Source organism: Corapipo altera, unplaced genomic scaffold (genome assembly GCF_003945725.1).
Source record: "Corapipo altera isolate COAL_440 unplaced genomic scaffold, ASM394572v1 22b, whole genome shotgun sequence".
NCBI classification, from domain to species: domain Eukaryota; kingdom Metazoa; phylum Chordata; class Aves; order Passeriformes; family Pipridae; genus Corapipo; species Corapipo altera.
The window spans coordinates 26,604,103-26,748,281 of record NW_020884876.1 but is presented as its reverse complement, the minus strand read 5'-3'; positions in this window follow the sequence as shown (position 1 = coordinate 26,748,281).

Below are 144,179 nucleotides of genomic sequence, written 5' to 3'. Positions count from 1 at the left end.
AAGTATGCTGCTCCCCTACTTTGTAATTCTCATTTTTCCAGAGCAGGGTTAGAGCAGAGGGACTGAAGTCCTGACAGAGGGCCCCAACACCTATGGTCATGAAATATTAGTTGATTTTTTTTTTAAGAGTAAATATTTCATATTCACGGGTGGAATAAAAAGCTCTGAACTGTGACTAGTACTGAGATAATCTGCCTGACTTTGCAGAGAGAGGGAAGCAAAAGCTGTGATGAATGTGCGTTGTCCCCTATGTCCTGAAGCAGAGCTATCTGAGCTGTGGGGGTTTTCCCCATCCCTGTCCAGGACAGGACTAGGCTGACTGCTGGAAAGAAAAGTGTGCAGAGTCCAGCTTGCACCTCTATTACCACCTTCAAGGTTTCTCTGCTGCTGGTTTATTGGGAATACAGGAGAGGAAGAGTGGCTTCTTGTGCTGAGAGAGAAAATCCTGATTAGAGAAGCACGAAGAAGCCTGGATTGTACAGGCCCAAGATTATGTGATTAATATGTTCTTTACCTTACAGCCCCATAGGTATTACCCATCCTTTCCCTCTTCTTAAACACCGTATGAACAGTCAGTAATGCAAACCCCATGCAAAGTTTTCTTTTTAAAAAATATTTTACTTTTTCCTCTCTAAAATTTAGGGTAAGCTGATTTCAGTTACAAGACACAATGATCAGTTTAGAATACGTAAGTGGAAAATCTTGGCCACAGATATATCCATTCAGGATAACAGAATTCTTCCTTTTGAAATGATGTGTTATGACTTTCTAAATTATATTTGACAGCACCAGGGCACTACAGTGAAGCCAAAAGACAGCTGAGATTTAGATATTTTCTGTGTCTATCCTTTTTTTTTGACGAGTAAAGATTAGCTTAAAAGGTCAAACTGAATGTTGTATCACGTACTGTAGTAAGTGTAGAAGGACATTAAAAATATATTCATAGAGAAAAAGAGCATGTGTACATTCATTCAGTGAGAACAAATATATTCAAATATATGCAGGAAATCTACTCCATCCATCTAAGTCTCAGACCTGAAGTACTCACCATTAAAAAGTCAGCAGTTGTTAATGTTTATCACATGGCGGGAATGAGATTACCTCAGTTTTCTTTCCATTTAGGATAAAAGATATTCTGTAATAACTGTAATTTTATATTTTTTTAATGGATTCATGGACTTAGCAACTCTCACAAGTTGCTGTAGCTACTTGCATTTTAGGATTTTAAAGGCTGATAGTGTTGAATTGTGTCTGTATGAAGCTAATGTGGTAGCCATTTCAGAGAGCCATTCCTCTCCTTCTTACTGTTCATTCTGGTAGTAGCTTTGCTGCTGACCTACACCATATTTGACATTTTTAGGGCTGAATTCGCAGCTCCACCTAAGGCACCTAATGATTTTTGAGATTCCCCTAGTGTATCAGGAACAATCATATGGAGCTGACAGATAAAGAAATAGGATGTGCAAGAGACCTGTGTCTTCTGAAGTGACAACCAGAATTCAGGTGAAGTATCTTAGAGCAACACCAGTGGCACTATTTCAAAGTGGCACTTTGGTATCTACTCAAGTGAGCATCAACTGAGCCCTTAGTGACATTTTTTTGTGTAGTGAGAGGTAGCTAAGTCTCTACCTGCTTTCTTTGTTTCCCCTCTCCCTGCTTTTGTAGACAGAAATAGCCTGCTTATGTTCAGGTCAGCATAACCCATAGCACAGGGGTATTTCCAGCTGGATATATTTTTCTGTGGCTTATTGGCAGCAGTCTTAACTCCTAGCATTCAGAAACATGCATTTATTTATTTTCTTTTCTGTGGCCTGTTCACTCTGTTCATTGTTGCCCCCAGGGAAACATTCACTCACAAAGATTTGTCATCTGTCATCCAGAATTCATCATAATTTTGTTACACATTAGATTTGACTCAACTATGATGAATACTCAGGGTACTGCTTTCCCATTCTGTGAGTGCCACTTAAATTTGTACAGTCTGTGTTATCCTGGTGACTCATTTCACTTTGATACCATTTTTTAATCTAGAAGGCTGAACAGCATGTCCTGCCTTTGGTCTTTTGCCAGCTGCAGTGAGCTTTACTTTCCTGCATCGGAGAAGATCCTTGCCAAAAAGCAAATATGTGCAGCTAAGAACTCAACTGATCAGAGCAGCCCTGTCCTTTCCCATAGAGGTGGGAATAGGCCATTGAACACTGGAGAAGAGCATTTAATTAATTCATATTAGCCTTTCTTCTTCAGCCTTCTCAAAAAATTTCTTTCATCCAAATAATTTCTAGTTGTATTTTGCTTAAATCAATATGTGAAGGAGATAGGACCTTCTTTTCCAATTTTTCTCCTGGTCCACCCTGAGTAATTTCAGAGAGTTAATTCACTTCCCTGTGATTCTGTTTCCTTATCTGTAAATGGGAACGACTTCCGCTATAAGGTGTATCAAGACCTTCAGAAAAAAATGAGCACCTTTCTGAAAACTCTAAGATACTGTGATGTTGTTTGGTGCACCACATATTCTCCACGTAGTTACATGAACAAAAAGTTTTGTGTGCCACCAGAACTGGTTATTTATCTTCACAGCATGTGACAGCCTGCCTGAGTTGCTTTTATATAAGCCAAAATTATTTCTGAATTAGTGACGCTATGCTCCGAGGTGCCAGCAATTGCCAAATAGGTATACTATTTAACCACAATTGCCCATATGATGCACAAAACAGAAGGTGAATCCACATTATGCCAACTGCAGAGTGATCCCACGGGCTTGGTGCTTCCATGATCATGAGGGAATATACATTGATACTGTTGACTGTCAAGTCATCCACACTCACAGCCAAAACTGGGAGCGGTCCTCTCTTTAAATAACGTGCATATCAGGTAGCCAGCCTGTCAACCTAAGGAGAGTGGGAACTCCTCAGTAAGCATTCTAGAGAAGGAGGGGAATATCCCAGTTTCTGCAAAGATGATGAAGAAATTTTTGTTTGGGATGATATTTTCTTTCCCTCTTCTCCTCATCCATTACACAGACAAGAAAGAGAAGCAGGGCCAAGTGTGGGTTCAAGATTAATTTATATCCCACCCATGCAGAGCAGTCTCGTGTGCATTTACTGCAGCCACTCACACAGAAAAAACCTTCATTCATCCTGAGACACTGAGCACTTCATCACAGCCCAGTTTGTCCACGCTTATACAAAACCATGAAAACAGTTTCAAACTTGTAATTTCTGTGGTGAGCTCACACTACTGTTTTTGTTATTATTCATTTATAATAACACAATGAAAAAGCCTAAGGAATTTGGAGAGCAGGACTGTAGGTCTGTGTTCACATTAGGAAGATTTGTGACAGTGCTGGTTGAACCCAGTGACTCAAAATACTCAGGGGCTTGGTATTTTCTATAACAAAATAGCATCAGAAGCTCTCTAGCTGCAAACATGCAGAAACGCTCCAGTTTGAGACTTCTGTTCCTTAGCAAGTGTAGACTGAAATGATACACAAAAGATAAACAGCACGGAACAAAAGCTTTATTGGACAGAAGAGCACATGTCTAAGTTGGAAAACCAAATAAGATACAAGAGGCATTTAAGATGACCTCTGAGAGCCAGAAATGAGCCCATCTTTAAAACAGACACAAAATTTGGTATAAAAAGAAAGTTGGAACAGGTTGATATGGCAGACGAAATTGAATGAATTAATGAAATACACGTTTTATATGCTCTGACTCATGACATGTATGCAAGTATAAAATAAATTACGGACAAACATGCTTCCAATGCACCAAGTTTACATTACTATGAATGTCTGTCACATTTTCACCTTCCATAGGTAATAAGAGCTAAGTGTTGCATATTTTTGAAATCAAGATTAGAACCACTCTTGACATTTGTTGAGCACATTTATTAATTTGTTTTTATTTGTTATAATCTAAATAGATAGTTCATTCTTACAATATGTTTTTTAAACTATGGAGTGCAGTACAAAATTGTTCTTACCTGTGTCTAGTGTAAGGAATGTGTTATTAGTTGCAAATCTTCCTCTGTTTGTAAAGATGATTTGTAAAAATGCAAGATTAAGCATTGCCATAGTTGATTACACTGAAGACATTGGTCAAAATCAAAGCAACAGAGTGAAAAGGCTGCTTTCTGCTTGAGGGCACCATTGTTTGTACTGAATATATGGCTCTAACATCTTACCCTTAGGGTCAAAGCAATTAAGGCAATTCTCCACGGCACTATTGCTTTTCTGTGTTTTATATTTTTCAGTACAAGGTGTTAAAAACTCTGCAGTATCATCACCTGAATACACAAAAAGCGCTTTTCTCCCTGAAGGTTTAAAATTAATTTATTGCATGCATTTTTTATGATATTGTTAATGTTAACATTCTGACATGTATTTTTAGACCTTCAGAGTCATCATCAGATACACCTTATGATCTCTTATCTTTAAAGAAAGGTAGAACATAAGAGCCAAACCTAATGCTAAATCCTGTGTTTCACAGCAATAATATGCTGGTTATACTGGTAATAGCCATTCCAACCAAATGGGAGGATAATGTCTACTGATATGTCACCATAATGAATTAATATGAAATCTGCTTAATTAGATATCTATATCCAGATGATATTCCAAATGAAAAGCATTCTATATTTTGTATGGCTTGCATTCTGTAACTGAAAACTGGATACATCACTGTTGCATAACAGATATGTGATTAAATATCATTGAAACAGGAATTTTACAACTAATGAGCCTGATCCTTTACTCACATCTCAGAAAAAAATTGCAGTTGAGTTGGTGGGCAGTGTAGTTTTTTATATTTTTCAGTGGTAGAAAGAAGATAGTTGGCATTTCACTTACAGAAGAAAATCACACAGTGAAATGATGGATGTTTCAACAGAACTTGTAAATTTGGTGGAATGAATAGATGTGGTTTTCCTTGTCAATATTCTGCCCCCATTAAAATAGTCTGAGAGTACAATAGAAGCAATAAGAATTTGTAAATCAAATGTAGTACCATTTAACCCATTGTGAACTGAAGGTGTGATAGAAATTGTGCCTTAGTGTTTCACCGGAGTCCTGATTTCCCTGTTCTGTAACAGAACAATAGGTTCTATTTTATTTTTGAAGCCAGTCTTTCTAAGCAGTGACCATAGCATAGGTACATATTTGACATGTGGAAAAGTGATGCCTGCTGTATGAAGGAATAATAAACTCGATAGTCTCACCTAAAAGGTCAGATTGTCAACCCCGTGCACTCTCCAGCTAGGCATGCTGAGCCCTGAAGGTACAATGTGGGAGAAGGGAGGATGACTTCTCTCCAATACTTAGCAAAACACTAGTAGGTCGGGGCTGTGACCTTTGCACCCTGGGGGCAGCAATAACTCCTGTTGCTTAAGAGACCCTGATTCAGTGTCAGAACTGACTGCTACTTTAGCAGCAGGGTAACAATAAGTCCTGTGGCACTTGAGACCCCAAATCCCATGAAAGATAAATGGGTTGTTGTAGCCATAGGCAGCCATTCAGAAAACATGCCCTTCCACCTGTCTACACTCTCAAGACAGAACTCTTGCTGCTGAGCCCTCAGCATCAGTGCCTTAAATCCTGCCCCTGTGCCATGTGCAAGTGTAATCAGACATGCCACGGTTCATTGTGCACTTGTGTGTGACTGTGTCTGTGAATGTATACACATATGAGAAATCATCTGAAAGGAGTGTTGATAAAGACAGAATTTAAGTACAGCATCACTAGCTACAGAGGGTTTAATAGCTTGAATTTTAATTTTACCATTAACTGCTTGGAAAGCTACTTGGACAGGATTCCTCACCACTGAAACAATTCAGCAGCCACACACTCAGTTAAGACTCCCTTAACTAAATCCTGGTGTCCAAGGTAGAAGGGAATTCAGCCCAACCCTCAAGTGTGTGGCCAGCAGGATGAAATGCAGAGTGTGGTTTTTTATTTTTAGGATTTTAGAATACGGCTTCAGGAAGGCATAGACTTGAATTGCAAACAGCTTACTGAGTAATAATGGGGATTTTTAGATAATAAGTTTTAAAACCATAAGCCAAATTAATTTTAATGTAGGTCTTCTGATGCAGAAGTGCCCTTCGTAGCTGTGTTGTAACATTGCATGTTGGATGCGTAACAGAAAAAAGTAGGTGGTGGATATGAGAGCCACAGTGGAAGTCACTGCCATGCATCTTTGATTGAGAGCCTCTGAAAAACATATCTCTTCCCCATACCAAAATCCTGAAAAAAGAAGATAACACTGTTACTCCCTCCTATTATGCAAGAATCCCATAATAAACTAGGCTCACTGAGATGTAGTAGTCTGTACTTTTTTATAATGGAAAGATTCAATCTATTCCTCTAATAAGAAGTTCATTCAGACAGTCTTTCTAGCAATATTAAACCTCCATTCTCTCTCATACACTGGTGCTTTTTTTGATCTTCTTTATGTCAGAGAAATATGTCTTGGTTCATTGTGGAGATTGTGTTGTGGGATATCACATTTACAGGATCCATCCAAGAAAACCTCTTTAAACTAATGAGTAGCAAATCACATTTCTGCATAGATACTTGAGTATTTGCAACAATCTTGCAGACAAACTCAATTCTTCTACTAGAAATGTTGTCAGCAAAATCTGTGGTGCTGCAGTTTGCTTTGTTTTTAAATATTTCAGACTTTCAAAACCAAGAACCTTTCTGCTCTGCCTAAGGCAGCATTAGCATGAGCTTGCCTCCTCAGCAGAAATGTTTCCCTTTCCTGGTTGCAAAAGTTGTGATATTTAATTGATTCTACTTGAATATCTGTACTTAATTGGTGTAAATCAGCACTGCTACTCTGTTTTCAGAAAAGCAGTGCCAGTTGACATCTGACACTAGACTGGTGAAAGAAGGCAGGTCATTCAGGGAAGACTTATACACGTGAATCATTGTGAAGAAGTTATGTTGTTCTGCATTTCTGCATTTGATTTTTGAGTAAAAAATATCATGGATAATAAAGTGCTTAGCACATCCAGAATTACAATAAGTTACAGTACTTGGTAAAAAAAAAGTATTGTACCTCCTACAATTTGCTCTAACTTTAAATATATATTTATATTCTTACAACTTAAATACAAGTTCTAGCACAGAACTCTTTCCCATGTCAAAGACCATTAATAATCGATCTTTTACTATCAGTTGTCAAAAGCCTGCTAAAATTTAGGTACTTGTCCTGCCATTCTTCTGCATTTTTCTTCTTCTTTCTCACCTTGTATCCCTCAGGCCCTTGGAGTAATTACATGTATGTTTAGGTTGTCTGCAAGTCAGTCTATGCATGTAGCAATAAATTCAAAATTCCTAGATCACCCATTTCATCAAGCTGTGTATTCAAGGCACTGTTTTATCGTTGTGGCCTCTAATTAGAGAGCAGTATCCAATTTGGCTTTCCTTCATCTTTATTTTTGTTGCGGAATATATTTAGAGCTGACTGGAGAGGGGAAAGGATAAATGTCATAAAACTGGCCAACATCACAGGATATCCTACATCAAGATACTTTCCTGGATGATTTGTACTGCTAGAGAAGAGTAATGTAATTACTAAGGTTGTCCACCTACATGACCTGGTGTCACATCATGGTCTAGTGAGTGTCTAGCAATGCATTGTTGCCATTGTATGTAGCTTCCTGTGTAGTTTTTACTTAATTTAGTGGGAGTATATTGAATACCAGCTAAATCATAGGCTTATACATAGTTTCAGAAGGCAAGTGAAACAAGTTCAGGTTACTGAAAGAGTGAATAACCCAAAGTTTTACATTTGAAGCAGTATAAGCAGGTGTCCTGTATCGAACACAGTGCCTATTGCAGTGTAATTTTGCATTGCATTCCAGCTGATGCTTGGAATTCTATAGGAAAAGTAACACTGCAACATATTTTCTCTATTTGTGTTTATGTTCTGGTGTGACATCTCCTTTTGCAATTCATCAATTTGTAGCAAAACTGAAATCTATATATGTGTAACTTTCATGAAATATGAACTTAGTAATGTGAGCTATGAGCTTTAAGATGCTCCTAGACCAAAACTATCTTACCTCCAAAATAGAAATTATTGGATTGTTTCTAAATCTGGCAACATGCCACATATTACTGGATTTATATTCCCAGTGTTTCTGAATTTCTTAACAGTACAGTTCTAGTGAGAATGTACTAATATATAATTTGTCTGTAAATCTCCCCTGTCATACACAAACACTATAAGATCTTCAAGGGAATTGCTTTTTCTTTTAACTACAAAAAGACACACTTTGCGTAGATTGTAAGTGCAAAGCCCTGTATGTAAAATACAAAGTAGAGAAAGCATACCCCAAAATACTTGAAATAACTTTGTCTATTAGCAGTGTAAGAATCATAATGTAAGTATTGATAACAGAAGGCATAGGACCATCAGATAACAGAAGGCACAGACTCAGGGTCTTCCATCAGTGGTTCCACTGACATCAGTGATGCAAGTAGGTAGAGCCAGATAATTGTCACCATAAGTAAGGGTCTGACAAAATCTGGATAGCGATGGGCAAGCACTCATCACTGAGCACTTTGTGTGAAGTTGCAAATAAGGGTTTTCAGTGCTAAATGGCAGCTTAGCAGAAGGGAAGACAAGTCCCTTTCCCTATCTGGTATCTTGCTCCTGTGAAGGGCAGTTTCTTACTTGTTCTCTGCTGTTACAACCCGCCCCTGAAGGCAAGGGTGACTGATGTTCTTGTTAATAATAGATCCCTTGGTGTGGAATAGAGTGAAATGACACTGACTGACTGGTGTTTATATATGTAGGGTTTATTTTAGAACAATTTGATTGCAAAGGAAAGCAGGTATGTGGCCATTTTTGTTATTATCTATAGTAATATGGCAATATAAAAAAACATAAAAATAACACTTAAGAAAATGTATAAGGAAAAGAAAGAGGAAAAAAAGGGTAAGAGTAGAAAGATATCAGCACCCGTGGATCCAGCAATGAGACTTGACTGTTGCAATTTCCACGTCCCTTGGTCGAAGTGATGGTTGCTGTCTTGATCCATCAGGGTAAGCCATGAAACACGAAGTTCAGTGGGTTAATATACACTTAGCTTTATGTGGGAGAACCCAGGTAACTCCCCTGGAAGGGTGAAGCAGTTTTACGCTGTCTGTTGCACCTCTGTGGATCGGGTGGAGTCCTCTGGTGGGAGGCCCCAGAAATGAGTCTGTGGGCACTTTGGGGGTCTTTGATGGTTTATGACAGCTGCCTCTCACATCAGTGTAGATGAGCCAGTTATACCTCATCAGAAGGGATGAGTACCTTCAGGACTGTGTGCATTAGGTATTGGTATAGTCCAAATACCTCTCATGGAGAGAAGAAGGAAGTTTTACTACTGAGTCAGTTCTGTAAGGAAAGACATTGGTATGATAAACACTATCCCACCTCTGCAGGGCCTGCTTCTTATCAGCCTTCTCCCCTATCTGGTTCAAAACCCACCTTGTAGCCTCTGGTGGTGGATGCACACCCCTCTGCACCTGGTCTGTTACTGTTCACATTGTCAGCAAAGTGCCCGCTGCTTTTGCAAATGGCTGATTGTTTGAGTCATTAACCCTTAAAATTTCAGTCTCTCACATCTGCAGAGTTCTGAAGGAGGAGAAGTTATGCAGGTTTTTACCAGTATCCAGTTTCAATGAGATAACTGTATTCACTGCAGTAAAATTCTTGTTTTTTAAACATGGCTGATTGGATATTTTAATGAAACTGAACTCGAATCTCTTTTCTGAACAACACATTTGAGAAGGAAAAGCACAGATATATTCCTGTTAAGAACTCTTTATTCCCTGTATTAACATGCGGTGAGTCGGATTTATGGGCTCAGGCATCCTCTGTCGGTATATTTATATGCACGTGCACTTGTTTAAACCTGAGAGAACATGAATAATTGAGAACAGCAGTTTTTAAGGTGAAGGTACGTGGAGTAACTGCTGTTGGCTCCCCAGGAGTCCATTTGGGAACATGGTGTTCCATTTGCAACTCCAGGAGGAAACCACTGGTAAAAGCTATCCAGAGGACATTTTCAAAAGCTGGGGGAACAGTGACTGCTAGGGACACACCATCTGGACTTCAGGGTCTTGCGTAAGCCCTACTAAAGGGGTATGATCCGATAATGACTTGAGAGAGAGATGGAACAGCTTAATGTTCAGGTATGACAGTGCTTTGGAGTGAGTATATGAGTGCCTGGCATTCAAAACTACTCACATTCATGCCTTGCAGAGGTTCTTCCTTAGAGTATCTCTGGTAATATGCAGAAAAACAAACTTGCAAGTCATGATGCAGAGACAACAGGTTGCCCTGTTCGTTGGCTTCCCCTGCACATTGCACTCCTCTGGAAGAGACTGATCCCTGTTACAAGGTTTGTCATTCACCTCTGACCAACTCTGCTCTGTTGAGTTAGACCTTAGAGGGAAATGTTCCAACAAAACAAGAACCAGCTTGTAATCAGGAAAAACAACCATGCAACTCTGCCCTCTTTCAGTCACTTTTCATTTCTCTCCTGTCTGGGCTTTCACACCAGGCCAGATGAGTCACACCTCCTTTTCACATTAAGGTCTCAGAAGCAGGGAAGCATCTTTTTGTCAGTGACATTTCTGTCCATTTGAGAGATCACTTCTGTCCCTTGGGATACTGTCCCAGGTGGAGTCGCCTCCATGGCTTGGCAAGGGAGGAAGGAAGCTGACCTCAAGGCTTGTCAGTGGCAGCTACTGCATTTACAAAAGAGGAGCTCACTGCCCTGCTGATCTCTGTCTCAGAGCTGATGATTTTGGGAGTCATCGCATTATTCTGGTATTCCCCCAGTTTTCACCTGGGACTTGAAGGGGTTGGGATTTGGCTGAGGAGACATGACAGATATCATGTTAGCCAAGATTTTTAAGAAGTACATGCACAGATAGATTTAAATTAAGTTGTTGCAATCATGTTGGTTCACTTTGTACTTACCTTTTTTCTATTATCTGTAGTTGTAGTTTAAGGAAGGCTTATTTGAAATTCAAATCGGTCAAAATAACAAGAAAATAGACATGACAGATCTCACAACAGAAATAATAAAAGCTGATCTATGGCCAAGGACACTCTATGTGAAAAAACAAGTGGCCTCCAGCCATTCTTACTGAGGTAACAGGCCAGCACAGTGAGAAGAAACTGAGGACTTGCTGGGTAGTACCACACTGTCCATCCCTTCAAACTTCAGAAGAGGCAGCAAGCTGAGAGGTGGTGTGGTGTGGTGTCGGCCAGCTGGGCTAAATGGAGCTGGACTGCTCTGTACAACTGTGCCTGTGATGCCTGGCTCCACATATGTGCTGCTGCTGGGAGCACTCTTCCACAGATCATAAATAATAGCTACATGGCTGTTGACAAATTTCTGCATATTCTTTTCACCATCCATCCAAACTACTTAACCTTGACATGCGAAGCTAATGGGGAATATACCTTGTAACTCCTTCATTCTAAAGAATTCCTTTTGATGGCTAATTGAGGCTGGGTTGTAAATTTCTTAACCTTATTATAAAGTACAACAGCTTCAGTTCTTAAAAAAAACAACAAACAAAAACCTGCCCATAGTAAGGTCGGTATTTTAAAATCATCAGACCGTTGATATTTTCTGAAAGTGGAACCTATATTTTTGCAAGGACCAAGACTTATAAAAGCCATTCTTTTTGACACAAAAAGTTACTTTGTCAACTGATTTATAATCCTGGCTCCCATTTCCAACCACTTGCACTGTATTAGTTCATTAAAATAGCTTTTAAAAGCTGGCTATGGAACGATACCTTATCATCATGGCTAGGCTTCGCGAACGAAGATTTGAGAATACCTTATAACGATATCTTATAATGGTCACAGAATGGGTCAGTTTGGAAGACAGTAAAATATCAAGGGAATTCTACTAAACTACTAAAGTAATAAAATAACAGAGTACAATTATGAGGTGGAGGAGAGTAGCTGCACATGTCTGTGTCTTAGTCTAGAATTTGAGTGTGTATGTGTCTTTGCATATTATTAATGAGGTGTAAAAACTTGGATACTGAAGAGGGAAAGGCAGAAAGTTTGAAAACTAAATTTTCCTGATAAATTAAATTATGTGTGTGGGAAGTCTTTTTTTTCCATTTTAAAACTCAAAGTCGTACTGTGTGCATGGTGAAAAATAGGAGCAATTGGAGCCAGGATGTTAATAAGGTTTGATCTTTCAAAAGAAGAATGAGCAAACCAGAGAGAGAGAAATATAATAATGTTTTGAATTTGAATAAGATGTTAGCTAACAGCAATGGAAAGAAACATCAATTCAGGGGGAAAGCAAGTGGCCAAAATTGCATTATGGAATATGAATCATAGAGTAGCTAGAAAACAAAATATGTAAGGAAGCAGCAGCAACAACCAAAAGACTGGACACCTTACAAGGATTCTGCTGTTGAACAAATTATCTATTCCTAGATTTTTTTTTTTACCAACAAAATATAATTCAGATCTTACAGGAAAGAATAAATAAGTATATAGAAACTATTACATTCAAGAAACAAATGATTTTTAAAAGTCATCAGCCTTGGCTGCATACACTTGTACTGTGCTTCCCTTTCCTGGAAGATCATCTATCATGTCAAAAAAGGTGTCAGATTAGTATGAGACTACCTTTAGTAAATACATATTCTATTTAACTACTTTTCAGTTTTTCCCTCATAAGTTGTTCTTCAGCTTTCCAAAATTTTGAAAAGTTAACTTTGGCCAACAGATACCTGGTTATTTTCTTTCTTTTCTGAAATAATGGCTCTTTCTTTGTTATCTAAGCAAGGTAATATTATCCTTGTTTTGGCAGGGCTTCACAATTCAGAGTCACCCTGAATTGGCTCCAGTAGACTGTGTCACTGTCATTTTAGAAAACTGAGGTGAGATGTTTAAGTCTGGGTTTTTTTCATTCATGGCTGCACTATCCTTAATTTCTACTCTATATCTCATTACACAAGAACCCACTTTTCCTCCCTAATTTTTAGCATGTGTCTGAAGGACATTTTGAGGGTACTTTTAATCTACTTGATTACCTTAGTTCAGCCTGCATTTTTGTAATTCTCACTAAATTCTTTAGCATTTTGTCCCTAAAGAAACAGCTTCTTTTTGCCAATCACTTTTTTTTTTTTTCCATCCTCATTTTAGATACTCTGTTGACTCCCAGTGTCTTATTTCATGTAATTATTCATCCAGTTATGTGTGGAGCCTTTCCCTGCAAATTCTTTTCTTCCTTTTAGTAACAGATTCTAGCCAGTTTTATACCTTTCACACTGTTTGTTTTCATGGTAAAATCATAAATTAGTTCTCCCAAACCAACAGCCATGGAAGAATTAAGGTTTAATATTATCACATTATTTCCCTATTCTAAGTCCACTGGCAAAGGAAATTGAAAGTTTTTGCTGGAACTTTCAAAATGTAAATCAGACTGCAGTCAAAAAAGACTGGCTTTTACTAATTTTTTAAGTCCTGGGACTTACCATTTTATTCCAGGCTTTTTATTCACAAGGTTCTTTAGCTGAATACAAATTATTGTTCATATAGCCACCTGAATACAAATTATTATTCATACAACTATCTGATAAACTTTTAAACCCAAAAATGGCTCTCAAAGACCATCTGCCAGTGGTTACACCAGAGACTCAGGCAAGCTTCTTCGAAAGGAGTCACATTAAGCCAGGTGATTGCTAAAGGCATCTCTCCTGTTGAATACCCCTGTGTACAGGGTAGAGGTTCAGAGCTATCCACCTAATGCTGTCTATCCATAGGAGTGAATTAAGCAGGGCCAGGTAATGTTCTCAGGTGCTGGACCTGGATTATCTGGACTATTGTGTTATTAGAGCCATCTTCAGCATGAGTTTGGACTACGCTCAGTAGGCAGTTTGCATGAAACCACACTGTAATGTTAGTAATAAAATAATAATGTAATATAACCATAATGTAATAAGAAATATAATAATTATTATGATGATGACAACAATAGCAATAATAATGTTAGTAATTGCTGTCCACACTGAGCATCTTCCTCAGGTCTCCCCCAGCACCTTTATAACTGTGGTAGTTTGGTCTAGGCCTTCCTTGGTGACCAGTTTGTAACCAAGGAAGGCTCAGATTTACCCAGTATTCCCTACGATTTTTATGTAAACCAGATTATAAGAAGAAAGGAGGAGAGGCCTTCGCTCTCTTTCCGTCCGGCGGCTTGGAGGTGCAGGTTCCCTGCTGTTGAGTCTGCCGTGTTGGGGAGCGAGGCCTGGTAAGGCCTTGCCGACCTTGGGAGGCGGAGGTTGCCAGCGATCGTTCCAGAGCGACTCTTGGTTGTCCCAAGGAGAGTAGTGAGATATTTCTTTGCTAACTTTTTTTTAGTTGCTAGATATTAGGCTATTAATCGGGATATATATATATTTTATTTTGGTTTTGTTCCTTTTCCCTTCCCCCTTCCCTTTCCCTTGTGAAATTGTATATATATTTCAATTGTATATAACTGTAAAATAAGTGTAAATATATTTATATATATTGCTTTAGCTGTCTCTCTCTCGTTTCGGTTTTCTTGGTTGTTTTTTTCCCTCTTCTCCCTGAGGTTTGGGGGGGGACGGACTTCTTGTGGTAAGGTTTGGAGACTTGGCAGGGAGCCAGCTTCAAACCATATCAATAACCTTAAGAGAATTTTGTCAAACGGTTTTTAAATCCACAGTATCTAAAATGATGCAAGTATTGTGCTGTATTACACTAGAGTGATGCCTTTCTGTTATTGCATCAGGTACAGAATTGCATCTACATTTGCCTGAAAGATAACTAACTAGTTGGCTCATTTCAAAAGAGAGCTGGGAAGAAAACTAATGTAGATGTAGCATGGCCAGTCAGGGGACTGAGGAGCAAACTGGGGAACCAAATTACCTGTCCAAGCAGCTGTAGACACACACTTTTCAGGCCTGGTGTCCACCCTCTTGCCCACATGGTCTTGCCGAACCTTGCTAGTATAAGAAGCTTAATTAACAGGGAGGAAAACCTACCTTAGTAGAAGGAGCATTTAATTGACCAGAAACCAGGGCAAGCAGCTCGTCTGTTTGTGCTTTCCCTTTGATTTGTTTAGGAAGTCCAGATGGAATGTTCTGAAACTACGTCAGCCTGCATAATGCCTGTGCAAACAATCCAGGTACTTGCACAAGCGTCTAGTGTTAGGTGCATGAACAATCTTGTTGGCTTGAAGGGCACTTCTCATGCATTGGCAATAAGGCACATTCTTGTGCCTGTGGGTGTAGGGAGCCAGAAGCCTACTTCTGCAGTCACACCATGTTACTTCTATCTTTGATGCCTACCATGATTTCCAGAGGAAGAGTTTGCAAACACTGAGCCAAGATCAAATATGTTTACTTATGCTGAGTATCATTACTTCACTCTGTTGGCATTTTCTTTCACATCCATGGGGCCCTTTGCAAAGCTGTGCTACTTGACTAGTAAAAACATCAGTCTGGGTAGTGATGTCTGTGTGATGGCACAAACCTCAGACCGAGCCATTCCATTCTGGTGGTGCTAAAACAGACCTAGAATCAATCTCCCTGTCAGTAAGTGCAGTGCTTAATAACACTCATATTACAAGCCACGCAATATTACTTTTCAGTTTCACACTGTTACAAGTAATTAAGGGATAATATTAACCGCTTGCTGGTTTATGGGACAATAATCTTGTTCCCAAAGGGACAAGCCACAGAACCAAAAGGAACCAAATTCTTGACAGAAAAAATGAGGATGGCATTGTTCTTAGAGCTGTACGAAGAAACACTCATCCCAGGCGTTTCAGAGAGCTGCTCTGTAGGTTTTAAGATAACAAACCACCTACTAGGAAGAAATATGTCCATCTTTAGGTTGATTTACTTTTATCCTGCTATGCTTTCAGGGCTGAATTAATAGTTTACCTCTGAAGCCTAGAATCCTCTTTATTAAGGACTTTATTTTATAAAAAATTGCAGTTGTCTCTGAGTCTAAGATGGTGTTTCAGCTTCAGAAACTGGAGCTACTGGAACAAAATCAACAACAAAACTACTTTTCTTCACGCTGATGTAGGCATGGCTTTTACAACCCACAGACTTCATCCTCAGTTTTCAAATTGCTTGTAGTTACTTTGTTGTAGATAATAACATAATGTGGAAAGTAGTGGCTTATAGGTAGTTAAGAGGGAATATATCAAAGTGCTTTGATGTTTTTACTACTCACAACTAAGTGCTGTCTATCCAGAAGAGACACAAAAAATCCAGAAAGTGGTAGCAATCCAAAACTTGGAGCATTATTAACACCAAAATTAAAAGGCAAATGAAAGAGGCCCTAAACAGAGGCTAAGCAAAAAATAAATGACTATCTTCCCAAAGCCTATCTTGCTGAAATGAGAAAAGTTGAGGTAATGTACAGTGATGGAAATCAGACCCATTCAATAAAAAAGACCAAGGAACATATTCCCTTCCAGATGGGCAAACCAAAGTGAAAATGAAGGTCACAAACTCAACTGTGCATTACTAATTAGGTCAAACTCACTCACTACAATATTCTTTCACCCATCCTAGTAGAACAACCAGTAATCTTAGGCTGACAATTGCGAGCATACATGAAAAAAAAACAAAAACCCTGCAACAAAATCCCATTAAGAGCTTTGGCCTAAAAAGGCGTAGAGAGGTATTAAAAGTAATCCCTGCTTGTGTAGTCAAATAAGTTTGCCTAGGGTCCTGCTGCACATTTTCATCTGTGTGCTCAACAGATTCAGGCATTACTTTCTCTTATATTTGCATGTTGAAATACGCTCTTGGGCATATGAACGCTTGTTCATATGTACACATTGTAAACATTGTATCTGCTACCCCTAAGAAATAAGGTGTATGAAACAAAATGGCACCGATAACAAATGCTCAAGTCCAGGACTTCTTTTGATAACCAACAGCATTTTGAGGCATTACCTGTAAACCAGGGAAGAGTCTGCAAACTCAGGGAGAGCTTTTTGTGAGAGAAACAGGGCGGTCAGAATGGCTCTTTATGCTGCATCTGCCCCAAGCCATCACCTGCTCTCATACAGTGTTGTTAGAAGGAAAAAGCAGTGGGTTTTGTTTGGGATGGAAGAGGCATGGGGGATGAAACGGACAGAGTTTCTTCCAGTTTGGCCTTCTGAGGTGTTCAAACTGAAAGAAGTTTGGGTTCTTAACAGATAAAAAACCTGAAGTTGAAAAACCTCAGTTCACATGGCCAGAGCTAACTATGAGAAAAACAGTGTAAAAGCATCAGTATAGCTACCAAATTGTTTGCTTACAATAAATCACTAAACTTTAAACTTCTATAATTATTAGCCAACATCATTCAAAGCCGTATTACCTTGATAGAAAAGTAATCTGCATTCAAAAATGATTGGGGAATCCTTTGGGCACCTGTGAGATGTAACAACTCAGACTCCTTCAATAACATCATTCTAGCAGCTGCAGAAGCACTGCAGAATTTAGGCTAAGCAGGTAGCTTCTCAGTGACCCCATTCTGTTTCCCAAAGACAACAAATGTTTCCTATCTTTTTATGTCACACTAATTCATCTGTAAAATTCTGGCTGTGTGCAAGGAACAGGGCTGGACCCCAGATGTGCAACTGTGGGCACTATTTTCTAACAGGATGTGTGAAGGCAGCTAGGATTTGACTGCCTGTACACTTTAATTGTAAGATCTAACTATTGACAGTCTTCTTACTGATCATTTTCTAGTTGTTGTCTTCTGAATATTTGCATCATCAGGACAGACGGCCATAGAAAATTCAGCTTCATGTAATCTACCCCCTTATTAATTTTGTGCTGTAGTAAATATTCAGACAGAGTCAATTATAGAAGTAGAAGGAGAAGAATTAAAACCTAATGAAAGTTAATCAAAGAGAAGAACTTCTTTCAGACTGGCCATGCGTGTCTGTAGTTTGTCTGTCATTTATAATGCTGCAGCCTCTGGTTCATAGTCAAGCTGTAATTCTGCCAGTTAATGTATCCAATTAACCCCACTAATGAGCTAATCAACAGTGTAAAATCTGTGTAAAATCACTGAGGGTGTATGATGAATGGGAAATGCACTGAACTCTCACAGTATAAAAAGTGCTTTATTGCACTTGTTAAAGTGGCACAGTCTTCTCCCTCTCGGAAGGATAATTTATCACTAGGGTCTGTAACAGTGCCATGCCCTGATAAGGGAGAGGTGGCAATAAACCCATCATAAAATGATTACTCAGGAATGCAGAGCAATTAAAGTGTCTCTGCACATCAGAGTCATAGGATAGAGAGCAAAAATGGTATTTTTTGGTGTAGAGTGCTAATAAAAGGTAGGCAGTTGTTTGAAGGTGATCCACAATTTGGGAAGCAAATACCTATTTAATACAAATATTTGAGTTTAGGAGTAAATAATCTACTAAACCACTGTGGGTTATGATATATGAAAATCATTCAAAACTGGATTCTGCCACCTTTTTCAGTATCAGAATGTTTGCTGCAGTGGTAATCCTGCTAATTTCAATGACACTGTGAGAAGAAAGTAATAGTCCACCAAAATAACAGAATCTGGCTGAGAGAAAAGAATCAGATGAAACTATACTTTCTTTCCTACAGTCATGACTAATGCAAAGCATTGATAACAGTAATTAATTTCAATTTTTTTTTTGGTATTTTATTCAGTATCCATGCTCCCTTTCTTTCAGCATCTCTTTTTGTAAGATACAGTTTAGTGAAAAGTAACACATGATAAGAAAGAAAGAGAACAGTGAAATACTGTGGAATACAAAAAAATCCTATAGTTAAATAGAGGACAATAAAGAGAAGAAAAGAGTTGTCTTCATAACTTTTGAAGTATAAAAAAAAAAACAAAACCAAATTGTGCTGAGTAGAGGGGTGAGGCAAATTATCACAGGACTTTGGGAAAAAGGAAGTTAGATCCAGCTATCAGAAACTCTTATAGATAATTAAATTTGTGTTTACCTGGTGCATTTTAATTATCTATAAGAGCAGGGGGACGTGTGTTAAATGACCTGTTAGAGACCCAAACCATTCTGTGACTGAATGTGAAACTGTTTTATTTTTCATTTAAAAAGAAAACCTTTAAAAAAAATGCAAGAAGCAACAATGATTTCAGTAGAAAGGAAAAGAATGTCAAGGGTTATCTGGGATATTGAGAGATACATACAGCTTTAGCTCTACAGTTCATACTACAGCAAAAAAACCCCTAGATTGCAATAGGCACTGCTAAAATATAGCCTCTGCAGTTGGTTTTGGTTTATTTTTTTGAATGCTGAGGCAAAATGAGTCATTTTCAAAAGAATTATAGGCAATACATGTTAGACAAAGTTTATAAAAGCAGCATTTGTCAAAGCATTCTGCAAAGAGATAAACTGCAGGACATTTTTTCTTGTGGTCTGTGTGCTGAGTCTTCCCAAAAGAGTTAGTGTTTTGTCTCTTTTTGATCTTCCTTGCCACTCCTGCACTGACAAAAAATAGGAGGTTTGAAATATTTTGTGTAGAGTGTAGGTATTCTTGGTTGGAGTGATTATATTACAGGATGTGAGTACCTGTCTCAGGCTGAGCTCTGTCAGGTACTTATGTCTTCTTCCCACCTTCTCTCTACACTTTTCCACCTTGAAGTCTTACCCTTGGAAGAGGGAAAGACAACTAAGCGAGCAGAAAGGGGATCTGTGAGATCACCCAGGCAGCCTTGGGCACTTTCCATCATCACCTTGATGGAGCAGTGCATTGGGGTGCAATGGGGGAGGAGCTCAGGAGATTAAGAGACATAAGGATGTAAGAAATTGTAGGGGGGGAACACTGATTAACTTTAATTGCTAAAAAAAACCCTAAGAAAAGGAGACAAACTAAAGTCAAGTGGCACATTCTGGGGATGGGAGCTCACAGAGGGCCTGTGGGGACCCTGGAAAGAAAGTAAATTGCTGTGTAGTGCACAAGCTGCAGGAGGCATGGAGGTGTCTGGAGAACAGGAGGAGGAGGCTAGCTTTTTAGAGGGATTGGCATAGAACAAGTATAATAAGAAATGTTTAGAAGGTGAAAGGGAGAATTTGAAAGGAGAACAATCATATTTATCAAGAAAAATCATAGAATCTTTTACTACAAAGACATCTACAGAACAATGGACATCTATACCTTACCTCTACGTTATCTGTGCCCCAAAATTTGCTGGCAGAATTGTCTAATTTTTCTTAATTCTTATAATTTGTGTTAATAATGCTATTGCTGTGTTGTGAATTAGCAGGAAAATCAAGATTGTGATTATATTGTTTGGATTGTCCCTATGTGTGTTCAGCTACCCAACTGACACGCAGAATTGAGATAAATGTACAAATTACTTCTGAAACAGGTCTTATAAGCTATTGTTATCATTATTACTGTCTTGTTGGGTTTCAAGCAGTACATCACTATGGTGACTAGAAACAGTTCAGATTTCATCGTTGTTTTCTGCTTTTCAGACTCAAAAAGATCATTACATGTCTTGAATTACTCACTTCCCCTTTGGAAGTTTTTGCTGCAGTCACAAGGGATGGAAATAGAAAGTGGAAATGTCTTCCGCTGATACTGGGACGAGTCATGGACATGCACTTTGAGTCACCAGACACCAGCAGCACAGTCACTGAACCTGTGGCTGATGTTGCTCCCTGCTTCCTCTACATCAGACAGAAGCTCCTGAGCCTTTGTTGTGAATTAAGCTGAAAAGCTGCTCTGGATTCAGACTATTTTTTGTCGTTTTCTGAGTTAGTTTAAACCCAAGCCAGTTGCTCACTTTGGTTCTTTGCATGGCACAAGAAATAGGGAGGTAGAGGCAGAGGAGTAATTGGCCCAGGCAAGGTGAAAGCAGGATGCTGCCTTTCAGCATCAGTGCCAGCTTGTGCTGCCATAGCATGCTAATGCCAAACAGCCTATATGCATGCCTGAAGCAAGCTACATCCCTAACATCACTTCTATGAAAACATAATACTAAAAACTGCAGTTTTCTGCTAGTCACATAAAGATTGATTCACAGATACTACAGTATGGTATTCTTAATGTCTAGATTAAAAAATATCACTGCATTACACCTACTCACTTTTCTGGGATAATGTTTGCTTTTTGAAAAGAAACCCTGAAGCAGGGGTTTTGTCTCAGACTAACAAAATAATCCAGAATTACTTTTTTTTTTTCAATTAACTTCATAGGTGGAAGGTGCAGGAAAATTGTGTATCAAAATCATGTATCTAGAGTCTGGTAAAACTGATCAATGATCCAGCCTGAATTTATGTCTACAGTGTAAATAAATCACTTTTTTGCAAAGTTTTCTCAGGCATCAGACAAACATAAACTTAAAAATATTCTCTTCAAGTTCTCTTTTGCCTAAAGTTACAGGTAGAATCACATGCAAATGCCTGAGGATAAGAAATGTCGTATTGATGGATAAGTTATAAGTCCCTTTTCCTGGATTGGGCACTGGAGGCCCAATTCTGCTCTCTGTTCCACTCTGCTGAATTGAATGGCATTGCACTGACATAAATGAGAGCAGAAAGGCAGCTTGGGTGTGCCTTTCACAATCAATAACAATAATTTCATATGAAGATGAATTTTCCAAGCGTATCAGAATCAATTAAGGTGCTACTGCTACTGAAAGTACATTTGCCTATATACAGAGTCTGTATTCGTTCTTCTTTCCAGGAAATTCGAATTTTTGCCAGAACATTAATATGAATTGTGTTCTACTAAGTGGAAATAGAACTCCTATTCACATTTTATGAAGTAGGAGATATTCTGTATTTTCTATGGGGTTTGAGTATATTTTCCTCTATGCATTAAACTCACCTTCTTTATCACCACAAACCTTAGATAATACTTTCCTGTGAGTATTGCCAGTAACAACACAGCAAAATACCTGCTGGGCCAATTGTTTCTGTTAGAGCTCATTTCAGGCTCAGTAGAGATATAAGTTGACTAGTCTAAATGTTACCTACTGTCCTTTCCTGTATCTTTGTATCCATCTGCTTTGTATATGAACAGTAATGTACAGTCAATGCCATCCAAGAGGTCAGAATCTCGGTACTCCTGTCCCGCGGCAATGAAAAGCTACACAACTGATAAACTGTTGCCCAGCAGTGCCAGCCCCTTAGCCATACATCTCAGCTTTGTGTCCCTGCTAGAGAAAAAAAAGCAAAACTGCCATTCCAGCATTTCTAAATTTTAAGGATCAAGACCCAGACCCAACCTAGTTTTCTTCAACATTCATATTTTTTGAGTCAAGGTTTGGTGGAATTAGTACAATATGAAACAAGTTTTAGGCAGGAAAGATATTCTGAAAACCTGCTTACTACTGCATTATTTCTGAATGACATTTAAGGCATATTCCAAAACTGAGTGTACTTTATTGGCAATTCTGACTGGGAACAAAAATTTAACATTCAGCTACTGTCCAGCTCCTCCTTTCATGCCATTTATAATTTGGAGGTAGTAAAACTTAGAGGCATGGCTTTCCAAAGCAATCCTTAGAGCCTGTAACTAGGAAGTGTATTAAAATAAAAACAAACCAAAATTTGACTATTATACAACTTTATTCCTCTTTAACCATATCCCTGGATTTAGCTCTAAGTGCACAGATGCCTGAGGCTCTTTTTTGATGCAGCCCACTATAGGACTACATTATTTTTCATACAGTCCACTCCAGACCCTACGTTATATTCTAGATGTACCTACATGATTCAAGTTAAACTTACTTTATACCTTTTGATATTAAAGTGTATTTTTCAGCATAGGGGTCTAATTAGAATATATTCTCTCTGTAAACAAGTCGCTGTATATTTGAAGGAAATTTATTTTTCCATTCAACAGTGTAAGGATTTTAGTTAGCAGCTGATATGCAGATCAGCCAACCTTGTAGAAGAGGTAAGCAGTGTGAAATTATATGTGAGTTATTAATAATTCCTAATAGGAGGAAAAGACCTGACAGAAAGGGTGAATTAAAAAACTGTAATAATCACAGAGATGCATTAATTGGGATTCATTTCAGCACATTTTTGATACTTTGTAATGGGAGAGTCAACTTTTAACTCAGCAAGAAAACATATTCTTCCTCATTAACAATATTTTCTCTTGACTTTAAATTCTTTTGCTTTACATTTGTACAGTGATGCCAGTACTACACTTGTATGATGGCTTTTTATTATAAAAATGCTTGTATTATAAAAATACATCAATTGAACTACAACTCCCAAAGTACAGAAAAGATTGTTTATGTCTATTCTCAGACCTTTACCTATTTATCTCCTTTTCCACTGAATTCTAAGAAGGCAGTAAAGAACTATTTGTTAAATACTGCATAACAGCAAAAGGGTTGCTGCAAGGGGAAAAAAAGAAAAGGGAAAAGAAAAGAAAAAAAGAAAAGAGAAGAGAAGAGAAGAGAAGAGAAGAGAAGAGAAGAGAAGAGAAGAGAAGAGAAGAGAAGAGAAGAGAAGAGAAGAGAAGAGAAGAGAAGAGAAGAAAAGAAAAGAGAAAAGAAAAGAAAAGAAAAGAAAAGAAAAGAAAAGAAAAGAAAAGAAAAGAAAAGAAAAGAAAAGAAAAGAAAAGAAAAGAAAAGAAAAGAAAAGAAAAGAAAAGAAAAGAAAAGAAAAGAAAAGAGAAAAGAGAACATGTTATACTTCAGGAAAAAAGGTGGGAAACTATTTGGTGATTTTATTATGCTAGCCTTATCTGTCAGAAATTTTAATCCTGCTTTGATCCAGTTGTCTTTCTTACAACTGACTTTCAGATCATAGCATCTCTTTCTATGTGCACATATTTTCAGCACAGGGCTATCTATATGCTGTTAGACAAAACAAGATCATCTGGATAACACTGACAACAGATTGAAATATTTTAAAGAAAATGCTTTTATTATATGTCCTTATGTCCCTAACCTTTTCTCAAAACCCTATATATATTTCTAAAAAGGCTATGTGAGTCAGACAAGCATGTGTGCATACATACACCACCAGACACCCACTGCACACACCCAAGCCCAAATATTTCCTAAAGGAAATATTTTTCAGTAATGTGGAGGATGCATAAATATCAACTAGAGGGGTAAATAATGGACATTATTTTGAATAAGGAGATGAGAGCTGAGTGGGAAATCAAGATGAAAGAGGAAGTATGCAATGTATCTGCACTATTGTGTATCAAATTTCATCATAATCCATCTTTGATTTAAATACAGGTATGAAGTACCATACTAGTTTACAGAGAAACTTGGACAAAACATAGAAAACAAGATTCTTTCACACAGTGGATGTGGTAGAGTTCTTCTTCTGTTCCATAACTTACACAGAAGATGAGTAGGATGTTCATTGCAAATGTACATACAGTGTTACACAAGTTTTTAAAGTACAAAATTACTATGTGAAAATTACTGTTCCTGTTTAAATTATAACACCTGCTTCCAATGAATTGGAAAATACCAGCATGTGTGTGGGAATTTGGAGGTGGAAGGAAAGGGAGTTAATTATTTACTGATTTTTGGGTGGGTAGATTTTCTTATGTTTGGTTTTTTTATGCTTAAAAATTTTGCACTTAATTTATCTGTCCTGTATAAATTAATATTAGATAATTCCTGTTTCTTTATATTCCTTAGCTGGTCAGTATATCCTTCTATTAAATTGACAGTATGCTCTCCTCTTCAGCTTGTGCTTATCTTCTGAGAATTTTTGAGAAGTTTTGACAAAAACACGAACATCACAAGAACATCTTTGCATCCAATGATCGGTTTTGATGAGTTTTTAGATCTTCAGAAACTGAAAATAAATTTACCATTCCTATGCATTTGAAAACAGGTTAGTCTTTTCATCTGCCATGATCTACAGATGCTGGTAAGAAAAAAATTAATTTGCATTCTCATCCATTCAGTAGACTATCTCAGGTTTTTAAGGGCTTTTTCTGAGTTGGCAAAAAAACAAAAACAAATCAACAACAACAAAAAAAACCCCAAACAACCCAGTCATTGTTGGATCTTTTCTTTTGGAAAAATTGCATTTTAAACATTGCTTACACGATCTGTTTGGTAAGATGAAACAGTAGTTACATATTCCTCTATTGGAATTTCCTTTTATTTCTGTATATTCTCTCTTAATATTAAGAGCTTTTGTCTAGGCCAAACCCCATTGGGATTATTGTGCACAATTCATTTCTGTTAGGTTGGCAAACAAAATACCTCCCAGCACAAATTCTTAGAGCTCGTGTTCTACTTCGAAGATATTTTCCTCAGTGCAAACAGGAAGGCTGAAAATGCATATGATCTCTTCCTCATCATTTGAGATCAAGCATGTACTCCAAAAATTACATATTTGTAAAGGGAACAGGTCTCATGCTACTCGTTGAGTGGCAGCAGACCATGCACTCTGAAGATATTCTTTGGTTCAGTAATCTCAGTTATTTCAGGAGATTACCAACATTACAGGTTGTACCATTAAACTACAGATTTGCTTTACAGCAAAGACAAGGCTGTTGAATGAACAGAAAAGAGAAGACTTTATAAACTGTGCCTTGTCTTACTAAGTACCACTTGGGGTCTTTTATTTAAGGCTGTCTAACATCATGTACTATAGGATAACATTCTCAGTTGCTCTTAAGTTTTAATTTTTATGCAATATGGAGACTGAAATTTTTTGTTGCTTTTACTTCTCTTTGAATATATCGGGCAAAACACACAATCAGACAAACAGTTCTGTTTCAGAGCCTTCAGTGATGTGGTTTAACATGTAGCTTAATGAAGAATTGTGTCAGTACAGCTTAGGACATGGAGAACTATGGTACAGGACAAGCTGCCAAGGTCATAAGCTTTTGAAAGCTCGCATATCAGAAAATCTGTTCTAACTTCAGGGTGGAGATCTTTTTAAGAACAAAGTAACACAAAGGATGGTAGAAAAAAAGGAATCAGCTATTGGATTCAAGGAAAAGGAGATAGGAAGAGAAACTACTGTAGACTGGGACAGGTGTTTTTTTGATCAAAATTTGATCAAGACAGGAATTAGCTGAATGGGGAAAATGCACATGAGAATACAGGTATCAGAAGATGAACAGGAATCATACAGGGTATCAAGGGCATGCTGAGACTGGGAAAACAGAAAGATGAAATAGAACACAAAAAGAAAAGGAGATAGACAACTAAGCAAAAAGAAAGCCAAAAACCAGTGGTAAGTGGGCATGGCAATGTCAGCGTGATTGATTTGTGTCTGGCCATAAGGAAGGTCAGAGTATACTAAGAGCAAGGAAGCAGCAAATGGAAAGAGAACATGAGAAAATGAAGGAGATGAAAAAATGAGACTGGACGCAAGAATCTGAGGGACTGTGAAAGGCTGGGTATAGATTGTAGATTTTCAAGGGATAAATTATGTAAACCTAAAGGAGACAGATCAAAGTCTGGGGAAATGAGCGAAAGTGCCTGTATTCGCTAGACTCCCCTGTACTGAGCAGCAGCAATAGAACCAATTCCCGTTTCTCTGCATTCATTTGCTATCATAAAATATTTATGGTTCACATTTCCTAACAGTGTTGATCCACATATAAGATTACAACTGTATTACGGAGTTGTTGGTTGTGGCATTAGCCCAATGGTAAGCACTCATGTGGCAAGTTTCTATCCTCAGAGATATTCAAAGGCTGTCTGGATGTGGTCCTTGGCAGCTGTCTCTAGGTGACCCTGCTTCAGCAGAGGAGTTGGACTGGATGACCTCTGGAGGTCCTTTCCAACCTCAACCTGCCTGTGGCCTTGTGAAGTCACAGCCTAGCGTCAGGCAGTGTGAAGGAGGAGCAGATCCAGGGGAATGGCTAGGTTTTTCTGAGTTCTATGGTAAATGAAATGACACTTACCCTTCAGTTTCTCTCTCCAGCCCATACACAGCGGTTTCTCAAAATTGAACAGGTATCAGAATTAAAAATTTCTTCTGGGGCATTATTTCCACTCCTGTAGATTAATGGTTGGACTCAATGAATTTAAGGTCTTTTCCAACCTTGTTTTCAGTTGCAAAATTGCATGTTATTTTTTCACTGCTCCTTAAGACCTGAGAAATCATGACTGATTTAACAAAGCCTGATTGCCGCAATGCAAGAAAATGATTTGTAAACACAATGATTCCTGCCAATAAGGAAATACTAGGAAAACTAATCTTCAAACAAACTTGGAAAGAATCCCAAAAATCATACAATATTTATATTATTTTCTTAGGAGCATACTAGTTACCCTGACTTATCATCCTTCCTATGAACTGTTATTTTTGCAGTTTAGGGAGACCCACTAACATTTCTCTGCAGTCCACAATGAAGACCATATAAGCCAGATGCTGATACCACTGCATTTTCTGTATAATGGTGAATATGAAAGTAAGCCTTCACAATTTGATCATGTACCTGTTGAGAAATTATGGAGACAAGTGACTTTAATCTGTAGAAGAGCAAGAAATATTTACATATCTATGTGAGAGCTAACAATGCAATGAGAGTTGTACTGACATACAGATGGGTTTGGTTTTGCCTGCTTGTTTTTGCCCATGAGCCACCAGCCCTTTGTGTGTAACTTCTTCTGGTTTTGGCACAGCTTCTACTTTCCTCTATGTTCTCTTTTCTCACAGTCCTGAAGCTGTTTCACAAATGCCCACAGAAGAGAAATACACTGGCCACTACTGGGAATTTTTAGAGGCCTTTCAGTAATTGTCTGTAAGAACAGTTCAGTGAGGCAAGGCATCTCCTTACAAGCAATTTAATTCTTAATCACTAGGGCTTTGAGTAGGAAGAAGCTAAATGTTATCATGGGAAAATGCCAAAGAAATATGGATTAGTTCTAGGGAGATGTAGGGACTCATTCTGTGTCATCTTTTGTGGTGATTTTCACGTGCAGCACAACAGCCTTAAGCAGTGGTATACAGGAGTAAATGATGACAAGTTTCAGCAGAGCTATAGGGTAAAACATCTGTTTGTAGATCTTAACTCCATGAAATGAAAGGTGAAAAAAGGTATGAATTCTATCCATACAGAGTGAGCACAAGCAAAGCAAAATTTTAGATTGGTTTGGTTTTAACTTTCGATAGTTCTTCACTTTTGCATTAGAACTAGTTTTTCCTCTACCGTGCTCTACTTTCCTACTCCCTTTTAAGCCTGAAGCAGAATCTTTTCTCACAAACACTGACTCTGCATTCCTTGAGTCTAGTTGCATAAGTGTCCCATGGGCTTGCAAAAAATGTGGTGCTGTGTACTCATGGCTTTGACTCCTGAGTGTATGAAAAAGACTCAGTGTGATCTGCCAAGTCAAATTCCTAGGTGTGTAACCCCATGTACAGTATGACAGTGATGGCTCTAGAAGCACATGTGGTCTCACGTTTTTAAATGCGTAATAGTGTTCAGAAGCCCCAGAATAATTTTCGGTATGTATATTTACAATTCTAAATGCATATATATGTATGTAGGTTTGTGTATGCTTCTCAAAAAGCCTGAACTATGCACTTGGAATGTTCTTTAAAATTTGCTTTCTGAGAAAATACACAGCAACTGATGGCACTATTGACATAATTCATAAAGGGAATAGTTGATTACCTGTTTTGTAACTGAACCAGTGAATATTCATAGATCCCTTGGTATGGAGCTGGCATATTTGAGTTAATTAAGTCTTCTGCTTAGTTGTTGCATATGCATACTTTCTATATGAGACCAAAGTATATTTAATTGAGGTTTGGCAGATAATACCTAAGAGAGTTTGCAAACAAAGCAGACTCTGCTGTCATTTCCATAAATGGAATGATATGATTTTACAGACATGTGTACAGAAATGTCACCCCATTTCAGAAGGGTCTAAAATTCACAATCTTAGGGCATGTTTCAGTTAGAAATTGGCAAGAGAAACACTTCTTTTGAGGTAATGCACTTATTTCAGAAGTATATACAAATTTCTACTCAGAGTGTTTCTAAATGTTGTTGGTATTGACATTATCCTCTTTATTGAATGCATTTGAGAATACTATACAGACTTTGAATTAAAGTTTGAAGATTTCATTTTTCCTTTGAGAGTCTTGGATGCAAGCAAAGGTATACTAAAGATCAGAAGCTGAGCTGCTATCTCTGTTTCTTTTTTAATTTCCTACTGTCTTTTGCTAGAAACACACACAGTGGCTGGCAAGGAGCACAGCATGCCATAGAGTGCTCATCACCACCTGGTCCAAAATAAGTTGTCTAATAAGATGCCCTGAGGCTTGTTTTGGGGTGTGTACCCAGGTACCCTTTCAATGGCTTTGCCACCTAACTGTAGTGGAAGGACAGTCGGATTCATGTCTTGATCGAATGCAGAGTCCAGACACAGCTGAGGTGTGTCCCCAAGCCAGGAACTCAGAGCTTTTGTGCCCTTAGAGCCTAGAGGTACCCCAAAATCCAACTACAAGAAAATGATACAAGTGGTACGCTCTGCTACTCTGCTTCCATGGAGCCCTTGCCCTTCGTCCCTCCCACAGCTGAAGGACTAAAACTTCACTTTGGTGCCACAGTGTTCTTGTGTTAATGGGCACATCAATCCAGCCACTGATCTTGACTTATTCTCTTGTACCTATCAAAATGACAGCTCACTAATTTTTAGTGTTAAATTATATTTCCCTCTTTTACTAGTCTTTCCTGCATTCTATAACCTTTTCCACCCCAATGGCACTTTCCCGTGCTTTTCTGTGATATCTGTTATTGAACAGAAGACTTATGTGAGTCCACCATCTGCAACAGCATCTTTATGTCTAATTGACTCATGACTCTTTTTGAATCCCATCTTTTTCTCTGACCCATGACTGCTAACACGTTCTGTAATACAAATATCTAATTCTGGAGTGTGGGTGATTAAAAGAGTTGGTTATGAAACAGAGTTTTTTAATCAAAGTCATTGCTTCAGACCCACTTCTTGTTACAGGCTGGAGTCCATCTGGAGGAATCATACTGTCACAGGTTTAAGGGAATAAACAGACTCTCTCTTTCTGTAGCTGGTGGGAAAATGTTTCCATGTATACGAGCTCTAAGGCATCCACAGCAATATTTATATCAGATTAGATGTGTTGCTGAAAAAAAAAAAAAGCAAATCAAGCCACCCTGAAAAAATTTCCCACACTCTGCATCAGCTTAATATACAGTGGCACCAGAGTTAGACATCATGTTAGGGTACATGGTTCTCTTTTAATTCAAATAAATCTGCTTCATACCTAACTCAAGTTTACTTAAGCAGTTATCAGAAATTCATCTAGACCTGTCCCTAAGGAAGGTATGGCTTTACTTCTATACCAAATTATGAAATTCTGATACATATTGAATTTCACTTATAAACTCAGCCATTAAAATTCTATTCAACTCAATGAAAATCAATTCTACTCCTAATCTTTTGAAATTCTATCATTTCTGTGTATACTCTCTATCTAATCTGCTTGGAAGCACCATAACACTTTTCTGTGTATGAAACTATAAAAAATATAATCTCTTATAATCATGACCAGTACAGTTTTTATGTTCTGGATACAATATATCAAAGCAGTAGTAGAAGACAGAACATGATCTTTTTGAAAAGGAAGGTCTGAACTACATTTTCATTATTTTTTTCATGAAACTAGCAACAGGCTGGTTCATGTTCTGCTTCAGTAACTTCTCATGAAGAAAATACATTTAAAAAGTGATGAGTCTTTTTCCTTTTCATATTTGGTTTTTCTGTCTGTGAAGCTTTAAAAAATGAATTCCATAATGAAATTATTTTTTCCATAAAGCTAAGAATTTGAAGCTAATTTTATCTTACTTACATGGTTATTTCATCATAAATATCTAGCTTTTATGGCCAATCAGATTTAGTATATAAATCTTGACTCAGGATAAACTCTAGTAGATTTTTAGATAGCAGTATGTGAAAAGAATTTGGAAAATAACTGTATTTACAAATGTTAAAGCTATATCAGAGTTGGGATTTTCTTATTGTTAACTATGCTGCAAGGAGCAAAAGTAATTTTGCATTCTAAAAAAGGCACATCATTTGGTTTAGTGTGAACTGCTTTATTTCCTTTTGGTAGCAAAAGCAGACAGCAGCACCTTGGAGAACCTTATAATGGCTTTTAACATGTGTTAGCATTTTTTCCCCATTTTACCCCAGTGCTAGTGAAAAAAAACATTAGGAGAAAAAAAGAAAACTGTTTCTGGGGGGTAAATCATGTCACACGGTGCCTAAAAGTGTTTCAAGTAAGTATTGAAGATCCAAATTGGTCACAGCAAAGTTAGTTGTTTTGCAGTGGTCTGCAGGGTTTTACCAGTGACCACCAAGGCAGAGATGGCAGAAATCAAGAAATAGGTGGCTTTTCTAAAGACTGTCCTTCCCCTGAAAAAGTAAACACCAAATATTTAGTTGCCCATATTTCTGTATTGCCTGGGACACCAGCTCCTACAAATATGTTTATACTTGCACCTAGATGACTTTCTGGATGACAGGGAGGATCTCTGTCCCCAGGCTTATGCTGCCCACATGGCAGCAAGTGTAGTCCTGTTCAGGGAGATGACAGGGAGCGTGCAGCGAGGGGACTGTAATTCATCCCAAAAGCTTTCCATGAGCAGCCTGGAATGCCCAGTTTGGATCTGAGCCTTTGAGCCTCACAAGATGAGTTTATTCTTTTATATTGCCATAATTTTAATTAGTGTAAGCACTGAAATGATCTGATAGCAGTATTGTAATGACCTCAGCTAATGCACTGGTTTTAGCACTGCATTTTAAAATGGGATGATGAATCTCGATGTGGCATGAAAATATTCCAATAGGCATTTTATAGTATTTCTGTGTAGATGAAATTACAGATTTATAGTACTTAAAATGTTCTTATAAGCCAGCAACATTTCAGTTTTTCTACCCCTTACAAGACTTGGACTAGTGTTAGCTTTTACCACCATGATTTTTATCCAGACCAGAGCAAGATCCACTTTTGTCTACTTTAATCAGTGTCACAGGAGACCCCTTGACCTGCTTGCCTAGAAAACTGAGAAAACAGAAATTCACTTGATAGTCTTGTGACCTGGAGTCAGATATCAAATTGCAGTACCTCTCAGGAGCACTAAAATTCACTTTCAAGAAGCCATGTATTTAGAGGCAGCATCCTAAGTTCCTATTAGAAGGTGAGACCTGAGACTAGGAACTCGTAAATAAAACAAATAAGGTTACTTGTATGCTGCCACTCCAAATGAATTGGCTTCAACAGATGAAGGTATTTAATGGAGTGGTTTCGATTTTAGGTTTCCCTTATGTAATCTGGCAGCAACTTCACAGAATTTGTTGTAATTGAGGGAAGTGGGCAGAATTGTACAGGCTACTTGTTGAGCACTGTGCTTTCTGTTTGTGTTACAGATGATCTGTGAATAGAGTAACTAGTGGCAGGTAGGTTGCAACGCTCTCCTTTGATTTTCACATCTCCCGAATAGCAGAAAAGGCATATGACTTTTTTAGCTTGCTAATAAAATATTTCTTTTATCATAAATGATATATGTTCAAAGATAATTCTTCATTGACAGTGTGTCCACTCATCGAATCAGCTATGTATCTAAAGAGACATATGCTAACCAAAGGAAGAATTAGAAATATTTTGTCTTGTTCCCTGTGGGACAGCAAACATCAATCAGTAGATCTGATCCCGAATAAACTGCAGTGATTTTTTTTTTTCCTGCAGATTTTAAACGTCAAATACCCATCCTTTTGATTTTATAGAGGCAAAGACACACTACTGTTGAAATTAGTTAAGGTATTTATTGAGTGAGGCAATAATGTCAAAAAGAGTGTCTGAATCTAACCATTGTACACTAAATAATTAAAAGTGAGATCATAATGTAATACTTTTCTGCCGTCAGGTGGCTATTTTTTCTGTAACCTTTTTGTTACATGCTAGGAATAAGATGTAAATAAAACAGGCAAAGGCATTAAGTTGCATTACAACTGCTTTTAACTTTAATGGCATTCCCTGGATCTGAAATAACTACTGTTACTTACAACTTGACCTCTTTGATCTGCTAATAACTTAGCCCCTGAAATTAGAGGGTAACACCATCAATTATACTTCATCACTCTTCTCACAGGAGACTTGGCCTTCCTAGTGAAATTGGTAATGTTTGCCTAAATTTTGCTTTTGCATATGTAGAGTGGCAGGTGATTTCATTTATGCTTTTTAAATCAAAGTTGAAATAAGAATCTGTTTCCTGATCCATACACTAAACTTCTTGGACATTGTTTCAACTCTTCTTCTCTTATTCCAGTGTTACCTGTATGCCTACTCTCTTTGCTAAATATTACTAGTTCATGTCTATGTTTTGATTTGGCTCCCCGCCAAGTCCCCAAGACCCAGCACAAAACCTCCAGCAAAGAGCGAAAGAGAAAAAATCTCCGAAAAAATCCAGAATAGCTGAACTATATTAAAATATATATATATTTACATATAGTACAGTTATATACAGTTAAAATACTATGAACATATTAAAAAAAGAACCCCAAACAACCCCTAAAAAGGGAAAGGGAAAAAGGGACAAAAAGGGACAAAAATCAAGATAGATATGCACAATTGAAACCCTGGGAACTAGCAAAATAAAGAACTAGCAAAATGTAATCTCAGTAATTCCCTTGAGAAGACAAAATCACGCCATGCCACCAGATCACTTCCTGGATCGGAAGGAGAAACAACAGGCCACTGCAGGCCTCAGTCCACATGAGCAAAGACCGGCTGCAGGGAACCTGTCACCTTCAGACCTCGCCGAAAGAGAAGAGAGCATCACTCCCTCCTTCCGTCATATTTATAGGTCTGGTTACATAAAGGAATAGGTGGAATAGTTCCTTCCTTCCTTTCCGGTTACCAGGAAGGAAGGCCTAGACTCAAAACCATTACAGTTCAGTATATGATGATACTTAATCTGGAAGTCTTAAAGTTCTTTTTCTGGCATGTTCTGGAAAAAAAAATTTGAACGTTTGTATGTATTTGTGTTAAATGTCCATTAAGAAAGAATTCTTGATCTTAACTCAGGATCAGCTACTAAAATCTGAAATATTTTACTTCCCTTAGAGCAATGTAAAAGTCTGTCCAGCAGATGAGCTCAGTACTGAGAAGATCAATCTCTTTTGTGTTTGCTCCTAAATGCCAGGCATTTTAGTGTGTGGATACACGTGAGCAAGAGTAACATCTTAGGAGTAGTTAAAGGTAATTATTAAGCATTAGATCTGAACAAAGGGCTTGAAATGAGCAGATTAATGATGCTTTATTTTTATCACAGATATGCACAACTACTTCATAATGGGCAGACTGCATTATTTGTGCTCGAAGTATTTTATAGATTTATTCTTGACTAGATTTTTTTAATTATTATTTGCTTACTTCTGATGTTAAAACGAGAAGCATAAGTAATACCCAGCACACTTCCCTGCATCAAGTTCAGTGCTCCACCATTACAGGGCTGAGCAAAATGTGGGAATATGAATTAGTCTTTTCTGCACAGTATATCTTTGAAATGGCAGTGGTCCCTCAGACTGCCTCACCCCAGCCTCTGAGGGGGAGACTTAGACCTTATTGTATCCCTTACTGAAAAAGTCCCTTTTGGTGTGAACATCAAGTTTTAAAAGTGAACATGAAGTTTTAAAACTGCAAGGGAAATGCCCAACAACCAAAATGAACACTGATGCAGAAAGTAAGGACCTTGCAGGTCACTTGATACTCAGAGATTATGTATGGGCGGGCTGGCAGCTGGGAAGGCATGGCTCCCTTCTGGGAACAGGGAGCCATCAGAAAGGATCACTTCTTTCCTAGCAAGAGCCAAAATCAATATCAACTGTATTCATGCAAAAGTTTACAATAGTATATAGACACAGTGTACTGGTATTTACAACGTGTTTCGCCTCTCCCGTACCTGCAAAATATGCAGAAAATAACCTACACCATGAATTCAAATATTGCCAGGGGCACGTTGAAATGTGTGAGTGGTGCATTTATGTTGCGATAAGTACAGATAAGTCCTTGTGATTTGAGTCCTACAGCAGATTTTTCCTTGCAGCCTGATGTGGTTATTTGAATTATGACAAGAAATCTTCCAGAAACTCAATCTTTCCATCACATTTCCTACCTCTTTCTTCCTGTCCGAGACTTTCCTTTATCTCTCACTTCTCACCAAATGAATCATGAGATATGATTCCTCTAAGCTAGTGCCTGTAAAAGAGCCCAGAGATCTCCTTCCACTTTCTGTCCTGTATCTCAGCTTCAGGAAAGTTTCTCTCTCAAGGCTGTGTAAGCTACCAGGTAGCTATTTCTCAGTTTTCGCTTTGTTAAAAAGCTCTCAAACAGGGCCACCGAGCACCTTCTTTCTCCACACCCTGTTAAAAGTCTGTGTCCCTTGACACAGAGCAGAAGAGGCTTATTATACACATACAAGGTAGTGCCAGAAGATACCTTGTTTTCATCCACCTTCTACTATGAGAAAACATAGGAGTGGATGAAGATCCTCAAAACTGCATGTGGTAGCAAGGGCACCTTAGCAACCTTACCTTTACAAACTATGATCCTATAGTTTCTAGGTATCACTGAACGATTTTAGTTGCCTATAGGCTTGGTTCTGCAGATGGGGACAGGAATGTTCACTCTGCCAGTCCTCTGTGACACACAGATGGAGCCCACAAAATAGGAAGGAAACCCTCCTGTCTTTCAGATCATATCTAAGGAGGCACAATATGTGTGGGAAGTATGCAGGGCTCATTAGAGACAGCAAGGTAGTTTGCTGCTAAGAGCAGGAGATCATTTTCTGGCGGCAGAAGAGAGAATTTTTGTGAGAAAAGGGGAAAAAACTCACTGTGGGAAGAAGGTGAGAGTCCAAGCATGTCTGCTTTTTGCAATTCTTGTTTTAGTTTGTGGAAGACACTAGGCTTCAAATAGAGATTAAAGGAGGGGAAGAACCAGTAGCATCCATAGTTCAAGAAATAACAGAACATTTTCAGAAAGCTGCTTCCTTCAGAAAGATGAAGCAACTATTAGTCTTCAAATATAGAGACTTTCTTTTTCTAAGGACAGTAATTTTCAATGCTATTAAACACTGGCCAGATCCCAGGACTTCGAAATTAAATAGGGGGGTTTGACACTTTCAAAAGTTGGCTTGTTTATAAAAGGAACCTGTATTTTGTCTCCTACTCTTGAAGAGGACAGAAAGGCTTTGATAAACTATTGTGACCAGCCAAGCTTTAGAAAAAAATGTGCAATCTACCTCGGAGTTGAACTGCTTCTCCATGTCTGTCTTCAGAGTGATTTCAACTGTGATTAAGATTTCCAATTATATTACAGCTGGAAGGATAAAACACATCAATGAAAGCAGAACAAAACTGCAGAGCAACCTGAGGACGATAAAGTAGACAAGCCACAGGGAATGAGAAAGAGATTCACTAATAAAAATGTAAGCTGTTATGAAATGCCTTTCAGTTCAGCTTCTCAGAGCAAAATGCACATTTCTGTTTTGATTTTAATCTGGAAGGAACTGAGGCACTAAGCGCTGAAATGACATAGAAAAAGGGCAAATGCAGAGAAAAGTGTTGTAAACACAGAACAAAAAGAAATGTCATTCGCCATAGGAAACTATCAGAGGTATGTTGGAAGGCAATTTTCAGTGGTCAAGCTATACAATATTTCTTATTTGTTTTCATTTTTGATTGGAAAAAAGCTACATTTTTCTGTATTTCTCTAGGAAGTACAATTCAAGAGGGAAGAATGGTAAATTTGGGTTATTGAAAATATTTAACATTTATTTTGATTTCTGCTTCAGAATGTAGTATAGAAATAGGATAAATAAAAATGTCATTAAAAAAGTGAAATTCTTTATTCAGAGAAGACTTCAATATGACACTTTGACATTAGAATTCCTCTACTTTATTTTTTCTTTTTACAGTAATATTCACCAAAATCCACACAGTTCACCAAAGTATTTTTAGTTCTGTCAGAACTGTATTTTCTGATGGAAAATGGTTCCCTTAAAATTTTTTCTGACTGGCTCAATTTCAGAGTCATATATCTATACTATCCTTCTGCTAATGCAGAATTGTCCCCTGCAGTATATTTTATCAATTCTTTGTCCAGTGTTGCTATAAATGTCTCAGACAATGAGACTCCCACTGAAAGATTACTCCGTAGTCTAATAGATCTGTCAGAAAGATTTTCCTGAAACTCAGACTATATTTTCCTTGTCTTAATTTGGGATGTTGCAGAGCAGCTCATGAAATGCAAGCCTCGTAAATCACTTGAACCAGATGGTATTCATTGGGGGGGTTCTGAAAGAAATAAAGTACGAAAGAGGGAAGATACTGGCAATAAATCATTAAAAATAGCAGCTGTTCCTTTTAAAAGGGAAAATCCAGACTGTACTTAGAATAAAAATTATTATTCTTTTTTAACTGAATAAAAGATCAATTTCAAGAATTGCAGCCTGATGAGCTTAATCTCAGCTTCAAGGAAATCTATGAACAATCTAACTACAGGCCAAGTATTAGATGATTGTAATTTTAGACCAAACCGTAGCATCTCCCACAGGGGTAAATAATGGCTCTCTGGTGTGAGAGAAATCTTTGGAAGAAAAACATCTATAACTGTGTAGGAGAGTTCATTCTACAAAAATGTATAACTGAATGGCTGTAACATTCCTGGATTTTTAAAAAAGCTTCTGAAAAGGAATATCTGGAAAAGTGACTCACTGGAGGGGCAGTTTGCTATTACTAAGCTGGATAATGTAACTGAGGGCTCCCAATGCTAAGAGGACCTAACATCTTGGGAGGCAGCAGGGAAGGAGTATTTATCACACCAGGTGTCCAAACCTGCAGCAATAATGTCTGTCATGATAAGGTATTTATTTAACTTTAAAATGCAATGTGCTTAAATTAAAATAGGCAGAGAGAAACAAATACACCTAGCAAATGTAGCATGAGTGAGTTAAGATTTGTGATGGCCCCTAGATCTGATGGCAACCTTTTCTTCTCCATGACTTCTAAAAGAAATCTTTATCCTAGCCAGTAACCACATGAAATTCAATACATCCTGCTCTACCTTGGATAAATATTCGATCGGTTGAATTTAAATAACAAACAAAGCTCTCCCTGGGAAGTTTGTGTGAATTATCTCATAGGTAACTCAAAATGTGGCACAGGAAGGGCATATTTCTGTTTTCTTAAGAAGCATGTGTTTGTATTACAAAGCAGGAGCGAGACAAATTGGTGTTTCCATACAGAGATGAAGAATTACACTTATTATTATTCAGATCTTATCTCAAATTATATCAGAAATTTAACAGGTATTCCTGGGGCTTGAACCACCTGTTGAGAAAATCTCCCCGATTAGTGTTGCATGAGCAAGTTATAGGAACAGAATTGTGAGCAGAGATAGCAAGAGCAGTCAAAGAAAGAAGCACACACGAAGAGAAGTACACACAGCAAAAAGCTGCTGGGAGTCATGTAAAAAGCCAAAGAAGACTTGACAGCTTTAAAAGAATTATTCATTCATCTGAATGCTTTGGGCAAGGAAAGGTAAATTTGTTTCTTTTTCTGCTGTGTCATTGTGGTGCCTACTTGGTTTGTTTGGATTTCCTCTCCTTAGCTCTCATTCATGGTGACTCCATACATTCTGTCCTGCTAGATCCACGCCAGGAGGACCAGCCATCAAGGGTATCTACAAAACTTCCTACCATTCCTTTTGTCTTCTATAAGCATCACACATTCAGTCCTGACTCTGGCTGCTTACATATGCAATTTGCATTTGCCCTAGATAAAGCCCCCATAGACTATACACTGGAATCCCTGTGTGGAAAGATTGAGCTATAGTCTACAGATGATCCAGGGGAATATAGCTGAAAACCTGCTTTATTCCTGCTGAAAGGACTTGGGTAAAAAGGGATTCTTGCAAATACTCACCCCACCAAAACTTTCCCTCAAGCAAACCTGGAAGGCTGCTGCAGAGACAGTACTGGCACTGTTCCTATAGCACAAAATGTAACTGTGGTTATGGTGACTTCAAAACTGTCAGCAGAAGGAGTGGAGGACTCCATCCAAACAGATAATGATTGCTACTAAAGACTTTGGAAAAAAATTCATATCTGCTTAACTAGAATTGTATCCACAGGTTTTTCTCACTACAAACTCTATATTGTACAAGAGTATTTTTTACTATTCAAAATGCTTATTGAAAGACAGATTCTTACATCTCTCCTCTGGCTGAAGAAACCCTTATTTCACAAAAACTTTGGCATAGCACTGCAATATTTACAACTCCTGTCCTTCCACAAAGTGACACGGTTGCAAGGTCTCAACCAGAAGCATAGTTGAGACCCTGTCCTTGTATTACTTTGGTTTAGGATTCCTCCACAGAGGAGCAATCTTAGGCAGCTGACTGATGCACTCTTCCCACTACTAGATGATGCCCAAATGCAAATCTCTTTAATTAAAAAAGCCAAATTCTGGGCCGTTTCCCACATAAATCTGAGCATATTCTGCCTGGATGTAGTAGTATTTGCACTGAAAATCCATATGTGAGAGAACTGGACATAGTAAAGAAGTGAATATGTTCCATTTTTGTGATTTCTCAACAAGATTTTAAACAAAATCTTAAGAACAAACAAAAAACAAACACAAACCCAAAACAAATAAAACAAAAATCCCGGGGGTGGGGTGGGGGGGGGGGGGGAAAGGAGAACAGTCCCCAGGCAATGACAGTTTCTTTTGCCAAGTGTAACAATTTATGAGAGTCACCTGAGACAGGTGTGCTCTGTGGTCTCCATGCAGTTTTAGTGCCCTGATTATTACCGTGATTATCCCAAGTGAGAGATGCACTGGAGTGCTCCTTATGCCTCTCACACATAGCTTTCTCTCCAGTCTGCAAGGGGATACAGCCCCTACAAGGTCAGGAGGCAGCCGTGGTTTACTCCTATTGCCAAGACTGAAAAGTGCACTACAAACCAAAGAGGTGACCATCACGATCCACTTTGATTCTTAGTTTTTTCCTCATGTTATCCTTCCAGTATTATAATTTTGTGGCCTTCAGCAGAATTTGTTTGATATGTAGTGGGCTCCCAGAGCATCATCAAAGTCTGAAGTAGCCTCTCTGACCGAAAGCTATTTTTGGAAGGCTATTAAGCCACTCACCCAAAAACTTTGAGCTCAACTTAGAAATCATGTTTTCTGAAACTATAAGACATTATTTTTGCTTTGCATTCCTCTCCCCCTGAGGTTTCCATTATTACAGAGTAATCCCTATACTGTAAGTGCTGCGGAAGCCTCTCCTAAGTAGGAGCTCAGGTTGTTAGAACTGCTATAGATGTTAAGAATTTACCGTAAAATGGGTTTTGTTCCCTCTAATGATTTTTGGCATTAATTACGCTCTGCTTTTCAGAGGTGCTATCTGGAATTTCTAGCAAGCTATCATACAAAGTGGTAGACATATAAAACAAATGAAATCATTTGAGGGGGCATAAAATGAGTTCTTCTTGGTGTCTAGAACCACTGTAGGCCCATGAAGATGATATACAGTCATGCTGCCAAATTTGATTTAGAACTAAATAGTTCATATTGAGTTGTGTTGCTATCTTAATAATTAGCATAATTTTAATCTGCTACTTTGCCAGCATTTTACTACCATGATACAAAGCCTTGTTGGTTCATGTATCTTTGAAGATTGCTCCCAGAGTTGTCCCATCGTTTCCTGCCAGGAAAGGAAGTATTGTCTCGCTGTAGCTGGTTTGGATTACTGTGGTAATGAGGTCCCATCAGGATATGGTTCACCTCCACTTAATTTAGAGTAGGGTCTCAGACCCAAAATTCTCCCGACTTAAACATACAATGCACAAATATGGTGAAGACATCACCACTTTCAAAGACACAGAAAAAATCTTTGGTTAGCAAAAAGAAGATAAAGACTTCCAATATAGGGATTATATCATGTGAAAGGAAAACATTGTGCTTTTTCTCCCCTTTTTTATAGATAAAACATTAGTGGATAAAATAGGGGAGCATATTCCTCTTTTGAAAACTTACTACTTAGAGATTTGAAGAAAAATCAATGTGACATTTGAATACACTTTGAAGTTCTTTCACAGCTTGAAACTTCACAACTTTTGTCTCTCCCTCTTTTTATCAACTGTATTCATTACATTTCCATATAAAGCAGCCTCCTTGTTAAATACCATCTCTCTTCCTCTTGCTCTTTTCCTCTTCCTCACTCTCTCTTTTCCCATTTTCCCCCTCCTGCCACTTTGCTCTCCAGGAGTATGGAACACTTTCTCTCAAAGGTAGCAACACACCATTCAATTAAAGCTCCAGCCTTTGTAAGGACAGATAATAACTTTGATCGCTGCATTTGTATAATTAAGGGACAGGCCTCTGGTTTAAAGGGGCTCCTCTTTTGCCTTTGAAACAGCGAGAGCGTGATGAGTCTTCTGCGGCACCAGCACGGTAGGAAAGTCCCAGTTTCCTTTGGTGTCACATCTATCTGCGTCCCCCAGCCTGCTCGTCCCTGTCCCTGGGACGACGATTAGGCAGCCCTCCCGCTGGCTGCAGATGGAGTGAAGCAGAGCGATAAGGCAAGCTGCCTTTCTCCCCTGCCTCAGATCGGCAGAGGCAGAGCTCTTCTTCACAGGCAGCCCAAGTGTAAGCCGTTTAAACAAGCGTGCAGGAAATATTGGGGTAATTACCAAGCGCGGGGAGGGGGTCTCCGGCTGTCAGCGGCATTGAGAATGGATTCGAAAACCCGCTCAGCAGATTAATTGATCCTTTTTCTGCAGCCCGTCTTTTGAATAATTCTCCCAGCAGCACACAGCCAAAAGTTGGGAGAGTGCAGTGTGCCGAGGAGAGGCATCCTTACCCACAGACGTGCATATTTACTATTGTTTGCATCAGACTTTCTTCTCTGCCGGAGCATTAAGAATTTTAGCGATAATTCATGCTTGGTAAATTTGTTTTCTGTAATAAGATCAAGCCTACAAAGGCAGAATAAAAAGCAGTGCTGCCTGTGCCTCCTTATCAGTAGTGATGCCAGCTAAGTGCTCTGATCACAGGAAGCTTCTCTGAAATGCTCTTGCCTGCTACTTAATTCAGTTTATTTAGAAAAGAGTTTGCTGTGATTTTAATTTTCAGTTTCACACCAGCAAAGTGGGCTGCCAGTTCAGTGGAACAGTGGTGACCAGCAGGCCCCCATGGAGAGTGGACAGGCTCCTCTCTGTCCTGGCAGGCCACTCAAGTGGAACATCAGCCAAGTGGCAGGTTTGTTGCTGGAGAGATGCAGACCAGCCTCTCAGTCTCGTCTGCCCCTGCCCTCACTCTTCCCAGCTGGTGGAGGAGGGAAACTGGCAGAGAAGACCTTGATGCTGTATCCACTTCTCACATTTGCCTGGCAAAGGATGCGCCAGCAGGAGGGAAATGGTGTGCGGCACATTTGTAGAGGTGCACGTGCGTCTCCTCTAGAGCTGCATTAGTACATTAGTGTGCATTTTGTGCCTAAAGCAGAGACGTATGGGAGAGGAAGGAGAACTTGCAAGAGCTATGATGTGTTGCCCTCCTGGGTGACTAATATTAATTGCTCATTTAAGGAAACTAAAATAATGTTCCGTGATTTAGATGCTGTGCTGCAGAGAGGATTTCAAAACTCTTTATTAGCACTGTCCTAGCCGCTTGAGATAAAGCAAGTGTCAAAAATGTCCTGATCTAATTTTGAATACCTGTATTTGCACAGAATGATCTAGTATCGTGGCAGTTTCTGTCAGGGCACCTTTCAATTCAGACTCCATTTAGTTGGCACACAAAGTAAATTGCTATCCTACTAAAATACAGTGAACAGAGCAATTAAAATTTCTATGATGGTTGTCAGCTCCTTCATACAGGACTAGAAAGATATTGTAGAAGGTCTCTTAAAGCCAAAAACTTAATAGTCACTGAGTGTTTTCCCTGTCTTCATTTTTTCCCCGCTTTCACCAATATTATTGGTACATGTGTGACTGTCATATCCCTCACTCACAAAATACCAAGGGCCAGACTTTTGCAATTAAATTGCAAACATTTGTGCAAGGGAAATTGTGTGCTGACATTATGGGGGTTTGAAAGACCAAAGATTCACGATTCATAGCCAGGCAGATGTCCGATCTGCCACTAACGTGTACACTTCTCTTTTGCAGGCACACACACAGACATCCACATAGAAAGTCTGCGAGCACTGGCATACTCAGGGTCACACTGCAAGGCCCTGTATTCTACATAATGTTCTCAGTAACCCTTATGTCTTTTCTGGTGCTAAGAAGTTTTCAAATGGAAAATTCCATTTAGTATAGGCAGATGGATTTAAAAAAATTTCTGGGACTACTGTGACTATGTGCCTGTACACTTCCATCTTTCTATCCTATAAAATGGTGAGAAACATGTCTGGCCGATTTCACAGGGTCTCCCTCAAGTATTCTTACATGTTTTGATCCTCAGGTCTTTTATTCCTTCAGCCTTGGATGTCATGACAGAGTAGAAAGAATGACAAATCTCATTTGGCACTACTGTGTTTGCACTAGAGTGCAGAACGGAGGGGTTCAGCTTCACCCCATTCAACTGCCTCCCATCTTACATCCAGGTTTACCTTATATCTCAGTGACTGGGGTGCCTACAGAACTAGAAACAGCAGGTTATATTTTTTTCCTGCCTGTCTTTGGCTGTAGTGTGGTTGGTGACAAATAGTAAAAGTAGTTATCTGCTTAGGACGTCTCGGCCGCTCAAGCTAGCTCAGGGTGTAGTGGCAGTCAGAGGACTTGGCTTCCTAAGGCTGCCACAGACCAGAAAGCACAGAGAAGTACCCTCAAATGAACTAACCACTAGTCTTATAGAGACACTTACAACAGGTCAGTGTTCATTGTTTAAAATCCACTTCTCTGTGTCTGTGCAAATGACTGTTTGCAAGTTCCTACACCTCAGAAAGGTGGTGGTGGTATTGGTGTGCTGAGTGCTTTGGATGCACCTCTACTGACAGCATTGCACACATAGGAGCCCCTTTTGTTTTGAAAAGAATGATGTATGTGCAGCTTGCACTCTGTCATAACATACGTGAAAATAATATTCTACTGCAAGTGTATATAGCATAAAGGAAATCTTTGGTACAGTGCACATTCTTGAAATTAATCTATAGCTCCTGAAATGTACTCGTTCTGTGGAGAAGAAACAAGGTTTGAAAGCACTCCAAAGAACCATGTTGACACCACAGCTGCTGTTTTTAATACCCCACTGTGCAGGGTAGCATCCTGAAAGAGACTTAAAGCCTCTGTCCATCTACTCGTGCCAGATCCAAAGCAGGTGGCTGTTAGAGCTGTCTTTTTCCTGTTGCCAGGCTTTCTTTTGGGGATCCATCATAGAGCCAAGGGCAGTCTCCAGTGGGGCTTGCACCAAGTGTTTACTCTATTTATATTTAGCTAATTAAGTGATAATCCTAAAGTATCAGGACACATGTGAAATAATAATTATTACTCACAAAGCACAAACTGAGCAAATTATTTGTTTCTTTTGTTTGTGTCCAAAGGCTGTAAAACTGCTCATTGAAAGTTGTTCAGTTCACCTTGAGATGTAATTTTGCTATCAAAACTAGAGTAATAGACAGAATGAGTTTGGTTGACAGAAAAAGACAGTTTTAGTCTCAGGGAAGCTAAATATATTGAAATATATATATATATTTGATATATATCATATATCAAAAAATCTGTGGGCTGGACTCAGCTGTGATGTCAATAATGTTTTTAAATTCCCTATCAATGTTAAATGCTGGAAGGGCCACACTTGGTCACAGGAAGGGTTCAGAGATTAGTGATACAGTTTTAATGACACAGCATCTCTGGAGATATGCGACTGTCTCCTGATGTGGCTGCTTCAGAGGTAATTTCAGAAAGTAAACCAGGAGGATGTGCTCCACCATGGACTTTTCTCCAAACTATTCTATGATGAGAGAGGAGTACTGAACTGAACTCCTGCACACAAACATGTTATGTTGTGATGGTGTTTACATAGAGGGGGTTGATGTTTGTTTTCAGGCCTTTCATATTGTCAGACCAGGTTAAATAAAATGAGGTTCTTAGTACTCCTTGAGTAAGCAAATAATATAAAACGTGGTAGGATACACCTAACTTACTTTCTCAAAATTTTTTTTATAATCTGCAAGGTTGTAAAGGTGCTACTTTTAAATTTTTAGCAACACTTTGATACCTCTGTAGTCTCAGGTCCATTCCCAGGGTTAAAGTACAAGATTCTCAACAGTGACATTAATGGGACTACCAGCTGGAAATGGTGCAAAAGGCTCTTTGAAAGGTGGTAATTTGCAACCTCTTTGCATGGAAATAACATTCCATTTCTTCTTCTTTTTTTCTTCTGTGCTTTCTTCATATTCTTGGAAGAAGGAGAACCAAGGAAAGATGTCTCAGAGGTTTATTAAATCGTATAGGGTATACAGAGGATAAATAAGGATCACCTGGTCACTGATCCCTTCCAGTAGAAGACACAAACCTGCGTGGTCAGAGGGCAAATTCAAAACAAAATTTTAAATCAGTCCAAGGGACAACTGTGTAAGTTCAAGGGGGTAACTGTGCAAGTTCTTTGTAGAGAGATTTTTCAAGGACTATTAAATTCAAAGACTCTGACCTGCAGAGAAAGTAGTCTATCACTACATGCTTCCCTGTCCTTATACTATTCCTTGGACACCTGATGTTGGATGGTACCTGAGATGGGATCCTGTACTAGATAAACTTTGTCTTGGACCCAACAAGGGTTCTCATGTTGAGCCTTTTTGTTTTAATTGCTTTCTTGTGTTTTGCTTTAGAATACTCTATGATAGGAGTTGGGAAGTTTTGGTTGTATGAGAGTGGTATTGCAGGAAGACCAGCTTCTGCAGTGATACAAATGTGTTGGGCTTTAGTTTTAAATTATGAATTATGGCAGTTTCTTTCATCTATATTATATTCTATGTAAAAAAATAAGAAATGTTCTTTCTGTATTTGACCTTGTGTTATAAATTCAAATTAGAGGAGTTATATTTTTTAAAATAGAGGAAATATGACCAAAAAGCCATTTAATTGCATTGTTTTCCATATTTCTTTTCCCTTTTATTTCTAAATAATTTATCAGTTGTGTGAGGACTAGAGGCACCCTTTTCCAAGCCAATGAGAACAACCATCTATGATTGTTATTGCTTTAGATAAACTGCCATAGAAAATAACCAATCCTATGTGCATGGCAACTGGTTTAGAGACATCTTAATAAAAAGTATATAGAAGTATATACAAGACAGATTGGTGAACTGAGCAGCCTTTTTAGAGGGGATGTTTAGCTCACTGACAGTTGGAGCTATATTGTGAAAATGAGTTTGCAGTATTGAGACCTTGGCTAACAAGATGTGCAGAAATAAAAAATTAGGCTTCATTCTGATATAATCAGATTAAAGAAAAATATGAAACTGAGTTTTAATGGCATCAAGGGTTTCAAAATAAAAAGGGAAAAAAAAGAAAAAGATGAGGGAAGAAAATAGCTGAAGAAAAAAAAGCAGAATAAATTAATTTAGCAATCAGAAAATAAACCCATAATTTAGCAAGGAGATGCTTTTTATTTTAAGTTAACTTAAAAAGACTGATGTATATCTTTCAAATCTGTAGTTGGTAATTTTTTCCATTATTGTAGTCTCTGTCTCTTTAATCATGCAATGCAAACCTGTTACTTGAGATTCAGTGGCTGATTTAAAAGGACACTCTCGGTTTTGTGGGCTTTTTGCAGTGTCTCATACAAAAACATTGATTTTTTGACAGGTCCCTGAAACAGAAGGTGTGATTCTTTAGTGTAATGGATTAGTCCTTTTGCCCTCGTTTGTGTTTGAATGCTGCTGCCCATCCAGTTCCTCTCTGCCCTCACCCCTGCCTTTCTTGGTTCATCTCCAGTTTCAATTTCATGTCTCTGTGACAGCTATTTCAGGTAAGCACTGCCTTCCAGTGTACTGCTGGCTCACTGCAGACAAAAATACAGGGGATAAAAAGGATAAGGGAAAGGGCAAGACTGTTTGAAAGGAGTTTTACCATTACTTTTACATGTACTTGCCTTGAGGGTTAACTAGTATATATAACATTTTTAGGACATGTTAAGTCATCAGCAATGTCTTTAAATGTTATCACACAACTCAATGTGGAAACCCTGTTCATGTGTTTTACATGCTTGTAAACTGCAAACCGTCTTGCTGCAAAAAAGGAGGGATATAGGTAGGACAATTGCCACATAAAAATCTGACAGAGTACCTCTAGTCAAGTCCCAAGTCCTGGCTGGGTACCATTTTACTTTTGGAGAGGTCTCACTGAAGTTTTCTATTGGCAGAAATGGCCAGTAGGTTTCAACATGTTTCCTGCAGGAAGATTTCACAAAGGTGGAATCAGAGACATGACAGCATTTAAATGCTGTTTTGTCACTCCAGAAGACTACTTAATTGGAATAGAGATTTTCAGAAGCTGGTTGTTGGTTGGTTTTTTTTTTTTTTGCTTGGCTCACAGACACTGAGTTCCTATTTCTACTTGGTTTAAATAGCCAAAATAATGAGTGAAAGCTGTTTAGGGACAGGGGACAGCAATGGGGGCAAGCACAGGAAGCTATCCAATTTCATCCTCAAATCTTCTGGTCTTGTATTTGATCTCTATGAGGCTGGACCTTTCAGTCTGTGTCGTTATTCTATATCTCACACAAAATAATCCAAAATAAGTAAAAACAAGTCAAGTTTCCTTTACCTGCAGCACTAAAACCTAAAGATACCTCATTCTAGACATGCCCAGAGACAATATCTCTGTGCTTTATAAAACCTACCTCCCAGTGAAGGGTGTTACGAGGAGGCTCTGCAGTCCCTGCACCTCTGCTTTTTATTTAGCAGAGCCAGACATCCCACAATGTCTGCTTTGGGGCAAATAGTAGGGGGATCAAGCTTGAAGGGTACGCATTTAGGGCCTAGAAAATTATCTAGGTAAACACTAGCAATCTATCTCCTCATGTAAAAGTAAGATAACGATAATTAGACAGAAGAGTACATCCTTTCCCCTCCACCAGCACCACCAAGTACTTAAATCAGTTGGGATCCTGACATGCTGCTAAAGAGCTTAGTCTGCCCAGTTTATGCTTTTTATTCATAACTTGCACCTTTATGCAGAGGTGATAATTTCCTAATAAATAGTGAATTCAACCACATTATACCTGTCAGACAGTTGCAAATACCTAGAGACACTATTACATGAGAATGATTGTGTATTCTCTATTTTGGGAAAAAAATAGTGTGTGCCAGATTAATGAGGTTATGAGCAAGTGAGCAGAATAAACCAGTAAAATGTAATTAAGCCATTTAGCACTCCATAAAAACAGGAACACATATAAAAGTAATGCAAACCACAGGGTGCAGTTACTTAGCAGCCCTAGTATGTCAGTAGGACTTAAAGGGGCACTCTTTTTTTTTCACTTTCAAGGCAAAAAAAAGTTCAAATCACTCTGAGCTTTTAAAGTTGTCCATCCATGTCCCATCCCCATTCTATGTTATGTTTCACCCCCCACCTATTTCCCCCCTTTAATGTCTTCAGCAGGAGGAGGATTTTTTTATAAAATCATTTGAAGTTTTTTCATTCTTTCCAGCTGCTGACACTCTCATTTCTTCAGCAGTTGTTATCACGTTCTCCCTTAGGTAGCAGGAGATGTAAACTCATCAGGATGGAAACACACCAAGCAAAATTGCTAGTCTGTGATATATTTTGATATTTGCTTCTGCATAAGTCACTTCAGTAGAAATGCCTGGACAACTGAACCCTAGGAAGCACAAAACTACATCTAGAGACTGTGAGAGGGAATTAGTATGTGTTCATTTTAGGACTGAAATAGACTCTCAGAGATAACCCACAGCAGCTGCAGTTCGGCAAGGATATTTTCATTGCAGAGAACAGACATTTCAAATAGTTGATGTCTATCAAAGGTGGCAAAAGTAGATTTTCATTATGCATAAAGCCATTCTAAATGCTACTATGTAAGAGGAAAGGGATCAAAGGGAGAGAGCTTAACATGCTTGCAGGGCGTGTTAGATTCCCTCTAGTGGCTGTTCTTTGTGAATTTAATAAATCACTGTTGCCAGGAGCTAATACAAATATAGTCCCTTACTTAGCTGAAGTGAGATCATGCAGATGATACCTGTGGGGAATCATGGTAAAGCGCAGGAAGAGAAGGGGCGAGAGGGAGTAACTAGTGTGTTAGCAGAGAACTGCATCCAGAAAGGGAACTTCTGGAAGAGAGAGAGAGGATATGATGTGCCAGCAGTGGCTTGATGTGGCAGATCAATGGTTCGCGTCCTACAGTAGAGTAGATGCAGTGACGGCCTGAGGATTTGCGTACATCATGATAACACACAGATAAAGCAGAGAACTTCAGTAAACCCAGAAAAAATTTTGGCAGGTTCTCACAGATAGAAATACAAACATAAAGAGGAGAGTTGGAAGCTTCTAGGGGAGAAAACACAAAAACCCAACCAGGAAACTATATATCCTAATATGAGTAAAATAGAGTGGTTGTACTAAAACACCAGCATGGAACACCAGGAGCTATTGAATGACATGAAAATCAAAGAGAAAACATAAGGAGAAACAAGGTTTCTGGAGGCTGAGTGTAAAATAATACATGGCCATGCATAGATAAGATCAGAAAAACTAATGAACAAATGGAATTACAACTGGTGATGGACATAAGAACAACATATTTCTATAAATATAGTTCCTTTATGGGAGACAGAGGAAAATACAATGTCTTGCTTAATGGAGATAGGAGCAGAAACTTTCGGGTTTTTTTCTTTTTTTTAATCTTAAAACATAATGCTATTGTAATTGCATCTCTGGTAAGATTAACAGCAGTTAATGAGAGGACCAGAACTCTGGCCCGATAGTCAAAGATCAGGTCAAATAACAGATATAGCTAGTGTGCTGCAGTCATTAGGTTGGCTGAAATGTACCCTTGGAGTATTTAAGGGATTAAGATGAGCCATTTCTGGGTAGTGATTAACATTCTGAAAGGAAGAGTGATTTCCAGAAGACTGCAAGAGGATGGACATAATTCTTACTTTTCAAAAAAAGGGAATGAGGAATAGCAGAAAAAAGGAATTAGATTTTCTGTGCCTTAAGGGAGTGTAAAGAACTTTCCAGTGCTGAGAGATTGCAGTGATAAGATACAGCAAACGTGGGTTTATTAAGAATAAATCATATTGAAAAAAGGTCCTGTTGAACAGCATTGCACCTCCAGTGAGTACTGAGAGGAGGCAAAGGGTGTGATTTTAAGGCTTTTGGCCCATTCTCACATGTTGGTCCTGTAAGCAGCCTAACCAACTATGGCCCAGGTGAAACTACCATCAGGGTGATGCACAACTGAAATCAATAACATGGTGTTCAAAGTGAAAAGTGCTGTATTTAGGACTGAGAACTCTCTGCACAAATGGGAACTGGGGACTAACAGGCTGCTCAGGTACATGGCAGAGGTATGACTTGGAGCTTGCATCCTGCATTCTGGGGAATACACTCTGAATGTGAGTCATAAAGGCAATACTGCTAGGCTCCCAGGAAATTTGTGCTTTCTGTGAGGATGGCTGTTTTTAAAGTCTTATTGCTCGGTTTTAAAGAAATGTGCGGGTCAGTAGGAGTTGAGAGTCAGTTGTGCAGAGAAAGAGGATAGCAAGGAGCATGGTTGTCCTTTAAAGTTTCAAATCCTTAGTTAAGGAGCAGAAATGTTCCAAATTATAGATTGTGATGGCTTTTTGAATGTGTGGTTTCCTTTGGCTTCAACTTCTTACTCATAACTTATTTTTAGACTGTGATGATTGAAAAGACCATTTTTTAATCAAGTAGCCTGACCTCGTACTTACACAGACCTTTCCTGAGTTAATTCCTGTCTTAGTTAAATAAAGTAACTCTTTTAGAGTAACTTGCAAACTTATTGCTAATATTTCAAAATTGAGTCTGCACAGATAATTTTAAAATTGTTTCAATAATTAATAGAAATGTCAACTTCAATTCTACTACATTTCTGACTTTTACTTCTGGTAATTGTTATATTATTAACAATATTAACAAAGTTTTTTTTCCTACTGCATGAAGAGTCAGGTCAAGTTATCCCTTAACCTCTTTGATGAACTAAATACATGGCTGTCCTGGAGTTTAAAGGCTTGCTTCCCAGTCCTGTAATGATTCTCACTGATTTTCTCTGAACCCTCTCCAATTTATCAACATCCCTGATGAATCACAAACGCCATATTTCGGCATAAACTCACAAACATGAAGCTCTAGTGCCAAATCCAGACTTAATATAATTCTCTTCTGCTTGCCCGCAGACTGGTTGCCTACAGAAATCCTCCTGTTTATTCTTCCAGGGACTGTATTGACTCTTTTGGATGCAGCATCACACGAAGCACTCATGAACCAGTAGTTATCCACTATCACTCCTAAATGCTTTTAGAGTCTCTGAAGTAAACTACCCTGTTCCTATAAGTGTGTCCTACACATTTTATTCCTGGATGTATTCCTTTACATGTAGCTGTGTTACACTACTAAGGGTTTGCTCATTTGTCTAATCCAGCGGGTAATTTTCTGCTGCATCAGCCATTTCTGTGGTTTAGCACTTCTGCATCATCGACAGTAAAGATTATGATTTTCTGTGGTACTTGAGATCACTGTTAAAACTGCTGAACACATAAGGGCCAAAACCTGACCGCTGTAGAGCTCTAATAAAAACTCAGTCTATCATTGATGATCCTCTGATTTGAGTCCATTAAAAATGTACTGTACTGGTTTTCAATTGTTCAAAATTATTGATCAAAATCCCATACCAGCTATCAAGTCATCTTGACTAGATTCTGTATATTGGTTTTGGCTTACTGAGAGGGTGAATGCCAGTCTTCAAATTACATTGCTGTGTGACTGAGTGAAATTATGCTAAAGACTTGGGATTCAAAAGCAAAAATTGTACCACACGTGAGAAATGCTGTCTGTTGGGGGAGGGTTCAATAATTGCATTTTAGTGTTGCAGCATGTACTTCATCTTTGACTAGTTTCTGTGAAGATCAATGTGAGATTTGAGTGAATTAGTGTGGGTAAGTGTTTGGAACTCAATAGCTGTAAAATTATGATAGATACATTAATATTACTATATTGGCTTTCTAGAACATCCTGGAGAGGTTTGGTGGGTTTGGTTTTTTGGTGATTTGATGGTTTTTTGTTTGACTTTTTTTGTTTGTTGGTTTGGGTGAGGTTGTTGCGTTTTTTGGTGGATTTGTTTTGGTTTGATTTTTTGTTTGCTTGTTTTTTGGTTTTGCTGACATTCACAACCCAGTTCTGGGTCAGAGTATGAATTTTCCTGATATATTTCTTGTACCTTTTTGTCTGCTGGAACTTCAGGCATTATCCTCAATAGTAAATTTATTTAAATAAGGCTATCAAAAACCCACTAATATTTGTGTAGTTTTCTGAAGAAATATTATATTGTTTTCCTTGATCTCTTTTTAGAACTTGAAAATGAAAATATTTAGTTACACTGGATTAGTTTACATACCCTAATTTTTTATTATATATATATAGAATATCATCATGGTCTGATTTAACTGAACTCTGAAAAGGGAAGAATTGCTGATATTCTCACTTTGCAGACTGACCCATTTTTTACTGATATTTTAAGAGTTAAGGGCCACTTAGTTAACATATTTTTTCTACTTGGAGTGTCAAAATGTAGACAATTGCATCTTTACTTGAATTTTGCATTAAGTTCTGAGTTTTGGAAAAGTGCTGAGCATTTTCAGTTTCTTCTGAGTGCTGGCAAGTGCCTTACAGAATTGCCTGCTGTCTTCCTAAGACACTGATAAGGACAATAAGGAGAGCATCAGCAGCATTCCTTTTTTATTCTATCATATATAACACGCTTGTCAAATGAAATACAGTATGGTGAGGTAATGACTGCACTGAGCGAGCAAGTTTCCAAGCAGGAGGCAGTACCCTGGCTGCTCTGTGACTGAAGCAGTTATGCTGTTTCTAGGACCTGAGCCAGCAGTTCTCACAGTTTTCTGTGCTGTGCTGTGAGTAGCCAGCGTGGGGTTCTGAAACCACCCCTGCACTCACAGCCCACGGACAACGTTTGCAGATTATTTGTGGGCTGTTCGTTCATTGTTCTGTCTCTCTGCCAAACCAAGGCCCCCTGACGCCCCGGGCAGGATGAGAGTACCTTTATCAGGTGCCATATAAGCAGGGAGACAGGAGTTTGGTACCCCCTGCCTCGCAGCGGTCTGCGTTTGTCTCTGGCCAGGCGCAGGCACATAATGGCACAGTTCATGTTCCGGATGGAGGCAGTGAGAGAGCATGCTGAGAAAAATAATTGAAAACGAAGCTGCATTTAAAAGTAATCAAATTACTCCTTGGGATTAAATTTTTAGAGCCAAATTTTAGCCCTCCTTATTCTACAGGAATGCCTTGCCAGGACTGCATAGCTTGGCCCAGCTCCATGCCTGGGGAGAGTTTACTACTTTTCTGAGTAAACAGAACATAAGAAGCCAGATTCTCATTGCTTTTATGCTTAAGTAAATGCACTTTTTCAATTGAGTTCTCCCTGATTTATACGTATGTCCATGAAAGAAAACAGAAAGAGAATGGCTCCACAGCTGCTAAACCCTTACTGCTGTTCCTGACTCTGCTCCCAGAGAGCTTAGGGAAGGCACTGGTAATGAAAGATAAGAGGGCATGATTACTTGGGGTCTGATTACTTCTTCAGTGATCCCGGACCGCTCTGTCAGCTACAAAGTGGCCATTAGGATGAAGAGTGTAATTCCACTGTGACATCTAAGAAACGTAAAATTCCATTGTTCAAGGACTCCACCTTTAAGAGCTCTGGGGGATTTATCCTAGACTGTTTGTCTTACTGCCTTTTGACGTCTTATCAATGTTAGTGAAACACAAGAGTAGAAGGAAGCTTTATAGTTCCTGTAAAGGAGAAGCCAAAAGAGGATGTTCAGAGGCCATGTCATGTTTCTCGTCTTCCAGACCACTGCAATTCCTAAGAGTCTAGTCATGGAGCTACCAGGTTTTGTTATTCAGAAAAATTAAATCTGTCTCTGAGTTGCACTGCCTAGGAGAAAAATCAAAAAGAAACAAAATTCTGCAGTTACCAACCATGAATATGATTTTTTGGTGCTTATGTCTCTAAGAGGCTCTTCACTGTGCCTGGACTCTTTCCTCTCTCCCTGGGGTGTGCACACATCTGCAACATGCACAGGTACGTAGGAGTGGGGCCTTCCTCCTTTGAGTGAGGGAACCTGATTTCCAGCTAACATCCCTGACACTTGCACAAGGAAGCACCTTGATTGTACTCCGTGCACCATAAGCACCCTGGCTACAGTTTCTGAGCAAGAGCTAATAACATGGTATAGGCTATTGCAATGAGATGTCTCGACGTGGAAGCTTAGATGTCTTACACAGTCTTGGGGAGTTGCTCTTAGAAAAAATGTGTTTTATAGAATCAGAGAATCATAGAATCATAGAATCGATTGGGTTGGAAAAGACCTCCGAGATCATCGAGTCCAACCCTTGGTCCAAATCCAGTCCATTTACTAGATCATGGCACTCAGTGCCACGTCCAATCTGTGTTTAAAAATCTCCAGGGATGGTGAATCCACCACCTCTCTGGGCAGCCCATTCCAATGCCTGATTACTCTCTCTGTAAAGAATTTTCTCCTGATATCCAACTTAAATTTCCCCTGGCGGAGCTTAAACCTGTGCCCCCTTGTCCTATTGCTGAGTGCCTGAGAGAAGAGACCAACCCCCACCTGGCTAGAACTTCCCTTCAGGTAGTTGTAGACGGTGATGAGATCACCTCTGAGCCTCCTCTTCTCCAGGCTAAACAACCCCAGCTCCCTCAGCCTCTCCCCATAGGACTTATGCTCCAGTCCCTTCACCAGCCTTGTTGCTCTTCCCTGGACCCGCTCCAGCACCTCAATATCCTTCCTGAACTGAGGGGCCCAGAACTGAACACAATACTCAAGGTGTGGCCTCACCAACGCAGAGTACAGGGGAAGGATCGCTTCCCTGCTCCTGCTGGCCACGCTATTTTTGATACAGGACAAGATCCCATTGGCCTTCTTGGCCACCTGGGCACACTGTTGGCTCATGTTGAGCTTCCTGTCAATTAGTACCCCCAGGTCCCTTTCTACCTGGCTGCTTTCCAGCCACTCTGTCCCCAGCCTGTAGCGCTGCATGGGGTTGTTGTGGCCAAAGTGCAGGACCCGGCACTTGGCTTTATTGAACTTCATCCCATTGGAATATATATATACACATACATGTATAGGTGTATTTCTGTGAATGTTTAAGCTAAATTCAAATTAGGAGTTTGTGTTAAACAAAGAGAAAGAAAACTGTTGGGGACAGTATATATATATACTCATATGTATATGTACATATATATACATACATAAACGCTATAACTAACTGTGACAAATACTGTTACACTGAGGTGTTGCATTATAACATATGTGTTTGTCTTGCCCGTTTCTTATGCTGAGCCCATCAGCATGTTATTTGAAGATTTTTGTGTCATATATCCTGCACTGTGCTCTGACGGTATCTAAGGTCTACAGAGTGAGTTAAGAGTGGACTGATGCTTCGAAGACTGTCCCTTGCTGTTAGTTTAGCATTGTTTCATGTGAAAAATATCTTCAGATGGCCGTTTCTTTCTTAGATAACAGACATGTCTCCACTACAAGTGACAGCTCCATCCCTTCCACTTCAGAAAACAGAGGGTATCATTAAAATGTTGACATTCAACAAACATTTGTTAAATTTATCATAGTATTTATCATAGTATATTTCACAAAGAAAACAATAAATGAATATACCAAGATGTGGTATATGTCAAGATTTTAATGGAACCCACACTGTCGAAGATCTCAGAACCAACCATTTACTCAAGAAAAATGTCCTCGCTTATTTACTATTCTGGTCCTTGAAAATTGGTAGACAGGTCTTACTAAAATTAGATTTGTAGTGCCCCAAGGTGAGAGTCATCACATCTGTGGTCTCATTAGAAGACTTTTCTTCCTCCACAAGTGCATCCATCAAAAGTAGTATGAGAGAATTCATGTAATGAAATTGGATGTGCTGGCCTCTTAGGAAACTTGGTTCAATATTCACTGAAATCAATGGAATTATTTAACTGGGACCTTCTGCTCATTTTTGGTTTTGCAACCCAGGTTCATAAGTGACAAGGCTAAACTGTTTTTTCAAGTCGTTTCCAGAACACAAAAGAACTTTGAAGTAATAACATGTCACTATCAGATTACACTAAATCCATGGGCAATTTATGACTAAATGTAAGCATTTAGGGGCATAAAGATATCAAAGTTGCTCAGTTAGATCAGATCCATTCAGACTTGGAAAATGGCCACATGAATGAAAAGACATTATAGGAAATCATGTACTAGAAGAGTGTAACCATAGAGTAATTTTCTTCCTGTCTTCTTGTCGTATTCAAAGAGCTCTTTACTTGAAGTATGCTTGTTTATTTCTTCCTATGTTGTGTTAGTCTTCTAATATAACTGTGAAAGGTCTTATTGTCCACAAAAGAATAAAATACCTGGTGCCAAATTCTGGCTTTCTCCCCAAAAGCAAATACAAAGCAGATACAGGGCTCAGCCTCTCTCTCATTAGTCTGATGGCAAAATTCCCATTATGTCTCCTGCCATTGGAAAAGCTTTTTCTGTTGAGACTTAATTCACAAAATATGTCACAGAGTCAATCAAAAGGATTTTTGAAACCCTTATTTAATTTCTAAAATTGTATGAGGCAGAAATCAGGAAAATCTATTAAAGTATGGAAAATTAAAAAAACTCCATGGTTTTTATTGTCTTTTAAAAAATTGTCTTCCTATATCTTCATTAACTTATTTTTTACACTGTTAAAAATAATAAAAAAACTGCTTCATTATGACCTAACTGAAGTATGCTCACTAGAAAACAAATCTCTAACACTTTCTTTTCTTTCGCATTGAGATCGTATTTCTGGTCAATCCAAGTTTTCCTTTATACCAGCTTTTTGTTTTGGCTAATAAAGGAAAAATAGCACCCATCCAAGTGTGCTTTTCGTCTTTAACTGTAAAGGACTGAGATTAAGACTGCAACATCCAAAACACCAAAAATGCTGTCACTGATCTCTAATTAAGTAGTCCCTTATCAAAGGACATCCATACACAGACAAAAGAAAAACTCATTTTTTTAAAGGGCCAGTAGCTATTAAATATATATGAGAAGATAACAGTAAGGCTATGTTCTCTTAGCATGCATCATATCCCATGGTGATTTTTTACTTATAAAACATTGAACTGATTGCATACTGTTTTGCTCTGTATCACTCACAAGGACTACTCTTGAGTAATGAAGTGTAATTGAGAGGAATTGCATCTATCTCTTCATTCAAAGCCAATGATTTCCTTTCCCATTAGTTAAACTCTGGAAATACAATGCTTTACAGAAGAAATCTTTACCATTGATATAATTGACTCAGCTGTCTTCAAATGTTAGAACTTGGTACCAATGGCTATATCGTTTTGGTGCTTCTGCTTAGTTCAGAAGTTAAACAAATATAAACAATATTCCTTACCACTCATCAGGACAGATTATTAGACACAATGTAAAGCAGCCATTCCTACCTTTGAAGAACAAAAGGTATGTGTGGGGTTTTTTTGTTTGTTTGTTGTTTGGTTTTTGTTTGTTTGTTTGTTTTGTTTGTTTGGGTTTTTTTCCCCTCCTAGGAAGTTTATTTGAATTTGAAATTGCCAAATCAGGTAATTTTCTTTACATTTTTTTTTCTTTCTTGCATTTAACTACTATGCTTTAGAAGATAATGAAATACTAGCAGGAGCTGGGGATATGTAACACCTAAGTGCCTGTTTTTTAACTACCAAAAATCTGCACTACTAGTCTGTGATGTTGAGGTGAAGAGCATAGAAACTGAAGGAAGGTTGGTACCCCCTCAGAACTGTAGCACCTCACATAGATGTGCTATTCCTTATGGCTGACTACTGACATCTCACTAAGGGTAATAGTGGCATCCTTTACATCTCACTGGAAATTCACAGTCATTTACTGAGAAATTCTGAAGCCCAGTAATGATATATAGGTGAAACTCAATATAGACATGCTAACAAGAGAATAACCTAAAATTTTTAGAATATGAGCTTATGAAATTGGACATGCGGTGATTTCATAAAATCATAGAACAGCTTGGGTTGGAAGGGATCTTAAAGATAATCTAGTTCCAACCCCCTTACCATGGGCAGGGACAACTTTCCCTAGACCAGGTCTAGGTCTTCCATTTATATTTAACAATCCTTTATCTTGGTCTTCGGTTATGGAAGTACCTTTGAGTGAAAGAGTTAATTCAGCTACTCTCAAAAACTAATATGGACAAAATAAGTGACTGTCACTAAAATAACTCAATTACTGAACAGCATTGGTTCAGTTTCTTCTAAATTTTTTACCAACAGTTATTTGCAATGCATTTCATCAGCAATACTGATGCCTGCCTACAAGAAAGCACAGAAGGGATCACAGAGACTAAGAAAACTGTTCTGAATTGGAAGGTGTTCTAGTTTAAAAACGGGTGAAAACAGAGAGATTGTTAGTTATATAAGTGCTTTCTGGACTACTGCTGGCTTTTCACAATGGGATTAAAGCAAGTCATCTACTTTCCTAAATGAATGGATTAGGTTCATGAGATAATTCATTCTTTTCTCTTTCCAGAGTATCATCTAGTCTGAAATCACCATGTCCTTGCTCCATCTCTGCTCTGATCAACAGAGTGAGGCCAGGTTAGTGATAGAGAAGAGGTGGCATTAAGGGTGCAATTGTCCCACTCTCTGTCCACACACAGTTGTCCAAAGAGAGGTTTCTTCCCATGGAAGGCTGTGTTTTTGCACCACACCATGATCAGGCTTCAGGAAAGTGCCTTCTTTGTGTCTGGAAGTAAGTCCTGATTGTATCCTTTGTCTGGGGTAAATGGAGGACTTCACAAAACAATTAGGTTCAAAGGCTTCCATAATTTTCACTGTGCCAAACCACAGGCTAAACAGCATTTGATCAGCGGGAGTAATAGGGTAAATCTGCCTTTTTAATGCTTTTAGCCTCATAGAGTAAACCAAGACTACTGCAAACCTCAGACCTCTAGTTTCCTGCTAGTCAGCAGTGCCACCACTGTGTTAATGGTCACCAAACGTCAAGAATCATTTTCACCTTGGAAAAAGCCTGGAACAAGAGAATAATGACTAAATAAATCTTGAATCTTAGGGATAAATATGTAATTTATGATACACCATGGAAGGAAGGTTACCTGTATAGCACTTCCTCGGTATGCATATGCATGCATAGAGAGGAGAATCCTTTCTCCTTCAGTCATGGTGCACATTTGTATATGTTAAAGACAGGGAACAGATGACTGTAAAAGCATTTAATATATAAATATATAAAAGTAATGTAATGTATAAATATATATAAATATATAAAAGTAATGTAAAAAGTTTTTTAATGAAGTATTGCAAACTAGCTTCTGAAGAGTCTTATGGTATTTTAAACACCTACCAATGAAAGAGAATACTTTCAAATATTTTATTTCAGAGTTCATAGGAGACCTCAGACAGTTTGTTATTCATTTCAACCTAATGCAAGCAATAACAAGCTTACTGGATAAGGTGTCTCCTTTCTGAAATGCTTTGACTCTCTAATGTTCATTATTAATTGTTTTAATATATAATTCATTGCAATTTATAGTACATGTCTGAACATTCTTTAGGAAATCAGGCTAATAGTGTCTCTGGACATTAAAAATGCCCCGGCCAATGTATTTTATTACTTCTCTGTTATCATCTGTTTTGAAAATACAAATTCAAGGAACTCTTAAAAAGGAGAGATCATTAAGAGGGCAAAAATGTCCTAGTGGCAAAACACTAACATTCTTCAGCTGCTAATAATCTCCGAACTGCTAGAAATGCTTCCTGCAGTCTGCGTTTTAGAAACAAAGGCTAATGATGTTTTGTATCTTCGGGATCCTCAATGGTGTCATTAGTACAAACTCATCTCAGGAAAAATTCTCTGTATAGCTGAAGGAGCAGTTTGGGACCTGGCTTTCGCAGTATCCCCCCACCCTGTGTAGTGTGGGTACTCACTGGGAGCAGCAATTTGGATGCCCCAGTACAAGTACTGAGGGATGGAGCACAGGGCAAGCGTCACAGTAGTGACAAGCCTTACCCTGGCATGTGGCACAGCCTGCTTCATGGCACACCAACTCCAGTGGCAGTAGGTGGGAAGAGTCAAAGTCAGTCCTGTATCTTAAGTATGCCCACTATTTTACACTGCCAGAGAGGCAGCCTTCTAGCTGCAGGTGCTGGTAATGCTGGCTAGATTTACTATTGCATTAAGTAAAGAGCAGCAAATCATTCCAGAGCCATTTTCTGTCCCATTCTGTCCTGTTTGTTCGTACAGTGTCACCTCCTGAAGCTACACAAAGGCCTTACGAGGTGCATCGGGGTTGACCGGGAAACAAGGTCTGTAGAAGATATGAACCATTTTACCTATGAAATTTCTTCCTAATTGTGGCAAATCAGAAAAGCACTTGATTTTGTTAACCATGGTGCCTTCTTGTGTCCAGGAACTCTGCTTTTTATTATGTCTTAACAAATCCTAGGGCAGCACAATGATGGTTCAGCACTTGAGCTCTCACAAGCTACAGTGACAGAAGTAGAAATAAATAATAAATGTAGCAGGGCTCACAACTCCCAAAAGATTGATGTTTGCTGATTTTGGAAGCCACCAAATACCCCAATATCTCACATTTCAAGCACAATAAAATATGTAAATTTTGTAAAACTTAGGGAGATGTGAAATCCCTTTTTGACCTTTGTCCTTCTGGCACTGCTGAATTTAGTAAGCCTAATCTTGAGGCATCTGACTGGCTTAACCCTATCCTGTTTATTTTTTTTAACACCACTGATTTACATGCTAGTTCACCTTAGACAGGGCAGTCAGCCTTTGATATTTGATCCCCATGGGACTGTTGATTAATAGAGGCTGAGTGGAAAAGTTATAACTGCAGAAAATGAGTGCAAATGAGAGTTCTTTGTAAATGAGAGTCCTGGGATCAACAATGATTTCAAATTACATTTTTGTGTATATGTGTAGTCAGTGCTTTAGCATGTCAATAGCTTTTAGTGTACTTTAGGAAAAATGCTTTGAACATTAATAATCTGTAGAGCTGAGCTATCTTAGTTCAGATAATTTTATAAAAATAGCACCATCACTGTGTTAGAAATGAAACGAGAAAAAAAATCAACCTGCAAAAAAAGGCATCATAAAAGCAGGAGACTAAAGAAACAAAAGTGCTAGATATTACAGCTGAGAACTGTGCAGTTTCCTCCTGAAGGCACAATAGGAAAAAAATAATTCCTTTACAAAGCAAGATCCAAATTTGGGGCATCAAAGAAATATGAGAAGTAAGCTGTAGGCCTGTAGGCTTGACACTGGGCTGGACAGCTGACCTCATTGCTTTGGGCTGTTTGGGAGCAAACAGAAGTTTCTGCATTTTCTATATTCCAATTTTGAAAGGGTGACTGTGTGGTCTAATAGCCCTGGCTACGCAAAGCATCTGACACTTTTACATATGACCACACATGACCTTTCCTAATGTGGAAAAAAACTATGAATCCATCCATTCCCCCTGAAAACTAACAATCAGTCGTGTTATGTGGATGTAATAAAACCTCCACTAAAATTTGTTGATCAGTGTTTGGGACACATGCAATCACATTTTTAAAAAATGTCTTTGGAAAGTGTAATTGCAGTATTCTCAAATTTTGTTGGTGACCTTCACTGAATTGACTGTAATTTGGGAATACTGTGAAATCCATAAAAGCTACATTTTGTAACCAGCCAAATGTTGAATGTGGGTTATGATTTTCAAGGAATGTGAATAGCTTAATATTTTTATTTTATTTTACCTGTGATTAGTTGTACATGGAATATTAAAGTTGGCTTTTTACAGTCATATAGCTAGGGGTATTTAAATCAGACCATAGATCTCTCTTCTAAGTACAAATCAGAAGGGCAGAAACCTAACAGTTTTGAAACATATGGTTAATAGGCCTATATTTTTAATTTATAGCTCTATGATTACATCTTATTTTTCAGTTTGTAGTTACTGGGAAATGAATCTTCAGATGGTCCTTAATTATTTTGATTTTAGCTAATGAGATATGTTGCTGCAGTCCAAACTCTAGATGCATAATAAACAAAAGCTAATAGAAGGAAATACTGTCATTCTTTCATTCTTGTTTTCTTACTGAATATTATTTAGAAATCTCTTTTTTGGGTTTTTGAGAGACCTCAGCTCTTATTTCCACCAGAGCAATTGGTATAATTTGGGGACAAAAAAAAAATAGAAGGTGAAATAGCTCAGTGTAGTAAGAAAAGGCTGATCAGATGCAAGCAGCTGTCAAGGCCAGTGGGAACCAGAGCACTCACACAGCCCCTCTGACCAGACACTCAGCACCTGTGTGGTGTTTCCCCTCACTATCCAGCAAAGCAGGGAAACAGGTCCATCTCATTTTTTAGTTTGGGAGCTGAGGGAAGGAGAGGTTGTGCTTCAGGTTGAGCACCCATCCTGAATTACACAGTAGGAGCAACCCCTTTTCCATTAAATAAGCTATGTGCTGGATCTGCAGTGGCCCTGGGACAAGGTGGGATGGAGTGCTACCATGGCAGACTCTAGGAGGAAGATGCAATACATCCGTGCAGCCAGGGTCACCTCCAGTGCCACCACTGTGACTGGGGAACAGGGTATGGGACCATGAGAGACAGATGATTTGGAGGAGAGCAGGGATGATCAGTGTTCCACTCCAACTCCCGGGAAATGCCCACTCTGCAGATAGACTAAGTATCTTGCCCACTCTGCAGGTGAAGGCTTACAGAAACATAAGGTGACACAACACTATTTAACCTCCCACCACTAGTACTCCTTGTCCCTGAACACTCTACTTCTATGTGCATGAACCCTTTTCTTAATGCCCCAGGACATTCTGAATCCTTCAGCAGATACAGGGCAGATGCATGATTTTGTTTGTCTAAATGGCAACCATCTACCAGAGTGAGACCTTCAAGTTTTTGGTAACTGGCTCATTTGCTCTCGCACTTGACTTTTACAGGAGTCATCACACTCCCTCTGGGTTGGAGTCATGGGTAGTTCTCATCCAGGCAGGTAATGTGAGTAATTCCTGGTGCTGGACCTATTCAAGGATTTTGAATTAAACTGTGTTTCCTTTCAACCTCCTAAATTATAGAAAGCAGGGTAATATATTGATATGTATAAATTATCTTAGAAATACGTATTCTTTGACCTTGATTTAAACAAGCTCTACTAGTAATATGGGAATAAGGAGAATGGGTTTTGACATGATTTCCAGTGAGGTATTTATAGAACTGTTTGAACAGATTTTACAATAATTAAAACAGAGTATAGGTTACGTTAAAGTAAATGAAGTCAATTTAATTCATCATCATTTTTACACTGTTGCAAATTAACATAACAATGACAACTATAGTTGTCACTGACTTGAGCAGCAGTAGTTAATCATTGCAATTAATCATTATTAATACATAATTCACAATAATCAATCATGCTTGACTCTAGGATCATAGTGGGCTTATATTAAATACTATATAAATATATAACAGCATTAATAACTGTCCAAAACCTAGGAAAATCAGGCCCTCATTTCCCATTTTGATGTAGTGTTGTGAGCTATAGCTGCCACGTGTCTGCGTTTGTTAGGACTTGTTTAATTTGAATTCATCTTGACAGGTAAGAATTAAGATTGCTGCGTGTATATGCAAATTGCATAAATGCCCCATATTTGTCTAAGATAGCTGTTGTATGCCTCACAGATCTGTTAAGTCAATCTGGCAAAACTCTTTTGCTCTGAACTGAACTGGTGTTTTTGCCTGGCAATTCTCCTCTAACGCTCTACCCATGGCGTGCTGAACATCATGAAAAGTAACCTTTGGTTTTGAGATTAGGTCTCAGTTCCTCCTCAGCTTCTGTGCTCAAAATTTGTTGAGGAAAGGCTGCTTCTGGGGTGGACACTGTGCTGTGGTTTATACCTGTTGCAATACTGCTGGCCAGGAGCACAAGAACCTTTGAAAAGTGGTTTTACAGGCTGGCTAGATGGCTTTACAGGCTGCAAGTCACCTGTATTCTAGAAGTCCATCCTCCAGACCATGTTTTGGTTTGGTTCTTTTTAAAAATTTCTGTTTATGGGCTCATCTACCTCTCTGTGAAGCAGAAGAGCAATGACATAAATTAAATACTTTTTCAGAAAGCTTCAGAGTACTACTTTTCAAGTTCAATCTGCCTAGACATTGTAATGAGTCTTCTTTGCATGAAAATTAACTGGAGTGATGGTGATGGTGTTTGTCTTCACCATCATACATGATGAAACCCTACTTTTCTCGGGGTGGCTGAACACCTACCTGCCCATAAGAAATGATGAGTGAATTCCTTGTTCTGTTTGGCTTGTGTGTGTGGCTTTTGCTGTACTTGTCAAGCTTTCTTTATCCCAATCCATGAGTTTTCTCACTTTTTCTTTTCCGATTCTCTCCCCCATCTCACTGTGGAGGGAGTGAGTGAGCTTAGTTGCCAGCTGGGGTTATCATGAATCATGGAATATCCTGAGTTGGAAGGGACCCACAAGCATCATCAAAGTCCAACTCCTAGCCCTCCAGAGGATCATCCCCCAAAAGGCACACCATGTGCCTAAGAATGTTGTCCAAACACTTCTTGAGCTCTGGCAGGCTTGGTGTTGTGACGACTTCCTTAGGGAGCCTTTTCCAGTGCCTGACTGCCCTCGAGGTGAAAAGCCTTTTCCTAGTATTCAACCTAAACCTTCCCTGATGCAGTTTAATGCCACTCCATCAGGTTAAACCATGACACCATGATTCAGACACATATTGCACCACAAAATAAATTAATTTGTTGTAAATGGAAGGCTATCATAGAGCTATATTTTTTCTCTTGAAGAGTGAAAAGAAGATACATATTTCAATTGGAATGAAATATTTTAATTTGCTTTAAAGAAAACAGGAGAGAACACTGTATATATATGTAATGAACTGCAGTAATACTTAGTGCAAAATGACTGTTGTTACAGCATACAACAGTGCTCAGAGAAAGCCAAAAATTCAATACAAACAAAACAAAAACATTAAAGTTTGATAGCTATATGATTTCTGGACAGAGGGTAAAGACCCACTGGAAAAGCTGCTAAGTGCCCTGGTACTTTAAACATGCAAAGCATGTTTAAAAGCAAGTGCTTTTTTCTTAACCAAACAAAATATTTCAAAAGCAGCAAACCCTTTTTAAATTCTTCTGTGAAATGAAAGTCTCTTCAAGGGTAGTTTGGCAGAATTAAACTGTTAATTCGTCAGATTTCAGCAACGTCTGATCTCTGAATAGCATGCATACTGTTTGCAGCCTGAAGGACAAGCAGAGCCACGTGACTCTTGCAAGTGGGTAGATGTCGTCAGAGCAAGCTTAGAACAGCAGGTAAAACAGTGCTGTATTTGCTTCAAAACAGGCCAGGCCACAGGGCGCCATCCACTGTCATGTAATGAATTCAAAATTAGTCCTCTTACCACAGGTATAATTTCAATATTGTTTCCATCTTTTTTTTTCATCTTGCCAATAATTTTTTTCCTGAGTTTAAGGACCCCTCATGAAACTGTTATTTTTATCATGCTGCAGTACCTGTCCTTTGGGAAATCACTCCGTACCCAACCAAAGACACAGGTTCACTTTCAGCTTCAGTCCAGTCCTTGGACATATGTCTCTCCTGTCTTGTCAATGACACTCTTACTTCTGTAACTGCTGCACTCAGGGAAGATGCTACCAGAGCAAATTATTTCTCTGTGTACTGTAACCATGCACAAACTCTGAAATATGAGACTGCCAGTAGCACAGAAGACATGGGAACAAGACTCTGATGTTCACATTGTTTCTGAGCCCTGGCAGGGACTCAAAAATAGGACTTTTACTTTATTAAAATATGACTGTACTGCCTTCTCACCCTGCATGTTCTCACTGTTTAACTGTGATAAAGTGATTTATTACCTAAATTAAATCAAGAATGGATTCCATCTTTGTCCTTGTATTTTTTTCTCAGAACAACATGTAAAGCTGGATGGAGGTGAGCAGAAAATTTTCGAAAAATAATGTTGCTGTTAAAAAAATATTTTAAGCATCTCTCTTACTAAAAACTAACCATTCCCAAGGTTTTCAGCAAAAAAAGCAGGCTTAAAATGACCTGAGATAAAAGAAGGTCATATTATGAAGAAGATACTAATAAAAAATCTTATTAGAAATATGGAAATTGCATCCAACATGGGGTTTTGTTTTAAGGATTAAAAAACGCCCTTGACTTCAACATTTAAATTTTCAGGTCTTGGTTCTGAGGGAAGAATCATACACTGAGTGCCTTGACTTCCTGAAGAAAGCGTGAGAGGAGTGGGGCAACTCAGAGTTGAATCCTAACCAGCTAAACTGTAAACAGGGAGATCTGCTATGGAGGGGATGAGGAAAAACCCCATCAGTGGTGGATAAGTACTCTGTTGGTTTGGAGATCCACTTGGGATTGCAGAGGCACCTTTGTCCAGCTGGGGTCCACAGCCTGAAGGATACCACCAAAATCTTTTTTTTGTTTCTTCTTTTGGTAATGAAGGACTGAGCAGGGTTCACTGATCTGATTGAGGAGAGCAGCAGCAGCAGATGCACACAGGTATGAGCCTCGATGCTTAGGGGATTCAAGGTTAAGGACAGCATAGGGACCTTCAGGTTGAAGTGGTAGCTGGTGCCTGGTTTCGAATTGCAGTTTTGGACTGAGAGACAAGTGCCCTTTGTAACCTGTCCTTGCAATGCTAGATCTTTAATTGTGTCCAGCCCTGTATCACTCAGTTCACACAGATTCAAGACTAAGAGAGCAGACCCTCTTTTTAGGCACATTTTTTTTGGTCTTATTTATTTATATTGGTCACTCTTCTGTTGAGGAACTATTACTACCCAGATATGAAGTGCAGACTGAAGGAGTCATCAAGATTGAGGCTCTCAAGAATACTGGATTGTAAATAATAATAATGTGTTTACCCTGTCTGATGTGGTTGGTTAGAAAACTAGTTGGTTTCTGAAATACAGTGAACCTGTAAATTTTTCAGTAAGGTCTTGTGAAGAAGAGTTAAGTAGAGCTTTAAAAAGACAACAAAATTACTTTCTTCTAAAGAATTTCTTTTTGTGTGACGTCCTGAATACAAATAATCAATTTATTTCCCTTCTATTGTATTTTCCATTGCAGCCCTGTGTGTCTCATAAGTAGAACAACTGTGATTCTAGTGGCAGACTGAAAATACAAAGTTTAATTTTTTTTTAATCAACATAATAAAACTCTGTAATATATGATGGGAGAGTGTCCTAAAAATAGAGATAATAAAATAATAAACAAATATACAAATTAAAATTCTAGTTATACATGAAAGTAGTTAACTTAGGAATATACAAACCAATTACTGTGTATGTGAATGAGTGACATTGTCACATTGACATGTTGTTGCAGGCATGAGAAATGTGTTATGCTAATATTCTTCTATTCCTCACACCATTTAGTGCACAGAAATTATTGTAAATCCAAACAATGGCAAATTAATTTGCATGTTACTTCCATAACAAGCTGAAGGCATCTGTGTCAGTAAAATGGATATATCTAAACACACAACAGAATATAAATAATTGTTTTTCAGTCTTTGTTAAAGTTTTGACAAAAATCCTAACTATTCAAAACTGAGAGGTCTTGACAGCCATAGTTGTAAATGAGGACTCTGAAAATCTGTGTATTTCCTGTGTGTCCCTTTACTTGAGTTACCAAAAGATAATTTTTCCCAGATGCCAGTTTGCTGTGGGTTTTTTCATACCTTAGACCTCCTGGGTACCAGGGTACTCTCAGCATTCATTGCTCTTACATGAAGATTGAATGATATGAAAATGTACTCCAAGGGTTGGTCTTCAAAAATACAAGTGCTTCTTACCTAGAGCCACTTATCAGTCAATACTGATAAATATTTGCTTGATAAGGTTCAGGTGCTTGAAGGGAAAACAGTGTGAACAATATGTGAGTAGCATCAAGAGGAAAACATTGTGTTTCAGTATTCATGTTGTTTGCAAATTACCTTGGTCCTGGGGACCTCTCTCCCTTCTCTTACCCGCAACTGTAATTCAGTTACAACTCTCATGATATCCACTCTCACACACATCAGTACTGGTTTTTTGGTTGTTTGAATTTTTTTTAGGGAGATATGATGGTAGCCAGCAACCTTCCTTTTGCATCCTGTTTTTCATTTTAGTCCTATTTCCAGACCCCTGACAGTTTTTGAGCAAGAGGGATCTGCAATGTCTGTATGAAATCTGCAGTACAGCTTGATCTAGATTTTATTATTATTGTTATTAATTATGCAAACATCCTTTGTCACTGTTGAGTCACTGCTTTGACAATGTGAGCTGAAAAACATCCATGGATGTAGAGCAAGAATGCTAAATTTTTCACATTATTGCAATAAAGGGGAAAGCTGAAGGAAGCATAGAGAGCATCTTTATTATTGAACCAAGGTGTGAAAATCATGGTTTTCTGTGTTGTTATGTTCCTGTCAGGAACCTGCTGCTGGGGTATCCCAGTGTCGGTGTGAATTTGTGTCTGCAGCCACCTGAGAAATGCCACAGCTGTGGCCTGGTGAGGCTCAATGAGGGCACCCAGAAAACAGGCAGCAGAACTCCTCGAGAGCTTCCCTCCATACTCCTGCAACCCTATTTGGCTGATACTTGGAGATTGCTGCTTAGACTTTGGATTCAGAGGTATGAACACGGTCGTTTGTTCCCTATCTATGCCCACAAAGACATCACTGTTGCTGTGCCTGGAGCTCTTTCTGCTCCTAAGCCCAGTTTAAATTGCCATTTTATGAGGTTATTTGAAGAGCAAGACACTATCACAGCTCAAGACCTTACAAGTCATTATACCTTGGACACAGTTAGAGATAATCTCAGTTATCAGTCACCTGGATTGATGAGAGTTAGTGAAGAATGATGAATTCTAAATACTCCTTTATTTCAAGGGAGCTGGCTGTTATTTGTTTATAGACGAATAGCAATAATGAAGTTTTTTTATCATCTGCCATTGCTGCAGCATATGTTTCCAAGAACAACTTACTATACATATTGTGAGTACAATTTGTTGTGACTTGTTATGACAAAATGTATTTCCTCCATTCAAAAGAAATTTGAGGGTACTTTTTAATTTAATTGAATTCTTCTTGCTATAAAAAGTCAAATGACATATAATTTACCTTCGCAAACCACACTCCATTTAAATTCCCTTATGGACTACCAGCATATGAGTCGTTTTTCCATTTAAGTCTTGTGATACGGTTTTGTTACAGTGAGGAACAGGTTTAAAAACTGAAAGATCAGGTTCACATAATATCCATTAATTGATTCAGTGAAGTTTTCAGCAAAATATCAGGGGTTTAAGGTTGGTTTATTTTACATGCCTAAATTTATGCACATTTATAGTTATATTTTGTCACATAATTTATCATTGTCCATTACCACATTTTGCTTTTAGCCTAATTTACCATCTCTACTTTTAACACTGGGTGTTACTTTGTATGAAAGTGGGCTCCCCCAGGCCTTACCAAACATTTTTTTCCCTCTGGTTCTCATGCTCCCTGGAGAGTAGGGTTAGACGATTTGGTTCAGAAAATCTTTTACAGATAAAAGAGGTTAAAAACATTTTGCTCAATTTCTGCTCAAGTAGGCTTCTAATTTTTAAAGAATTTTGGACCTGGCAGAGCTTGACAGGGTCTGAGGCTGCAGTCATCACCTACACAAGCAAAGGTGTGCAAGGCAGCAGAACAAATTTTGAGTGAAGGTTTGTCAGCTCCTATTTCATCTGAATGTGTCATGCAGTCCCATTAAAAATATAAATATGGGCCAGAATCTGCACCTTTTTTCACACTACTATGACTGTTCTAAGTTATACTCTTTATTCTGATAATTCTCTCTACTTCCAAAATATATGAAGTGCTACCCAGCACAGGAAAGGGTGACAGAGTTTAGTTGCTTCATGCAAATGACTAGATTTCTTAAATATGTTTAGTACCAAAAAATTCAGACCACTAAAACCTAAGGGCTTGGGCCTGTTTCTGAGTCCAGATACATTCAAAAAATCTGCCCTAAGGCAGACCCATCACTAGTCTTGCTGAACTTCATGACCACTCATCTAAGTGTGTTACCCCCCACATTTTTTTTCCTACGATAATCTGAGGATGCAGGTACAGATCTTCAGCTCCCTTTCCTTTTCTAGAACTTTTCAGTGATAGTGAAATGAACTAAATAAATTACAAGGAAAATGATACTGTAAATTCTGTATTCTTCATCCTAAACATATTTATCCTTGTATTTTCTCCTACATGACAATATCTTCCAGAGTAACTATATATAAACAAATAATAAAAAAAATAATTGTCTTCATGCTGTAGTGAATTTGGTAATGGGAAATTTTTGCTATTCTTATCCTTATTCCAAACTTTTGTTTTTTCTAATCTCTTGTGTATGTTGCTATACTACAGAAAACATTAAGTAAATTTAAATCATAAGAAACTAATATGATCCATTATGACTCGAATAGTAGGTTTAGATGTTCTTTTTATGCTCTTCATTGTTCTTTCCAAATTATGTTATGAAAAGACAAAGAATACTTGCAACAGAGAGTTCAGTAAGATAGACTAAAACCACGTTTTTGTCCTTTTAGATAATTTATATACATATTCCTTGGCAAAAAATATACATATATTTTAATATATATATGTATCACATTTTAATATATTACAGCTCAATATTTTTTATGTTTGGAGTTTTTTTGGAACCTAATCCCGTATACCTGCCATAGACAGACTTAAATGTTAATTGAGAATAATATGAAGAATAGGCCTTATTTTTAGATCCAAAGCAACAAAATCCTGATAGACATCATTTCACATTGCATGCAATTGTAAGACTCTCCAGGCTCACAGGTGCTAAATAACAACTTGACAAGGCTTCATTTCATGCTATAGATACTGAATCATTATGAAAATCAAGTTCTTAAATTTATTCTTCAGTTTTCTTTCTTTTTTTTTTTTAGTAACATAATTTTGTTGGCTTTGTCTCTAAATGCTCATTCTGGTGTTAGATACAGCTCATTTTGCATTTCATTGTTTGGAAAGTCTTATGCTTTATTTTTTTTCCATGAAGATTGATCTAAGAGGAGAAAATGCTACTCTCTCCAGTACCCTATACATGTTAACAGATTATATAGTTGAACTCTATGACCTATTTATCTTCCTGAAAGAAACAGAAATGACTTTGTCACAAGCTGCAGAATATATGCAGGACTGCAGAATGCTCAGTCCCTACTGCATTCTGAACAGTGATATATTTTAGCATCTAATATTTATGTTCATTTCAACTTGTATTCTCATTTTTCATCTGCAGTGCCCTTGGTGATGATAGAAATTAGTTTTATTACAGCTTCCTTTAAAGGACATACATGCTTGGAGGAAAAACAGGGAGGGGAAAAGTCATCTGGAGGCATTGGTTCCAAATTGATATGTCAGGAAAGTATATCCATGAATTTCCTGTTGAAGTATGGTGATCCATAATCCTCTCTTGTATTACACACTTATAAATTACCTTCTTTTATGGTGTGTCATTTAACTATACAGGTCTTTGTATCAAAACTATGGTTTCAAGCCTAGGCTGGAACCGTCTGTGCTGTAGAGGTCACCCTGGAAAAACAAAATGGATAACAGGCTTGATAAGCAAAAACTTCCATCAGACGTGGGCATGGTTGTGGCTGCTACAAGTCCATGGAAAGTCCTCGTGGCAATATTTGTTCCTGTTATGTGGGACTAGGCTGACAATGCTATCTGTCACTCACTGCCTTGCACAGGTTTCGTGTTTGTGCTGTGTCTCACTTTTTTCCCTCAGATGGCCTCTCTCTAGGCTGCTGCAGCCTAAATCTTAGCAGTCAGGTGCTATTTTTCCTATGTCTAGCTTGTCAGCCTGGATCTTTATAAAACCTCCAGCAGACCCTTTTCTCCTCCCCGCTTCCAGAAGAGAGACATTTTAAGTAAGTCAAGGTTCAGTATGTGACAGGAAACAGATGAAATAATAAAGCATCCTTCTAACGCCATATGAAGTTGTGATAAAGCTGTAGTGAAGGAAAGGGTAATTACAGGGAAAAAAATGTTCTACATTGCCTAATCTTCTACATTCAACTTACTAAAAAAAAATCACCAACATTCTTCTATAGCTGCAACATTTTTTGTATCACTGGCCCTAATTATCTGACACTTACTTGGTTAAATTGCCAAAATCTATTAAGTATATATGAAAACATTTTGCAATATACTGATAACAGGCTTGCCCTTGAGACCTCTGTTTGCAGAGAGAATGATTTGGCACTTGCTAAACATTTCACAGATGTTTCAAACTTCTGAAAGCTGTTTTTCTTATGAGAAGGGGCTTGAAAGTTTCAGTAGTGTCTATATCTCATTACAGGGCAGGAAAACAGGCAGGCAGGCACAAAGTGTATAATCTGAAGCTATCTAAGGAGAAGGTGAACAGGGGAGTGAGCTGAGTGACTGACAGAAATTCCAGGACTTCCAAATAAATTGACAGAAATGCAGGCTTGTGGTGTGAAGACAAATGTGACATTCAGTGTATTCTGGAGTTCAAAACTTAAGGCTGACATGGCTTCCTACTGTGATGTTCAAAGACTTTCCTAATTTCCTCTTTTTCCCTGTGTGCATATGGAGAAACTAATACCTATTTACAGTAGTCATGCAACTCTCAAGTCATTTACAAAAGCCTGTCTGCACAGAATTTAGGTCTCAACAATAATCTTTAACAAGCAGAATCCTTAAATAATAACAAGAATTGCATGTCATAATCCCCCAGAGAGGATACTAAATGAAAAAAGTCACTAAATGAAATTTTTGTACTAGTTTTCTTGATACCTTCTCCACCCCAAGCCCACTCCCCATTGCAAGGGTTTTTCTAATCTGAATTATTTCAGACCATGCCCCTTAAAGTGGCATTAATTTGGTGAGGAGGAGGCAGTCTAGGTGAAATACAGATGAAGGACCAAGCTGCAAAGGTGATAAAACCAACAATATTTTAAACCAGATTTGCTGCTAAAGGACACTTTACACTGGAAACCTTGCACTAAATCTCCAGAGCCTTTTTTTCAATCTGTGTCGCAAGTTATTTTCTCTCCTTTTCACTCAGCTGTGCTGGATACGTAAAGGTCATTTTGAAAGACAAAATTATTGGTATGTGTAATGTAACTGCTTTATTTGGAGAAAACTGGGACAAAATTCTGGCATTTCAGTATATCAAAAGTAAGTTGTTTGCCTCTTCCAGTGCTGACTATATATATAGTAGGAAAGTCCAGAGCTAACCCTGTCTGGTGTCCAGGACTGTATGGTTTATTGTTGAGTCTTTCAGCTCTGTCTAGGCTTTCTAAATCAAAATACGCAGAGAGAACTGATACGAGGTCTGTCAGTGGTGTTTCTCGCAAACTGACTGCTTGCGAAAACACCACCATAGAAATTCAAAGATCAAGAAGTAGGTAAGAAACTAGAACAATAGTATTTGTAGCAATTCCCTGTGAGGGGCTGGGGAGGAGTAGCATTGGGAGAAACCCACACAGCCAGGTGCTTGATGCAGTGCTTGAATAGGCAACGTTTTCTCTGTTGTAAGGAAAAGTTCAGACCTGCTCTGTCAGGTTGTCTGGCAGAAGCTGTGTAAGGGCAAGGGGACTCTTTGTGGGAGCAGCATGGGTTTTGGGGTGCTGGTGAATTATTGACGTATGGAAGGAAATTAGGAATACTGCTGGGAGGCCAGTGAGTGTTCCAGGCAGTTGCTTTGTTACAGGCAGGACATGATTGACTGCAGGCTTATTTTTCCAACTTCACAGCACACTGTGAAATACTTTGTGTATACCTCAGCTGTCCCTGCTTCTGAAAATCCCAGGCAGAAAGCAGGATTTCAGTGCTTTGTGACCACCATAGCATCTTCTGTTGCTACCCAGCTGCTGCAGGGAGGAGAAAAAGCTCTCAGGAGCTGCCCTGCCCTGCAGGCGGAGGCTCTGAGGAGGGGTGAGTTCAGCCAGGTGCCAGTGCAAAGGTCAGGCCTCAAAATTTCTGCACATACAGTAAAATCCTATCAACAGCAGACCCTCCTTGTGTATTGCAAATGGTTCAGCTGGAAGGAGTGCCTCCCAAGCCCACTGGGAACACTGGAGGGAAAGATGCTGTCTTCTGCGAAGGTGTGTGGTAATGTAGGATGCAAGCCAGATCTGAAAATATGAACTGCAGTGTTTCAGGGCATGCCCTTCAGCAAAATGAAAATGAGATGTTCAAGAGATGCAGAGCACCTGTCTCTTCAGTGAGTGCTACGATAACATGCATTGCATCTCGGATGGAAGGCAATGGCAGTCCAGGTGACATATCTAGTGATCTTCATCTTTAAATAATTCTTAATTTTTTTTAAATTGTATTTTATCTCTGCATAATAAGGATAACTAATTGTCTTTTCTAAATTCAGTCAAACATATCCTCACCCAATATGAAATCCTCATGAGGGGGAAGTTTAAGTTATGGTTATTAAGCATGTGTTTAGGGACTGTATTTGAAATAAGTAATCTAAATGAAATACAGAAAAACCTTGTGTAGGAAGGACCCAAACATGTGAAGTCAGCTCTCAGCTCTGAAATAACATGTTATGTTTGCTTTTCCCTATCAGTGCAATTTTCACCCCAGTATGCCATCTTTTTGTGGCTGTGTCCTTCTGTTTGACAGAACCAGAAAGTTTACCTTCAAAGTGAAAATTCTGGGACTTATTACTGCTTCCTCTCTTTTACATTGTGAAAATAATTAAGCATTGATGAATATTCCCCTTACAACACTTCCTAAATTGATGGCATATTTTCCAAATATATCAAGCTGTTTACATAATATCGGCAGTGGCTTTTAACAGAAAGGTTAAACTCAATAAAGTTCTTCTGAAACTTTCACAAGGAAGCCTCATTTGTGTACAAGTAAGCAAAAAATTTTGCATTGATTTAATATGAGAATTTGGATGGCCTTTAGTAACACAAAAATACTACGTGCTTGTACTGGCATGTAGTGAAGCAGTCACAGCAATGCCAAACGCAGTGTAACCTTGTTAATCTTGTAGAAAATATGTTTGTTTTTGCACCTGGATCTCAATCTGTATTCTATTAAAATATCAGTATAAATTATTTTGCTTAGTGCAAAGGTCTAATAATAATAATAGAGTTAGTAAATTATCATAGGTTGAACAAATCAATAAGGAAAAGACATTTGGAGCAAAAAGAGCAAGGAGTAGAATGAAGGCTGGGAAGAGAAATGCAAAGGAAGAAACACAGATAAGCAGGCACTAGAAGGCAGCAAGAATCACACAACTTTAGAGGGACGTGCAGCAGGGCAGAAGCAGAAAAAAACCAAGATGTTGAAAGAATAAAGAACAGGAAAGGGATGAGAAAACTAATAATGTTAATATGGCATGGGAAGGAGAAACCTAAGTCTGAAACAAAATAAGACCTAGAAGAAAGCCAGATATCTAAGTGAATCAAAGTCATAACAAAGAATAATAAGAGAAACGAAATATTGAAGAAAATAAGTAAGAGAATAAACAAACTGTCGAAACACTATAGGGATTTGAAAGATTTTTTTATGTTTCCCTCCTTATTAAGCCTCATTGTTAACAGGAATAGTGTTTGATCTTATTTATGGCATCAATATACTTGTGCTGTAAAATCTTCTCCAATACAGTATCAGCAGCAGCAACTGCAAGTAAATTTAAAGGCTTCAGCAGAGCAGTGCAAGGCGATGTCACAATAAGCCATTGCTGATCCCTTGGACTTCAGCAGATCAGTGCTCCTTTGCTGAGGGGCTCTTGAAACTCTCCAGCACCTTCTTTGGAAAAATATGCAGAGTGGGCAATCAGAACAACAAGAAGCCTGTTTATGATAATGACTGATTAGGAGGAGGACAGGAAAGCAGACAGCTAGGGAGCCCACATTTGTGGTTCAGTGCTGAAAATAATGGGATTGATACTATAAATTAAAAAATAATAATGAAAGAGGGCTATTGCTAATAAAGGAAAGAGGGAAGGATAAAATGGGGGCGGTGGGTGAGAACACTGCAAATAGTGGAAATAAGGTATAAATGCAGAGAATAGATGCTATATTTAAATGAACCTTCTGGAACAAGAACCAGGAGTAAGATAAATACTGCCATGTCAGTTTTGACAGTAATAGTGATTAGTGTGAGTTGATAATTGATGACAAGGAGCTACAGCCAGAGCAGAAACTGTCTGCACTAAAGTCCTGTGACACTATTACTTAATTAGTTCAAATTACAGAGGTGTAGCTGAATAAGCAATATTATGAACTCTGGCTCACATAAGCATTTCACTCTGGGAAGGTAATTCAGAGTCTACTAACTAGAAGCTAATAGCCTGCAGTAGCACATGCACAATTTATGACTTTCATTTAAACGGGACTGCTTACCACAAAATGCCTACTTTAAAAATGAGAGCGCTTAAGTCTGTTTTAACACCTTTCTAGACACTAGTGAAAAATCTGTGTTAAATCAAAATCATCTTTAAAAGCTGGAAAGCTTTCATGTTTACCTATTAATATTGACAAAAATAGATGCAACATCACTGACATAGATACTTCCTTATGTCAGAAAGGTGTCATTAGCTTTACTTCAAATGTCAGCTAAGCTGTGGTTCAAAAGAGGTACTATCAGTACCATAAAAAGTGTTTCTGAGTACATGTGGTTTCATCCAACACCTCACATTGACTACCAGGTTCAACTTTCCTACTACATTGATTCAGGAGGTGTTTCTTCTGACTCTCACAGCTGCTACCCCAAGTCAAGTCAACTCAATTGAATCTAATGGTGTAAATATTAATGTGGTGGTGTGGTGAAAGCTTTCTCTGAAAAGCTCTTCAAACTTACCCCAGAAGAAAAAAACCTTCACTACTTATAATTGCCAGCTCATGTTCACCATCTATACCAATCACGCTTCTTAAAACAGGATGCATTTCTCTCATCACCACGTCACCTGTCATGTATATCCAACCTAAGAAATACACCACTTCTACGGTCATCAAGGAGCATGCAACCTTCTTATTTTCTCTTCAGATTCTTGCCTCTATATTGCCAGGACTTGGGAGATTTTGGCTGGGGCAGACAGACTTGTTGATTTGTAGGGTTTTCTGCTTTGAGCTCTTTCCTCATTGATTATTTACTAAGCTTTCTCTCACAGTGTTTTGTGCATGCCACATGTAAGAAGATATTTGTAATAAACTGAGCCTTGAGCTTTCATAAACAGATCTGTGGAGCCATACACAATACTGAGAGAGAATCAGATTGTCCTCAGAACACCCACCAGATGTGGCATGCCCCAGGGCACACTGTCACGTTGATCCCATTAATCGACAACACGGCTTGCTGTACTGCAGTAAGTCCAAGGAGATGGCATTAGAGCACACAGTATTTCCTGCAACCCACTTTCTCCTTGGTTTTGACTTATTCTGCTTAAAAATGTAATCCCTGCTTTGAACACACACTTGAAATGATGACAGCATAACTATTTTGTTAAGTACTAAAGACCAAAAAACCCCAAACCTAACACAAAAACCCTAATGCCACAGATGTGCTTCTTCTCAGTTAATAACTTCCCCTCAAACTCTCTTTCTTACAGCAATTGCAGCCAACGTGGCATTATCTCATTTTGAAGTATTCAGAAACTATTCTCATGTAGGCTTTCTGCCATACTGTTAGCTTAGCAACAAAAAACCAGGTTAAAAGTGCTTAGAATATGTAGTTCAAATCTAGGTTGAGTTTAGAAAAAATTTCCAGAGCTGGGCATCTAAACATATGTAATGATTCATGTCTAAACTACTAATAATTTCCATTGTCTAAAAAAAACAACCAAAAAATGGATTTTGAAACCTATGTTTTAAATGTTATCCTGAGGTCTATTTGTTCATTTGGTATCTGGACCATTTGGGCATCTGAGGAAGGACTTGGTTTTGCATTTTGCAGTTCCTCGTGTGCCTGAGTTTGCTTCTCAGCAATCTAGGCCAGACTCTGGCTTGCAGCACCAATGGTGTGTGCCCATGAGCTGGTTTTCAGACCTTGATCCCTGTGGAGCTCATCCTAGTAGGAAGGGCCCAAGTGTGCCTGTGGATTGATTAACTTAGTTGAGTGAGTAGCCCTCAAAGGCTTCTGAGGGGAGACTGGAACTAGGAATTACCAAATCAGGAAGATGGAGATCCTAGTCCAATGTATTCCCTGCAGAAGGATTATAAACACCTCCATGTGTAACCTTTCAAGCTACTGAATACTGTATATAGGTTCCAGTAAGATTGCTGGAAAAACTGTGCTGTTGCGCGAAGGATTCAGAAAGGATGCAGAGTCTCTGCAGAGAAAGAGTTCTGCTCACAGCCTGGTTCCGCTAACCTGGGTGGAAGGGAAGAGAGCTGGGATGCATGCTGCTGTGATCTGCTACTCCAGTGGCTCAAAAAACTCAGAAAAGCTCATGCATTTTTCAGTGTTGACTACCCTTGTTTTGCAGGTGATGAATTACAGACCCTTTGGCAGCTATGACACTCTCTCTAATCGTGTTTCCTCAAATTAGCTCAGAGCTCTGAGAAACCCTGGCGTGCCGTGAGACAATGCAGTGGGAGTGTGGGATTTTCCTGCCCTTGCATAGTATATGAATAAAGGCTCTTTTCTACAATGCTTGTGAACAGATAGCCAGCTCCTTGCCCAAAGCCAATCAGAATAGATTGACTGACTTCAGTGAGACTATCCATGTCCACATCAGCTGAGGATCTGGCCTGAAGTATTATTAAATTACGTATTTCAGTTTAATAAACAACCGTGCCCTGCTGAGATGATGTGCCTGATCATGGGGCCTGTTTTGCTGTGGAGGGCAGTTGACGGGCAAGACAACTACTAGTCAAATCATTAAAACACAATTAGGCAGAAGGAAGCCAGAAATTTACCTACGATTCTCCCTCTCCCTTTTGTGCTCCACCATACGTTGGTGATTCCTGCGGACAGCTGCAGACACACAAGGATGTTACCTCACAGCCACTGTGCCATACCTCCTCCAAGGAGAGCAGCAGTTGAAAAGCAGATTGCCTTCTGCAAATGGGGCATCCTGTCAGCAGGAAAAGAGAAATGGAACAAAAGGTCTGTGTGAAAATAATACAGTCATCCTCCAACACAAGGGAGATTTAGACTAATTTTTCATTAATTTTTTTTGGATAACTAGTCCAAATAAAAGCAAGCAATAAGTGAAGCAGCAGGATATATGTGCATATTTATGGAGTTCTGTTCATTTCTAAACCAGGGCTTTTCTTTTTAGTACTGTGATTGTTTGTTTCTACTGTTCACAGCAGAAACACTCAAGAAAAGACATAAGGTAAAACATACCAGAATCTGAAAAGTTTAGCATCTCTGTTAGGTCCTGGAAAAAGAAAAAAAAAAAAAAAAAAAGAAAAAAAAAAGGATTTTATTTATTTTGGAATAGTGCCTGAGGTCACAGGGCCCTGCACCGTAGGACCACGGAAGTATCTCCTTCCCCTCTGTCCTTTCCAATAACAGAGGAAGGCCCCAAGTCTAGCATTTTTAGATACATCTCTCTCTTTAGCTTTTCATTGAAGTTTCTTAGGTGCTCAGTAAAGGGGAAAAAATAATAATGATTTGGGAACAAAGTATGTTTTTTATCATGTCGAATATAGGTACCCCTAATCTTTGTATGTGTTAGCTTGTGAAAAGACCTTGCAGGGCTGTAGTTAATGATCCATTTTCAATAGACTATTGGGCCTGAACTGAAGTGTTTTGCCTCAGTATGCAGTCTGTGCTTTGCGCTATTATGATAACCACATTCACAGTGGAGTGATTTCTGTTTGTGACTTCTTTCACAGGGCTATACAGAGTAGGAAATGTGCTGCAGGTTGCCTTGGGGCTTACAGGAGTTACCTGCCCCAATGAGGAGGTGTGAGCACTGGCAATTCAGGCTACCCCTTCTAGGTGGCTCTTTGTGAACATACCCAGCAGTAGGGGCTTTCTTTGCAGCCTTGGAGGGAACACAGCTGGACAGAAGGGAGTCTTTGTGCTTCAGCAGCTCCCAGCTGTGACCCCTGTGGGTTGCAGCAACACCCAGAACCACTGTGGCCCAGTGTGACCCACTCTGGCCCAAAGGAGCAGCCCCTACACAGTGCATTAAAGGCAGGAGGTGCAAACCAGGATGTCGCCGGGGCTCTTTGCTGCAGCTCCTCACCGCCCTGCTGGGACAGGTCAGTGGGGAAATGGGCCCACTTGCATCCCCAGCTTTCCCTTTCTAACAGCTTGCCTCTACCAGCCCTGCTTGTGGCAGCCCAAGCAGAATAACATGTGCCAGCAAGTGACGATTGAAACAACAAGGGTAGACAGTGTGGGTCCTTTTTTCCTCCCACTAGAGGATTCCCTGATATTCATGACCTGTGCCCCTAAATTCCCTGCTAAGTCAATCATTACCATTTCCTCCAGATTGTCCAGGAGCAGCCCTTTGTGGTATTTCTTCTCTTTTCCCCAAAGTGTGGCAGTGCTGTCAAGGCAACTCTGATGTCACCCTGGCATCTGGGTTGGGGCAAACCAGGGCATACAGGTGCTGCTACACCATAAACATCCACACACACATACTTGCCCCATTAAACATGCATAAGCAACTCAGCAAGACACATATGCAGCTCAGGTTTCCCTGAACCAGAAGTTAGTATCTTTCTATAACATCCCTCTATGGACCTTCTTATTATTACTCTTTAAACCAATGTGTGTGATGGACCGTGGGAATGCACACCACTGCCTGGTTATGTGGCATGTGAAGCAGCATCCCCTGCTGTCTGCTTGCCTGCTAAATAATTTTGGTGCCACCAGTCACTGTATTAAATTTATTCCTGAATCTCCGTTCCTCATGTATACAGCTAATGATTCTCAGCAGTTTTTACACTTTTATCATGATCTCCAGAATTGAATTTTTCTAGGCTGAGGGGTTCTATTAGATTCTTATACAGATCCATGTCTCTTAGCATCCTTATTGCTCTTTTGGTTTGGTTCATTTCCTCTGTGTGTTTCAGTGGAGGAGGTAGTCAGCACCAGTAGCAAAGTTGTCAGGAGTCAGGTGAACTACAAGCTGGTATCAGGGCATGCAATGTTCTCTGGTCCTTTTTCCTCTTGTAGCAGCTTATTTTTGTCCCTCAAGTGGTATGTCCTAGAACTATCTGATGGCAACATCTCTTTCCTAGACGGTGAGCTGTTAGGACCAAGCTCATTTTTTTTTATATGGAATTGTTTTCCCTCATGTATGGTACTACCTTTATCTACATTCAGTGTCTCCAGTCCTTTCATCTCCAGTCAGTGCCAGAGGTCTTTCTGCACCTTTATAAGTCTGCTTTCCTTTTTTACTACTTTGGGCAAATGAGCATCAGCAGTGCTGTCACCTCAGTGTTTGTGCCGTTTTTCAAATTGCCTGTGAGCAGTTGTCTAGCATAACTAACTAAATTGCACTAAAAAAGAATTTAATGCACTGGATGAAACCCTTCTGCTCTGCTGTCAGTAGAGATTTAGTTCTGACTTAAATGGAATTAGGGCTGGACACATCAGGCTTAGGTTTTTCCAGAACTTCCTTTATTTGATTTTTAGAAAGAGAGAAATTAACATAAATTTTAGTTCTTTTTCCTCTTTATTTTTTGTTTTTCCCATGGCTAAAAAGCCTTAAAAAGCATGAATTGTGTTTAAGAGAATGTAACACAATTACAGCCCTTATCATGATTATTAGGTATTAATATTTTCTTGGGCTGTTCTACCTTGTGATACATTCTTATTGATAGTTTGCAAAATATCATCAACTTCTTACCTTTGGGATAGCTAAGGTTTCATTTGTTGCAGGTAAATGATGGCAAACACTGGTAAAAGTACTGGAGAATTATTTAGCAGAACTATGAAGTCATTTCTACTATGTAAACTGAACTTACCAAGATCTGAAAATTCGTCTTTGTAGTAATGCTTAACACATATATAGTGTCTTACATCTTCAGTGAAGAGTGCAAACATTCACTAATTAATCTTCAGACATCGTAGGTAACCTGAGGTTACTATTCTTATTTTACGTGTGACATGCTAATTTGATATCCCATGTTATATCAGCTAAGAGCTCTTTCCATTTCTCCAAGGGAAAAGCTAAAGATTCCTGGATTTTTTTTATTCACACTACCTGCTTTCAAAAGCCTAAATTCTGTCACTCCTTCTCACCTCATCACAAGCTGTGAGTAAAGACTTTACATGTTTGCCAATTTTGGGAAACTCTCTATTTCTTTTTACAAAATAGGAAGTATGAAGCTGCAGAAGGTGCAGGAGCTTCAGCTATATGGTATGTAACAGTCTTAAAATGTTACTTTTAATTTTTAATTCAGAAAATGCATAATGACCCACTTTCAAAGACAGCTACATGTAGCTGATCACTTGATCCTCCCTTTATGCCCTTTTTGGCAAGAACCAGAATTTCCCAAATTTGCCGTTCCTTTGTAATAATTAATAACTTTGATTAAAATGGGTTTCCAAGCTTTGTAAGATAAATTTTCCAAATCTTACTACCATTAATCTAATATTAACTGGTTTTATACAACTTTCCTGCTCGTTTATAATTTAAAGTGCCCAAAGACTACAAGTAGCTCTTCAATATGCTGGAAACCTTCTTAATAGCAATCAACGTTGTATATGTTTTCAAGCTGCAATTTAAATGCTTCCTTAGACATTTCTAGATTCATATTTTCTGAAATGGCTTGTATTAGTGTGATGAAGAGGAAGACAGAGTAAGAATAGTTGATAATAATATTTATTATTAATAATTATTACCAATGGACTCTAAATCTGAGGAGAAGACTGTAGAAGCAGTAGTCATTTGTAATGTGAGGTCTTTCTTTTTCAAATGGAAAAGTGGTGCACCGTACGTTGTTTAAGGGTGAACAAAATTATTTTACTAGGAGCAATAAACAGCATATATGCAACTTAACTCACAAAATGTGCATATGGGCTCAGATTTCCAGAAGTGGTTTCTCAGTCAGGGAAGCTGCTCAGAGAGTCCATAACCTTAGCCTTCAGGACCAGTTGGTAGACTGTGTTGATGCAGGCTACTTTTGTTATTATGCACTGCTTCAGACACCTGATATGTGAAGGACAAGCATAGGTGTCCCACGCCTCACTGTCCCATCTGTCCTGTCTGTTCTGCATCCCACCTAAGACCTCACTTTCCATTTCTTTACAAAACTGCAACATGTAGTTGTCAAAATTGTCACCTTTTACACAAAATGCATCATGTCTGACACTTAATTTTGTCTATACATGTGTTTACAGGTGGTTTTTTCTGTGTTTTATTTCTTGGCATCCATTAGACCATGATGATTACGGATAGCTGTGTATTCCTCGTGGTGCTGCTACCAATGGTAGAGAGGTGATCTGACATCCTATTTTCCAGCCTTCTCATCCCAACAGGTTCCATGTTTGTCTCTCATTCAGTGGCTGGTATTTGCCTTGTGGTGTTCAGCAATTTCCTTGCAATCTTTAAGCGAACCAGTGAGCTCTTCTTTGGTGCCCAGCCACCTCTGATAAAATGAGCATGTTTTTGATGGCTGGCAATGGCAGATAAAATTGCTGTCTTTGTCCTGTGAGTGCTTCTCAGACCCAAGTGAAAGCCTCTCAATACATGCTTCTGGGTAGTAATTGTTGTATGATGCAAGAGCTGTCAGGAGGAATGCTGGGTAGCAATGAGGGAGACATTTCTAATCAGTCAAACAGTTTAAAAACTTCACAAATTTATACTTCAGTTTGTGTTACCATGGTCACAGACACACATACACTTCATGTATTTAATGTTACCATCATCTTAAACTAGTCCTTGCCAAAGGCATCATAGAAATATATGCTTCAAATTTTGTGTGATTGGTGATCTTGGTATCCTGAATATTTACAAACATTTCAAAATAATCTCATTTTAAAAACTGTAATTTAAATTTGCTACTTTTTATGTAGTTGAGGGAAAGACTGCAACTAAAGAAGGATTGCCCACAACATTTTCCATATGGCTTTCATGTTGTTGACTGTTGTAGCACTGACATTGTTGTGAGTTGTAGGTTGTGAGAGTAGAATGTCACTTAAGGTTAGGCAATTTTTTAGACACTATTGCGGTTCCAGACAAACCAAGTCACTGTTCAGTGCTGCTAGGCTGCTGCAGGTTGAGTAGTCTTTAATACTCAGGTCAAATGTGCAGCTTAGGTAAAGGAAAATGCCTTTAGTTGCAGTTGAAGAGACATAATTCCAGCTTGCTGGTAGACGGTTGGGCTGTGATCTGAGACCTGCTAATGCAGTTTCACTGAGAAGATACTTGAGGTGTAAATGAAGTGATACTTAGATATGTAAATGCTATTGAGATTATTTGTAAATGAGACTTTATATATCATGGGCCATCAGGGGTTGAATACCTAAGCTGGGTGATGGACTTGAGTATTTGGGCACCTTCCTTCAAGGAAGGTGTATATGTTCTGTAAATAGCATCTAACTACTTATGGCCAAATGTATAGAAGTCAATCATCCTTAGGTGTCTAGTTTGTGCCTGGCATAAAGCCAGGACTGACAGTTTACATGGAAAGGGAAAACATTATAATAGGAAGTGAAAGATGGTGGAGCAGCTAAGCCACTAGGCTGCTGGGATCTTACATTCTTCATGAGAGCTTCTTAGAATTTGTGAGTTACAAAGAAGGAGCTAATTTTAGGTCTCCTTAAAGTTTCCTGAAAGTCAAGTAAGTTCTTTCACAGTACAGCTATTCTACCTTTAGCACCAGTGTTATATTTCTTACCACTCTTCATTGCAGACATATGAAACACTGAGTTGGAAACCATGTTTTGTAAAAGGCTGTCTGTCCTACATCTTTCATATACTTTGACTGGATTTTTGGTTGAGCCTGTGTGCACTAATTTTCTAAATTACTACTCAAAAAACATATACAACCTGATAAAAAGTGGGCTGGGAATGGAAAAAAAAAAGAACCTTTTTTTTTTCCTGTCCATGGACCTCTATTAAAAAAATATTAAATGAATGCAGCACAGACTTTTTAGTGTCTGACAAGAGATCAGCTGTAAATACTTCAATAAAGTTTTAGTGATGAATTGTGCTATTGAAAAAACCAATATTTAAAATCAGAAGACCAGGTATGCATTATTTGAATGTGAAAACTACTTTTTTTGATGTGGAAGTTACTACCATCCAGAACTTCTGCAATTTTTTTAAAGAGACATTAATAAAATGGCTAAATATCTTTGAAACCTGGTCACATGCTTAGAAATTGAATATGGGTTCAGAATTTAGATTTGTTGATGCATAATACGGAGTTTTAATGTTCAGAGGACAGTTTAATGTGTCTTGCTTGCATGAAGAAACACTTTTTCCTCCGTGTCTTCTGAAATCTATTCCACATTTCTAAGACAAACTGATGTGCTTTTTATTCCTGAAGTGTGCACAGACACCAGAAATTTAACTATGTCTTTTCTGGCAAGACAGGAGCGTATTAGTCAGAACAAGAGTTTAAAACCTCCAACCTATAGCTTTCAACCTTCAACCTAACAGCTCTCTTTTGGTGCAAGACCAGGGCATTTGATTCCCTCCTAGCGACCGTAAGAGTTAAAAGGCTGGCCCTGCTTTCTTTGTGTGGCTTCGGATCCGTGTCAGACTTCAAATCAAGCTTCACAGCCAGTACAGCCAAAGAGGCTTTTCATCACAACACTGGAGAGAAAAATAGTTCTCCAAAGAGATCAAAACTTTAAAAAGCCTCCCTGTGTGGTCTGGGCACACTAGGCCAAGCAATCCTGACCAGATCTCCAGCATCACAGTCCATTATTCTCAGCAAATGATTTCCTGCTGACAATACGCCCCTTTGCTTCTCTGTGTGTTGTAAACAATTGCTAGTTAATGTAGAGATTAATTACCTCCCCTTTATTTTTGGTCACCCATGGGCATAAAAGAACTACTGCATACTTGCAGAAGATACTCTCATTAGTGTCACCTTAGTACTATTGATCATTCTGCCATCAGTCTTCTGTAACCTTTGATCCCACATGTCTGGTCTATAACAGATTGATAAACCTAAACTGAAGGCACCACCAGCACACAGTCTTAGTTTTCCAGACAAAATTTTCAAAAACTTGTGGGTGAAAAGTTCCTCATTCTCCCTAGTCTTCTGCAAGACTGGGTCCCAAGTCTGGCTTGACATTCACAAATGCGGCAGATTCACATATTTAAACATAACATGAGCATTGTAAAAGGTGGCTAAGTATTGGAAATAATTAAAAATTTCTCATGCAGTAGTGGCATCATTACCTTTTATTTCCATTGAAATTTTTTAACAGATAGGAATCAAGACTGGCTGGCTGACAGAGACAGCAGTCTCTTACTGTAATACATCAGCAGTCTCACTCTTGCCACTTGCGTTCATTATTTAAGTATTTACACTAGAATTATTTTAGTAGAACTGTAATCTGAGGCTGATGAGTATATAAGCTTTGGGTGGCTGTAGACTAAAATTTTTTCCTAGGTTAACTGTGCTAAGCAGTGCACCTGATCACTTTTTTGTTATTCGACATGGACTTTCTACAACAAAGAAAAAATACTAAAAATTGGGTAGTTAAGTGGCCAGTCCCTGTTTGTTTGCAGAAAGGTAGAATGGTTTGCAAGGAAAAAAGAAATAACGGCCTCATAAAAATGGCAGGTACATTACATGAGCCACACATGTTCGCTGGTTTACATATTCTCTGAAAACTCGACAGCTAGTACTGGCAGTATGGCTATAAAGTAATATAAGTTTCGTTTATCTGAAAAATTTTAAATCCAAAATTTGGACTTGTGTCCTGTAATTTACATTAGACTTTCCTGTTATGTTTGTTATAGGGGGATGATTCTGCCACTCTGCTCAGTCCCAGTGAGGCCATATCTGGAGTGCTGTGTGCAGTTCTGAGCTCCTTAGTACAAGAGAGACATGGAGCTCCTGGAGCGGGTCCAGTGGAGGGCAACAAAAATTATTAAGGGACTGGAGCATCTCTTACAAGGACAGGCTGAGAGAGTTGGTTCTGTTCAGCCTCCAGAAGGGACAAGTAAGAGGGGATCTCATCAATATGTGTAAATTTCTGAAGGGAGGGTGTCAAGAGCATGGAGCCAGGCTCTTCTCAATGGTGCCAAGCAATACGATAAGAGGCAAAGGAAGTTCCACCTAAGTATAAGGAAGAACTTCTATACTGTGTGGGTGACTGAGCACTGGAACAGATTGCCCAGAGAGGTTGTGGAGTCTCCCTCACTGGGGATATTCAAGAACTGTCTGAATGCAATCCTGTGCCATGTGCTCTAGGATGACCCCGCTTGAGCAGGGAGGTTGGACCAGATGACCCACTGTGGTCCCTTCCAACCTTCCAAATTGGAGAGTGTCAATGACTCAGACTGTAGGTACTCCCAGCAAGAGCAAAGCTCTTTTCTATAGGGACTGTTCCTTTGTTCATCAGCATCTGACTTAATGAACAGCGGGGGTAGGGGTGGGGGAAGGCAATTTATGGAATACTCAATTTTTAAGGAAAAAGGCAGTTTAAAAAGTCTTGTAAATCACAAACCAGATCATTTTTACCCTGGTTTCCTCAGAACTTTGAAGCTCTGGATAACGCCACTCTGCTTTTGATCTGCTCCTCTGCCTCCCCAGTTTGATGACTCTGCTTTCTCAGAAGCAGATCCCCAGCTGTGTACAACTACAAAATATGTGACAACATAAACCAATTGGAGAATTCCCCAAAAGTAAAATATGTCTCAAATACCTCTTTCCTCCTGCATAGCTTTAGGGAACTCATGGTGCCCCAGGTAGCCATGCAGGCATACAGATGTGCTCTAGTTATAGAGCTAATTAACAACTATATATATGTGTGTATTTCCATTTTATAACCACTGCCATTTGGGTGACTGCCTGTTTGTGCATTGTATCTTAGCAGTAAGGGGGAAAAAATAAAGGAGTGGAAAGGAGAATGAGGGACTTCAGGGTCCTGTATGTCGAATGTTACTAGTAAAGTAACATCACTAAATGGTAGGTTCTCTAGCAGTCCGTCAATATCCAGTACAGCAGAGTTTTCATTGTTTATAAGTTCTTAATTAATTTCTTAGCATTTTTTTAACTTGTAAATTCTTATTAGTGATTTTGAATTTAAAGTACAGCTACAGTCAGCATATTAGATGTGGTATTATTTATTCATTTTTTCTGCATAGAGTTTATCTGCTTGAATCATGTTTTTATATTTTTCTAATTGGAAAATCAATATAAGTATGGCAGAGCAAGCTATATTCCTTTGTCTAGTGCATAATAGAGATGGCTGGAGGACTGCAGTCCCTATTCAAAACAGCCCTTAAGATTTTAATTTTTTTTTCCTTTTTTTTTCCTCATTTTTTAAACTGAAATTACTTTTGAAGTTTTAGAGAAAAAAACTAATTACTTTAAAGGTCAGTTTGTATGCCTTCCTAATAGGTTTGAAAGTTATATGCAGGGGAAAAAAAAAAAGAGAAAATAAGTCAGCCCATGATTGATTTACTCCTGCAATACTGAACCAGTGGTAAGCAACTCTTCTCAGATCATAGGCTATGGTTCATCCAATATATTTTATGACTCAAAGGTCTGTAAGGACCCAATAGATTTAATCTGTAAACCTATTCTACAACATTCCATAATATTCCTCCAGTGCATTTCAACTCATTTCACACAAAATAACTCAAGGAAACTTTTATGATTTTCAGTGTTAATACATGATTGAGTAAAACCATACACTGTTTCCAAAAGATAAAAGTTCTTAATAAAAAAGGAAGAAAACAGCCAACCTGGCTAGGAGTTGTAATCAGATACCATTTGATTAAGAAGATATTTTAAGCTTTTCATTTCACCATTTGCAGTTTGGTTTGATTTTTTTTTTTTGCTTTAAAATATTGTATTCTCAATTATGGCAAGTGATCCACTTGAAGACAAAAGTATTTTGACTTTTAAAAAATTTTTTTACTGACTTTCAAATAGATTTTTAGTGAAGGAGAAAATAGTAACTGTTTCCTACCACCCCTCACTTGGGCCATTCAGTTCCTCTGCCATAGTGATTTTCTGGGTAAGAATTCGCAGAGCAGCAGGTTGACTGGCTTTATCTCTGACTACCCACTGTCATCTTCTGTTGTTGCATTGGCTTTCACGCTTGATGTCACAACACTGGGAAGCAAAGCTTACTGTGCCACACGCAGGCAACCCTTTTGCAGTCACCACTGCTGACATGTAACGTGAGCTCCCAGTATGCAACTGAGATCTGTGGCTCTGGCACAACAGCGCAGCTGTACACAATTCTGTACATGCACGCAACTTTTCAAAGGAGTCCAAAAGTTGTGATATGTTGATGTATTTTTATTACTATTTGGTGTGAATTTGCGATGTTAACACCTCTGCTGTTTCTTCTCATTCTTTGCAAAGGAAGAAAATCAGAGAGTCACTGGTTCCTGAGGGTGGAGGAGGAGGGGTGATGGGTGGCTGTACAGGTCTGTGCATCCAGCATGAATTATCCTGCAGGTTATTGGAAGTGTCTTATTCAGAAATCATTGTCAGCAATTTGCTGATAGACCTTTGTGACAAGTCATGAGTATATTCTGAATTCAATGCCATGCTGAGACCTTCTTGATGCAAAACCATGAAAATCATTCCCTTGGCTCATCACCAGTGACTTATTTGCAGTAGCTGCACAGTGACAGCAATACTGCCTGTTTCTGAACACAAGAAAAGCCTCCACTGAGCTCCTGCTTCTCCTTGCCTTCTCACCTCTGCAAAGCAGAGATAGTTCACGAGTAAAATCCATCAACATGTATTATCTGAGGAATGAAGGACACAAGCCTTGTATGTTTAACATTAAAGAAAAAAAGAGCCTCTTGGGTTTCTACCTCAGCCTTCAGGCTTTATAAGCGAGCCCTTAAATGCTGTACATTTTTTAAATCTCTGAGCCTTCATCAGTCTGATGCTGTAGAATGCAGAGAGATTTTGATTTATTTTTAAAAATTATGTTCATAATGCTTAATCGGAAGAGCACGGTATAAAGAAACATATCTGAACACCTAATAGAATCGCAGAATCATACAATGGATTGAGTTGAAAGGGACTTTAGAGATCATCTAGTTTCAACCCCCTAGCCACAGGTAGAGACACCCTCCACTAAACCATGTTGCTCAAAGCCCCATCCAATGGGACCTTGAACACTTCCTGGAATGGAGCATCCACAACTTCTGTGGGCAAGCAGTTCCAGTGTCTCACCACCCTCACTGTGCAGATTTTCTTCCTAATATCTAATCTAAATCTACCCTTTTTCAGTTTGAAGCCATTTGTTATAGGGTGCTTTGTCTCTTCTGAGAGCAAAAGTATAGACGGTGGAGTGTTTACAAGAAGGTTTAAGGGCATTTGTGGTTTTTTTAAATTCTTTGTGGGAGTTATATGGATGAAATGTTATTATATATTGATTTCAGATAAAGATCAAGATATAGCGATTCAAAATTTTATAGCCTGCCATAAGCAGAAGAAAAGCTTGATGTGCTTGAAGCAGTTTGCGTACTAAGGATATATTGTATGGTTCTAATCCAACTTGAGTGATGATCAAGGAAGGAATAACTGAAGTCATGTTATTATTGATCAGATAGGAGTCCTTTGCCAACCAGAGATAGAAATCATCGTTCACAAAGGTTGCCATGTGACAATTTAGCTTCTAAATAGGCACAAACCAAATTAATAAGTTGTTTGGTGTTCACTGTCTAGGAAGAGGAACCTTGAATCCAAATTCTTTGAAATATTTTCTTATGCCCAGGAATACGATCTTTTTCTTATCTGGAGTGAATTTTATCTGCTCCCTATTGTCCCCCTTTCAGCTCAGTTGTGATTATTATGGATTTGAAGCTTTGTATTGAAAAATAATAGAAACCTGACTTCTATGACAAAAACTAAGATAAAAGCACTCAAATAAAAAACTAGTTTATTTCAAGTTCAGAAAGTTTTATATGGCTGACTTTCATCTGTCTTGCCATTAGACACCAAACTAGTGCCCTAAGACCCTGGTGTCTTCTGATCACTTCATAGCTAGGAGAGAGGGGTAAGGGCGTTATCTCCACAAAGTTACTGAGAGTTTGGGTAAGGCAAATGGCCACAAAGGTCTCTACATCTCTTGCTGTCTTTCTCCCATCTCAGATACCTCAGGGGATATTGAAGCAAGAAGGATAGAAAGGGCTCTGGTTACTGCTCTGACCAAGTCTTGTATGTCACCAATGGCTAAGGAAGCAAGCCATAGTACTACATATTACTCTTTCTTAACAAAGTGATGTTCTGCTTTCAGGTTTAATAAATCCTTTAATATTTTCTTCTACAATGTTCTCTGGGGACTTAAGACAAAGAAAGGGATCTGCTACTAGCTGTAGGTATGTTGTAGGTATGCAATTTACCCAAGGCTAAATTACATTTTTAGGAGCTCCTGGAGTGGAAAGGCCAAAGGTTGAGAGCAGTAGAGAGAACACAACTCAAAATATCGAGGAAAAGGAAATGACAGAACAGGCATATTTTAGGATTTGCCTTTTCTAACCAGTATACTTTGTGTAGACTAAACAAGGTTATACTGGTGAGGTCATTTGGTGCTTTACAGAAACTAATCAGGACAAGCCTATCGACAAGCCAGTGATGAGTTCAGCTCATTCTGTGTTTTTCTGAATGCCAATAAGGAAAAAAACCCCAAAAAACCAAGCACTGTAAGTAAGGCAGACCTGCAACTCTGTGTTGCATGTCTTTGCAGCAGTCTAGTGTAGATATTGAAGCAGGTTTGCTTCTTTGAGCACCTGCCATTCCTGCCAGCCTTGTGCTGGGGACAGCATGAACAGCTGGAAGCCCAGGGATGTGACTTCCTCCCTTCAATCTGTTTTACTGATTCCTAAACCACTTAAACCATCCTCTGCTGCTGGGTCTGACACTTTGTGGCTGTGTATCTTTTGTAATTACTTACCGTGAATATTAGCTGTGAATGCTAACTTCTTGTTTATAACGTGTGTGTAAGGGACTTTTAAATAAATAAGCATCAAGTGTTTTAGTCTTTCTGCAAGTACAGGTTCTCCTGTTGTCTTACACTTTGCCTCCTGTTGATCAAGACTAAGAAGAGACATAGGTATTTTTCTTGCAAGTCTACACCTCACTTGCTCTCACGCTGTACCAAGCACTCATAGTATTTCTGGGACATTTATACTTTCTGTGACTTTACTGGATCCACAGTGGCATTGAAAGTCAACTACTTCTGGTTAATTTAGTAATTTTCTTTCAAAGTGAAAACAGATTGTGGAATTATGTTCTCCAGACCCTCCCAAATATTGATTTGTTTCTTTCTTTTTGCCACTGCAGCTGATCAGACAAGGATAACTTACTTGTAAGAGAGTTATAGAAGAGCTCTATTTTAGACTAGGGGATTTTTTTAATTCATCTGTATAAACTTACCAAGGATAGCTAGGTCTCTTTTACTCCTGTGTGTCTGTGGGACTAAATGCTTTGAATAAGCAGACTTCCACCAAGGATGAGTTTGGTCCTGCTGGTTTCCTCCTCTGTGTAAATGTGCGTGTGTGAGAGAATATATATTTATGATTATGCTTGTATCTGTAATAAAAACACTTGTTTAAATAAGAGAAAGGGGAATGAGTGACAGTAGGTGTTAAGTGTGTAGAGTGAGTGACTAGACAAAGGCAAGTGGCTCAGAAGCCCCGCTGAGCCAGCGCCTGCAGGGCGCGTGCTGCCAAGCAGTGCCGGCTGCGGCTGCTTGCTGTGGACCACTGATCCATTGGATGAACAAGGCTCAAATCAAAGACTAGGAGACAAGCCATGTCCTATCCCTTTCCACTCCTTTGCTATCCATTAACCTCCACACACTTTCCTCTAACATACATGCAGACATACACACACACGACCATCTGTCCTTCTGACTGCATTTCATTTCCAAGAAAACTTATGAGGAAAAGAAACCTCTTCCAAGATGTTCACTGCTAATGTATCAGATGTTCATAGAGAAACAAAACAAAAATAATTCAACTGTATATATTTCAGGATTTATTTTTTCTCTAATGGTTAGGTGGTCTTTCATATCCTGAATTGCAATAACAAAGAAATAGTCAATTATCTCTTTAGCTGCAATGCTGTGAGTGACTTTCAATGCAAGAACATTTTGGAACTTAAAATGGCAATTTTGGAACTTGAAATGGTAATTACTGCTTCAGAGGTAGGTAACTCTGATGGATTATGGCATAACAGAGCTATGTAACACTTAGCTCACAGGTCTAAGTGAGGTTGGGTCCATAGATTGACCTCTGTTTGCTCAATGATAAAGAAAATGTACTGCTCATACCTAATATTCTTTTCAGCCATCTATTTGAAGTGTTAACAAAGAAACCCATTGTGTAAATAATCTAATGGCATCTCTGTTTAGGTTTAGACCTGCATGGCACTTCTGATAAGAAATATTAACCTCAGTGCTGCTTATGAGATGGAATGCCTAGATCCAATGCAGCTCCATGTTTCCTCAAATTTTCGGAGGTGTTTGAACTTGTGTCTTTTAAAATCAATTTTAAATGTTACTAGATTTTTTTTTCTGATCAGGACTATGAGTAACACTAAACACAGAGTGACGATAAGGAACTTGACTTTTCTGTAATCACATCAGTTGGAGTGGACTATGCTACAGAGTGTTATTAATCCCTGTTTCAAAAAAAACCCAAATGAATTGCTGTTTTAAAAAATTTTACTCATAGGACAGAAATTCAGCACATATAAGATTGCACTGACTGTTTACATTGTAATCCTGTGAAGGAGAACAATGCAAATTAGTACAGGCAAGCAGTTAAATTAAGGTTAACGATTTTTCAGATATGCTGGTTTTGTTGGCCTTGAATTTCAATGACACAAATCCAATGAAAGTTTAGGTTTCAGGGTCAGAGCCGATAACATTTCTCCAGAGAGTTTTATCATATTCATACTGTGACTCAAAGCCAGACTCCTCTTGCCACAGGCTTGATTTAGAAACCCCAGGCTGAATTTGTGAGCATGGGTGAGAGGGGTTTGCATCTGTGCTTCAGTTTTGCAGAGCTCAATCTTTCATACTGGAATGGAGAAAAAGGGGAAAAAAACCTGAAGTGTCCCTTATCAGCAAAGATGCAAGTACTGTGTACATATGGTTCTTTGGGAGACAGTTTCTTAATAACAATCCAGATTTCAAAATTGATATTTGCTTCTGGCAAAAAGTTCACTTAAGTGAACTCGTGAACTCTAGTGTTTCTAGGTTACTTGTAACACTGGCTTTGGCCTTGACTTTCAAGGGCTTTGAAGGACTTTCTAAGCTGTATTGGGATACCCAAAAAAAAAAAAAATCATAACCTTCAAACTAAGCTACTTCCTTACAGTCCAAGATTTCCTTCAGCTTGGAAGAGTGTGATCATGGGGAAGCTGATATCTAGGTTTCTCAGACTTTTGCTAACTAAAGAAAGGAATCTTTACCTTCCATGTTAAAGTGCTTTGAAATAGTTAAACAAAAATCATGGGAAACTTACTTTTGGTAACCATCTACAGTTTCTAGAAAATTTCAATTCAGTGATTGAATTGATCTGAAGAGAAATGCAAATTATATTTCCTTTCTACACTGCTTATCTTCTTTGAAACATTTCATAGTAATATATGTATAAAATGCAATGATGTCCAATAGAAAAGAAAATTGATCCAAGGAATACTAATGATATCAATTTCAATCAACTGTTAAATACTAATGGAATGTGCCATATTAAGGAGCCACTCTCTCGATATGCCCCATCCCCACACAGGCTTCTCTTAATTCTCTGACATGACCTTGGAAGCACATCAAATGGTCTGTCAGCTCATGTCCCCTGTGTCACTAGGAACAAAAAGGTAATTGTACCTTGCTCTGCAAAGTGTTCGTGTCCACCTCTAGTAGCACTACTGGGGAGGAATCACAGAATCACAGAATATGCTGAGTTGAAAGAGACCCACAAGCATCATTGAGTTCAGCTCCTGGCCCTCCACAGGACCATCCCGAAGAGTCACACCATGTGCCTGATATTATCATCCAAACACTCCTTGAACTCTGTCAGGCTTGGTGCTGTGACCACTTCCCTGGGGAGCCTGTTCCATGTGCCCAACTGCCCTCTGGCTGAAGAATCTTTCTCTAATATCCAACCTAAATCTCTTCTGATACAACTTCAGGCCATTCCCTCTAGTCCTGTCAATGGTCACCACAGAGATCAGTGCCTGCCCCTCCTCTTCCCCTCACAAGGAAGTTGTATATTGCAATATCTCTCCTCAGCTGGTTTCTGAAGATGCACTGGAGCAGCAGGATGCATTTTAATTTTTAGGACGCTGTTACTTAAGCATTATTTGCATAACAAATTGGCTTAACTCAATTGCCATTAATAAGTTCCAGTGCATATAGGTCATACATGCATGGAAAAAAGAACACAAAACCCAGTAGTTCTCTAGTTGTGACAGAAGAAAAGGGATTGATTTCTTTTTCATATCCAGTGGCCTTTTGGTTTTTTATTTTTCTCTTTCTCAATAACACTTCTTGACTAGGCAGCTGTGATGGAGAAGCTTGCATGCAATAGCCCAGGACTGGAAGAGCACCCTCCTTCTCTTTGAGGTTCAGCCCCTGGTTAGTTGATGAACCTGAACAAATCATTACCTATGGGAGCCCCACAGTTTCTCCCTACAAATAAGAGACAATAATGCTTTTCTATACTGGCTGCTAGACAACTAATCTGTATTTCATTACCAAGGAACTTAAGGGCTTGTTTCATGCAGAAAGGGAGATACATCTGTATACAGTGGAGGGCATTCTCCTGTTGGTGTCCATCTGTGGCTGCTTCTCTGTCTCTTTTTTTTCTCAGAACTGGACAGACAATTCTACAATGGTTTAGATTGAAAAAAAATAAAGTTCATAGCAACTGTACTGTTCAGTAAAAGTGCATCCTTTTTACCTCTCTCAGAGAAGAGAGGCATTTCTTTACGTCATTCATGTCTCTTTAATATGCATACAGATTATAGTATAGGTTTTACTTTTTCACTTTACCCTTGTACACTTCAGAAGTTACTTTGAAATGCTTTTCTTGTTTGAGAAAAATAAAAACTCATTTCACTAGATGGCTACGTCCCATTATTGGCAGGTGTCAAAAGTGCAATTCACCTACCAAATAGGATCCTGTATATCTCTAGTGAACACTTCTTACAGTTGTCTGGCTTGGATCCTTTTGTCCACTACATTGGGATGGAAATGATAATAGATTTAGTGTGTAAAGCCTTGGTTTTCCACCTCTGGGATAATGGCTCACATCCAACTCAACCCTCTTAAGTGCAATCACTGAAGCAGATGGAGATGAGGCTTGAGTGGGCATAAATCTGAACAGTTATGAGGATGGTTTGTAGCAATTTGAACTCACTAGATATAGAAGACAAAATATATATTAGTAATAGAAACCATATTGAGCACATTTTTCAGGGGAACACCAGTATGCATATAGGAAAGAAGAAGAAATAAACAGGTTTTCAGAAAACTCACCAATTGGGCTGGCACATATTTTCAGAGGAACATGGAGCAGTGGGTAGATACAGGGCTTCCTGGCCCACACTGCAACATCTGAAGTCAAAGGGGATTGTACTGACCCTACATACTCTTTTCTCTGTGTTGATTCTGAGGATCAGAGCGTGGATTCTGATTAATTTAAATTAAAGGTACTTCAAAAGAGAAAAAGGAGTTCAGAACTGAGATGGAGGGAGCAAAAAAGGAGATCTTTGATATACTTGGAACTCTTGGGACAGCTGCAGGTTTTCACCCTGAAAATTTATGGGGAATGTTCAAAGCATGAACACTAATGGCTGTGATAAACAGGGTTTCCTTGGACATGCAGAATTATTGCTGTTTACTCCACAACTCATATACCAGTTTTTATGATCTTTCATGGGTTTTAGCAAAAAGTAAAGTGGTCCAATCCAAGTACTCTAGGGTTTTTTTCTAGTACCTTTATGTGGGTCCAGTTGAGACACTTCCACAAGTCATTTTGAAAAACTAAGTTCATGTTCTGTGAACTTTAAGAAGTGCAGTTGAACATATAAAGGGAGAGGGGGGTGATATTTTTTTTCTTTAAATATCTTCAAATACTTGCTACCTGCCCCAGGTAGCATTTCAGCTTTCATTTAGAGTTTTTTTCTTTTCTTTTTTTTTTTTCCTTTTTTTTTTTTCCCACAGATAGTTTTTATTTCCCACTCCAACACCCTGAATTACCACAACTGGCATACTTTGGTTTCAGCTTTTCAGACTTTAATTGCTGGTGTTAGCAATTCACTCTCCCTTTTTTTTTGATCCCACATCTGCCCTTTTCTCCTAATCTTTAAATTGTGTTTTGAATGCTGTCATAATTAGATCAGGTGAGGAAAGTTGAAACAAGCCATTTAATCAAGCTGAAAAAAACCTAGCTGAGGGAGTTATATGATGTGTTGGGTTTTTTCTTTTCCCTTTTTTTCCGCAAAGATACTTTTCAGGTGTACCCTGAGGATAGTGTTGGGTTTTTTTAATGGAAGAAAAAAATGTTGTTTATTCTATTTATTTGTGTATAAACATATTTTCTTGTCTATTGTTTTACATAGCTTTACATCTGTAGGCCCACTTTGAGAAATTTATAAGCACTATCCCAAAGAACACTAGTGTGATCATTAAAATTAATAGTCTACAATTTGAAGTCTTTTAAGACAGGTTTTGTTTCCCTCTAACCCCACCTGTATCTGAAAGGAAGTAAAGTTTTCTGAAAGTCATTCTTAACTAAGAATAAACAAACAAACAAATGAGCACACTGCAGGCAATCTGGTGCAATTAATATGAGAGCTGTCAGGGGGGTATATTAGATGAACTGACAATGCTGTTCAAAGGCTAAACCTAAAGTTTCTAGTCCAGGGAGAAAAATTATATTTATGCTGCTTTTCAATGACAAGCTTCTTTTATGAAAGATAAATTTATTTTGTTTCCTGGGAAGATAAGGAAAAAACTCTGTTATTTTCTTTGAAGGAGCTGGCTTAGGACTTTAGATTACAGTGGCTGAAACATTAGGGAAAAATAGAAAGCTCACAACAAACACCAACCAGCTGCTTCTGCTGTACATTTAATATGTACAGCTCTATTAGATGAGTTTATTAATACATCTGCAGGCATCCTGCAACAGGGGCCAGATGGCTCAGGAGATGAATAATGGCATAAAAAGGGTTGTAAATAGCAGGTCTGAAATAGCCAAATGATGTTGCCTTCTGATGTCTATTCAGTAACCAGCACAAATGACTCTGGAGAGAGGGTCTTGTTCCTGCACCTCATCCTATACCACCAAAACTCCTGCAATTACTTCTCTCGTATGAGCAGAAAAAACAAAACATGTAGAAGACAGGCAATTAGGCAAGCGCTGTCTACATGTTAGTGATGATGCTCCCTGGTAGCATATTGCAGGACGTTTTATTTTGGGGAGTAACAAGACAGAAGGCCCAGCAGGTGACTCCTAGGTGGGAGTGGATCTGCGTCCACAGCTGGCTCCTGCGCTCTCAAACAAGCATACAGCATGTTTCCAAAAAGTGGCATCGAGGTCTGCATTGGAAACATGCCAAGGGATTGCATGTTTTGTACACACTGTAATGTACAGATTTGTGCAGACGGTAATATAGTAGGCTCCATTTTTAGACTTACATGATAGACTCTGGTGTTGATTTGTAAATTCAAGTGCGTTCTTAGGGAAACCTTTTAGTCAGGTTTTCTGAAAACATGGGCAAATAATATTAGGAAAAAAATAAGTGCCAGACTTTATACCTGCATCTCTGCTTTTATCTTCTAAAAGTTTTGAAGTAGTTTGTTGGTTTGAATTTATGATTATGGAAACTGGTACTATTAGGTGACAGCAGGCAAAAAAAAAAGAGAAGATATGGTAGCACAGTCTTAATAAAGTTGGTATAAAATGAGCTATACAGATGCAATACAAACATGATCCTACTTTGCCTATTTGATGGGGCCGTAAAGAATCATGGTGAGATTCATCATATGACCAAACCTACGAAACTCAGTTTGGTGGTCAGAGTATGCTGCAGGCGTATGTGTACAGAAATGCTACCTGTGTGTGGATATTGTCACTCAGGGTAATATGACACAGTCATAATACAATATATGTCTTGTATCAGATTGCTTGTGTCAGTTCTATTTTCAGACACTAAAAGTAAAATTAATTGGTCCTGTCTCTTGGGCCCCAGTAATCCTTTGCCTTTAATCCCTTGAACTGCATTTGGAATTAAAGGAGTGATTCTTCCTGGATTGTAGGCTTGCACTTGAAGACCTGTTCTGATGTTAGCTAGGCCAGGTGTGCCACATAATTTGGGGGACAAACGATGCATGTGTGTAGCACAAATACAAACTATGAACAACTTTGCCCCCAGATGAAGAGGGATGTCACTGCCTGACACTGGCCCGTTTTAGGTCTGGAGGTGTGCTTAGAAGGTATCCGTGACACAGAGGTAAGTGTTTCTCTGATATCTGTCTCTCATAACACTCGAAGGTTGTTTGTGCCTTGCAGCTCACTTTGTAATAAATTACTTTGATGGCTATTTATTACAACTGCATCCTGTTGCTGTACTTTAAATTCAAATAATATCTTGGTCTCCCTGCTTTTCAGGGCATCTGTTGAAATTTGAACTCCTCATCCCCAAATGCTAGTGGATATGGCTGTCAAAATAAACACAGAGTCCCTTTAAATTAATTATTCTTTTGGTATTTGTGTACATGCTGGTTCTTGGTGTGTTTTTTAATTATTTGTTTGTTTGTTAAGCTCTTCCTCACGCTTTGTTGTTGCTAGTCCTGTAGGTTATACCAAAGATAGAAAATCCTGAGATTTCAAACAGGAACAGGGATAGGGCTGGATTTGAGCCACAGTTACATCTGTGTAATTCTTAAGAATTATTCTGTTAGAGCACATCAACCTTGCACTGTGAACACACACGAAGTATTTGTTTGTGTGTGTGTGAGCTGATGTACACTAGTGAAGCCAATTATGTTAAAACACAGAAATAAAGGTCAGATACTTAAGTGGTTTAAATTGATTCATCCCTGTAGCTTCCCTGGACCCATAGCAGCTTACATTTGCTGAATATTTGACTCAAGTATAAGTCCAAATATCTATAAAAATAAAACCTGTAGAAACAGTAAAAAATTAAGACCCGTGTTACATAAGTAATTGTAAATCTTAATTCCTTGATGATATAAGGTAATTTGACATGAAAACGCAACTTTGATACTATAGATGAAAAGGATGGTTATTAAAATTATTGTCAATATGACTAGACTGTAAGAACTATTCAGTGAAACAAGAGCTGAAGAACTTGGGAATGTAAAAGCAGTGAGTTCAAGTCCAAAATTACATTCTGTAACAATTCAGGTGGAAGAATCAGATTTGAAGTGCTAAATGTGAACCCAACAAGAATTTGTTTCTACTCTCTAGTGACTTCTAACTTGATCTACTCAAGCAGATAAGTAATTACAGTATCTGAAAAAAATAACTCTTTTATTTATTTAGCATGATTTCAGGCTGTCTCTACCTTAGATAATATAAGAGAAAGTAGAGAAGAATGTCCTTGGCTAAAATTGAGTATATTTACCTTTACAAGATAAGGATCTAATCAAAAGCTTTACTCACAGCTGCATATATACAACTTCATAAATCAATAATAAATTCATATTATAGTTGCTGCAGCCGTCCTTCATTCATCCTAGGTGTCCTGCCTACAGGGATTTCTGTAGCTGCCTGTTTGGTGTTCCATTGATGGTTGCAGATGGTCATTTTTTTCTCATCTGTTAGCTCCTTTGGTCATGTCCTTCAGTTTCCATTGAGTGTTTTTGTAGAGATTCTATTACGTCCTTTAACTTTCCACCTCTGTTCTCTCTTGACACTACTTATCTTGATCACATATCTCTTTCAATCTGTCCCAAAATTCACTCTTGCTTTTTGCTGTATATCTCCTCACTGTTTACACACGGTAATGCTTCATTCTTCCAATCATGTGTTACTCACTCAGTCACTTTTAATGCATGGGAATAAAAAAGGCTTTTCTCGCTGCCTGCTGTCAAATGCATTTAAGGGACTATATTCATGGCAGAGAGTAAAAATTATGTCTGGGGGCAATTAAATGCACTAGTGAAGCAGAGGAGTTTCCTGAATGCAGGGTCCACATGAGCATAATCCTTCTGAGAGCTGAGAAATTCTCATCCTTTGCTGAGGCTACAGTAAGCTGAAAGGCTCTAAATGCTCTAAAGGAGCACATAATGAAATTTATGGAGAAGCCAAAGAATATTTCATAAGAATGACTTTATGAAACGTTACTCTTGCCTTGTAGGGGCCCCCAGGTTTTATGATGCTGCCTTGTTCAAGGCAAAACCATTGTAAACATAGGAAGAACCTTGGCAACACAGCAGTTAAGAAATAAAAATGGAAAATTCTCTAGAGAGACCTAGATTTTGCTAGTTTCTCTGATGCCATGCTACAGCAATGGAAATGCTCTGTTGTTCAGTCATGAATAAAACTAAATGACACATAACCATGGCAGTAGAAGTACTACAAATGTACACAGATGTGCCAATAATCTTGCCCCTTTCTTCAGTACATGGGTTGAGGTGATTAGTTGTTATGCAAATAGATGGAATTGCATCTCAAAGTGTGATTCCGTAGTCTGAATTTGTTAATAAGCTAATTGGTGTGCATATTAAAAAGGATTCCTAAGGTATTTACACACGTACAATAGAAGATTTTCAATCTTTTATCTACTTGGCTGCAATAAAGAAAATCAATTAAATGAAATAAAATGCCATCTACCAAGGATTAGTGCTTGCAGAGATTTCATTGCAGTAAAGATTTTCCAAGAAGAAAAGCTTAAACTGATAGACTAGGGGGATTTTGTATATTTTTTTTGTCTTGACTGGCTTACATATTTTTAGATGTGTTTCAGTTAATCTAAGTGTTCCACTTGTGTGTTCCTCTCCCTACCTACTTCTGCATTCACAAAATGAGAAATTCATGTGCTAATGCAGAGGAAAATTATAATCCTTTAAATGACATTAAAATCTTGAAAATGTAGAGAGGGAAATATAGGAGAGGTTTCAAGGACATGCAGCATACTCCTAGTAAATGTGGGTCAAGTGTAATAGAATTCTTTCAAAACTAACTAGCTCCAAAATAAGAAAATCCTACTCTATCTTCCTTCCAAAAACTTGCTTAGATTATTTCATGCAAATGAAACGAAGCCTTATCAAAAATAGTTCCATTCTGTTTTCTTCATCCATCTCCCTCAATATGCCTTGCTAACCAACACTGGACAGATACAGTGTCCAGTGTATTTCTGCATTCAAAATGTTAAATCTCATGATAAACTTAATGATATCTCATGATACACTTAATGATATTATGATGATTGTTCCCTTCTGGGCAGGTAGGAGGTGGAGGAGCCCAGATGTACTGAGCTACTGTATTTCTTCTGGTGGTCAGAACAGCAGTTTCTGACATAGTTGCTCTATTCCCACTCATTTGGCCTTCCATGCCATTTAGAGAGGTATCCCACATTGATATCCTTCCTGCATACAGAGAGGGTTCACACTTACTGTGCACAAACACAGATTTTGGTGCTGCCTTCTGACTCAAACACCGAGTTTGACCTCTAACTGAAAAAAGGTTTGAACAAGGTGGTCCTCAAAAAAAGAGTTAATACAATACAGGAGGATAAATATGCTGCTGGTCTAACAAATGACTGCAAAAGTTTTGCAGAATGGGAACAGGAAGGCAGCTGATACTCAAAAGGAATGTTTTGGTTACTAAATTTGCTGCTAAATGTTCCAGATGACCTTACACATCGATTTACTTCCCCAGTCCATCTTCACTGAAGTTCGTATCAGTGTTTCTATTGCCTGCAACAGACTTTCCATAAGTGTGTGCATGTGTATGTATGGATTTGCATGACCACATTCAGTGAATGTGATTTTTTTTCGTTAGTGAAATGGGGCAGGAGCTTGAAGGAAACAGCAGGTACAGGTCCATGCTGGAGTAGCCTACTGATAATATCCTCTTGATAAGTTTGCCTCAACAGTTTCTTACTGCTCAATTGACTTAGTATGCAAAATCTTGTCTGTGTTAAAATATTCAGCCAAGGTAGGGTGATAGTGATATTCAGCTCTCAAAAGAGTCAGCATTCTTTCATTCTTGTAAAATGTCTTGGGGGCATAAGAGCCAATGTTCACTGAAGGAAATAGGAGTTTTACACTGATTTCTGTGGATTTGGGACTAAAATACATATATGTTATTGTATTATAGTAAATTAGATTAAAACACATACACACACACATATGTATGTGTATACACACACACACATTCAGTATCTTCAAAATGAGGCTGGATTAACCATCCTAGTCAACCAAAGAGTTGCATTTCTAAGAGATGATTCTATGCCTGATGAATTCCTATTCAGTGCAGTTTGTGTATACAATATTCAGGTCAGAGTTATACTAGAGGAAATAGTAGTGAAACATCATGATTGTATTGAGGTTGAACAATTATAATACAACTAACCACATTGTTTAAATATTAATTTTTATGAAAGACATTCGTTATGCTCTTCATCTGGCAAGTTGCTCTCACTTAAGACTCATTCCAGTGTTCAATCTCTGATAGAACATTGGAAAAAATCATAAAATATTTAAATGCTCTCATTATGTTTTGTACAGCTTGTATTGACAGTGTATCCCACGTTTCATTTACAACTAAGCTTACCATTTTTGCCACTTAGAAATAGTTGCAGGTCCTCTGAGGCAGAATGTATTCGCTATTAAGAGTAAAAATGAGAACTGCTGTGAGAGAACAGACTGAAAAATAAAAGGCCCTTGATTAGCCTACCATTTTGAGACTAACACTGAACCATTATTTTAAGTTATAGGGTAGATAACAACAGTTAGACACATTGCATGGCATCCAGCATAACATACAACACCATCCAGCATAATATGTAACACTGGCATAAAAATGGCATGAAGTGGGATCTTTGTACATTATGGCATTTTAGTTTCTTAGCTTGTGCTTTGTTCTGTCTTGTTCAGTGCAGCTTCTGCCAATTACAGTGAAAAAACCTAACAGGGACATCTAATTTCATGCACTTGCTAAACCACCTATTGTTGAATGTGTGACTGTCTTAAGACTGAATTGCAGTGCTTGCAATATTTTGCTACATACCTGTCTTAGACGTCCACCTCCCTAGCAAAAAAGCTTTCATTTGGAAGGGAGAGTATCAGGCTGTGATACCTTGATCTCTTTTGTCTTTGTGCTGGAATTCTCTCTGTAAGAACAACACATTCTTTGAAGACAAACTGAAAAAAATACATGTATATTATTGGACAGAAGCTAGTCAGAGGAACTCTGAGGCTTCTTTTCAGATAACCTTTTCAAAACTGAATTCTTATCTGAATATTTTGAGGAAGGCTGAGTTTTTTCAAGCTACATCTGCCTTTGCCTTCTCTGTAAAGTCTTCCAAGAATATTCTGAATGCAGAGGCCAACCACAATCACCAGCCACCTTACAGATATATCCTCAGACCCTGTCTAATAGCTTAAGGCACAGATGGTGAGTTTCAACACTTTTTTTGTGAATTTATAGTGTGCAGAAAAGTTTTAAATGAGTATAACATGTATGATGACTTTGACTTCAGGCTTGTCTTCCCTCCTTCTCCATGTCACACGTCCTGGGCTATAGTTTTTTCAGGGTGGGGCATTGTATTTGCCTAATGCTTCGGCCAATAGTGCCTTATTGACCTGAAGGTCTAGATAAGGCTGTAATGTAAATAAGAATAATAACATAAGACTCTGAGAAGGTAAGAAGTTGTTTGATCTTTCCTAAGGTAATGAGAGCAAGGAATGGTCACAGCTTCTTTAGCTCCATGCATGATTAGTTACAGATAAATGGAGATGAAGGAGCCACTCAGGTGTTAGGGGCCATGGGGAATTTAGTGATAGAAAAAACTTAATTGAGAGAAGCTTTCTATTTAGAATTTCTCAATGATGCTTTAGGACCAAACTTAATGTATGTGAACTTAAAATTCTCTCTGCCGTGAACCAAATGGCAGCCAGGGAAAGGATACTTATTCTGTAATAAAGGAAATGCTCAAGGGATGTTTGTGGAGACCCTTTCTGGGGCTTGAAAGAGCTATGGCAATACAAATAACAGGAATACTATACTGTGAACTTCACTGTGTGAGGTGATATTGACAGAGTATTTCCCAGAAAAAAAGCTGTTGCAGATAACCTTGCATCATGGAAGATAAGCAGAATAAAATATGATGGGACCTTACTACCTAAAATACCTATAGCAGAATGAGCAAACGGGACCAGGTGCTGAAGAGATGCCTCCATTATGGGGTCATGCTGTCCACTGAAACTGAAATATGGAAGGATTTTTCTGAAAGGGAGGAAGGATCAGGACAGTGGTGATGGAACATTTGGTTATTGGATATTTGCACTGCGATGAAACATTAGTTTGTCCTGAAACAGAGGGTAGGTTTTTTCCTTTCACAGATATATTGTCAAGTGTTTTTATAAGCTGTCCTTGAGTATTTTTTCCCTTTACTAAGGTTTTTTCTTTCTTTATACATATCACTCATAAATGGGAATGTATTGCTTATTAAGAGTACCCTAAATGCTGACTAGTTAACCCCCCCAATTTCTAGATCAATGCACATGGTATCATTTTAAAATGGAGTCTTAGTTGTTTCTAGCCAGCCTTTGTGGCAACAACTGCATCTGACAAAATGGTTATTATAATAATAATAATCCATTCCCTGTTTGATGTTCTAAAAACATTGACTTATTCAGTAGCAATCATGAAGGATTATTCAAAGCACAGACCAATGGGTAGCATCAAGAGCAATGCCTTCACAAATGCAGGGTAATCAATGATGTCTATTTTCTGAACAAGAATACTTTCAATTGTGCTGCAGACAGAATTCCCTCTGGTTGAATAAGTTGCTGAAGTGGAAAATTTTATTTAACAGCATTTGGTAAGAGTCTTGCAAGTCTCCACTGAGTCATTAGGAGTATAAAGAGTTCGCTTTAGCTGCAAGTTGATTTTTGATTCCTTCTTGGGTGAATATTGTTGTGAGAGGTTGCATTAACCCTGTTCTCTAACACCCTTCTTCTCCAACCACACAGAGCAGCCATGTGAGTACCTGGTCAAGGACTCCTGGGCAAAATTGCCCAGCTTTCTAAAATTCTCCAGCTTTATCTACAAACTAAAATTGCTGGGTATTTAAATATGACAGAATTTTGTTTTATTCTGTTAAATCAGTGTTTACTAGAAGCCCCTAAACTTACTTCACTGATTATCGGTGAGGTCAAATGTGTGCCTTAAACATTGTTTGGTATAGGCCAGCTTGACCAGCAATCCAGGAAGCTACAGAGGGCTAATGTCAATTTTACCTATGCTTCTTCATTTATTTCTCCAGTGGTGTGCACATTACTTATGTGTATAAAGAGTAAAAGGTTACTGGATGATGTTTTGTCATGCTTCCTATAGCTTCACTCAGGTATTTCCAAACACGTCAGTGTGCTGGTTTCAGCTGGGATTGAGTTAATTTTCTTCCCAGTGGCTGGTATGGGGGTGTGTTTAGGATTTGTACTGAACACAGGGTTGATAATATAGAGATGTTTTTGTTATTGTTCAGCAGGGCTAACACAGAGCCAAACCTTTTCATACTGCCACACTGGCAAGGAAGTTGGGGATGCATGGGAAGCTGGGAGGACACATAGCTGGGACAGGTGGCCTAAACTGACCAAAGGGATATTCCGCACCATATGACACTATGCTAAGTACATAAAGTGGGGTGAAGAAGGAAGAAAGGGTGTGATGTTTGGAGTGATGGTGTTTGTCTTCCTAAGTAACTGTTATGCATGATGAGGCCCTGCTCTCCTGGAGGTGGCTGAGCACCTGCCTGCCCATGGGGAACTGAATTAATTCCTTGTTTTGCTTTGCTTGTGCATGCAGTTTTTGCTTTCCCTGTTAAACTGTCTCTATCTCAAACCATGAGTTTTCTGGATTTTCCCCTCTGATTCTCTCCCCATTCTCTCTGGTGGGTGAGCGAGTGGCTGTGTGGGACTTGATTGCTGGCTGGGGTTAAACCATGACCGTCAGTCATTGCCAGAAAATGCCAGCTGATCAAATTTGGCCTCATTCAGCTGAAACACATGCACAGGATGAGCATTTTCTTGAGAAATGGGAAACAAATTTTCAAGTTCTCCTACTATTGAATTGAGCCTAAGCTTTCAAAGCCAGACTCCTGTCTGACTGCCTATGAAGGGAGCAGGTCTCTCGTTTTGGAGATGTTCTGCCCTGTATAAAGTAGCTGTTATTTATCTGCCTTGGTGCAAATTTGTGGTGATCCAAACCACTGGATGAATTTACTGGAGTTCCTAGGCAGTCTGTCCTTCTTTCTGATTATTTTCTCACTCATATTTGGAGGGAGGAGGGAGTAAGAGAAGATACTGTGAAATCTTTTGATTGTATCTTGACGTTGGAGATGACAAAATATATAATAAAGTACAGATGGGAAGGGAAAACAGTTTCTGAGAAACTGTATTTCCAGTTCACATTTCACTTGGTTGTCTTATAGTTATCTAGGTGAATTAATTAAGACACTTTCTGGTCAAATTAGAAAATGATGTCTAACCTGTTGCTTACATTTTTATAACATTTCTGGAGATACAGCATCATTGAAAAGATGAGCAAATGCTCATGAGCATCATACAGCTTTTACATCAACTCAGCTCGATGGTCCCTTTCTGAGTCCAGCTGTAGTCTGGCACAGAAAGAGAGCGCAGCAAGAAAACTCTGCCCTTTCTCCTCTTACCTCAATGTCATGCTCTGCATTAGCTGACACAGGCTGGGTCCACAGCCCCCAGCCTGAGCTCCCCTGAGACAGCACTGCACTCACACTAGCCCCCGAGGCCAGAAGACAAATGAGAGCATCTTGAGAGGAACCTGACTGAGTGATAGCAGAGCCAGCTGGAAAGGTGAAAGGCCACCCACCATTTGCAATGCAGTAGGTTAACACCACTGGTCTCCCTTAGAGCACAGTCCCCCTCAAAAAAGCAAAACTTGTCACTTTTAGCCTATTATTTTGAGTTACCTGAATGCTTTAACTGAAACAGAGCAAGCAAGCCTATTCAAAATGATATTAACTGTTTATCTGCATGAGGGGCATCCAGACAGCATGCTATCCTCTTGTGAAGGGATACCTGAGCTAGATCTGTCTGAGCTAGTTCAACTACTGCAAGTAATATAACGAGACCAGTGTGGCACTCTGCCCAGACTAATTTATCTGTCTTTTCAAAGGCAGGAAGTCTGACAGGTCTGCTTTATTCAGTGCCTTGGTTGTCACTAATGAGTGCTGTGTAACTAGAGCCTCTGAACAGCAAAATAATCAATTTAAAACAGCTCTCTCAAGAACTCCTTGAAGTTGAGTTCTCAGCCCTGTTAATCATGCAAGATGAGAATCCATCTATGTAGACTGGCTGTCTAAAGTAAGCCTGCCTGAAAACTACAGAAGCACAACAGGAGGTAGAAAACACATCTCTGTGGCTTGAACATACATCCAGCTTCAGCTTCTGAGAGTCAGTTCAGAAATACAAGGGTCGGCCCACCTGTACACCTACTAAAAACCAAAGCTAAAACATCAAGGACTTGAGAGAGTGCTCAACTTGTGCTTGAAAAATCCCACCCACTGTCTGTAATGACCCTGTTTCAGCTATTACTGCATTTTAAATTCTTCAGCATGCTGTTAAGTCAGGCCATCAGTGAGAGGGCAGCAGAGATGTTAAGCTGCACTGTCTGGCCTTGGTTCTTTGCTTTGACAGTTTTATCAGTTTTTATTTCTTTTGTCTGTTTAATCTATTTCATTTTCCAAAGCCATCATCTGTCTACTAAAGTTATATTCTTTCCAGGTGTTATTACTTCTTTTTTTTTCATTTGAGATGTTATTGACAAGTATGATGTGGGCAAACTGATATCTAATGCAATAATAAATCAGATACAGCTGAATCCCAGCTTCCTGATATAATCATATTAGAAGAAAGTATTTTGTTATATGCATGAGACCCTAATGAAGTCAACACAGCTGCACATGTGTAAAACCATCAGAATTTGATCCACTGAGTTCAGCTGGATCTGGCAGCTCTCCAGATTTTCTGAGCTTTACTATTCTAGTTTCAGACATCATGGTCGCCAGTAGGAGCCAGTAACATTCAACATCAGAGCAGCACTTCCCAGAGACAGTCCTCTCTAGAGCTGATTAAAATAACATAACCTCTGGAAATATAATACCAACAACTGTATTTACATTCGTTGCTTGAGGGGATATTAGTTTACTGTGCATTCTATTGTAACATTCAAAATAATATTTATCATAGCCTGAACCAATTCTTCACTTAGAGCCATTTGTAAAAGTCAATGAAAGCATGAATTAATCTACTAACTCTATTCTAATTATTCATAAATCTGTATCTCCTTTCTTGAGCTGTCTTTCCTCTAAACTGCAATTTCAGTTTGTGCTGCCGACCCCACTTTTTATAGTTTTCATATAAAACTCAGAAAGAACAAATTTGATTATCTAATCTTCCTCTTCAAACTCTGCTATGCCCTTTCAAAGAGATGGTGAATGATACCTCTCTCCTTCCTCTCATGAACTTTTCCACTCTGGCATCTCCATGCATGGCATCCAGGCTATGTCTGCTTCAGAGAAGGGTTTAGGATTTTTTTTTGTCCCTAAACCACAATAGCAGCTCTAAAATAAGATGTTTGTTGCTTCCCTAAATGGCTCACCTGCACTGATCATTTCACATGTCAAGAGTTACAACATTCTTTTCGCTGGATTTGATAAAGGATATCTTACATAAGGAGCATCTTCCTGAAAGGCTACTTCATTAACTTCTTTGACATCTATTCTCAGAGGTGCAAATATACACTCATTTTGCCATGATGCTACAAAATTTTTAGTCTGTTAATGTGGTATGATTTTCATACAAATTTTGGCCACGTATTCTTTGCAGGTTCCTGCATGTTTATATTATTTGTAAGTTGTATCTTGAAATTAATTTTGACTCAATTCAATAGGATAGAGTGATATGCCCATAAAGTCCCTAACCTGAAGGTTTTCTAATAACAAGGATTTATAAGCACTGCATAAGTATAAATTACGTCAACAGTATCTTTAATTTACAAAGAAGGAATAGCAACTATCTTTTCAGTGAGTTATTTTACTGCATATGTATTCTCATGCTTGCCCCTGCTACAATAGGTATCTAGAGCTTAGGGCTTTCAAATAGTGTGAGATACTGGAAATTCAGGAAATTATTTTAAAACAAACACACAAATAAAACCAAAGCAAAGAATAATCAATATACAAAGACATAAGCAAAAGCAACAAAAACCAAATTACTAATGATATTAGATGCTTCCACTATTTTCTTCCTTATTTCCATAATACTTGAATGGATGAAACCAGTGAAAATTCCACTGAAGTTAGATATTTTGTCCTGTGATATACCAGGGAATGTGGGAAAGTGGTTTTGTCCAAGGTATATATTGAGTCTTAATTATACAGTGAATACAGCACTAATATAAGATGGAAAAGCATGTCACCACTACTACTATGGAAACACACATGGATTTGGTACTTCAAAACATGTAACACATTCCCGCTAGCTTGGAAGGACATGCCACCAGAGAGCTGATTTTGGAACTAATACTGTGGCCTTAGAGAAGACCATATTAACAGATACTTTATTTCGTAGGCCTTTCTCATAATCCCTTTTCTGCCAGTATGTAAATAAGATGCTAATCGAGAGGTGTGCAGGGAAAACATATTCTGACACGTTGGCACATAGCATTTTCAAGCAATACACAGCACATTTATCATTATGTTAATGTGAGATCCCAAAGGCAGCACTGCCTTTAAGGCATACTTGAGCATGCCAAAGTTTTCCCTTTCGTAGGAGGCAAAATAGAAGACAGATTTTTTCATTCAGGAGAATGTGAAAATTCCCTGAGTTATGCACAGCAGACAGAAACCCTAAAATAAAATAGTATTTTGCATTACTGTGGTGATGTTTTTTCAAACCATGAGCAGTTTACTATCCACCTTATTTTTGCACTGTCAGAGATGGCATAACTGAGGCACAGAATTTAATGCAACATTTTTTAAATAATGCTGGTTGGAGTACCATGCGTTTTGGCTGCCAATGATGTTAAGCTCCAATGGTTTCCTTGTCCTTTCCTTTTGTAACTTATACCTGAAAAGCAGATTTGTCTAAATAAACAAGTGAAAAAATACAAGTCAGAGAACACAAAATCTGAGAGAACTCCTAAAGTGTTTGCCTGAGCCACTTGCTCAAGGTCATACAGCAAGTCAGTGCAAGGGCAGGGAAAAGATTCGTGACTCCTATTTCTCAGCTCATTCCAACCCTCATGTCAGATAATACTCCAAAAGCTTTAAAGATGTTCCAAATGTCATATGAATTTTCTTTGAGAAGAGATGCAAATCTGAAGGATATGGCTTATGTTAAGGTTCTGAGAATAGTTTTTTCCTGTGAGCTTTAGGTGGTGAGATGTTCCTGCATCAGTAAATGTCCTGAACTTTCAGGTATCCGTACTTTAATTTGAAATTGTAATTGATAACGACTTAGCCTGTATGTCCTTATGTTCCTCCTTCTACTTCTTATCAAAAAGTAAGGCAGAGAAATAACAAGGAAAATATACAAAATTTATGGTAAAGGAAACAATTTCAATACAAAAACTCAACAATTTTCTGGTTGAACCCAGGTCTCTCCTAACACAACTAAATATATACAACATGCATAAATGCATCAAGAATCATTTTAACACTCACTACTTCTTAGCTTTCTTCTCTCATCACTAGAAGGCTGCTCCAGAAAATTAGTTGTCACTCCTAAAACCTAGATCCCACATGTTTGCAAACTATTAGCTATCCTCAAATCATTCAGCAAAAAGCAAGAAAATGCCCTCCAAAAAAGAACAAGCACTTTGTTCCTTCCCCTCCAGGGAGAAATTGCACGACAGGTTTAGAGGACATACTGGACCAAAGAGTGAGTTCTGTTTCTAACCAAACCACCTCTTCAGTATCAGAATGCAGTTTGCCACTGTTATGAGTCACTGCTCTGCCTTCTATCATGTTGTTTAGTGATAATGGGCTCAAGTATCAGAAATACATTCTGGATTGTCATGGATAATTATGTATCCATCTGGACCTGCTTATACATTGATGCCATTTTGCTGAGAATATGAATAGTGGCAAAACCCTTCCCATTAAGGGTTTCAGATACCCTAAAAGACAATCAAATTCAAGGTCAGTAAAAACAGAAAAAGTGTAAGGGCAGCCACATCTTTGTAGCTGTTCACCCCTTAAATACCTTAACCTCAATGTGAACGTCTAAGGTAGGCTTAATGATGATCATTTATATGCACAGGGTTCAAGTAGGCAACTTTCCCCACAGTGTAGTAAAACCTCACAAAACCAAAATGATTCTGTTAAGCAGTGCTAAAATTTGTCAATGTTGCAAACTTTTTTACTTTATCTTACATTGTTTTGTTTTAATCTTACCTATTGTGCATTAAGGTAGAGAGCAATAGCTTAGCACGGCAAATTTGTCACAGTTAACCAAGCAAAATCTGCATCTGAGGAATGCGACATTCACCAAAGACTTTGGCTTGAGTTTCTCTTTTTTGCCAGGAACCTTCAATAAAATGGGATGTATTTATGTAACAGAGGAAAAAGCAAATTGACATTCAACCTTGTGAAAGTCAAACAGAAAAGGGCACTCTGTTTTAAGAACTTTATGAGAAATAATGTAAGCATTTATCAGTGGGAGTCCTTAGAACACTACAAATACAGAAATATCTATTAAAAAAAAGGAAAACGCAAATTCACAAGGTAACTGAAAGCAGAAAATAAATGAAGAATTGTAAATTAATTGTAAATGAAGAAAGCTCACTAACAAAACAACAGTAACCATGACTAACTTTCATTAGTTGTGCTCTTTACTAATATGAGGTAATTTGTATTATTAGCACTGCTGCCCCAGAGCAAGTTCTAAGCCTTGACTTGCTGTTGGCATTAATAGGCACAAGATGAAAAATCAGAGTCAATATTCCAGGTGCTTCATAGTCTGCATTCAGTTTATTTACCTTCATGGCAATCAGGTGAAAAAGCAATTATTTTCCCATTATCTGTAATCTTCTTATTTACCAACCTTTAAGCCAGTGAGCTCTTATAAAAATAATTAAATAATAACATAAAATCTAACTATAACAAATCAAAGTAAAGTTCTTGGGAAAGCAAAACATTAGGAATAGTTCTCCGAGACAGTACTTTCTTTGGAAGCACTGCAGCAGGCATATTACAGGACTGAATGAGGCTTTGCCATCCACATCAGTAAGCAGAGAAGGCTGAACATCTGCTGCTGTCTCTGACCATGCCCAAGTTGCTGTTGTGACAAGAGAGAAACCTTGCCTAGTTGTCCCTAGACCTTGCTACAACATTCAAATTGCACTTATGTGTTGAGTACATGTCCTTCACAAATCCTTAGTTGCAGATTCTTTAAATGCTTGCTTCCCAAGTTGTGAAACTAACAAGCAAACACTTTTCATGAATTAATGAACAACATACCTCTCCTTATCTAACTACCCAGGGAAGTGCCCAACTGCACCAGCACTAGCTGGAAGGTGTTAGCTGCCCAGCCTGGAGAACAACCAAGCTTCAGGTATCAGTGAACAATTCACTTCTTTCTTCTTTATTGCATTGTATTCTAGATGTTACTCTATTTACAGATGTATAACTAAATTTAAATAATTCAGAAGATGAAAGTAGAGCTCAGAAAAGGGTGTCATGACTTCTTTCTTCATTTTGCATTACCAGCTGCAGGTCCTGACAAGGAAGGAGGATAGGAGGATAGTGTAGCAGTATATTAGAGTGCCTACTTGCTGATACAGCAAGATGAGTGTGTCCATGAGCAAACCAGCTGTCAAGGACAAGGCAGACACAAGTGGGAAAGGTGAGGGCAGTACAGGAAGCAGAACCATCATATTACAGGTTAACAACATAGCCAGGATCCTGAGCCCTGACCATCACGATGTTCAGACCCCAGTCTTTGGCAGAAGTAGCTTTAAGGCTGGCAGTGATGTCTCTGTTACCCACTGTGACACTTTGTCTCAGGGCATGGGGGTTAATTGCTGGGGATGTCAAATGAGAAGGGCTAATGATGAGGTGAAAGAAATTTCAGTATTGCTACTGAACTATCTGATTACTTGGGTAACACTGTGAAAGCAAAAAACTCTAATATTTTCATCATCTTCTCCCAGGGAGCTAATTCTTTTATATATATTTATATATTTTTCTGTATAAACAGATGTACACAGATAAATTTTCTCATTCTAGCAATGCTGGGACATGAAATAAGAAGCCTAATACTTCTTGTCAGTGCAAACCTGCCAAGATGCCACATCAGCAGCACTAGAAGTGAAGGGCCCCCTGAATGTGTTTTACATCTTTGTTAGGGCTGACTCAACAGTCAAATCTCCTGTCGTATTATCCAAAACTTACATACATTTGTAACATGGCTGATACTTCTAGGTCATATATGTCTAGAAGTTTTCTGAATTTTCAGCACTTTTAAGGATTACTTAGTGACATGCTCTTATAAATAATAATTTTCGTTCTTATTGTAGCTCCTGTACCTCCTCTTCATCTGGAACTGTTATCTGACTGCTAATGAGATAACTGGGTCTATCAACTATTCCTACAGACATTTTTGTGCAAGTAGTGATTCACTCTTTTAACAATATTGCTTTAAAAATAGTTAAAGAAATAAAACATTTTTCAAGGAAATTTCTAGAACTATGAATAATATCACAAAGGTGTCTTTCTGTGTCCACCACAAAACCTAAGTGTAGATTCTTATCATCTACTTCAAAATCCATTGTTTTTCTCTCATATTAAACACCATGAATTTTTTGCTACACAGTGCAAAAATTCCCTTTTGCTTTACCTATTCTACTTCAGTGAAAAAATTGTATTTTTTTTCATTTTAGCATTACTGCATTTCTCAGATTTAACTTATTGCTATGTAATTGCCCAACATTTAAAAATAGAATGGCATTCAATCCCAGAACATATCACAGAGGAGTCTTAGCCAGCAGGAGATATATGTTTAATCACTACTTTGCATTGTTACAGCTACAGCAGGAGAACTATAGAGAGAATTGCCTTAAAAATTAAACCATGGAGGATGTTAGGACTGTCAAAGAAGAGATTTCTAAAGAAAAACAAGAAAATTCTGACATTCACAAATAAATCTGTGAATCTATTATGTTTGTTTGTAATGAATAATGCTTTACTGTAGTCGTACAAAGAAGATTTAAGTATTTCATTAAAATCATGATACCCTAATCATGGATAATTTGCTTTAGATAGATGTTCAGCTTATATACAGTGCACTTGGAATGCAGCACAGTGTTGAAATGCCCCAAACAAATACTGTCCCCACAGTCATGACCCACCTCATGTGGTCACTAATGTATCATTCCTAGTCTAGCAGCAGTTCTAAATGTTTGGCCAGAGAACTGGCTCACATGATAAAAACACCAGTATTTTAAAAAAGAATTAATATTATTCAGTAGCCTGCAGTGGCTACCCTCTGTCTTAACTAGTATGAATTCCTAAAGCTGCCCAGATGCTCTAAGCATCTAAAGAAGGGGACCCAATGACTCTGAAAAAGCCACAAATAGTCTGCTTGCTGCCAGACTTCATTTTTCAGCGATTTCTGCAAATACTTTGTATCCAAAGGACCTTAGGTACAGCAAAGACTCTTTTTCTTCTGTGTTATACACACATCAGAACTGTGATAACTGTTGGCTTCCTAATCGGAGAAAGAGACCTTTCAAAAGCCTAAACAAGCTTGTCAGGATTTACCAGGAGTGCTTTGTGTAGTTTCTCAAAGTTCCAACAGAGCATGCAGGATAAAGCTCATTTTCCTAGGCAAGGTAGTAAATACCTTTTTGCTCTGCTCTGCATTCTCGTTTTGTCATTTTTTCTTTGTTAAACTGGCATTAATATAGTTGCCGAAAAGTCATCAAGGGGCATATCTATCATTTACACTGTTTACTAGCACAAGTGTTATCTCTTAGTGAACCTATGTGTGACTGTAATAGTTACTACTCTGAAACTCCACAGTCCAGTATCAAGTAGAGCAGGGAGCATGGCTATTAACATAAACCAGCATCTCTGCCTCAGTGCTTGCACACTACAAGTACCAGAAGTGATTATTTCCAATAACAAAATTTAAGATACATGATGTGCTGGGACATTTGCTTATAAGAGGACTACATCAATCCTTACATCCTCGTTAACCACCAGGGAATTGTAGTTTTGTCCATGTGATGTGTATCCCTGCACATCAATAAAGATATTAAACAGGACTGGTTACAATACTGAGCCTGGGGAAGCCCACTGATGACCAACCACCAACTGGATGTAGCACCCTTCACCGCCAATAACAAAATCTATAGTATTTCTGCATGACATTACATTACATTACCTAGATAAGGATTCACAGCATTGCTATAACTGCACCTTCCAATCTGCATAAAGGTGATGATCTGATGCTGTACTACCATTTCATTCTCTTCTGAAAATTATGCATCTATCATATATATATATATATATATATCTTTTGTACATAAAAACTGTAGGTTTTTTGATTTAGTCGTAAAGCTGGTATTGTCTTTCCTTCACACACACACATCATCCCCATCACCTAGTAGAAAACTTTGCAAATAAAAAGGTACTGTGGTTTATAGGTGATGATCTTTTGCTCTGACAGCATTATTTAAACAAAAGTTTTCTTGCTTTAGCTGTAATTCCACTGGTTAATTGGAGGACTCACCCTTTTATTTAAGCATTCACCTATTCTTTGCAGTGGCTGGGAAATTTTTATTGAAACAATTTTTATGTGAGAAATGCAATTGAATGAAAATAATTTTCTTAAATATATAACACCTTTTTTACACCATTGTTTTATGTGGGAAAAAAAGTATTTTTAACACTTCCAGGCATTCATTTGTTCAGCTCCTTTGGAGTATGAATTTTAAACAATTAGGAGTAGGGCTCCATTATGTAAAATGGGAGGATAGAGTGAAAGAAAAAGGTTTACTGGAATTTTTACCACTGCTGGTAAATGGACTGTGGCTGTGACACTTTATTTCAGAAGTTCTTGCCTTTATGAGGAAATATTAAATCTATGTGCTCCCTTTGGTTTTAGGAAACATGATTGATGGATCTCTTATAATGGATGTGAAAAAGTATGCAACAATGCACAGATTTATTTCCTATCTGCTGGTATTCAGGAGAGTTTTCTGCAGCATGTGTTGCTTCTTAGAAATCTCCTGTAGCATATCCATGCATTCAAGCCACCAAAGGCTTGACTTGGATCTCAGTTTTGCTATAAAATCCCCAGTGTACACCGCGACTTTTAAGTCTTTGAGGCTGTGCCTGCAAAACAGCTGGGCAGTCTTAAGGAGGTTTAAGGGCTTTAGATTTAATACTGGGCTATATGCCCCGGTGGACTTCGGCACGACAAATGCTGATCCCAGGCACTCCCATGGAGCCTTCTACTGGCACTTACTCTGAAGCCCCACACTCCAGGCTTTCTCTTATCTCCCACTCTGTGGCCAGTAAGGCAGATGAGAAAGGGAATTTCTGGCATTGAAAAGAACTTGGAAATATTGTTTTACCTCCTCTGACACCTTCTGGAAAAAAAAAAAAAGGATAAGCCTTTCCTAAATTTGACACAAAGCCAAAGCCTTAGCCTTCTTGGTGCTGTCAGTGAGTAGAGAAGCAGGGAAAAAACTTGTATTGATTACAGAAGGTTAACCCCAAAGGACTGTGAAAATGCAGGTTTTCACACAGCTTTAAGAAAAATTGTGTGTGCTTCAGAGATGTTGGTTTGAAGTTTTAAGCCATGTCTAATGGTTTTAGTAACATTGCTGTCTAAATTTGGAGCTGCAGAAGTTACTCAATGTGTATGATCTAGATGTACACAGGAAAGTATGCTGAGTGTGTCTGAAGTGTGCTCTACCCTATCCATAAGACTATCTGCTTTTTTCAGTTGATCAGATACAAGTAATCAAAAAAAAAGCCTCTTAAATATATGTGGGCAGTCTCCCTGTGAAAACAAAGTGGTTTGATATATTGAGTTTGTTTACACACACACACTTTTTATCTATGATATGATTGCAGTATATATTTTGCCTCCTATAGTGCGGGCACACAACTTTTTATCTAATAGTGTGTGAAAAAGCTACATTAAAAGTAGCACAGGCTTCTGAAGATCTTTTCAATGTTTTCCAGTATCATGTGTAAAAAATGTTATTGTCTGATACTGGAAGTGATCCCTATCAGTTCTACTTCATAAAATTCATATATTTCATTTTCACACACCTTCACATTCTTCACTACCAGTGGTATTGATATGCCATATAACCACCTATCTCCAGGATGACTGCAGTAAATAAGTACTACTAAATACATCACATAGATTGATCCCTTTTTTCTGCCAAGTTGTCTATGTTCAAATGATTAGATAGTTCCCCTGGGCATAGACATGAATAGCAAAAAAACCTTTGAGAAGCAGCATAGAACACTATGTACGAGCACCAAATTCTGCAGAAAGTTAGACAAATCTTAACCAAAATTTATACCTATTAAATCACTCTCTCCTATGTGAAAAGAGTGCAAGATCATAACACCTAGGGTCATCTAGTCTACCCAGGGTTTTCCCTGGCCAGTTTGTGATGAAGTTGGTTTACTGCTTTCTGAGCAGACAGGAGGTGGATTCTGACACAGACCCCAGTGGCACCACTACGAATATATTTGCAACTTTATCCTTCAAGGCAACACAGTTTCATTACACTTCAGATGAGCTGTTCTAATCTGTAATAACAGATCAATAACCCGATGTGCAGTAGCCTTGATGTGGCAGTTTATGTGAGCTGGTGTACCTGTGCGCACTGGTGTACTCCGTGTGTCTGACACTATTTTCTTACTGCCCATGCATGCAAATAATACCAAGGAGCATCCAGAATTTTTAAATGGCTAGTTACAAGTCCCCAGTGCCCAGTAAGGGATAAAGAATACCTTCAGCAGCGATACCATTACTCCTGTTGAGCGTAGCCTGCTGTTCGAAAAAAAAGACATTAAGTCTTGGTGTGTAGATTTCAAGTGACTGCATGAACAGTATGGACATGGTATCACTTACCAGACATGAAGACTTACATTATCATAGAATCACATAATGATTTGATTTGGAAGATACCTTAAAGATCATCTAGTTCCAACTAGCCCTCACCACAGGCCGGAACATCTTCCAGCAGACCAGGCTGGTCAGGGTCCCATCCAACTTGGCTTTAAACACTTTCAGGGATGGGGCATCCACAGTGTCTCTGGACAACTGGTTCCAGTGTCGCACCACCCTCACAGTAAGGAATTTCTTCCTAATATCCAATCTAAACCTGCCCTCTTTCAGTTTTAAACCATTTCTCCTTGTTCTATCACTGCACACTCTTGTAAACAGTCCCTCTCCAGCTTTCTTTTAGGCTTCCTTCAGGCACTGGAAGGCTACAGTCAGGTCACTCCAAAGCCTTCTCTTCTCCAGGCTGAACAACCCCAACACTCTCAGCCTTTTCTCGTAGAAAAGGTGTTCCACCCCTCTAATCATCAGCAATAAACATCAGCAGGAACAGAGAGAAAAATAAAATACATGCACCCCTGCTTGCTAGTGTGTTGACTTTTGGAATTTTGGGATTGAACTAAGAGAATTATTTGCATTTCTATTTCATCCTCTTGATTGGGCTTTTGAGATGTGCAGAGAAATGGCTAAGCTATTTATTACCCCATGTCTGAAAAATGGCAGAGGAGAAGAGAAATATCCTGGAGAGGAGCTCAGAGGTGAGTTACTTCCAGCAATCCTTCAGCAAATACTACCTTGTTTCTAACAGCAGCTCTGCTCACTCACATGCACCAACAATAGATACCACCTCCTCTAAAAGCAAAAGAATCACACTGGGTACCTGACTTCTACTCTCCAAGAAGGACTTGCTCTTTCCATTCAATCAAATGCCCCCAAGTCTAAGGCAACTTAATGCCCTTTTTCTTTTTCTGAAGCAGAGGCAACCATGGCATGCCATGCCCTTCTTCAATAAGAGAATGAATTTCCATTAGAAACTTGAGTTGGAGGCACAGGATCTGGGGGAGTTTTGGGTCTAGAGGATCAGGCTGCAGAGGCTGGGGGAACAGGGAGGTGAGCAGTTTCCCAGGAAGCAGCATGGGGCTTCTGGAATTTTTTCTCTGAAGATGGTAGATACAGCAGCATTCTTTTGAGGAAAGCAGAGCATAGGATTAGTGGATTTAGAGTAAACCAACAGAAGCAAAAACTGCGGAGATGGACCTTTGCTTAAAATATCAACTACACCTTGCTTTGGCTTGAGTCCCTTTGTTAAGTATTTGCTTTCAGAAAGGAGATGCAGCAGTTTGATAACTTTGGTTTAGTAATAGATCATACAGCATCAATAAAAAGATAGTGGTGGGGGAAACCCATTCCTCCGATAGCTAAAGCATTCCCAGCTAATGAAAACTGTGACAGAGTCATTACCACCATAGGGGTTCTGATTACATCTGTTGATACAAGATTGATTTTTCTTGGCCCACATTCAACTGCCATCTCTGCAAACAGCTCACAGCAATACAGCCCATGGGGGAGTTATTTTGGAGCCACTGACTTAGGTAGCACTGTTTGGTTTACTGTTTTCTCGTGAATGCTCCCAGACATTTTGGTGCCTGTGTAAGTACAGGGCTCGCCACCAGCAGCCAATACAGGTCATAAAACACTGTAACAGAGAATTTCCATTTCAGCTGTGACTCTGTCCTGGATTCAGGGTGGCTGCCTCTGAAGCACTACACTTAAGGGTGTTTACAATTCAGAAGAAATTTCCAGCCCATACAGTAGTTGCAGCTTTTATCTCTTTGGCTTTGATCTCCTCTGTATTCTCTTAAATATAATTAAACCTGCCACATCATTTCCCATCTTCTCATTTTCTCGCTGAAACAAAACATTTATGCACATATTAGAAACTTTAAACAAAGACAGTTTCAAAGAGTAATAAAATATATTTGGGACATTTCAACTCTGCCTCATATATAATTTACTGACAAATGTGGTGCATTCCATCCTGGCTAAATCCTGAACAAGAACATTTTATTTTATTTTTCCTAGTACAGGATATTTTACTGCAATTTCTCTTAATGTCTGCCATTGCTAATCTGGAACCTTCTTATAACATGAATTTGACAATTCTGCCATACAACCAGGCACAAGTCTCACTGACAAACTGCACAAACTGCATCTTTTGATTTGATCCATTGATTTAACTAATGAAAAACTTAGTAAAGACACAAATTCTTTGAAACTTTCAACAAATCTGTGCATTATTCAAAGTTTTAACATAGGCTAAAGCTGTGCTTGCTGCCTTAAGCAACCTCGTCCAAGCTCAGTGTGTAAAGAGATGGAAGCACACAACATTGCTATGACCCATTCATTTTATTCCTTACAGTGTATGCAGTTTTTCACAGCAGAAAGAAACAAAAAAAATGCTACTTTTCAAAGCTGTTATGCATTGTCCTGTTAAAATCTGAATTCAGACCTTCTAGTTTTTGCATCTCCAGCAAGAATTCTACACTTTCTTACCATTTCTAATTGCAATATCCCTTTACATTCCAAGTACTTATGGGTTTATCCTCACAGTGCTCCCTCCCATCCCGTAGCAGCAAAATTATTACCATCTTACAGATGAAGACCTGAGGCACAAAATGATTACATGATTGCCCACTGTTGCAACAGAATTTTGAAGCATAGCAAAATTTTATCCCATGCTGAAAGAATACTTTCACACTGAAACTAGAATGCTGTGCAAGACACCTGGTATGATAAATTCAACTGAACCTAATGGATTACATGAAAGACTGATGCATTACATGAAAGACTACTAAAACTACTGAATGTACTGTGCTGGGTTTCATTAAAAGTGTACTTACTTTACAGGAAGTGATGGCTCCCTCAGCAATACAGAAGCTAGGCTGCTTGTGGTTAACACCCATAACAGATGAATCATAAAATGGGTTGCTCATTGGGCTGTACTTTATCTTGCCAGATCATGTGAAGAGTTTCTCTAAAATCTCTCTAAACAGGGTGTTGTCAAGTTACTAGCCCTGTCCAAGTGACCTGAGGCAGGTGAGGGCAGCCAGGAAGTGTTAGGAGTTCCTGTGCCCGTGCAGTTTGGGTGTCATTGCATTAGTCCTTGTGTTTCCTGGGACTGCTGGGGCAATTGCACACACACAAGAGCTTTGCGGTGATTCTGAATGCAGCTACTGCTTAATACCAGCCAAGTGACAAGTCTAGAAATCAGAGATCCTGGATTTAGTTAGTTTATCCAAAGAAGATTACAAAATGATTCATTTGGTTTTAAGAATACTTACAGGGAGGAGAAAAATGAACACCAGGCGTTTCATCAAGCTAACAAAAGAAGACACTGCAAGATGTTGCCAGTGTATGGGAACAGAAGCTACATAAATTTCAGTGACTTTAATTGATGTGATTATTTTCACCTTTAATGTCTCATGATTTAGGGATTTTTTTATAAAGCCTCCAACTACTGTAATTATTTCATTCCTAGCATCAATGTTTCCACTAAAAAAAATAAAATTGATTTCTATCCCTCAGTGGCTGCACACAAAATACATTTAAACTATGAACACTGAAGTCTAAAGTATAGAATAAGAATGAAAATATATCCACACCTTGTTTATGCATGATGTTGGTAATGGGGATATTAAACTGGGAATTAAATGCTCAATAGTTTTAAATGAATATGAGAGGTACATAGGAATAGAGTGTATAGATGTGTTGCTCCATTACTTGGAGTCTTTAAGTTGCACAAATATTTACAATGAAAAAAAATGTTTATTCAAACTTCTGGATATGAAAATATTAAAGGTGTTTTGGATTGTGTTGTGCAAACAGTGGAATTAGATGCCTGTCATTGTTCTTCCCCAACTTTAAAAAATCCCCACAGAATATGAGTGCCAGCCCTATGTGCCATTCACAATGCATCCTGGAGAGATACTCTGTCAGCTTCACGCTGCAAATATCCTACAATAGCTGTCTCGTACATTCTCAGAGGATTTGTCATCTTTCAGCCATAGGTCTTTGATACTGCTACTTAATAAAAGCTTTAAGAAGAAAAAAAAGGAAAAGAAAACAAGAGTAGATGCTCAAAATGAAAGGATAAATAAACAAAACAGAAGGCCAGCATCCTTGAGAATGTGTGACTACTCTGAGTCAGTGTTTTACAGATAAATGAAGGCTAAGCAAGTAAGCACACAGCGGTCTTGAAGACCGCACGTTCTCTTTCTGGAAAAAAAAAAAAAAAAAAGCAGAGAAACCCCTCTGAATCCATTTCTGTTAGCATATGTCGTATAAGGTTGTTTTTTGATCATATCAGACATTATTTGATGTAACAAGTTTTGTCAGTAGCTTGTTGTGACAGCACAACATGACTCAAGAGAACCTCAAAAGAAGTGATTGTTTCAGGTGTGTTTTGTTTAGAAGTACAATCTTTTCCCAGGTTCCAGTCTTTGAAATACTGCCAGGCTGCAGCAGGCTCATATGCTGGATGACGCGGATACTTTTGCTGAGTTGACAAGAAGATATTCCTTCTAGACATGCTCTGTAAAGCATGTGGCACTGTCACATGTGTTTCATTAAATGAACTGAAATGCTGAGGTAGAGACATAGGTTATTATTTATAGAGCCCTACTATTTCAGGTATATACAGAGGAGAGATAGATAGATAGATAGATAGATAGATAGATAGATAGATTAGATAGATAAAAGTTACTTTTCAAGTTGGGCACTGAATATATTTATTTTGGAGAAAGAACTGAAAGGGTGAAGTATAATGAATGGGAAAAAAAAGGATGTGAACCATCTGTGGATGCCACCTTAAGGCTCTATTTGCAGAGCACTGTCCATTCATTACATCTATAAATTTTCCTGTTTATCCCATCTAAACTGAAATCTTCTTGCCCTGTGATCCCAGGACTTGGTCCATCGCTACCATCTTGCACTATGTCAGCAAAACCCGGGCACACCAGTCGTTACCAAGTATTACCAAGGACTCATCTGAAAAGAAGCAGCAAGAGCCATGCGTTCCTAATTCTCACAGAGAAGCCTTCAGGGTAGCTGCAGAAAGAGAGGATAAAGTAAAAGGATACACAGGAATATTATTAATTATTACCTGTGATTTATTTGGTTAAGGATAATGCCAATTCTTCAGTTGTCCAATGTTGGCCACTTATTGTACAAAAAAAGAGAGATATCATATAGGACATAGGTGGGAGAATATGATTTTCAACTTGATGTAGTTCTGGAAGGTTTATTGTAGTTTATTAGGCTAGGAAGAATTAAAATAATTTATATTTATCCCTTCAGTCAAATAAGATCTAAACATAGCCCTTCTTCTCCAGCAGGTCAGTATGACTTAGGACAGCAAAAGTCCTCTGCAGGGGCTGAGGTACAAGGTAGACCTACACATTGACAGAAATATCAAATAAGTTTCACAACCTACCTCAGATCACACAAAAATGCTGTCTTCACAGAACTAGGTTCAAAAGTTATATAGCTTGACCATTTTCTAGTTGACTTACAGATACAAAACACCTTCAAAAAATTGTAAGCAACAGAGAATATGGTGTGAAAAATAGACAGTGAAAGCCATGAAGTGAAGGAAAGAAGAAAATTGAAGAAAAATTGCAAAATTGAAAACATGATATAAATTAGATAATCATGGCAGTCAATAATATCTACAACTGTGGCATTTCCCAATAGCTGTGCAGACTTGAATGACATAATTGGGGGGGGGAAAAAAAGAAAAAGAACCCCTACAATTAGGAGAGTTATAGCAGCCAAATATTGTCTGTAAATTTCTCCCATCTCTCTCTACCACCTCTAAATCTGGCTGAAGAACTTTGGTTATTTTTATAGCTGGCCAAAATTTTGTAGAAAAGCATCACTCATTTTACTTCAATATTTTTAAACTTCCCAGCCTTTGGAATAGTTTGGGGTACTTATCCACTTCTAATGAATCAGCGCAGTTAGTCCATGTGTTAGGTTGATGTCTAAAAATAGAACAGCATAAAAATAGGTGTGACAGAAAGGGTCTTGGAAAGCCACTGAGATGTGTACAATATGGACTGTTCACCACGGACCTAAAGCAGTAGATATGCTATAAGCTTCAGCTCAGTTCTGACATCTTTGCATACTTGTCTCTTGGCTGTATTCAGGTATGGTTTATTCTGTGTCCTTATTTAGAAATAAAGGAATATCTAAATCAAATTAATCTTTTGTTTCCTGTTGCCCTCTGAATTCCTGAGGATCCTCAACACTCACTGGAGATGAGAAGCTTTTAAGAACCACTCTGTTTATTGACATAGCTTGCATTGACAATACATTGAAAGTACTCTTTGTGCAACCAGCTCTGTCCCACATGCAGTATAAAGGCAGACACACCTAATTACATTAGGTGGCTTTTTCTCAAGGGCCTTGAGAACAAACTGTGTGTCTTATTTGTCGAGAGCTCCAGTTGTTTGCAAGTCAGATCCTTAATTTTTTAAGAGCTTGACGTGTTGTTTCTGCTTTCACTGATTAATGAGATCGTGCCCCTTACAGAAGGTCACAAATTGGATTCTGTAAAAGAGGACATTAGAGGTTTATAGCTTTTTTGGGAAAAAGAAAGAAAAAGCAAAAGCCAGTGCATGACACAATGGACATTGACCAGCTCTCTTTTGGGACTCTGTCATTAGAGCACCAGGGAACAAATGAGCATTTCTCAAAGACTACTTATATTCTGACCTACAAGGCAGACACATTCAGGATATTTTTATCCAGAAAAGTTTATTCTCAATGAATCTTGCATGTAAACCTATCAAGATCTTGGTATGTCCCACGATATGTAATGTCCTTGGGAACCATGAAGAGCTACTCAGTAGCAGGCTGGTTTTAGGTGTCCCTTCATCACTTCTGAGAAAGGATCACTTCAATGCATTTGTAGTAGCATAAAAAGATTGAGAACCTCTTGAAACCACCTCCATTACGCAGTACATCACAGCTACTGACAAGGCACATTACCTACGTGATATCCATCTGATCTTTCACTGCAGTGATTGCACTTTGGTGAGCTGTTAAGGTAGGAATTGCTCTTTTCATCTACCATAGTCCAGCAGTTTTACAGAAATATTTGGTCTTAATTGAATGATATGATGGTCAAATAGGCTTTATTTTTAATCACCGTTTGGATGATTTATTTTGTATACATTCAATCTAATGGGCAAGTACTTCCAAAAGTAAACATATTAAGCAGCTCTTGAAAAACCTATACAAAGCAAGATTCTAAATCTGCTTGTGATGCATTAATCAAGTGGCAGAGTAAGAAAATATTGATATGTAATTTAATCTTACAAACTGTCTACAAATAAAGATATATGGCTTCAGAGAGAGGGTTTCCATATCTGGCCCTTTGTCCGTAAGCAAGTATAAATGCCACTGCCTTGTAAGGGAAACGTGAGTTTAGGAATATGCTGCTTAATCATCTGAACAACAGAGTTCAAAAATACATCAATAATTGCTTTTAATTAAAGATGGCATCACTGAGGATGAAGGAGTACTTTGGGGTAAAGTGACTTAAGAGGACACGAAAAAGGAAGAGGAAAAAAAACAGACACTAATGCCAAAAGTAACCTTTTGACCAGCACAATGGATTTGTGCATGAGGGCTGAACACATTTTTAGACAGGCTGGTAATGTTTGCAGTGGGTTTTAAGGCAAGGTTGTTAATGGTAGGGTGTCCAATATAACCCCACAAGCCAATCTGAAAACAGCTCAGCAGCAGTAGCAAAATTAACTTCAACAAGTAACTGGAAAGAATGTGCTGTAGGCAGAGAAACATCAACCTCTACTGAGGCAGGAGTAAAAAACTTAAAAATGTCCTACTCCTGTCTAAAGTGAGTCAGTGCTTTAATTATATATCCTGGGTTTGAGTGATCCTGAAATACATCCTTCTGCACCTGAGCTACCACAGCTCTGCCATGACAACCCCTGCAAAGGTACAGTGACTCCTTCCACGTCTCGTGTAAAAACCCTGTTTAAAAGTGCAGCTCCCGATAACATAAATCTCTGCATCAGAGATTCCCTTGCAACCACAGCAGAAACCATACTGGAGCAGATATCCACACTGCTGAACAAGGAGTACCCAGGTGAGTATTCCCTGAAAAGAAAAAGCCCATGCTGGAGCAGGTTTATCCTGCAGGACTGCTGCCCATGGAGGACCCATGCCAGAGAAGAGGAACAGTGTGAGGAGGAAGCAACAGCGAAAAGGAGCTATCAGGGTCTGACCACAGCTTCCCATTGTACCTCCCACTGTGCTGTTGGCTAGGGGAAGGTAGAAGAGTGGGAACAAAGGAGTGGAACTGGGCCTAAAAGAAGCCAAAATTTGTGAAGAATCCTAATTTTTGCTAACCCTAACTGTAAGACATCGCACAGGTATGCTCTTCTCCTGCTTGGTCAGGGCATTTGTCTGATGCTCACATAGGTGAACTGCTCATATGTACAATTTACAACCCTTGAACTCTTGCCTTTTCTGACTCACAATTGATAAATGACACACAGTGACTTCTATTGTTTACTTAAAATAATTTTATTTAAATACCTATTAAACTACTGTGAAGGTCAGGACCAAAGTGCGTAAATCTTCTAGGGACAGAGAGTGCATGTGCAGAACACTAAGAAGCAGTGGAGCTATAGGAAATAAATTCACAATGCAATAATGAGAGATTAAACAGTTGATACCAGTATGATTGATGAGCTTTATCACAGAAAAATTGCAAAAGCTCTCTGATTTCTTCTAGAAAAGGATTGTGGGTATTAAAATCTCTGAATTTATTATTCTGATAGATATCACATGTGAAGTATTTCAAACATCCTTTAGCATAGTGACAAGAGCCTTCATATCAGGGCAACATGCATTTCAAAGAGTCAATATATATTTAGTTTCCTTCATTAGAAGAAAACTGTATATGCACAAATATGAAATATTGAAACAGCAGTATTGGATACGAGTTCAAATTAAAAACACTCTCTCTTTTCATATGTCCCATCGAGATGAGGACAAAAACCTTTCACTCAAACTGTTTTTGATATTTTTATATGAGGAAGTCCCAAATCTAGTAATGTTTTTTCATAGAAGTCCTAGTTTTTGCAGGAAACACTATATATTGTTGTCTTGCTAGACAAGGCATTTTCTATCAAGTGTATCCACTGGCCCATAACAGGAATTGCCTCTTTAGTCCATGCCAGAAGAATGCTTTTCTCTGCCAGACTCCACTGCAAACTAAAACCTTCCTGTGTCTTGCTTCAGAGCTGTTGCCTTCCCTCATTGCTGCGATTTTTGCTGGCCTGTACTCTGTCTCATAGAGCTGCTCACCAGTGCTGCTTTGGCAATTCTGGGCAGGTGCAAGGCCAAAGAGTCACCTTCCACATACAGAGACTTTAATAATTTCAGGAACTGTGGGTTCCTGAGTGTGTGGAAGGGGCACAAGAAGGCAGAGCTAGCAGCACAGAGCCTTGAATAAATTAGAAGAGCCTTAGGGCACCTAGAGGCAGATCAAGCAGCAAGAGCTACCCACACTCTGCCCCTTGCACTAATGCCCTGTAAAAGTCAGAGCTTGGAATGTTGTACTTTCTGGAAAGAAAAGTCTTACAATGTCACTGCTCACAACACAAGACACATGTTTCAAAACTGTTCTCTAATTGCACCATGTCTGAATCCTGCCTTATGCTTTGCAGTGATTTACTCCGAAGAAATGTGCAAAAGGCAAGCCTCATTAGAGGCTCAGTTCTGCAGCCTGCTCAGGGATTCCGTGGCTCAGAGCGGGCACTTGGCTGCCTGTAGAACGGTGCTCCATGATGCCACATGCCAGCCAAAGCTGATGGTGTTGTTACGCACTGTACAGAGTGTTTTTGTTGTAAGGCAATATGAACCAAAGATCTGTGCTGAAAAATGGTGATGTTTTTACCTGCAAATTGTAAACAGAGGCTGTACAAGATGTGAGCCACAGATGAAGGCTTCCGGAAATCCTTTGGAAAAAAAAAATGAACCCAAACCACCTCGCTGCAAAATAATAGAAGATACAAAGCAGCTGTGGCAGAAATAAAGAGAGCAAAAATTAAATCAGGTTCCTGAGAATATCAAGGCATCTTCCCCATCAGTTCTGAATCTGTTTGTTTTTACAGTGTTGAAATTCACAGTGAATAGCTGAATTTTCTGATCCTCCTTCATGGTGTATTTCTAATCAGGCACTATGGTAAGGATTTCTGATCATCAATTTGCCCTGTTGGTTTCATTTGAAGTTAATAAGGTATTTGGTGTGGCAACTTTACATATCCAACCTACTATGATTCTTTAGCCTGTGAGATAATACACTGGATTATTACCTGTTGAAAGAGATCACCATGCAGTGACAGAGGAAATGGTAAAGCAGCAGAAATCAAGAAAGGATTTAAAGTAGGTAGATCGGAAGGGTGAAAGGTTGCACCTGGTGTCCAGTGTTTCCAGACAGCTGCTTTAAAATGTTGAAATGTTTGTTCATAACTGGAAGTTTGAGATGTCAGTTTTGATTCTTTCTTGTTTTGATGATTTCCAACTATACCAAATATGTTTTTAGATGGAAAACAAAAGAGAATGATCATTAGTGGCTCATACACTGTCACTGGATGTCATTAAATAATTAGCATTTTCCACTCTGCAGAGCTATAGCATTGACATCTTTGTTATTCTAGGTACAGTAACAGAATCTAAGCAATTTATAGTTTGTATCATATGTAATGAGTTTGTAGCAAAGCATTTTCTAGATCCGTTCTACTGATAACATGTACCTTAGATGATACAACTGCATCAGTTCATTAACTGTCAGTACCTTCCAAATGCATCAAATCTTCCTTTACAGGTTGTTTAAAACTTTTGTAACAAAGAGTTGTAAGCTCAAATCAAATAAAAATTGAGGTACATTTTTCCAAGACCTGAATCAATGTTTTTCTTGGTTTTTACAGAAAGATTCTAATTAATGTTTAAATTTTGTTTTTCTGATATTATTATAGATTATTATTCTGTGATCTTCACATTATTTGAGTATGACCTAACAATACATTCATAATTTAGGGCCCTATTCTGCATGTATTTCTATCTAAAGCAAGTCTAACATGATTCCTAATGAACAGTGTTGTCATTTTCAGCATATTAAGAAATGAAACTGAAATTTCTAAAAGAAACAGATGGTATTTAGTACCTACATGCTACAGATGTTAGTTGGAAACCAGCCTATGTTAGATTTTTTGGTTGCTTTTTGCTTTTTTTTTTTCCTCAGCATCTAGGACTTAATGGCAAGGTTGTTAACTGCCTTTAATTAGCAAATTGACTTTACATTCTCTGACATTTGCTTCACTTATTTGTTCCACACTGAATTCAGTGGAAATTAATATGAAAGCAACAGAAGGTAAGGTATAATTTTCTTGTTGCATCTGACTATGACTTTCTCTTTTTAAAGAAGGAAATATTATAGGTCTGTCTCTGCAGATGCACCTCTTATCTTGGCATGGTTTTATGATCTGCCATTGCCCCCCCCCCAGTGCCCCCACTCCACAGTTTCCTGGTCACCTCTCCAAGCAGGTTTGTGGTAGAGGAACACTCCCCTTCCTGTACTGCGCAGGGAAGCCCTCAGCAGTACTCACCAGATGCATTAGGCTGACAAACAGCACAAACATTAATTGCTGTCTACATCCATTTGTGTGCTAAATCTAGCTGCTTTCTGTCTTTGGAGAAAATTGCATACAAAATCAATAAGCTTGGGGAAAACGGCTATAAAAACACAATTCTTTAAGTGGAAGGAAAGTAAATTGCCTATGCTGCTCAGGTAGTTTTGGATTTGTTGCCTGTTTCCATATGAGAGATTTCCTTCCCAATAACTTTAGTCTCAGAAATTACTGTTAGTCAGTGTAGGCCTAAAAGTCTGATGCATTAATCTTTATATATGTTCCCTTCTATTGCCTCTTGCTGTATTTATGGAAATCATTTTGCTGAAGTAATACCATAAGCTATACAACTTGTTTTCATGAGGAACTGAAGTTTTAAAAAATAACTCAAAATAAAACTAGACATGAAATATCATTTGAAAAGCACCACATAACAATTACAAATATTTATTACTTGCCGTAAATATTGCTCCAGTTCTTATGTAGGTGAAGCTTTTTAATACTACTACAAGCCACTATTTATACATCTTCTTTATCATCCAGGAGTTTAAAACCTCTCAAGTGCCTCCTCCCTACTTGGAGGATTCATGGGCCACCTAGTATCTTTTAACACAGCACCCATCTAAACCATAGATTTACAACTCTGAAAATAAACTCAGACTACAAGCAAGAGCTTTGCCCACAGCATAGATAGCAGCATTGGTTTTGGACAGAAAAGAAAAAACTCAGTCTGTTGCAAAAGTAAACTAATTAAATCTCACCTCAATGGCAGCAAAATATAATATGAAAGGTTATTATTTACCTCCAGTATCTCATCAGCAGTTCTCGAACTGGTTTGATTCTTTTAGACTTTCAGTGTGCTCCAAGCAGGTGTACCAGGGAGCCAGACATTCAGCTTGGAAGAAACCACCAAAGGAGTAAGTACTGTAGATGTCATAGTGTTTACAGAGTCTGGTCCATGAACTGAAGGAGGATAATGAAATAAGGAAGATAATTGAATGTGTGCAAATAAACTGAGCTTAATTTGCATCTGTATCTCTGGAGCTGGGTATGCAAATAGCCATCTTTATGCACTAATGTTGCACCTGCAGGTATAATCAGAAACACTATTTCAGGTGTGCAATACCTTTGCCTATGTATGACTGTGTTATTTTAATTAAAAACAAACAAACAAACAAACAAAAAACCATGAAAAAACTCTAAAAAAAGCTTGACCCTGGGGTACAGAGGAGGGGGAGGAAGTTAAGAAATTGTGATTTAGTTATCATTTGGAAACCTCCCTCTAAACTTTTCTCATTATATGTCATCCTATGAAGCATCTCCAAGCCTGTTATTCTGTTCCCATGCAGCAATCCCACAAGGTAACTAGTACTGTAACAGTGCAGTGCCAGCACCATTTGTATCTCACAGTGGTGTTGTATGCACACGATGTATGATATCAAAAATGTATCACGGTATTCTGCAGATATTTCAGGATTGAAATACTCTAATAGAGAATATTTTGATCCATTAGATTTACAGATGTTGAAAGATTTGTACACCTGCTTGACTTAAGCATTTGCCATCACCATCAGCCATCTTTCATGCTCACAGTAAGGACCACGTGATCTCTTGAAAGATCTGTGGTGTAAACAATACTCACTTATCCCTCAACCCTACCTATCCACACTAAAAGGGCAGATGCTAGTCCCAGAATCAGTTCACTAGACTGCTAATTAAAATACCATTTCTACTAGTGAAACTCTGCAAAACTGGAATTTTCTGATAATAATGCAAAAAAGTGCATAATATATAAGGTACATAAGTTGTTGTAAAAGTGACCTAAATCTGATCCATACCTAGCATTACAAATAAAAATTATAAACAACCTCGATTTGTCTTTTTCACAAACAAGTTTAAGCTTTGTTGTGTTTTGTAAATTAATTAAGTTGAATGTTGGTGCTCCTGTGGATCATACTGAAACGAAAATGTTTAGATGGGGATTTGGGCCAGTGAAATATGACTGATCAATCACAACAAAGCTTAAACATGTGGTAAACAGCTCAGAATACTTTTAAACCTCTTTTCAAATTGGTTTATAATTTCATAATACTGATAAAATAACAGTGCTTTTCACTCTTCAGTAACCTTGTCAAATATTTTCATAGAATCTGAGAATATCCCGAGTTGGAAGGGACCCACAAGGATCATCAAAGTCCAACTCCTGGCCCTGCATGGGACCCCTCCAAGAGTCACACTATGTACCTGGGAGCATTGTCCAAATGCTTCTTGAACTCTGGTGATGTGACCACTTCCCCAGGGAGCCTGTTACAGTGCTCAACCACCCTCTGGTGGTTACAATAGTTTGGTTTTTGTTCAGTTAAAAGTTTAGCATTTGCATAAGTCTACTATCCTCAGTTTATGGCATGAAATAGTAGCTAAATACCACACAGGTCCCCCAGAGAAGATATGGAAGGTCTGTTTTTGCAGGATTTTAAGACCAGACAAAGACCAGGCAGGGATGGCTGACATGCTGCCTTTGCAAGAGCTGAACTGAACTTGGTATTGCTCCCTTGTTACCCTGCAGACTGTTAACAGCCTGTGATTGCTGGAAGCTGCTTATAAAATAATCAGAGTAATAAAAAGATGCAACCAATTTAATGAAATATTTCTACTTTCACAAGCAACAAATAATTTAAGTGAATGAAACCACAAGTAAGAAATATATGTTCTCAGGCGAGTTAGTTTTCCAGATGAGCTTGTAGGAGATCTCCAGATGAAAGTGTGGCAAGTCTGAGGTTAAACCAGCAGTTCCCACAACCCCACATGAGCATTAAGCACACCAGTCCAGCTGGTATGATGAAACATCTTTCAAAGACCCCTGCTGGAACACACATTGGAGCTGTAGGGATAGTGCATGTGGCTGCTCACAGATCCTCATCATTGCCAGAGGCACCTGAAAAAACACAACACAGAGATCACTTGGTCTGGATAAAGGCATATTTTTAATGCAAAGCATTTAAATGTAAAACTCCCAACAAGGAACACAATTCTGCATCTGGGTTAATCCTCTCCTGTATCTTGTTCACTACAAACCATGATGCCCCCAAACCTGGACGTGCTCTCATTCCAGACTCACCACCTCTGCTCCCTTTCTCTCTGCCTAGTATTCAGCAGACCCTGTCTACCACTTCAGTGTCCAGTGAAGGAAACCAATGTATTTCCCCCAAATGCTTTGTGCATGAGGCCAGAAATACAATCTGCAACAGCTTCTAAATTACCTAGTAGTCACTGAGTGCATGCATGTCTTCATATGATTCTAAACAGGTAGCATTTTAACACAGCAGTCCCATAAAAATACAAATAGAGGATTTAATGTTTAAAATTATTTACTGAATATTTGTTTTGTTCATTTTTCAGTATTGCCTGCTATCAAACTTGTAAAAATTTTGATTTGGTTTGTACAGCTTCCTGCATGATAGGGCTCTGTTGCATGACAACTATCAATTTCTACATGCTACATCCATGTAAATGGTAATTAATGACTTGAAGAGTTTGTGCTCATCTTTCCAGTGCATTTGGGCCATACAAACATTTTTACAAATGCTGGCAGCTGGGAAAACACTGGTAAATAATGAATAATACAATTTCATTAATAACAGAAAAACAAGTACATTGATTTTATTACAAATCAGCTGTTGGTACTTGCAGAAAACTATCTTTCCCCATATTGCTAATTACTTCGAAGCATCAAAACCTTGAGCACTCTAAATTACTTAATTACTCAAATGGAGAGAGATTTGCATTTCAGGTACACAGACTCACTGGAATTAGACTGCTGTTATCATTTTATTTTGACACCTAATTACAAAAAAGTACTTCAGGTCAGATGACTGGTTACATCCCAGATCTGCTGACACAGCAGAAGGGCAGTAAAATAAGGAAGAAGTCAGCTTGAAGTCATCTTTGAGAGCTCCCACATCTCAGCATAATTTAAAGTTTTAGATATGTCTGCAATAGCCTTCAGAAAACAATTACTCTAAGCAAAGATTTTGCCATTTCAGCAGCACTTAAGCCACTCCATCTTCTCACCATGTCCTTTTACACTTTCTGAATTAGGGCTTTCTATTTGGTTTGTGTGGCAAACCAGAACTTCTGGTAGTGGGAGGGCTACAGGGCTGATTTCTGTGAGAAGCTGGTAGGAGCTTCCTCATGTCCATTAAAGCCAATACTAGCTGGTTCCAAGACAAACCCACCACTGGCCAAGGCCAAGCCCATCAGCAATGGTGGCAGCTCCTCTGGGATAATGGACTTAAGAAGAAAAAATACAGTATTGCACAGAAGCAAATTGCAGCCAGAGAAGTGAGGAGTGAGAATATGTGAGAGGAACAACACTGCAGACACCAAGGTCAGTGGAGAGGGAGGGAGAAGAGGTGCTCCAGGTGCCAGAGCAGAGATTTCCCTGCCATCTGTGGTGAAGATGATGGTGAGGCAAGCTATACCCCTGCAGTCCATAGAGGTCCATGGTGGAGCAGAGATCCACCTGCAGCTCGTGGAGGACTCCACCTTGGAGCAGGTGGATGCCTGAAGGAGGCTGTGACTATGTGGGAAGCCTATGCTGGAGCAGGGTCCCAGCAGGACATGTGGATCCATGGGAGAGGAGCCCATGTTGGAACAGGTTTGCTTCCAGGACTTGTGACCCCATGGGGACTCACACTGGAGCAATCTGTTCCTGAAGGACTGCACCCTGTGAAAGGGACCCATGCTGGAGCAGTTTGTGAAGAGCTGTAGCTCATGGGAAGGACTCACATTAGAGATGTTCATAGAGGATTGTCTCCCGTGGGAGGAACATCATGTTGAAAAAGTGGAAGGACTTCTCTCTCTTAGGATGAAGCAGAGGCAGAAACAACATGTAATGAGCTGACTGTAACCCCCATTCCCTGTCTTCCTGTGCCAGTGGGGGAGAGGAGGTAGAGAACTAGGAATTAAGTAAAGCCCGGGAAGGAGGGAGAGGTGGGAAGAAGGTGTTTTTAAGATTTGGGTTTACTTCTTATTATCCTAATCCAATTTGATTGACAATATACTCATTCAGTTTTCCCCAAGTCAAGTTTATTTTGCCCATGATGGTAACTGGTGAGTGATCCCTCCCTGTCCTTACCTCAACCTGAGGTCAATCCACCACAGGCTTGTTGCACAGCCAAACTGCCCTGCCCAGCTGCAGGCATGTATAAGAGCAATGCAAGTGCAGGGCTCTATCTGGTAATAAGGAAACAGTATGGGCAAAGAAATGTATTATTTCTGGGGCAGTTATATCAAGAAATCACAGTACAACAGTGAGCTGTGTTAAAGTATATATCCCACCTTATGTTTTTTGTTTTAACATGCAAACTTAGTATAATATCCTATGCAGCCAAACTGCATTTAAAAATTGAGCCCACCCATTGTGTTTAGAGGCACTGCCTTTTAGGGATTAGCTACAATTTCATTTGCATGCTGAACATTTACAGCCGGCATCCACAGCATGTGAAGTTGCTTCATCTTCCTCTTTAGATGGTAATAACTAGAGCCAGTGGTTAAGCAATGGAAGTTCATTCAGAAGAAACATCTGTTTGTACTTCAGATTTCAAATCACATTGTTGTGTTTGCATTTCATCAACACTTCAGCGAAGATGAGCAGTGGCATTTTGCATAATATCCAAGAATTTGCTTGTGTAAAACATAGAATAATTACTCGTAAGATTTTGAAGAAAAATCTCATATGAAGTCACATTTCCTACATACTCATCTGGATATAAAATGAATAAATCTAATATTCTTCCACTTCTTGTCTCTGTCTGAGCTTTTATTAGATGACATGTGCTACTTTGCATATGAAAAGCATTATTTCTGCAAAACTAGCCTTCTTCATTTCTTTTGGTTTGTGCTGATCTTTGGTACACTGGTTTTATTGACTGCTACTACATAGCACCATGGCATTGATCAAATGATCTGCGCTCACATAATAATTAGCTCCTACACATTACTGACTAAAAGACAACTTTTGAGAGTGTCACTGGATAACTTGCTCACAAGCCCTTATGGCCCAAACAACATAGACTGATATAATGGCACTGAGTTTAAAGGACTTGTGAAAATTATAGCACTTGGGGGTCAAGACAGCAACTTCTTGGATTCACCAAGGTTACTGAGATTAGAGCAATGGAGGAACCCAAAGGGCAGGTGAAGGTGGTTTAGAAAAAATTTATACCTGTAACCTGCAGGGGTGATCTGCATGATTCCCCACACATCTTTTCTCATGTTCTTTGAAGTACTTCTTAAGGGAAATACTAACATAAGAAAGGACAAAACTATAAAAGAAGAAAATAAATTTCAAGTTATAACCATTTTTAAAAGTTCTTCAGGTTTCAACCACAATTTCCAAAGGTGACCAATGAATTTATGTTTCTCATCAGCAACACAGCAAAAGGCCCTGATCTTCAGAAAAGTGCTGAACCACTCAGAATATTTAATATACCTCTGTGCAGCCTTAGAAAGCCAGGTCACTCTTTGCACAAAGGTGAAAAACTTAAAATATCAATTTCATTTGAATTGTAAAGTCTTCTTTCCCAGTTAAGATTTTTTTTGTTTGTTCATTTCATGAAACACTGACAGGCTGCAGAGAAGGTGGGTGGTGTGGAGCTTCCTTTGTTCACAACTGGAACGTGGGGATGTTCCAGCTGCCTGTAGGACTGTGGCATGGTACAGACTGGGGCTATGTGTGTTTTCTTATCCTTAGGTCAATATCCGTGTAGAAAGCTGCAACACTCTCTGGCTGAGTGGTGGAGATGGGTGAGAACAGGAGCATGCCATGATCTGGTTGTGTCCTTGTCCAGAGCTGAGGCTGACAAAAACGGGGGAAACAAAACTCTCCTAGCCTCAGATCAAGGCCGTCCATCCCACATCTCCCTGACAGCCAGGAGACATTCATCCTGGGCCAAGGACATCCATCCTGCCACCAACCTCCTGTGACACAGCCACTAGAAATGTGACATAGCCAACAACATGATCAGAGCTAGTACCAGAAACCATCAGCAGCCCTCTCTAACACATCATAAGGGCTGTCAGTGCTGCACTGGTGGGACACAGCTGTTATCTTCTGCTGCTCAAATGAGAAGAAACAAATAAAAAAAATTTAAAAAAATAAGAAGAAAGAGAAAAAGAGAAAAAAAAGTAAAAAGGGGAGAATAACACCCAGTAACTGATAATGCTGAGCCTGCAAGTTAAATAGCTGGAGCAGCAATTTAAAGAACAGCAGCTCAGCAATGGTTAAAAGGGAATTAAAAGCAACAGATCCTACTCACTGCCTAGTTTTAAATATTTGCATGGTACTTGTTGTTGAGATTTGTGGGCTTGAAGGCTAAATTCAGGAAGAAAAATGCTTTTTGAGTTGACTGAAGGTAATATTTCACATCTTTTGAATGAGAGACATGTCCAGTGCCAAACTCTCTATCCACAAGTGGCTGCAAGTGCTGAAGATGTTTCAACATGGACTGTCAGACTCACATCTGGTTTTCTCAGAATTGAACCAAAGATATTCCCAGGGACAGTCTCATGCTACAAACTTCTGTTTGTCACTAGAACAAAATACATACACTAATTTTTGTTTGCTTTGTTCACTGTAGACTATGACACCCTCTTGAATTGACAGGACAAGGGGCAGTGGGCTCAAACTGAAACACAGGATGTTTAAATGTTTCCAGGAGTTGAGCATCTACCACCCCTCAGAGGTTCCCTCTGAACATCATGAAACTTTTTCACTTTCAGGGTGACCTGAGACAGGTTGCCCAGAGAGGTTCTAGAATCTCCCTTGCTGGGGATATTCAAAAGCTGCCTAGACATGGTCCCATTAAAAACCAACCAAACAAACAAAATCATCAGAAACAAAACCAAAAACAAATGAAAAAAAAAAGTTGTGTATTTTACCCTGTAGACCCATGTTTAGAGTGATTTAAAGAGTGCAGGTATTCTCTTCTCTATTTTCTTTTTTATATTGAGGTGTGGCTTTGAGGTATTAGGGATTTTTTAGTTTTCTTTGCAAGACCACATCATCAAGAACTGGCTAATGAGAGCTTAGGAACTATGGAAAATATCTCTTCCCTCAGAGAATTATACAAGTTTAATGAAATTTTCCTTTCATTTTGAAAATTTTGGATCAAATCCTGCTCTACTCAGAAGAATTCAGGGAAAGATAAACTAGATAAACTGCAGTGTCTCCTTTCCTCTTCCTAAGTGAAAAAAATGAAAGGTAAATTTATTTTTAAAAAAATTTAAAAATCAAGATTACTGTTCATACTCTCTGAAATTAAAAATGAAGCCCAAAACAGTACAAATGTTGTTGAATACACCTGTTAGGGAAGCAAGCAGAAGCCATAGAAGGACATCAAAAAAGTTTCAAATAAGGGACTTATCATGCCCTTCTCTTCTGTCTGTCCCATATTGCCTTTTCAGAGGAAGAGCTCAGCAGAGAAACCGATGTTTAATTAGGTTTAATTTTTGTTTTGCTCTTGCAGTTCACCTTTAAAAGTTGAGAGCCGTTGCTTTTCATCAGGTATGCCAGAAGGTGCCGGAAACAACTCTCTGTGCAGTCTGTTGCGGATCTTACCTGAGAGTCAGCAATTGCACAGCTATCTCTCCACTCCCATTCCCTGGGGATTTCTCAAGGACGGGCGGTCTATTTTTCTCTTTACAGTGTCCATATCCATCCTAATTAGTTTGAACCAGGCTATAAGGATTAACGAGATCCCCTCAGTAAGAGGCTTTGCAAAAAGGGTGACCTCCCACCCTCCCAAGTTGTATGTGTGTGAGCTCAGTTGTGGACATTTGGAGCAGCGCACATGGTAGACCTGCATTCAGAAATGGCACAGGAGACTACTGTATAGTATATTTCCTTTAATCTCTAGAAACCAGACACTGAATATTTCCCTTACCCAATTTTATACCAGTATAAATGCCACCAAAGTTGACATTAAAAAAATTCCGATATCTACAGGCCTGACTGGAGACAACAGGTCCCTGAATGTACCCTCTCTGGACTTCAGTGTTTTGATGGGCTGTTTCTAATGCTCAGATTATCTGCCTTCTTATTTCCCTATCTAGGTTACCATATTTCACATGGTGCTATTAATCACATAAACACTATTGACTTCTTTTCTGTTGTAATCATTGATTTCAGCCTATCTTCTGGAACTTTTGACTGCTTTTCTAAAAGGGCTATGTTGCTGTGACAGAAACTAGATTTGTTTTAATAGGGTAACAAAACATGAATGCAGAGAACTTGGAAGCTATAGGTCTTCAAAGATTTCCAGTGACAACGTTTCGGGAAAATTAATAAAGCCACATGTGAAGCAGGGTTGTTGGAAGTTGGAAGCTGATAAGGACTAAATGCGACGACAAAATAAGCACAAAGTGGGATTCTTAAACGGAACATACACACAGTTAAAAAAAAAGGTGAGATTTGAGAGGACATCAAAACCTTGGCCCTGAAGTGAGTTCAGACATATTCCACTGTGATTTCTGCTTAGTGCTAAGATCAATGGGATTTTACCTTGGCTGTTTTAAAAGTTTCCCATAACAAAACTGCTGAGTTTTCACTATGCAGCTGATATTACCATCCTGTCTATTCTGCAGAATTAATTTCCTGAGGACAGATTTTGCTTCCCATTACCAGTCAGGGTAACTCCAGGCTTCAGCAAAATGAACCTGGATTGACACCAGTGCCCATCAGATCACGGTATCCTGCCTGAAGGGCACTGCCTTCAGGAAATTTTCCTGTTTGTAACAATTTCTACTTTGAATAGCCATTCAGTTTTACCAATTAATAAAAGAAATAAAAACTATCTTTCCTATTCCCTTTATTGTTCTTGAAGCTTCTACTCCTAATTCTGCCACCATTATTAAAGAAGTCCTTCTTATGTTTTTTAGTAAAGGTACTTATGTTACAGGGATATGCTTCCTACCTACTTTTGACCAAGTAATGCTCAAGTGAAAGCCTACTGAAGACAGAAAAGCTCTTTCTGACAAAGCATATAAAAGTCTAATTGCTACAAAATACTGCACATATTCTGTAAGTTTCCACTGCATTTCCCAGCGCTCTTCTTTTACCCCCACCACAGTAGGCTGTAACCACATTTGTCTTTAAAACCAGACATAATTGCATGTTAGTTTACCTGCATTTTAGCTGTGCTCTCCTGAATCTCATCTAATCTTTTAGTTTCAGTTTTGTGATGAGAAGCCTCAAACTGCATATGTTTCTGGCTGCACTCTTACCAAGGATGTCAGAAAGCTTTTACTCAGAATGAAGCAAAAGTTACTTATATCAGTCACTCATTCTTATCCTTAGCCAGGCTAAGCTGCACTAGGGACATTTACTTGTGTAGAAGGCTTAGCCAAATGTGGAAACTCATATACCGTATTACATCTGTATCATTGATATTGCTCCCTAATACACTAAGGATGGCAGAGTTAGCAAAATGCTATTTCTTTATAAGACAACTCATTCTTTTTTATATCTATCTTTGTGTTATTTTTGCAACAAACCTGTAGAGTCTTTTAACCCTTTCATGCAGTATACCTCCCACTAAATACACCACACTGCCATCATCCACTGGTATTTCTTCCAAACCAACAAAGCTGAAGGAGTAAATGCCACAGATAACTCAATTTTTGAATGTTAATTCTCTTTAACCAGCCTAAGCCAGCCACTCACCCACGGTCACTTCTAAAAGGTGACACCAATCTGATGCTGTACCCCACACTCATCACCTCTTTTTTGGTTGTTAAACAATCACCCCAGCTTGAAGGTGATCAAACTATATTTGCCCTATTTTACAAAGAGAGCGTTAAGAAAGCAGAAAGCAGTCCTGATTGACTACCCTGTCAAGAATCAATACTGGGGTTCATGGGACAAACAGCAGCCAAATTTTGCCATATGTGAGGGGAAAAACACTCTGGAGCAAATAAAAATATTGCAATAATATCTGGTTTGGGTGATATGATGTCTTTCATCCAAATGATTCATAGCATTTTACAAGATGGGTACAAGTACTACTTCACCAAACGACTGCAACACTTAAGTCATTTAAGAGTGTAGATTAATATTGTCAGTAGTTCCTGACAGGAGGTTTTGGGGTGTAACTTAAACTGCCTGTAGAAATGGTATGCAATTAGGAAAAAAATAAATCAAGAGATATTTAACCAGAACCTAAGCCAAAACAACCTTAATTTTAAAGAAGAATTGGAAACTAATATCCTCTCTGCTGTCCTAGATATTGTTTTGCAATGCAGGACAAGAACTTCAAGTGATAAATCCATGACAGCAGGCTACAACATTGAAGGGAAGATAATACACAAAATAGTGTGAAATCTTAGTAACACAGTTTTTTCCTTCTTCAGAAATACTACCCCTTTAAGAAGCCAGAAAAAAATGCCTTCTTGAAATGATGCTTGTCACAGAATGTCACAGGAACCATGCCTGAAGGGTTAAAGGGGGGGTATTAAGGAACATATGCTCTTGATTTCACATTATCAAGACACTATTAAAACACAAAAAATATATAATTGCTATACACTTGACAACAACATCAACAACAAAAGAAAAGGTCATTTCTTTGAGAAAGTCATTGTAAATGCCTTCTTTGAGCTGCTTCTTGCACTTGACCCAAACTGCCCCATTGCTATCACAGTGAGCCTGGGAATAGGCAGCAAAATCTCCACTGAGAGCTCTGGCACAAGTGCCTGACAGCATGAGAATTCTTCAACAGCTCCTACTGCTACTTAAAAATATATAGTTATGTCCTGGTAGCTTCTTACATACTGTAAGAAGCTTCTATGTATTGTAGCTTAGGTACTACAACAAATTCACAGGAGCTTTGCAGTTACCTCTGCCATGATATGCTGCCACTGCATGTCATCTTCAAGACAAGATAACAATGAAAGATTGTATGAAGATCTTCAAAATTCTGGTGAAAATGTGCAATGCTATCCCTGAGGAAAAGCCACCCAGGAGTTAATAAAGCTGTATTTAACCTTTAGCTAAATATATATATATATATATAAATTAATAACTCTTTCATTCCCATTGCTTGATTTTATATTTTATTTTATGTATACAGCTATAATTTGTAATTTAACCATAAACTACCATATTGCATATATACTTATTTATGCTGCAATGTAATACAGAGCTGTTGTGTGACACAGCTGATTGAAATCAAATACACCATAAATTTAAAATGTCTGCATTTACTGTTACAGTAAAGCTGCTTCAATTATGCAGAAGAAATAAGAGAAATCATAAGATGCATTTTAAAAGCCACGATAGTCTTGACCCATGGAAACTGTCTGATCCATAAGAGATAAAACCCCTCTATTTAAACATGAAAGTCCATATTGTTTTATTTCTTAAAAATCTACTATTGGTTTCAATGAAGTCAAATGTCTGTTTTCTTTAATGACTCTTTAACTAAGGACTTCTTTTGGTATTTCAAAAAATAAAAAATATAAACACAACCACTACAAAGGCGGAAAAACAGGTCAAGTCCCCCCACTTATTTTCTGCTGTATGTCATGACAACATAATTTTTTCCATAT